This window comes from Bombyx mandarina, chromosome 09 (genome assembly GCF_030267445.1).
Source record: "Bombyx mandarina strain Sakado chromosome 09, ASM3026744v2".
Lineage (NCBI taxonomy): Eukaryota > Metazoa > Arthropoda > Insecta > Lepidoptera > Bombycidae > Bombyx > Bombyx mandarina.
This window is the reverse complement of record NC_143216.1, coordinates 7,871,946-7,993,841: the sequence shown is the minus strand read 5'-3', so window position 1 is coordinate 7,993,841 and position 121,896 is coordinate 7,871,946. Positions and strand designations below refer to the sequence as shown.

Here is a 121,896-nt window from a genome sequence, read left to right as displayed (position 1 = left end):
GCGACAAAGAAGATTGTCGCAGTGACGAAGCTGCACATCGGGTGGAGCGTTGTTCGTCTCCGCCTGCTGGAGGCCCGGAGGCTACAATGCTTCTGCTGCCACGCGCTGGGCCATGTGGGCGCCCGGTGTCCATCGTCGGTCGACCGCAGTCACGACTGCTACCGGTGTGGACAGACCGGCCACGTGGCATCCGGATGCACACGGGCACCGCGATGCGCCGTCTGCGCCTCCGCCTGGAAACCAGCGGACCACACTTCGGGGGGCAAGGCCTGTGTGAGGCCTTCGAGAAAATCGAGGAGAGAGGACGTCGCTGCACCCAAGGCCGCACCCGTTGCTGCAGACCGAAGCCAACTCGGTGAGACGACGACTCCGATGGACGTCCAGCCTCTGTCGGGCTCAAGGAAGACCGGGGCTTTATAAAGAACTGAGCAAGCCGATGAACCGAGGAGGAAGTGATTAGGAGGAGGTCGTGGTCCTCGGTTCGTAGGCAGTGAAGGCGGAGCGGGTGGTGTGAGCAGAAAGCCCCCGCCTGACTCCTGCAGGGGCCGTCGATTACTGGGTGCGGGGGCGCCCGGTGCTCGACACTAAGGTCCTGTGGTGTGGTGGTACGCTGTGGCTCCGGTGCGCCCCTCACGTGTGGTGGAGATGAGAGGGTATATCCACCCAACGTAACATTGGGGCAGGAGCAGACGAAGGTGGGCCCATGGCGCGCACACGGCCCCACTCAGCCGGGGTGGAGGAGCTCGTTGGGGTTTAGTCGGTAATCGTTAGCTTAGTTTAATTAGCGGAGTCCGACATAACTAGGTCCGACCCCCGTCGGTAGGGTAAGGACTAGGATTCCCCCTCGATACAATAAAAAAGTTGCTGATCCCGGGTTTACTGGTGGTAGGACCTCTTGTAAGTCCCCACGGGTGGGTGCCACCACCCCGCCTAGTTCTGTCGTAAATCAGTAATGCGTTTCGGTTTGAAGAGTGGGGCAGCCGTTGTAACTATACTGAGACCTTAGAACTCCAATTTCAAGGTAGGTGGCGGCATTTACGTGGTAGATGTCTATTGGCTCCAGTAACCACTGAACGCCAGGTGGGCTGTGAGCTCGACTACACATTTAAGCAATAAGAAAAAAAAATATGACATACTCGTAATGGCCGCTTCCGATTATCAAAAAGAATCAATTTTTCATTTCAAGTGACAATGCGGTTCAAAATCCCTTTATTTCTGTGTCTGTTAAGTAACGCAAGGCATACTTTACCGCGTTTGTCGCGCTTGGGATAGTTCAGTTCGTGCGGTACTAATTTATCAAGTTTTTTTTCCCTTGTTGATTTGACGTGAATTGACGAATCTTGTTTTGATACTAATGTTGAAAGTTGTAGTTGGTAGATTGAGTATCATCAGCTTCCAGTATAACCTTTAATTCGTCGTTGTTGACTTTAGTTTTCGGGCGACTACGGGGCTCATTCTTTAGATCAAAAATTTCGTGTCGAAAGCGTTCAATCTAAAATAAAAAGTCGTACGTGCGTTCGTAGTGTTCACTCCGCACACGTCATTAATGTTGTGAGTCGTTTGTGCGGTATTGGCGTTTGCTACCAAAACAAAACTCGTGTTTCCAAATAATTCATATTTTAATCGTGTTCATATTGATAAAAAATATACAAATGTGGTGAAAACAAATCGCTAATCAATAAGCAAAGGACTGAATTTGAAAATAGAATTCTATATTTTGAAAATAAAATTTATTTGAGTTTAGAATTTATTGCCAGGCATAAATAAATTACGTTTCCAATGGCCAATATTGTAAAACAGGAACTTCAACCTATTACTTAAGCGTATACATAGTATTTCTATTTATTTATTACGCTCACAATACACATTACAAGCTAAAAAGATACATAAAAACACAAGTAAAAAGAAACAAAATCTGGCTTGCAACATAAGTTATGTGCGCACGATAAAACAAGACATAGTAATATACATATACCTAGTCAGGTCATAAATTCTGTCACATGTTTAATGTAAAATAATTGAAACAAGTTTATTCATTATGTAACCATTCATATACCAAAATGAACTTAACAAAACATAGATTCTTATGACACTAAAGTTTATTCAAAATGACCTCCGTGATTTTGAATACAGGCCTTCAATCTGCGCGGCCAGTCGTCTATCGCAGCACGAACGAGGTCCATGTCAATATCGGCGGCTGCCTTAATCAAGGATGTCTTGAGTGACTCCAAATTGGGATGAGGCTTTAAGCACGCCTTTTCCTCCAAGTGTTGTCATATCTTGTAATCTAACGGATTCAAATCTGGACTGGAGGAGGGCCAGTCTTCGTGCCGGATGAAGTCGATTTCACGCGCCGCCAGCCAGTCTTGTGTGCTCTTCGCTCTATGAGCTGGCGCCGAATCTTGTTGGAATACGCAGTGCCTGTTATTGAACATGGTATGAGAAACAGGTTCCATAAGGTTCGTCAGGACTGTATTTTGATACACAACTGCATTCGTTTTTATACCTTTCTCACAAAAATGTACCTCTGTTAAGCCCCAATAAGAAACTCCCAACCATACCATGAGCGAGGATGGAAAATGACCTCGTTGGACACGCGGAATACGGTTGCTCGCTTCTTCACTACTGTGTGCGTACACCTTATCATTTTGTTTGTTGTAGCTCTGTTCTACGGTAAACATTTTTTCATCCGAAAAAAGAATTTCCCGATATTTTTTTTCCGCGTACCGCTTCAACAAAGCGCGGCATCTCTTCAGTCTCAGGTCCATTAGACGAGCATTCAAACGATGTCCTGTTTTTCTTCGATATGCCCGAAGCCCTAAGTCTTCATTTAACACCCTTTTCACCGTGGTTCTGTTTAACCCCATCTGAAGGGCCAACAGTTTCTGCTTACGTTTGGGATTTCTTTGAATTCGCGCCTTCACAGCTTTTATCACTGCTGGAGTCCTAACAGACCGAGGGCGACCACTTCTTGACCTGTCATCTACACTAGAGTCTTCATTGTATCGTTTGATGGTACGATAAACGAATCTTTTGGTTATATTCAAATTTTTCAGTATGTTAAAAATTTGAATAGGCGCGTAACCGCAACGATGCAACGCAATAACTGCAACACGGTCTTCTTTAAGCGTCCACTCCATATTTAAAAATGAGTAAAATTCTAAAAGTATACATTTTTATTTTCATGAACAATTCGAAATTCGAATTCAATAAACTTTTTTGTGGCCAGCATTCTAAAAGAAAAGTTTTTATTGTGTGACAATACTTATGACCTGACTAGTTATATATACATAAGTATATACAACGTATGCACGACTGTGATACTCTAGAATTTAGAATAGCGTGGGTATTTCCCAAAACGTTCTCGACAAAGAAATAACGTTTTGGTCGCTCATGACCCCCAAAATTGCAACTTACTAAACTTTGTAAATCGCTAAATGAAAAAAAAATATGTAAGATTAAACAATCGAAGTACATAGTTTGATTTATAAAATATCATGATCATTTTATTCTAAATACTAGCGACCCGCCCTCGCTTCGCTTCGGAAACATTAAAACACACATGAAATCAAAAAAATAAATAAAAAAAAGTAGCCTATGTTCATCAGGGACAATGTCGGCTTCTAATGGAAAAAGAATTTTTCAAATCGGTCCAGTAGTTTCGGAGCCTATTCGAAACAAACAAACAAACAAATCTTTCCTCTTTATAATATTAGTATAGATGAGTTAGGTAGATTTAAAATCAAGTTAGATTCCCTTATCGGCAAGAATAATGGCTACCACTAAATTATAGGATTTCAGATTTATTATCATATAATTCAGGAAGAGAGTGATAATATCTGTGCTTTCATAGAAAATAGTATAATCATTTTATACGAAAGTAATATACCAAATGACGTCGTTTCACAATTTTCCTCGTCATAGTTTTTTAGGAACTTTCGAAATTAAATTTTGGCCAATTTTTGTACCTAAAATATTTCATACGTGGCTATTTTGTCATTATTAAATAGTAGAAATTAACAATAGATTTCATTCAGAGCCACAAATGGCCGTGATAGATATGTAATTGAATAACAAACCCGAAATAATTTGTTTATGTAAAATGTTTTTTTTGTGGTTTATTTAACGAATTATACTTTGTGTTTTGTTATACTTAAACTCATGATACCGGCTGTTCTCATTTCTCATGCAAATCGTTGTTTTATAGCAAAAAAAGTTGGATGAAACTGGCTTTTTATGTTTTCTTATTTACTGCTTTTTTAATAAGCAACCATTACATTGCCTGCCTTACCGCTGAAAATGTTTCATTCTGAAATAATTATACCGCTTTGTAGTCACGTCCCGATGGATCTACCTAATTAGCGCTTTCGAACGGTACTAGTTCTAACTCTAGCAGCAGCCAAGCATAAGTCACCCACGAAAAAAAAACTTTTTGTTGATGGCAGGCCATATCATAAAAATCCGTGGATACAGCACTTTCTCCTTCGAGGCAACTTGCGTGGTCGCCGGGGCGTAACCTTGGGACCTGGAGGCGGAGGCGTTCGCTGGGGCTTACGTTGACGAAGGAGTAATTCGAGCGCGGTGGCTCCAATTTTGGCAGTCCGCCCAGTCTTTGCGGACCGGGTCGGCACTAAACATTATTCTTGGATCCACGGTCCCCTCTCAACATCGCCGGACCCTCCAGTTCCACATAGCTCACGCGCCTCCTAGGCATGATGGGGGCCTTATAGCAGGATCAGCCTCCGGCCCAGAAAAAAAATGGCAAATTCACACCTACGTACCATTCATTCTTTCTGGACTGAAGGGAAAGCAGTACAGATACAGTAATTTTTTTTAGTAAAATTTAAACATTAATGTTTCGTATTCATATATTAAGGCGGGTGGCGGCATTCACGTTTGCATTCAAATATCAGGTGATGAAAATATGTCGTAATCAAATAAAATTGAAACGATATATATAGAGCAATGCTTAATATATTGTTTGACTTTCATGAGTTGTAGATACGATATATCGTATTACGAACAATATCAATGGCCATAGTATAGTCATCAGCAGTGGTTGCGTCATCTCCTTTATCATCTTAGTTTAGTAAAACAAACACCAAACTTTTTCACTTTCTGTTCTTCACTTACGGCGGCATCGCAAATGTTCATGAAATTGAATACGAACCAAACTAATTTCTGTCGTATATAAATATTTCCAAATTATTGTTATTGCTTTGCATGCTTCACAGCGTTATTTTTGGTATATTATAGTTAGGATTTAAAATAATAATTTATGTCAAACTTTGACATCAATGGTAGGTATTGTATTACTCTTTCAGACGTGATAATACAGATGTGGACAACGGCGGCAATTGTAGAATTTGTCCAGGTGTTTAGTGTTTGTATAGTACAAGTCAAGTACTTTTGATATTGTAATTTTTTTTTGATATTAAATCAAGGAATGACACTATGTTGTATGGAGAAATATTTTATAATTCTTTATTATTTGAAACTACTACTTATGCTACTTCGGTCACATTGCCCGCCGACAGTCAGATAGTTTGGACAAAGTGATTGTGACAGGAAAAGTAGAAGGAAAGAGACCCCGCGGCCGATCATCTAGCCGCTGGTGTGACCAAATAACCCCCCTGACTGGGTTGCTAGTCGCAACCGCTATATGAGAAGCTGAGGACAGGAAGAGGTGGAAAGAGCTCACGAGGCCGGCCGTGGTCATGTTTCAGGGACACGACCTTCAGTAATGAAGAAAACGACGAAGAAGAAAAATTATTGGAAAAAATATAAACATATATATAAGAAATGGTAATTATATTTTTAAAATCTAAAACCACATGCTTGTAGTGCCTGTATCGTTTAAAGATAGTTGATAAAAATTAGATATGCCACGAATATTCGGCTACTATTCGGTATTCGGCCTATTCGGCCACTTTGTTTGGTATTCGGTATTCGGCAGAATAATAGGTACTATTCGGCCGAATACCGAATACCGAAAAATGACGGGCATGAGAGACAGGTCCCGACCTGGCGTATTATTCTTTACGCGCTTGACTAACTAGCATGTACGCTTCTGCCGACAGCGTTGTCGAATATTCGGTATTCGGTATTCGGCCAAATCACTATTCGTGGCAATTCTAATAAAAATCGTATATTTATTGAATTCTTTTAAGTTTCTGACTTATACCACTCGTATAAATCTTCCTCAATTTTAATAATCATTCCTCACATTTAGTACGAACCCAATGATCTCCTGAACTACAAACGAATATGTTTTTTACATTTTTATTGTGAGTGATTCTTTTAATAAATTTTTAACGGCATAAAAGTATAAATAATATGTCCATTTAATTTGTTACAGTATAATTGGTACATTAATTTTAAGCACGCTATCAGAAGACATAGTGAAACCTAATATAGTTTTCATTGTTGCAGATGATTTGGTAAGTGAGCATGTCACAACGATTTTAATAATAATTAACTAACGTTCAATAATTCGTAGACTAGACCTTCAAACTCACTGCCGGTCTAGTTTTAAACGGTAACCGAAGTCCACTCACTTTGGACAAAAAATCGGATTCTCGATTACAATAAAGATAACCAGAATCGGAACATATAAATGTTTCGCCGAAGAATCCAATAGGTTGACAGTGTGTACCTAACCATGCGGTCTCACAAAACGCCACACCGCGAATAGACGTTTATAATAATAATATTATATTTGCTGGAATAAAATAATAAATAACCTTTTATTACGTGTGCGTTCATCTTGTTTTAGCGGTGAAAGTTATAATTCTATACTTTGTAAATTTCGTAGGCCACGAAGGCAAGTAGGTAGCCGGTCGTGTTAAATGTTGTGGAAAGATAAGTTGTTTTACAATTTTGTAGGGATGGGACGATGTTAGCATTCACGGATCTGATCAAATCATGACACCAAATATCGACATAATGGGATATGAAGGTACAATATTGCATCAATATTACACGGATTCACTAGGGACCGCGTCGAGGAGTGCTCTTTTCACTGGAAAATACGCTATTCGTCTAGGTAAGTTCATGACTCTGATTTATTTTCAAAAATATCCTGAAGGCAGATCCCATCTAAGTGTTCGAATAACAGCTTATTCATATATATTATCAATGTTACTTGTGCAAAACAAAAAGTGATTTAAATTATTTAAAGTACGGACTTAATAGTTCACTTCAAAATTTAAAAGTCTTCGTATATACGAAGTCGTCGTGGCCTAAAGGATAACATCCGGTGCGTTCGTATCTAACGAAACAACAGTGTTCGAACCTCACAGGCAAGTACCAACTTTTCTAATGAAATACGTACTTAACAAATGTTTCACAATTGACTTCCACGGCGAAGGAATCACATCGTGTAATAAGAATCAAACCCGCAAAATTATAATTTGCGTAATTACTGGTGGTAGGACGTCTTGAGTCCGCACGGGTAGACCCTGCCTATTGCTACCGTGAAGGAGTAATGCGTTTCGGTTTGAAGGGTGGGTCGGCCATTGTACTGGAAAAAAACGGAAACCTTATATCTAACTCATAGATTATTTTCTATTAAGCATAGTACGTTACGGTTTAAAGTAAAAATCTACCCCCCCCCCCAAACTTTAGGGACTCACGGTTCATCGATAGCGGCAACAGAAGATGGTGGGGTACCGTTGTCTGAACGTCTCTTACCTTCTTATTTGCAAGATGCAGGATACACTACACATTTGCTCGGCAAATGGCAACTGGGGCATTCGAGGAAATCTTATTTGCCAACAAGCAGAGGGTTTGACACTTTCTATGGCTTCGTAACCGGATCAGTTGACTACTATACGTATAGCCATGTGGAGGTTTGTGATCCTTAGTTATAATGATGGTTAGTTTTATTGTTTCCTGTTTTAAATAAATGATACTATTAAATCACATAAAAAAAATGAAATTTCCACTTCAAATTGACGTACTTACTGCTGTATTAACTTTGTTTAAACCTTGATTAGATATGATATTAGGTTTGAAGATGGCAGCGTATATAATAATTTAAATATTTTTACATAATGCACGCAAGAAAGACAATTTCATTATCTGTCCCAGTTTGCACAGAAAATTGGGTTAGCTCAATCGTTGTTTTCAAAATTTGCAGAGTTTTAATGGATCTGCGTTTTTCGGGCTTGATTTGTTCGAAAACACGCACCCAGTTGATAATCAAACAGGTCATCTCACTGATATTATTACAGATCAAGCTATTCAAAGTAAGTAAATGTTGAACCGCATTCAGAATATAATTTATATTTTATTTTATAAACATTATCATGTTCTTAGTGTTTGAATTATATTGAAGTATTGGCAGTGATTTGTTGACCAACTCTCGGTAACAAACGCTAATTTCTTTCAGTTATTAGAAACCATGATATAAATAAGCCGCTTTATCTCCATGTATCTCATGCTGCTCCACACGCAGGCGGTGGTTTGGTTCATTTACAAACTCCCGAAGACACAATAAACGCAAATGATCATATTGCTCACTCTGCTCGAAGATTATATGCAGGTAAGTGGCATTTTTCGACCGTTTTTACTGGTTATCATGTTTGAAAACAATTATTTTGTATGTTTTTGAAAAATAAAATGATAATGTTATGTATTTCAGGTATGGTTACAGGTCTAGATAAAAGTATTGGAAATATTATAGCAGCACTAGCAGAAAGGGAAATCCTTGACAATACATTGATTATATTTGTTTCGGACAACGGTGCTGCGCCCGTTGGGGCGACACAAAATTTCGGGTCCAATTTACCCTTGAGAGGAACGAAGGGAACACCTTGGGAAGGCGCTATTAGATCAACCGCTATAGTATGGCATGCGTCAATTACACCTCAAATCTGGAATGGATTATTCCATGTTACAGATTGGTTGCCTACTTTAGTTGCTGCAGCCGGAGGTAAAGCTCCAACTGGAATCGATGGTGTAAACCAATGGAATGCTCTTACAAAAGACGAGGACTCGAGCAGAAAGCGTTTACTATTGACAATTGATGATTTGAACGGTTGGGCTGCGTACAGAGATGGAGATTTCAAAATAATAATCGGAGATGTTGATAAGGAAACCAGTGTTTATTTAGGAAATGAATTCAAAGAATTGCGGCTGCCAGTACATTTATACGAGAGCACGCTACTTAGTTCAGAAGCTGCTCATGTTTTTAAAGAGATTTTAGATTTATATTTGGACTTAGATGAAATATTTCATAAAAGAGATAAGCTGAGTTTACGTTCGAAACATAATATTTCACAAGAATTTAATTTTTGCGTACCAACAAGAGGTAAGTGCTATGAAGTTTTGAGGAATATTGAATTAAGAAACATCTTATTTACTAGTACCGTTATTGTTTGATTTGTTTCAGAATCAGGGTGTTTGTTTAACATCACAGCAGATCCTTTAGAAACCACGAATTTATGGTCTTTATTGCCTGATGTTGTGAGACGTATGGTTTTGCGACTACGTTATTACTGGGCACAAATAAACCCTAGATGTTTAGTGAAAATCGATAAAAAATCTGATCCCTCCCTTCGTGATTTTGTATGGTCACCTTGGCTAGAAGATAATGAACAAGTAGCAAAACCAATCAGAGATAGGCCACGATTTCCTCTTAAAGTTCTAGTTGGCGAATTGCAATATTTAATTGACTCAAAATTCAACAACTTTAGTGAAACAATGAGTGCATATGTTAAATCCATGGCTGATTCGTTTTTAGAGAATGTTAGTGAATTGTTTTCGTTTTAATTAAAATTTCATTTAAAAATTAATTGAATTTATTTTTATTTTTATTCCGTAGTTATATTTTAATCGACATTAATTAGAAGTTCGTATTCTCAGAAATACACTGAACGGCTAAATCTAAATAAATTATAATTATTTTATTTGTGTGGAGTGATATGATTTCTTAGAATCAAAACTAGAATAAAAAACCAAAATAGGTAGATTGGTAGACTTGATAAAACATTACAAGTGACGCTCTTGTCGATAAATTGACCAAAAATTTATGAGGCAGTGAAATATTTTGTTATCGGTTCACCGATCGAACGTCCTTTGATCAGCTCGTCCACTAAAAAGGAAAATTGGTCAGCTTTTTAGGTCCACGAGGGTGACTGAATATTCATTGTGCTCTTAAAATAATTTAATTTACTGTAAAATATAATATTATATTAGGTGATGTTAAAATTATTGATTATAAAAAATATATTGTTTTTGTGTAGTGCTAATTAATTACCAATGTGAACCATAGTACAAAACATTAAAAATGACATAATTTACTCTGAATAAAACATTCACTGAGAATCAACAGAAGCAATTGGATAGAATTACGGACGACCCAAAACATTTTTCTTGAAATCATTAGCCCTTTAAAAAGTTTTATTTATTTGTAACGGCGGAGTAACTTAATTCCTCTGTAGCTGTCACTTCGTATTGCCTCTTATTTATCTAATGAGTACGGTAAAGCTTGTAATGAGTAAGTACCCTTTTGTTGTTCATGAATAAAATGAAGCAAGATTTCAAACACTCAAAAGTATATAAATACTGGTAACCCACCCTCGCTTCGTTTCGGGAACGGTAATTTTTTAATATTGATCTTATTGAATTTTCTGTCTTCATCTTTCATATCGTCGCGCACTCAGTCACAACTATTCAAATATTTGTACTAATGTCGTAGTGTAAAATACAAAGTTTTTCTAATTTAAATACCAGATGCGATAAATGTTTTTATTTTCATATAACAATCAATTTGTGACTACTAAATATGAGTTAGAAATAAATTATCAATTTTTATTGCATATATGGTTCATTATTTTGGCGATAATGGCTTACACATAAAAGAGAGATAAGTACATACATATATGCTGTTAGGGGCTTTTTTGTAGAGCCATTTAAGATAAACATTTCCATAATATATTACATACGTCTAACTCCAACGGTTTTTGCAGCACACGCCAGAATAGCTCGCACATGGCAGATTGTTTTTCCTACTTACTTGTCACTTATTGTTATATTTTAGGTTCTTCACACTATATCTTTATAAATTATAGGCTATATGTTATTCAGATGTGTAAGTTATATTGTCGTAAAGTTTCATCAGCAGTTTTTGCGTGAAAGAGTAACAAACATACCTACATCCATACATTCTTACAAACTTTCACATTTATAATATTAATAGAATATATTTTATGTGTGTGTTAAATATTTTTAAAATAGCAGTTAATATTTCCTGCTACTGAAGTTACTAAGACATTTTTTTTCACACATAAAGTTTTAGAGGGACAAGAAATTGCTTAAAAAAATAATTGTATATATTATTGTTGTTATATATTATAAGTATATTATGCTAATACAGCTGTTATAAGCTGTTAAGTAATCTTTGAGCGTTGATTTCAATAAATAATACAAAAGGGTTGATTGCAATGAAAACTCTCTAAGCGCCTCGAATTGAGTCAGTATTGCCGTCATAAATCTTTTGAACCGGAGAGCCCTCTAATCTAACGCCTCAAGTCGACAGAAATATACGAGCCTTCGGGCGATTTGTATTGCATTCATACAAAGAATTCTACTTGGACTTTCTTTTCGCAAAAACATACTCAAAGTTATAACGATCACTCTTTTACACTTCTTCTGGAGCGGCGTAGTGATAGTATTATTATAAATACGAGTATATATGTATTGAGTTTTTCATTTCGCTATGTGCAAAAAAAATACTAATTAAATGTTTGGAATGCGGTTATTGGTAACAAATGCATTGTGCCGCTTTCATCGAATTGTTTAATATTTTTAGAGTAGTCTGAGAAGTGGTATGACGGTATTGTGCAATAAAAGTATTTCGTCATCTTACATGATAACTGAAATCTCCGCGGCATAATGAGTAAAACGTCCGGCTTACTCATCAACCAAAACAACTGTATTGAGGTTCAAACTCAGCTATCGGGGTTAGATTTTTTTAAACGGCACCCCCGACCTAATTCACGAAAGGCTTCTAAATGGAGGTTTTTATTTTTTTTTATTGCTTAGATGCGTGGACGAGCTCACAGCCCACCTGGTGTTAAGTGGTTACTGGAGCCCATAGACATCTACAACGTAAATGCGCCACTCACCTTGACATATAAGTTCTAAGGTATCAGTATAGTTACAACGGCTACCCCGCCCTTCAAACCGAAACGCATGACTGCTTCACGGCAGAAAATAGGCAGGGCGGTGGTACCTACCCGTGCGGACTCACAAGAGGTCCTACCACCAGTGAAAAAATTCAATTTCTTTTCTCAAACTTATTCTTATTAGTTAATTTCCTACAGTTTGAGCTGTGGTAGTAGTGCGTATTTGCAAGTCTAGGTTGGTTGGTAATACCGTACCAGTTAGTGTTGCGGTTAGCAAACGATTGTACAATGTCAGTTCTTAAGGTGGCCTATACGTTCTTGTAATAAAGGATGCTAGATAATATTAGGTGAATTTGGCTGCCCAGCTGTAATAAGTAGTGCTATGGTAAAGGTAATTAGGTTAAATATTGCGCTTTATCGTATTACTAGCGTTGGCTTACTTGTCGACATTTTCCTACAAATCTAGAATTCAGTTCATGACTTAAGTCCATATTTTGTAGTACATTATCTTAAATGTTTTGATTTTGAAAACGTAGTATGTAAAAATATTTTTATTTTTTATACTCATAATTGGACCGTTTATTTTGAAAGTGGTGTAAGTCCATTTTCTTTTGTTTCGAGAAAATTAAAGGTTACTATATTTGTTGATTTAAAAATACAGGCTAAATTAAAGGCATACAAATACAATGTTTTTGGCTAATTAGACTACGATAATACATATTTATGTGCTGTAAATAGACTTACACCACTTTCAAAATTAAATAATTGTAAAAATCGGTTAATTTAAATTTTGAAAAATCAAATATCGCTTAAAATATACTTCATTTTAATATAATTTTGTTTACAAATACGCATAACAACACATAAAATTTTATTTTAGACGGCAATTACATTGTCATTACAAGATACTGATTACAAGAATTTACTTATTCTCTGCTTGTGGTAGTGTTTCAAAATATGCATGATGCACCGGAAGTATATAGGGTAGTAGCTGCTTCATGTCTTTATATTTTTCGTACGTAATAGGTCTGGCATTTTGGTACAAAGGCACCAGGGCGATTTTTTCAAATTTTAACGGCCTTCCAGGACGTAGAGGTCATAAATTGATAACACTGATCGGCATCCATTTGCTATGCCACCTACCTCTGTCAATTGGACTTACGCCACTTTCATAATCGATGATTATGCAATTTCATTTACCGACCGATTTTAAGTTGTACAAAACATGAGATTTTTTTGAGAAATTAAACACGGACTAGTTATACCTATATAAAAAAATTACATTAAATTAAGTATGAATTACGTGATAGCTCATTTTTCTCAAAAATGGACTTACACCACTTTCAAAATAAACGGTCCAATTCTATCTTGTCAAAAGTTTGTAAATGAGAAAAAAAGAAAATCGGTCCACAAACAGAAGAGGAAGAGGTACTGAACTATTTTGTCTTTTGCCCTAAATGGGCAAGTTTTTAATAGTTTTCAAATTTAAATTGGTTCTGTGGATTCTTTTTATGACAGTTCGCTTGTAATTTCTCACTATTTTGTTGTTAATTTGTATTGTCTGCCTGACACAAGAAACACAGACTCTGATATGAATCAAAGCTCCTAAAAGAAGACTTTATCACCAGCAAGCGATCGCCGGTTGAACAAACTGTTCTGGCTTGAAGCCAGAATAGGGCTGGAGCATTCAAAACTTTAGTATGCATCACTCGTTGTCGTGTGAAACTAAATAAGCAACAGTCACTTGCCAAGTTTTGGTTTTACATTTTCATTAGATAGTCTGTCATCGCGGTATGATAATTAGCGGGCCAACCATTTTAATTAATTAACAATTTTAAGTTAACATTATTACCTAAATTTAACTAAAAATAACAATCTTCCTATAGGTACAGTGCGTGTACACTGTGTAATTTACAGATTGTCTTTGTTTTTGAATTTTCCGTAGGAGTTTTCTGTAGGTTTGTCACTGAACTCCCCTTAAACTCTGGACCAATTTTTTGGGTGTAGCTGGGGTCTCTTAGATTATTATTTTTCTTTAGATTATTATTATTATATACATCAGGGGCCAAGCCAAGCGAATGCCTACTATAGCATCTGATAAATTAAAACTAAAAAACAAATAGAGTTGGTAGTTGGTGCTACAATCGTGCTTAAGTTTTTTTTCACGGTAAATATCCGGAACCGTGTAATTATACAAATTGAAATATTACAACCTCTAAAAGATTTCATTGTGCACTAAATATTGTCATAAAGTATTATTATAACTAAAACAATTGAAATATGTTTTATGGTTGTAAATAGACCGGTTAGAGATTTTTTGATTTATTTATTCTGTCGATTAGTTACTTGTTTATTATAGGAGTTTCGCGGGATTCATTACAAGATTAAAGTTAAACCGCTCATTCTTAATTAAGTTAACATGGTTGATGAATGTTCCAATTTGTTTTCCTGGTAACGAAGCGTGGATGTTTGAATGAATTTGTATTGCGAAATCAAGATTTACTGAGAAATGTAGTTTCAATGTGAAATACCATCACCGCTTTGTTTTATTGATTGATTGTGATTTTTTATTGTTCAATATGATTAGTTAGCTGTTTCTGGTTATTTGATGGTAATGTAAAGAAGGATACTGATGTTCAATATATGTTATTATTATTATTTTTTATATTTTATTATATATAAGAGATATTTCGATTATTAAATGTTATACGATTAGATATCTTAGATTTAAAATTTAGATCAAACGAATATTTATGGGTTACTTACTATGTTTATCTGTCATTCACTGTTTGTGTTCACGCATCGTTTTCTCTTTTTAATTGCAATGAATTAAATCATTCTCCAGTTGCACCTTGTGCTATGGTTACATACCCGATCCTGTAGACCGAATGGTAAACAGTCGACGTCGCATAAAGCACGACATTACGGATCCTCCCGATCCGTGCTTTTAGGTACCTCAAGCATCGGTCACCGTCCTCGCCAAATCCGTCACTTGCGGCGAAGGGCTCAACGAGTTAATTAGCCCATAGACACAGCCCACTGAGTTTCTCGCCGGATCTTCTCAGTGGGTTGCATTTCCGATCCGGTGGTAGATTCTGCGAAGCACTGCTCTTGCTAGGGTCAATGTTAGCAACACTCCGGTTTGAGCCCCGTGAGCTCATCTACACACGTTAGGGTGAAGCTGAAATAGCCTCTCAAGGCTATCAGCATAGGTAGGAGAAAAAGTGCTATGTACCACTAGTTGCGGAAGGGACAGACAACTCAATCTCATAAAGTCCAATACTCTCATAGTTTATAGACGAACAGAAAGCTTTGCTGATACATGAAATAGAAAAAAGCAGATGATAACTTGAAGTAAGGATTCATAGTAGATTGTAAAAAGTATGAAATCATTTCAATAAAATCAGGGTCAAAATCGGGTGTCTGATCGAAAAAACACTGTCGCTTTGTACGAATAAATAATTAAAACCACCTGTGACTCGCTATCGTTTCAAGGAATTTTGACAATATATTGTTTCTTCAATGCCATTTATTTATGTGATCGATAAATAACAATTTTAGCGTTCGTACGTCATTGTACATTTTAATATTTACACGAAAACATGTATTGTTTTCAAGGCTCTATTTTTATAATTACATCAGACTGTGTTAATATGTAAATGTTTTATTTTATTACTCAGCTCAATAAATGAAAGTGAAAATTGGATCAGTTTCAAGAAAACTGTACAAACTAAATATTCTACACTTAGCTATCGCAAAACGAGTTACTTTTCAACTTGTCAAAGTTAAGGAAGCAGGCTAGTTATTTAAAAGTTAAATGTACAAATTGCAACTGTACAAGGCGTACATAATTTGAAATGACCCGTCACTATGTTCTACCTTAGCGTTCAAGCTAATTTTATTAAATATATATTTTATTTAATTTATTACATTTTTGTGTTTATTTCTTGTTTAGATAATTAATTGAATAAACATCATTGAATTAAAGAGAATTAAAATGTATATAGTATTTAAGCCCACTTACTTCAAGCTACTCTTTTTTTTCTTTATTAGTCGTCTGTCGTAGTACTGTTTTATATTTATTTATTAAATTTTTCCTCTATATTTTTTTCTCTACTACTTTACATGATTTACCTTGAAATCCTGAATTCACCAGATATTTAGATTGTTGTCGGGACGCACTGCAATTGATAACTGAAACACATATGTACAAATTAAATTTTGTATTAAATTATCGAGAAAAATTTACAATTAAATTTAACTTTCAATTTTATTATTAATAAATTCTGCTAACTGTTCATCTATCTCTCTACAATAATAAAAATAGCTTTCTCTTTTTATTAAGTAATAATAATATTTCTATCTAACTCCTTAATCCTCTACCTTGATACACGATTGTTTTGATGTGGTGGAGAATGTTTTGAGCCTATATGCTTTTCAATTAATTAAGTCCAATGGGGGAGAAAAATTTTTTTTTATTAGATTAGGCGAATCCCTCTAGATAATCGTCAGATTATGAGACAGCACGTCTAGGAGATGAACCATATATATCTTAATCTGACGCGCTCGATTAAATTTTTTTTTTTCATTTTCATCCCTTACCTACGACCACCCCCGCCATGCAAACGATCAGATTAACATACATACATTATTAAAAATATGTAGGACATTGATGCTATCAATATCTGACGCGCTCGATTATGTCCATGCAACAGTATTTTTTTACATTTTTGAAAATCTATAGTCGCTCCCCCCATCAATGAAAACATATACATTACATAGCATTTTTTTCTTCTTAGCATCTAAGCTTTGCGTCCCAATAGGTCTCTATGACGCTCGAGTAAATCCCCATTTAGCATCGTGGGCTCTCCTACTATAAAATACTCAAGAAGCTAGAACCATAAAATAAATTTTAAACCAACTTATGTTAAATTGTGATAGGCGGCAGCACTTATGTTATGATTTTCTATAAAGTACAATAATCGCTTAATACTCGCTAGGCTAGCTTCTCCACTAATCAACAACAGCTTAATAATTTGTATTAAGCACGACTTAATCCTACAGGAATAACTTACCTATTCAAACGTCTAGAGCATTTTAACTAACTGAAATAAACTTAATATTTCCACCTCTTTCAAAGTACGACTAGCTAAAAGTTTTAACTTCAGTGAAAAGTTTGTGCTTTAAGGAGTTAGTGTGAGCCAACCGACTTACGGTAAGAAGCTTGACTAAAATATTAATAGGTTTCGGTAATATTCGACACAAGTATTGTTCAAAAAACTTTTATTTATCAATGTAATAATAAAATCCAATTATTTATGTCATAAACTTGAAAAAAAAAACTTTTTTTGAGTTATAAATTAATATTGGATTATTATTGAAACTGAGAATTTGTATAGCGCGGGTACCCAACAAATTTCAGAAGATTTACTATTATTTTTTGTTGTCGTACTCAAACGAGCATACGACCCACCTAATCACCTAAAGGATGATCAATGGTGATTGAAACAGTAAATAGAGAACCAACGATTAGGTAGGAAATAAATTCCACTTCAACTTACTCGCATTTCGCTCCACTCGGGAAAACATCTCAAATTGTTATGATCCAAAAGCCTGGTAAACTGCTTAATGAGGTCTCTTCTTATCGCCATATTAGCCTGATGGCGGTTTTAGGTCAAAGTTGTGGGAAAGGATCACCTCGGCACGATTATCCCCTTGTCTAGATATAAGCCATTTAATACCTGGTCACCGATTTGGCTTCCGGAAACACCACTCAACCATGTGTATTGTACAATAAGATATTGTCTGGAGAGGAAGGAGTACAACAAGCTTTTGACCGGGTTTAGCATCAAGGTCTGCTCTACAAAATTAAAAAGTACCTTCCACATTCTTACTTTTGGCTGGTAGAGTCTTATCTCATTGCAAGAAAGTTTCACGTCAAGCTCTGTGATACAAGATTTTCTCTTTTTGCCTACAGAGTCGGAGTGCCCCAAGGCTCCGTGCTTGGTCCGGTCATGTAAATTTTGTTTACTAGTGGTCTACCCCATTCACAGATATAGCTATAGCTATAGCTATATATAATATACTAGATATAGCTGTAGCAACCTTTGCCGATGATGCAGCCTTCCTCAGTTGTAGCAGTGATCCTAATGAAGCGACTTACTTAGAAACTTACTTACTTAGAAATCCCAACTATACAGAATAAAGTTAAACGATACTCAGCCAACTTACGTTTGACAGTTTACCCAAACCCATTGTCCAGTATGCCCTCGCAGCCATAACTGATTAGAAGACTCAAGAGAGCTGACGTGCTTTCCTACTAAGGCGAGAGGGAGCATTGGCTCTCCCCTCTAAATCATGATCTCTCGCAACTCAACTGATTATAATCTTGGCGACTGATCGAAAGTACTAAAGAAAGAAAAAAAAAAACTTCAACTTACTGTTTTATGAGTTATATCATTTCAGTTATCTGCTCAATTTCTGAATCCTGTTTTGCTTATATATTTAAGACAAGCTTCAACCGAGCATAGCTCGTTCTGCAGCTGGCTTAGCAACCGTATGTTCATGAAATAGGTGAACTGTCCGCGTCTCTGGTTAGATTATAAGTAAGGGTATGTCAAATAGAATAGGAAGGAGAGTATCGATTATAATAGAATAAAGTTCAATTTTTTTAATAACATTTCTTAAATGATTTATTTAATATTGTAGTCTAAAAGTCAATCCCAAAATAAAAGATAAGTGATTGGAAATCTGCATACCATTAATTTTTGTTATTATCAGTTATGACGTTATGCTTCTGAATTTTTAACTGTTTTTAAGCACAAATGCATTTCAGTTAGTGTTTTACTTGACGAACTTCGCTAGACGATCTAATCAATAATAAAAAAAACAATGTACAGAACTAAAATCAGTCGAATTAAAATTCGCATCGGTAAAATCAATTTACTGAATAGGCAGTACCTGAATACGAACCTAATTTCAAAATGTCACATCGAAATACCAGATCCAAAGCAGAATTTGCTTTTGCTTGCACAAAGGGACTAGTATCCGCCCCTATAAACGCAATGATAAGGTCTTGTATCCTGTGCAATCACACATAGACTTTAAAATCGACATTACTGTCTCTATTATTTAAATACTCTTATCATTAATTTGTAACTGTGCTTCTATAATAATGCAAGTGCAATAATTATTCTGACGGGAACTATTCGGAGTGTATTTAAATGAAAATACACGAGAGTGTATTTTATTGAAAATGTATCTTACTTTATTGGAATAAGACATTGGGAAGTTAATTCAGTAGTAAGCCTGTGTTGACGTCATGCAGTAGGTTTAGTTTCTTTGCAATTTCACTAATGGGATAGCTGACATCAAAGAGCTTCATTTGAAATGCACGGTAAAACGCTTTGTGTGCCTGATTGATAGGTCTACAATATGAACATTGTCATGTTATTTTAACGACGGATTTGAATGCATTTTATGTCGCTTTTATATCTAACTTGTCAAACATGTTTTGCGATGAAATCTGTCTTAATTTGTAAACGAGTGTTATAAATTTAGTGTTATAAATTACAAACATCTTATACATTATCTAATTACAATAAATTTGCAAACAAATCTGAATACTGATCAGACATTTTTCCCTACCCATGCTGATAGCCTTGAGAGGCTATTTCAGCTTCGTCTTGACGTGTAGGTGAGCTCACGAGGCTCAAACCGGGAGTGTTGCTAACACTGGCCCTAGCAAGAGCAGTGGTTCGCAGAATCTACCCCCGGATCGGAAACGCGACCCACTGAGAAGATCTTGCACGAAACTCAGTGGGCTGTGTCTATGGGTTAATTAACTCGTCGAGCCCTTCGTCGCAAGTGACGGGCTCGGCGAGGACGGTGACCGGTGCTGTGGTACCTAAAAGCACCGTTAATGGATCGGGAGGATCCGTACTGACGTGCTTAGGGTGACGTCGACTGCTTACCATTCGGTCCACAGGATCGGGTAGAAACCACATAGAGCTTGACAGTCGCAAAGAGCTCTTAATCGTTTTAACTGGCAACCAACAATTCGGAGATAAATAGAAGTGTTACTTTCACGGTGATTTTAGTACAATAAGAAAATAGAGATACGACAATAATGATAAAAAATAAAATCCGGAGAAAGTAAGAATCACCACGACGGCGGGGAAACAATGGGCAATAATCGGTTTCCGTCACGTCGTATAGAAACGATGGAGCCGGCTTTTGACGAGCAGGTATAAACACCAAACGACGAAAAAAACAAATCCTGTTTCTATAAGATCAGATACATATTACATAACAATACGGATAAGTATTATTTAAAAAAAAAAACTCCATGGATACAGTAGATAAAATATTAAGACAAAAATTTTTGTGTTATACTTTTTGTGTTATAATTTTTGTATTATAATCAGAGATTCTCATTGTCATTTCAGTAAAGATCATAGCTTTAAGTTAATCAAAGTTATATTTGAAGTTAGAGTGTGTGTTGGCGAACCACTGCGAGACAAGCAATTGATAAAGTTTCTTTCGGTTCGACATAATTGCGTACGCTTTCGTGTTTAACTATTGTAGTAATTAAAGCACCTAATAGAAATTTCGTGGGTACCGTTAAGATTCGTGTACTGAACTAAATCATTTGTAAGGCTATGTGTCATGATAATCGCCTTATCATTGCCGCCGCTGACTACTCACCGAATCCTGATCATGCAGGAGCCAGTCACCGTCAACGCCCTAGACAAGTCCTTACGGATCCATCAGATCCAATAACCTTTGCATTAGATCCTTCAGCTCTAATACTAGGAGCAGGCTTAGGTACCCCAGTAACCGTACTCGTCGAACTCGACAAAGAGGTAGACATGCAACCTAGCCCATGAATCAGCCCGCTGAGTTTCTCGCCGGATCTTCTCAGCGGGTCGCGATTCCGATCCGGTAGTAGATTCATTCGCGAAGCAATTGCTCTTGAGTTGTTAGGTCTCCTTCGGAGGCGCTCGGGCAGCTGTTAGCAAATCCCACCCCTCCTGGCTGAGCCTTTGCTCGCCCACCTGTCCTGGTGAAACTGGAAAGGCCTTCGGGCCACCAGTAATCTCTCAATTATAAAAAAAAACATTTGTAGCATGGTTATTAAATTATAAACTGAACATCTCTATTTCGTGTTTTTTGTTTAATCTTCGAATTACATTTTAACAAGTGGTCTTATTAATCTTACTAATAATAGAAACGAAATATTTTAAAGCCATCAATAATTAATTCGTGATCATTATTCGAAATCCAACGGTCACGATGATGACCAGTAATAACAACGGTCGCATCGTGAGCGAGCGGGAAAGGAACACGGTCTGAGTGCGTCAACGCGTTGCCTCGACTCTCCACCCGGCATTTACCGCCGCGCATTCCCTATCTTCGCGCGTCCGAACTCCGAATACCGCACATGTACTCCGCGAGTGTGCTGTGAAAATTTGGATGTTTTCTTGCAATTATGGGGCCGTGTATTTTGTTACTAGTGATGTGCGTCGGACTCGTTCTGGCTGACAGGAAGATGACTGTAGCTGAAAAGTTGAAGGAAGACGCAGATCTCTCTCAGGTATACTTAAACTTTATGTTACATAAAAACGGAACAAGACAAGTTTTTGAACTTGGCACTCAAAAGTTTTCTGCATACAGTAATTTAGTATATTACCTACCTCATAATTAAAACTTATAGTGCTGAGTAGCCGTTGTTATGAATTAGTTCGTTTCAAGTTGTATCATCGTTGCGGTGGTTATAAGTTTATTGACATTTACGAAAACCGGTTGCGTATTTATCTCGTATTTGTTTCGTAGATACACAATCTACGAAAACGTCCTGTTAATTGGGAATATAATAATAAGAACGAAGACATAAATTCTTCTTACAAACACTACTAGAGAATTACTATATGGTGGGTCCTAATTTGTGTTGTACAGAAAATTATTGCAGTCTATACAAAATTTACATTCAAGATATATTTATTTTAAAGCTTTAAGCTTATTAGGGTAATTTACTCTCGCTGTGCAACTGTGATACGGCTAAGTGCATAATTCTTACATATTGTTTCGATTTGCATAACACAGTTAACAGATGCGATAAATGATCGTGAATCAGAATTGTAATCCTGACCATCTGGTTGTTAACTGTGACTCACTTGGTTGGCCATTCATAACTGGATAGTATTTGAATTGCCCACTTTCTATTATGGGTAAAATTGTTTTGAAAGTAAAGTGTTTTACATAGATGTAGATCGGTTGTTACGGATTTCTCCTTAGTGACTGATAGGCATGATTGTAGTTGATATAGTTGACAAAGATTCTAGCTCTTGTATGGATTCGAACCCGGTCAACGTGGTACAATTATCTAGTACACTAGCCCTTAAAATAGCGAGATAAACAAGTCATTCGTTTTCATTGATTATTATTATTCTTTTTTTTTTCATAACGTCTAATAATAAAATACAAGGATTGGACTTCAGATCAGCGGTATTTAAATCTATGTATTTACAAACCACGCACTTAATTGCCCTGAATAATAAACTAGAAATCTACGCAGCACTTTCAGACAGCCCCTCTAGTTTTATCAATCCATACATATATAATGAATAGTCCCGACTGACTGACTGATTCATCAACGCAGAGCCTAAGCCGCTGGGCCTACAAACTTGAACAAGGGATGAACAACGGTTGTATGGAAGTCTGTCATTTTCACAAAATTACATGTAACTGCTTCTGATTAGAAATGAATGTAGACATATATGAGGATTTTTCAAATTTTCAATTAGGAACTAGGGCGTGTAGGTTTAAATGGGAAGCTCGCTAAATTTGAAGGAAGAATCATTAAGTTTTAAATGAAATCTAGATAGATATGTAATATATAAATACTGTAAAATTTTAGCACTGTATTCATGCGAAATCGGGCAATTATGAATAAGACATACTGAACACGGTTATTTTATTTGTTGTTTATATGTATTTATTATTGAAGAGTTTTATTATTATTATGTATTAAACACTGCCACGCCTGGGAAGACGGCAGGACACACTCCGGCGAGGTGGGCAACAATCGGCCGGAGCGTTAGGGACTATTGGGAGAGAAACCGGCGAACTATACGGGCATTGTCGAGCAAGACTGCTTTTTGCATTTGGGCCACCACCGACTTTTTATTGAGACCAAGCCTCTCGAGATGTTTTGAGAGGCTTTTAGGGACCAAACCATTCACCGACACAACTACCGGGATTATTTCTGTAGATACCACCCTCCACATATCGGTCACCTCGTGCGCCAGGTCCAAATATTTGGTCTTTTTATCTGCCTCGGCCCGCACGAGGTTCTCGTCGTAGGGGATGGTGATATCCACCAGAAATACCCGAGACTCCGTCTGGTCCATCAGCACGATATCAGGCTTATTCGCAAGAATAGTCCTGTCCGTAATGATGGGCCGGTCCCAGTAGAGCTTGGCACGGTCGTTTTCGAGTACAGCGTCCGGCTGGTACTTATAATACGGTAGCCTCTGTTCGATGAGGCCATACTTAAGGGCGAGCTCTTGGTGGAGGATTCTGGCTGCTTGGTTATGTCTGTGCAAGTACTCAGTGTTAGCAAGCATAGAACAACCAGAGGTGACATGTCTGAGGGATTCACCCGGTCGGCGGCATAATCGACAGATGTCAGCTGTCCCATCCCTCAGAATGTGCTTCCTATAGTTGTTCGTCCTGATAACCTGATCCTGTATTGCACAGACAAAACCCTCGGTTTCCCCAAAGAGGTCACCGAATCGCAGCCAGTGCACGGAGGCTTCTTTGTCCACGTGGGGCTCATGCAGTGCCTGAAAGAAGCGTCCGTGCAGCTCTTTCCCTTTCCATATGGCCTCACGGTCAGAGGTACTGAGTACCGCCGGTGATTGCCACCCGTCTCTGGCCAGGGCTAGCGGGGTCAGTCCTTTGTCGCATTCCATGACCTCTCTGTGCATCACACTGTCAGCCCTCGATAGGAAATATTTCCTGAGACTGCACACCCCACTGTTGTGCATGACCTTGGCGCTAAGTAGGCCCCGGCCACCACACTTCCGCGGAATGTACAATCTCATTACCGAGGACTTCGGGTGAAGCATCCTATGGAGGGTCATAATTGAGCGGACTTTTCTATCCAGGGCATCCAGTTCGGTCTGAGTCCACCTGAGCACGCCGAAGGTATACAACAGGACGGGCATCGCCCAGCCGTTAAACGCCTTTGTCTTATTCACGCCCGACAAAAGGCTCTTACACACTTTTGTTAAACGTTCACAAAACAAGTCGCATGCAGCCTGTTTGACGACCGCCACGTCAATACCTAAATTTTGCGACATGCCCATTATTATTATTATTATTATTATACGTTTATTTGTTCGGTTATGCTCCACCTACAATATTGGTCCATAGTATCCCATACACATCCCATACCGTACGGCCAGATACCAAAAACCAGTATAATTCTATCGTATTTTCTATCAAGTTTTTTTGCCTTTGTTGCATGGAGATGCAAAGCTCACTGCGCGTTCAACAAGAATGATGCGTTATATCCACGACCTGACGTCTAGAAATAGCAAATGAATTTGTATTGGAATATTTTATGTTTTAAACATTATTGCTTTTAAGTCAGAGTTTCGAGAATAGACTTATAACGTTCCGAAACATATAAATAACGTTTATAAGCTGATGTTACAAATGCCCACATGAAATAAAAACAGATAGATTAGTTTCTATGTTCTAACTGCACTATCGTCATTCGCAACGTTTTTCGTAATTAAGATATACGTGTAAATTAAACCTCTTATCTAATAACAAATTAATTTCTCTGGAAAATAGTAAAAAATCTACAAAGTAAAGGGAAAAAAATTACGTAAAATTGAACTCATACAAAGTTCCGATAGGCGTAAACCGTTAACAAGATAATCAAATCACGAGTTGTGAATAAGGGTAGTCAAGATATGGGGGGAGTAGAAACTTGTTATGAATCAAAATTTTCATGAAAGGCTTAAGTATTAATTCGGGAAGAGTTCTTTAATTACAGTATAAGAAGGCATCTAATTGGACGGCCAAACTTTAGATACTTACTTACTTGAAAATCGTTAAGTTTTTACTAAATTTTTTGTAAGCTCATATCACAGCTTTATATTACAGGGAGGAAAGATCAATGCGAATCTCTTCCTGCATTAGACGTAGGAATCTTACAACCGCGATCACTCTCTTTGGCCCGAGCCAGGAAGGTCAAGTATCTGCGATTCATCCTGGATGCATCCATGACATTCCGCCCACACTAAGTCTGTTTACGACCATACCGCATATATCCTCGGCAGACTATCCCATGATTTGTAAGGAATAAAATGTATCTTCGTAACAAAGTGACCCTTTAAAAAACTTGCATATAATCATTCGTAATGTATTACGCGAGTGTGGTGTTCGCTCAGGCGGCGGGCCCACATAGACACCCTCCAATCCCTCCAATCACGTTTTTGAGGTTAGCCGTCGGAGCACCGTGCTTCTTAAGGAAGGTCGACCTACATAACCATCTGGGCCTTGAATCCATCAGGAAACACCTGAAGTCAGAGCGTCGGAACGGCACTTCGGTAAGGCCATGCGTCTAGAAAGTCTAGATAATCGCCTCATCGTTGGCGCTGCTGATAAATCCGTGACTCTGGCTTACACAGAAGCCGGTCATCGGATTAACGGATCCATCTGATCCACTAAGATTATTAACAAACACCTGCAGCTCTAGCACTAGGAGCAGGCTTAAAGACCTTGGTAGCCGTACTCGTCGAACTTGCCAAAGAGTTCGACTTACAACCTAACCTACACATCAGCCCGCCCATCATTCAGCAGGTCGCGATTCCGATCCGGCATTAGTTTTTTTTATTTATTTTTTATTGCTTAGATGGGTGGACGAGCTCACAGCCCACCTGGAGTTAAGTGGTTACTGGAGCCCTTAGACATCTAGAACGTAAATGCGCCACCCACCTTGAGATATAAGTTCTAAGGTCTCAAGTATAGTTACAACGGCTGCCCCATCCTTCAAACCGAAACGCATTACTGCTTCACGGCAGAAATAGACAGGGTGGTGGTACCCACCCACGCGGACTCACAAGAGGTCCTACCACCAGTAACTACGCAAATTATAATTTTTGCGGGTTTGATTTTTATTACACGATGTTATTCCTTCACCGTGGAAGTCAATCGTGAACATATTTTGTTGAGTACGTATTTCATTAGAAAAATTGGTACCCGCCTGCGGGATTCGAACGCCGATACACCGCTTCAGCACGAATGCACCGGACGTCTTATCCTTTAGGCCACGACGACTTCGAATATATTTGCGAAGCAGCTGCTATTGAGCTGTTAGGTCTCTTTCGGAGGAGCTCGGGCAGTTGTTAGCAAATTTGACCCCTGCTGGCTGATACTGTGCTCGACCACCTGCCCTGATGAAATTAGAAAAACCTTAGTTAAAAATCTTCCTTAAAAAAGGCAGGTAAGGTTTACATTATACATAAAAAGATACTATTCAAAGATGCCCTAAGATGAGGGTAACGCTAAGTTACCTAATTGAAGTCAACAAGTCAAATGGCTGCATCCGTTTGTCTTACGACAGTGCCATTGTATTCTTCGTCAATGGGTGCTTGGAATTAGTAGCTTTTCAATTGTTGTATACTTGTTTGTACTTAAGGAAAGCCAAGTAGAATAGTCAGGGACAATTACAACAAATATGAAAGAAGAACATAGAACACTGTACCATCTCCGTATAATCACAAAACAGGACTTATCAGCTGTAATTATTTCCAACCAGCTGACCCGGCAGACTTCGTAGTGCCTTAATCCATAAATAAAAGTCCTAAACGTTTGTATAAAATAAACTTAAAACAAACAAAAGGAATCCATCCGACGGGGGACATATCAAAGGAAAAACAAAATTGTTATTTTTATTTAATTCCGAGCATTTTCATATTTATTTACCTTTTAAATATTCTCTGGACAAATAATTCAAGACCAAAATTCGCCAAATCGGTCCAGCCGTTCTCGAGTTTTAGCGAGACTAGCGAACAGCAATTCATTTATATATATATAGAATATGGATAAAAAATTATTATTTAAAAAAAAAACAAATAATGATGGTAATTTTCTCTATAGAGTCGTAATTTCATATCGTATAATGTAGCCTCGTAGAAGAAATAAATTGTTAGAATACACGAGGAGCTCTCATCTTACACGTTTCCTCTGAAACATAATTATTGTGGACAACGGTTCCCTTCGTCAATCAACGGACAGTTTAATTTCATTTGAGCTTCCTTTGTAAAGGTTACGAGTCACTGTATATTGAGTTACAACATACGACGTGTATTACGCGAGCAAACATTTAAATACATATGTAGTTGTTAATGACCAGTAACAAAACATAAATTTTGTAGTATAGAATTAGAAATTTATTTTTTAAGTTAAATGTAATTCCGATTAAATAACGTATAGATCTCTTTCAGAAAAAAAAAAGAATATAAGAATCTGTCATAATTGGTATCGGTTCAAACTCGGGTTGGATCCAAATTGAAATATTTTAATAACTCTTGTCGTGTACAAAACCAGGCGTGCTCACGCTTCATCAAAATTAAATTCCTAAGAACGCATTTCGCTTTATATGAAATATTTTGCGTGTGTTATAAAATGCTTCACTGGAAAAGTGTTACAGAATGAAATACAAATGCAAGGGAACAATGGAAAAGATTGAATGTTTTGATTTCAAAATGGCGTTATTTTTTCAGCTGTCGTTCCTTAGGGCATGCTTAATTGGAATCGGATGAGTTGTAGAGACTCAAGCTTAGGTTTCATTCTCTGAGTTCCGTTTCAGATAATATCAATGGCATCGTTATAAGTACGCTATGTAAACTTTAAACAGTGTCTTGATACATAATGCATTTGATTTTTTAAATGAAATTAATATCAATAAACTGTTATGTTTCCACTTCATTTTTTTCGAACTAAATGTACGTACCATTAGCATTTTCTGCCATAGGGTGCTATCGATTATTGTGTGTCTGATCATCTTGTCATCTGATTTTTAAAATGTAATTAATATCAATAAACTTACATGTTTCTACTTCATTTTTTTTCGAACTAAACGTACGTACCATTAGCATTTTCTGCCATAGGGTGCTATCGATTATTGTGTGTCTGATCATCTTGTCATCTGATTTTTAAAATGTAATTAATATCAATAAACTTACATGTTTCTACTTCATTTTTTTTCGAACTAAACGTACGTACCATTAGCATTTTCTGCCATTGGGTGCTATCGATTATTGTGTTTCGATCTAAAAATAGACTATACGTAGTAACGAGTAACGCTGCTATTTGATCTCGCTTTTCCATTTTTACTTTTAATTGGACGGAAAATCGGCTTGTTTTTTTTATATATCTCTGTTAAATGAAGCTGCTTACACGTAATAGGAAATGAGCATACAAATGAGCACCCTTTAAACAATACATTGTCTTTTTAGCGATGATGTAATATGACAAGATATCCTGTCGCACTTCCTGCGTTCCTGAAGGTGACAAAGTATCAATTGGTAGAGAATTCAATATAGGCGCGTGATGCGGGTTACTCCCTACTAACATTTGGTATTCAATCCTCGTTGTTTCGACACCTGAGATGTATGTGTAGAATCTACTTATGTAAATGTGTTTTAAAGTCTTCGCTGACGTGACCGATAAAATAATGTACAAAACTTGTATGTACACGAAGGAAACAGATGTAATTTGCTTCAAAAGTACTTTTTTTCATCTATGTCGTTCATAAAATTGTGTTTTGTCACAAATCACATTTTGCCTTAATCACAAATACGAATTTAAAAGTCATATACATAATTATCATTTTAATGAGTTCGTATTTTTGAATAAGATATTGCTAGGATCATAAATATTTTAGAAAATTTATTAACATTAAAAATTGTATAGGGTTATGGGTATACCCTACCCGATGTGAAAAGTGACTCTTTAAGGTATTCGTAATCATAAATTAAAGAAAACGACTGATCGCTTTTAATTGTGAAAATTTTAAAGAATCCAACCTATAGTTAATTTTTAAAACATCAGGAAAAAAATATCTACGAAGTAAATTACAACTAGACCGAATAAAACTTAGCTTAGCTTACTTAGTGTTTTTTATTTATTTACGTACAACCTATTATTGTGGGAGCAATTTTTACTGATAATCGAAATTGATGCCATATAATAAATTCTCAGGTATCTTCGCGTGTGGCTAAAAAACGATCCTCAATATAAAATATGTATAATACCTTCGGCCATAATTCAAACCCTTCGATGAGAAAGGAAAAAGAAGCATATTCGTTTAATTCGAAACATTTTAATAAAATATCGTGGGTCGCGGCAGATAAGTTGTAACTCAATGCAAATAATGTTGGGGTCCGACATATGACAGTGATGCGGGTGACATCCACGAGATACGAACCTCCTGTTAAGATTTACGTTTTATTTCTTATCTTGAATATTTTCACAGACCATCAATTTTATCTGACAACCGCGACTTCTGATATATTAGGTTCCAAGGTATTCCTTGAAGCATCAGCTTATACATCTATTTTGAAACAGTTATCTATATATATAAAAATGAACTGCTGTTCGTTAGTTTCGCTAAAACTCGAGAACGGCTGGACGGACCAATTTGGCTAATTTTGGTCTTGAATTATTTGTGGAGGTCCAGAGAAGGTTTAAAAGGTTGATAAATATGAAAATTCTCGGAATTAAATTAAAATAACAATTTTGTTTTTCCTTTGATGTGTCCTCCGTCGGACGGATTCCTTTTGTTTGTTTTAAGTTTATTTTATACAAAAGTTTAGGTCTTTTATTTATAGATCGAGGCACTACGAAGTCTGCCGGGTCAGCTAGATTGAAATAAAAGTTGGACATATTCTTAAAATAGCTTATAAAACATATTTCGAAAACGAATTCGACCAAAACGTCCAAACTTTTTTTTAAACAATAAAAAATAAATTACAAAAAATTTAATACGCTATGCCTGCTATAGAAAAAATTTGCTATTTAATATTTAACTGAGCTCGTCTTGCAACTAGAAACATTAAATGCTGGTTATAACATTGATTTAAGTATACCAACTCTCTGGTTTATAATGTGACTTGTGAGTCCTATAGAAACATGTTTAAAGTTTAAGTGCAAAGAATCAGATTACATACTTATTCACTGCATCACGGATTTTATTATTAAATAACATGTTATGCGGGCTGGCGTTCAGTTAGTCGGCATCATTGTTCTGTACTAAGAGATTTGTTTCATTTTTTTACTTTTCATGTAGGGTTTTTAAGTCGTCACCGCTTAAAAGATAAGACTAAACTAGATAAGAATATACCGACCCTGCAGACAAGTATCAGATTTATCAAACGTACTTAAAAAACGCAAAATTCATAATAATGCGTAAATACTGCTATTGTAATTACGAATGGGTAGTTTTTTATTTTATTTTATTGCTTTGATGGGTGGACGAGCTCACAGCCCACCTGGTGTTAAGTAGTTACTGGAGCCCATAGACATCCACAACGTAAATGCGCCACCCACCTTGAGATACAAGTTCTAAGGTCTCAAGTATAGTTACAACGGCTGCCCCACCCTTCAAACCGAAACGCATTACTGCATTACGCATTACTGCAACATTTTCTTATTGCTTAGTTGGACGAGCTCACGGCCTACCCGTTCTTAAGTGATTACTGGAGCTCATGGACATCACCAACGTAAATGCCGTAAACGTAAAACGTAGAACCGAACTTGATACAAAAATTGTAAATCTCAGTTTTGTAGTATAACGAATTACTTCTTCACGGCAGAAATAGGCACCACCTACGTACAATACGGCATGCACCTGCGGCAATACTTACGTACGTGTGGGCTTACAAGACGCCCTACCAAAAGTAAAATACGAGCATCCTGCCAATGTGCGCTTCGACTTGAAGGGTGGCACGGCCATTATATAATTGATACTTGAAACTCGTCGACCCAAGAAAATCACCAAAAATTAAACTCGTGCCCTGCCTATTTCTGCCGTGAAGCAGTAATGCGTTTCGGCTTGAAGGGTGGGGCAGCCGTTGTAACTATACTGAGAGCTTGGAACTTATATCTCAAGGTGGGTGGCGCATTTACGTTATAGATGTCTATGGGATACAGTAACCACTTAAAACCAGGTGGGCTGTGAGCTCGTTCAACCATCTAAGCGATAAAAAAAATCGTAATATATTATGATTAAAAAAGGTACTAGTTAGTAATATTTTTGTTGTCTCGTTGATTGAATGGTTGATTACTATGACTACTATATAATACTATGTATGTTTTTGAGTTCTCGGCGTGTAGGCACATGTTTATGTTTCCTATGTGCGAAAATATACTGGCTTAATCAGTAGTAAGTAAAAAAACAAATTGGAGTATTTTAAAAATATTTATAAACAAACCTTTTTTAAATCTTAATTCCAAGCTGTTTGTGTGTTTTATATTGTTTTTGATGAAGTTACGACGATGGTCGAGCGACTACACTTATTTTCAACTGAACGATAGTTTTGTTTTTTTACAGTTGTAGGTAATATTTCGTGATGTTACCTAGTTCGCTCTGTTCACTGCTGTCTTTTCTATAGGCTTGCCTATTGTTATCGATATTTTATTACGTATTGAATATTACGTATGCATATGAATATGTTATAAAAATTCACGATATGAGTCACCAATTAAATACTGACCCCACTCAACTCAATGATCGCTTGCGAGTGGAGAGTGCAAAACTCCAATAGCATTCGTCATCACTTCATAAAATTTAAATTTTACTCCCCCGCACACTGAAAGGTTTCTGAATTAAGTAGAACTCAATTTTGTTGATACGTTTTTAAATGAGCTGTGAAAATGTTTCCTTGCTAAGTAATTTTTCATTTGTAAATTAAAGCACCGAACATAAAGTTACATTAGACATTATTATTTGTCTACAACATATATCACAGCGTAAATTCTGCCACCCTTGAGACATTAGACCGAAGAAGCATTAATAACTGTTCCACCCTTAAAACTGGAACACATTACTACTTCGTGGCATAAATAAGCAGAACGGTGGTTTGCACCCGTGCGGACTTACGCCGTGCCTACACTAATTACCTATATGAATCGAATCTTAATTTGGCAGTTAAAAATTTCACTAAATGTTGTATTTAGACTTCATTACCTTCTTTATTAATCGATCCAATAAGAGATTTTCATATTTTTTTAAATCAAATTAAACTTCGAGCAATTCGAGATTTTATCAGATCGCGTATTAATAACCATTGAAATGATTAATAGTCCAATTTCCTTTGAGCTTTCAAGGTGTGATACATTAAAGATTCAATTTAGCACAGAATGGAGTTTAAGGGCCATTAGTTCTTTCTTACAATCAAATTAAATACTGTGAATTAAATTTATGCATGCGTGTGTAATCAATTATTAAAACTTGATGTTTTAACATCTAGAATTATGCTATGAGTTATTAGTTGTGCACACCATCGTCATACTTGCTACTTCTGACAATCAATCTTGCCTTTCGATTTGCAGATTACGAATTTTATATTTTTCTATTCGAGAAAAAATAAATTTTGTTCTCATGATACAAGTTTGACGTTGGTATTTATTTTATACGCGTGTAACATACATACAGTAACTGTTGATTTCTGAGTGGACCGATAACCTGTTTTTTTACTAGAAAGCGCCTGCCAGAAGTAATTAGCAAGAAATCTGACAGTAGACTTTACAGGTCGATTTATGTTTTCAATTGAATTATATGAACATTTTCAGATAAAATCAGCGTATACAATACTCATGTTACTGTATAAGTGAATAATCTTCAAGGAAACTATGGTTATTTCGTTTCAATCAATGAACTGACTGGTTTAGCAAACGAAAATCTGATCCAATAACGTTTGTAAGATCAGCGTACCGTGTTCTCTCGTCAAGCGTCCGCTGCAGCCATGATCACACAGCCTGTTTTATATTCAGAACCGTCACACGTAGAATCGCTTACAATTTTTATAGAACGAATTCGTACGTTTATATTCGACAATATTGTACCGTATGGCGAATGCTACCTCGATCGGCGCTATCTATAGGTATATATTAATACGTGAAACAGAAACTTTGTACCCCTTTTTACGAAAATTTCGCGGACGGAGGAGTATGAAATTTCCCACACTTATAGAGAAAGAGTGCAGAATGTTAATAATTTTTTTTAAATTATGCATTAAAAGGACATTAAATCAATAAAAAAAAATTACACACGCTATCATGTATTTGACACACACACGCACGCATACTATTTGTTTATTGTCAAACTTTTCTTATTGCGTATAGTCTGTGATCAAATTGAGTATAGATTAAATATTGTTTGTCTTTAGTCTATAGTCTATAGTGTAGTCTTCGCGAAATCTGTAATTATAGAAGTATAATAAATAGTCTTTGACAATAGAACCATCATAATGTTCCAACTTATAATTTCAATTAATTATAGTCGAATTTCGACTACTGCGGGACTACTAGTAGTTGTGAAATGTGTGTGATAAAATTGAAATCTTCAATCACAAGCAAATACTTGATTGAGTTTTTAATAGGTATTATGTCTACCTAGTATTAAAGCTTACCAGAGTTCGTAGATAAAAAAAATGTTGACGCCGCTAGCCATCTAATTTTATGATCAAAATCTGAATATCAATTGTTTAATATGACAGGTAAATATTTTGCGACGTGAGCGATAAGTTCAAAACAAAACGTATTCACAAACATCCAGAACAAGCAATTGAAATATTCATCCTCCGGCGTTTCTACGTACAAAAATCTGATACACACAAAACTGCTCGCGCGGAGGTCTCTCTCTGTGCTTGAAACTGTTATGAATACATTTGGAAAAACAAGTGAAATTTTCTCGTGAACTTGTTAAAACGTTTTTAGATTCAAACTGAAATGTAATATCTACCGATGTATTCTTGTGTTCCATTTTAAAATTAAAGAGGCGAATCATTTTAGAGATTGCTTCGTTAGTCAAATGGAGAGCTTTTTTTTGTTGCTTAGATGGGTGGACGAGCTCACAGCCCACCTGGTGTTAAGTGGTTACTGGAGCCTATAGACATCCACAACATAAATGCGTCACTCACCTTTCTATTCCAGTAACCATTTCTATTATCTTTTTATCATTAATCACGTGTCCTGTAAGATTTTCGGGGTTTGATGGTACTTGTTTATGAATTGTGTGTTTTCGGCATTCATTACACAAAGGAAACTGGAACATCTATATTAGATGTAAAAAGTTAAAATGTTATGTATATTTTTTATAGCTTAAATGGGTTAACGAATTCACGGCCTACTTGGTATTTTGTGGTCACCGGATCCCATGGTCATCAGTAACATAAATACCGTCGCCTACCTTGACACATGAGTTCTAATTGTCTGTTTTACATTACAACGTCTGCGCCATATATCAAACCGAAATGCATTACTGCTTCACGGCAGAAATAGGTAGTGTGATGGTACCTTCTCGTGCGGGCTGACAATAATTCATACCACCAGCAAACGCGTGTAATTATTTAGTTAAATTTACCAACTACAATATGAATAATTTGCAGCGTGTGTATACTTTTTAAACATAGCACATATGAGACTACTAACGCGTGAAATCTGAATGGAGCCTAATGAGTTCCGGCTTTAAAAGGATACATGCGGTTGTGGAGAAATGTTAATATGCAAATGGTATGGAACAACAGTTCCAAATTAAACACATTGCACGGGCTTACTTGTAAATTTGTAATACCAACATTGAAATAAAATTGCCATTAATAATTTGAAACGCTTAATGAATATTTACGTCAGTGGAAAAATGAGGCCTCAGCGCAAAAGTGGCCTAAACTTACAATAGTTAGTATGGAGATAATGAAGTTTGAATTTACTTTTACTCTGCTTGGTGGGTAAAAACAAAACGCGCAAAAATAATGTTCACGAAGCCGTGATAAATGGATGAAATTAGGGATTAGGATAGGGTTTTGCATCAACATTTTAAATAAATATAAAAATGAATTGCTGTTCGTTAGTCTCGCTAAAACTCGACCAAAAATAGCCAAATCGGTCCAGCCGCGATTTGGCTATTTTTGGTCTTGAATTATTTGTGGAAGCCCAGAGAAGGTTTAAAAGGTAGATAAATATGAAAATACTCTGAATTAAATGAAAATAACAATTTTATTTTTCCGTTGATGTGTCCCCCGTGGGACGGATTCCTTATGTTTGTTTTAAGTTTATTTTATACAAAAGTTTAGGTCTTTTATTTATCGATTGAGGCACTACGATGTCTGCCGGGTCAGCTAGTTATAAATAAATTGCAATACTTGAGTACGAATATGGAAAATTGTGAGTTAAGCCACTTTTGCGCTCGCGGCCTCAAATATATATAAGTATACAGCAAAAAAACAGTTTGAACAGATCGAATAAGAGTGGGGGAAGTGAGGAAGTCTCAACACTTTCATCTCTATTGTTTCGAAGCATCCGTCGTGTTATCGCATTACCTCTTCACCCCTTCACACGGCTGCACCCTGTGAAAAAAGTACTAAAAAACGAACTTACTTGCACGCTAGCGTGCCGCCGTCTTTTGTTAGCGACATGCAGTACTTTTTCATGTATGTTACTTGTGATGTGATGTTAGTAAAATTTAATGAGCGACGTCTTCTGTCGTTATTTCTGTTTAGGTATTTTCGTTCTGATGTTTCTGGTATACCACCATCATATGTGATTAATAAATAATTAAATAATGAATACTTTTATTTTGATATTATCATGAATAAAAAGGAAAAAAACGAATAAAATGTAATACTTTGGTATTTGAAAACAAAAATTTTTGTGTAAATGCTTATAATAATAAAATGAAAATAGAAAAAAAAAAAACGGATGCGAAATAAAGCAAACACTAAAAGAAGAAACAGAAGTCCTTCCATAAGGTACGTTGCAATCGATATATGGAGTTATAACCCAGGGCCCGTCGTAAAACTTATTCCAATTCCCTATGTATGTTAGGTGGTGTGCGAGTCGTATCAACAAATATACATTAGGAGAAGCCACAATTATTAACACCATCGTCAGACATCATAGGGGCGAATAGGGCGATCAAGCTAAGAGAAATAATGAGTACACCAATCACGTTTGTTGTCTTAGAACAATTTAAAAATATTCTCTTGGCGATAGCCAACGAAAACAAATGACAGTTCTTAGTACAGAGGCACCGCTCTTCAAGAAGGCTGGTTGGTAAGTGTGATGGCGTCTATGCGCCTCCATGGGCTAGGCTCTAGCGTAGCACGAAGTTAGCCGAGTTCCGACGATACCGCAATCGTGCTGCCATCTCTCGGGAATCGTGCTGCGTTTCGTTTAGCTACCAAATTAATGACCGTCTCCGCCGTCAAAGCCGGTCGGTCATTAACGATTCTCAAAGCAAAGCTTGCCGTGGATTCACTACTGTAATTGAATTATTTTAGTTGTATGAAACTGCCGGTGCTTTGGTTAGGATATCCAACAACAGAGCGCAGAACAATAATTTGAACACCTTTTTTGTCAATGTTAACATAATATTGAGCAAAATGTCCTACCTAACAATTCAACAACTCTACAAGAATGGATGGGACAACATAGGGTGGAAACCGTTCTTTGTTATCTCATCGGCATTTTAAAATACGTGAACGGGCCATTAAATGTGTCATCGTGGTTAATTTATAGCTTGGTCCTTTTGCCCCTCACTAATAAAAGTCGATGAGCCGTGATCTGTATGCCAAAACTTCCACAATGCTGCTATAAGTCTTCGTTATTGCAGATATACTTCCTGATGCGGCAGAGGGTCCAACGAACTACTTAGCAATATCACTTTTCAATAAAACACAAGTTTAAAAATTTAGATAAATACATATAGTACCAAAAAGCGCTACATTAGACGGACGCGTATGAAGAAAAAAGGCAGTTCCGATCGCAACGCTGTTGAGCCCGGACGCGTTTTCCTGAAAAATTGTCGCTGCTGTCGCGATTGTGTGTCTAGTTTGCACGACATCGTCGTTGTCGCTTTGATCGCGACTTTGTTTTGCATTCCGGACGCTCTGTCGCTGGCATCGCGACCTTGATTCAGAAAAGCGTATTTCGAGTTCGTAGTTCTGCAATCGAAAACGACAATTTCATATTATCACCAAAACATCCAATTCATTGTCATTATTAAATTTATTTATCTATCATTTTAAAAAACAGTCTCTTTCGAGACTAACCCCCACTGCGATCACCGCTTGTTGTGGCACTCACAACCCAGTGGGGCCCTACCTTCCAAAACTCTCCACCCCAATCCTAGCTGACTGCCGTTTTCACGGCATAGGCATCCCCCCCCTGCAAATCACTGCTGGCAAGTACAGCGCAGGGGGTATAAATCCCACTCAGGGGACTCGCCTTTCGGCGAGTTTGCTTTAAATCCCGGGGACGCCCCCCCCGGGCACACTCACCATGAGTGACGCCAATGGCGCGCTCTTTTTTAAGTTCGTCCGCGACTTTTGTCCGGACATAATAGCAAGATTTGAAGCCTACAAGGCCGGCCTTGACGCGCCGGCACTCCGCGACTCTCCGTTGTCGCCCCCCGCGCCGGTACCTCGCGACTCGCCGATGTCGCCCCCCACCCCCGCGCCCGCGTCGATCGCGTCCTCCGTAGCGGTAAGCTCCGGCTCCGACTCCGAGTCGGAAATGGAGTACGAGTCCGCCGCGAGTCCCCTACCGGGAACCTCGGAAGGGTTCACCACCGTCGCGCGCGGGAAAAAACGCGCCCGCGCCGTGGAACCGTCCGCGGCGCCCAAACAACCTAAGGCCGCGAACGCGTCGCGGCCTAAGACCGTTATAACCCCGGAATCCCCTCGCCGCGCAACCCCGTCGCCGCGCCCCGGGCCCGCGCCCGTTCGAAAAGTTCCCGCGCCGCCGCCGGTCATCCTGCGGGAAAAGTCTTCTTGGGATCGCGTGTCCCTGGCCCTTAAGGCCCAAAAGATCAATGTCGTCCATGCGAGGAATATCCCGCATGGAATTCAGATCAAGGTGGAAACATCCGACGACCATAGGTCGTTGACCGCATACCTCCGCAAGGAACGCATAGGTTATCATACCTATGCGCTCCAGGAGGAGCGCGAACTCCGCGTCGTAGTACGCGGAGTCCCTAAAGAGCTCGACGTCGAGCAAATCAAAAATGACCTGGTAGGTCAGTCCTACCCCGTCATAAGTGTGCACCGGATGCACAGCGGGCGCGACAAATTCGCGTACGACATGGTGCTCGTAGCACTCGAACCCACACCGGAGGGCAAGAAAATTGCCTCATGTCTCCGCACCGTGTGCGGCCTATCGGGGGTCACCGTAGAGGCCCCCTACAAACGCGGCACTCCCGGGCAGTGCCACCGTTGCCAACTCTATGGCCACTCCGCGCGTAACTGTAACGCGCGACCGCGTTGCGTGAAGTGCTTAGACGATCACGCGACTACCGATTGCTCGCGAGTAAAGGAGACAGCGACGGAGCCGCCGAGCTGTGTACTCTGCCGCAAGCAGGGACACACGGCCAACTACCGTGGATGCCCCAAGGCTCCACGGAAGCGCCCGGTAAACGCGCCCCCTAAAACCGCTGGCCCCAAGACTTCGGCGCCCCGCGCGCCGAAACCGGCTTTAGTACCGGCTCCGGTGCCCACCGTCTCCGCGTGGGCGAAACCGTTGCCGTTCACGAAGGCAGGAACGACACCGGCACCCCAACCGCGGTACGCGCCGCAACCTCTACTCGCGCCGCGCCCCGCCCCCGCGCCCGCGCCCGGTCCCGCGCCTCGCCCCGGCCCCGCGCACTCAAATGACTTTACAATTATTCGCGACTACATCGCCGCGATAAACATTGACCGCATGCGTGCATTCGCCGACGCCATGCGCAGAGCGGTCACGGCCGAAGACCGCCTAAACGCGACGTTCGAATACATCGACGTCATCGAGTCCGTCCAGCGCACGCTGGTTTGATTACCGGTAATCAATGGCGTGCAACGCGAGATTAAAACCCCACTCTTTGAAGTTAGCATTCTACAATGCTAACGGACTCGCGCGTCAGCGCGACCAGGTTTATGAGTTTCTACGTGACAATCTCATCGACATCCTTCTGGTGCAGGAGACCTTCCTAAAGCCCTCGCGTCGCGACCCCAAAGTCGCGAATTACGTCATGGTTAGGAATGACAGACTCTCCACCCGCAAGGGCGGGACTGTCATTTACTATAGGAGGGCCCTGCACTGCGTCCCTCTCGATACTCCCTCGCTCTTACATATCGAGGCGTCAGTGTGCCGCATCGCGCTGACGGGACACCAGCCGATCGTCATCGCATCCGTATATCTCCCTCCTGACAAACCCCTCCTGAGCAGTGACCTCGAGACACTGCTCGGTATGGGGGACGCGGTCATTCTGGCAGGCGATTTAAATTGCCACCACACTAGGTGGAACTGTCATCGCACGAATGTGAACGGAAGGCGTCTCGACGCGTTCATAGACGACCTCACATTCGAAATATTCAACCCCCCGACCCCCACGTGCTATCCGTACAACGCCGCGCGTCGTCCGAGCACAATAGATCTGGCACTGCTGAGGAACGTAACTCTGCGCTTGCGCTCCATCGAGGCAATGTCAGAACTCGACTCAGACCACCGACCTGTCGTCATGCAGCTCGGTCGCCCCCTCAACCGCGAACCAGATACGAGGACCATGGTGGATTGGAAGAAGCTAGGCACGTGCTTAGCTGACACCGCTCCACCAATCCTCCCTTGCGGCCCGGATTCAACTCCATCCCCCGAGGACACCGTCGAATCCATAAACATCTTCACTGATCACGTCTCGACGGCGATCACAAGATCTTCAAAGCAAGTCGATGTGGAGGATAGCTTCCACCGCATCAGACTTTCCCCCGATCTTAGGGACCTCGTAAGAGTTAGGAACGCGGCAATCCGGGCCTACGATCGATATCCCACGGATTCAAACCGGACTCGGATGCGTCGCTTACAGCGGGAGGTCAAATCCCGCTTGAGCGACGCCCGAAACGAAAACTGGGATAGTTATTTAAAAGAACTCGCGCCCACTCACCAAGCATACTGGCGACTAGCTAGGACCCTCAAGTCCGAAACTATCGTCACTATGCCGCCTCTCGTACGCCCCTCAGGCCAACCACCGGCTTACGATGACGATGACAAGGCAGAGTTGCTGCCCGATGCACTGCAAGAACAGTGCACCACCAGCACTCAACACGCGGACCCCGAGCACACCGAGTTCGTCGACAGGGAGGTCGAGCGCAGAGCTTCCCTGCCGCCCTCGGACGCGTTACCCCCCATTACCACTTCCGAGGTTAAGGAGGCGATCGATAGCCTACAACCACGGAAAGCTCCCGGCTCCGACGGCATCCGCAACCGCGCGCTAAAACTGTTACCAGCCCAACTGATAACGATGTTGGCCACGATATTAAATGCTGCTATGACGAACTGCATCTTTCCCGCGGCGTGGAAAGAAGCGGACGTTATCGGCATACACAAGCCGGGCAAACCGAATAACGAAACCGCGAGTTACCGCCCCATCAGTCTCCTCCCGGCGATAGGCAAATTATACGAACGGCTCCTTCGTAAACGCCTCTGGGATTTCGTATCCGCGAATAAAATTCTTATAGACGAGCAGTTTGGATTCCGCGCCAGACACTCGTGCGTCCATCAAGTGCACCGCCTCACGGAGCACATCTTACTAGGGCTGAACAGGCGGAAACCCATTCCGACAGGAGCCCTCTTCTTCGATATAGCGAAGGCGTTCGACAAAGTCTGGCACAACGGTTTGATATTCAAACTGTATAACATGGGAGTGCCAGACAGACTCGTGCTCATCATACGAGACTACTTGTCGAACCGTTCGTTCCGATATCGAGTCGAGGGAACGCGTTCCCGGCCCCGTCACGTCACAGCCGGAGTCCCGCAAGGCTCCGCCCTCTCCCCGTTACTATTCAGTTTGTATATCAACGATATACCCCGGTCTCCGGAGACCCATCTGGCGCTCTTCGCCGATGACACCGCCATCTACTACTCGTGTAGGAAGAAGGCGTTGCTTCATCGACGACTTCAGACCGCAGCTACCACCATGGGACAGTGGTTCCGGAAGTGGCGCATCGACATTAACCCCACGAAAAGCACAGCGGTGCTCTTCAAAAGGGGTCGCCCTCCGAACACCACGCTGAGCATCCCCCTCCCGACTAGGCGCGTCAATAACCCCGCCCCCGCCGTTCGCCCAATCACGATGTTCGACCAGCCCATACCGTGGGCCCCGAAGGTCAAATATTTAGGCGTCACCCTCGACAGTAGGATGACATTCCGCCCCCACATCAAGACGGTACGCGATCGTGCCGCCTTCATTCTAGGACGTCTCTACCCGATGATATGTAGGCGAAGTAAAATGTCCCTTAGAAATAAGGTGACACTCTACAAAACTTGCATACGCCCCGTCATGACCTATGCAAGTGTAGTGTTCGCTCACGCGGCCCGCACTCACTTAAAGTCATTCCAAATTATTCAATCCCGTTTTTGCAGGATAGCCGTCGGAGCCCCGTGGTTCGTCAGGAACGTCGACCTCCATGACGACCTGGACTTAGAGTCCATCAGTAAGTATCTGCAGTCGGCGTCCATGCGCCACTTCGATAAAGCGGCACGACACGAGAACCCTCTCATCGTGGCCGCCGGTAACTACATTCCCGATCCTGCGGACAGAATGGAAAGCAGTCGACGTCGCCCAAAACACGTCATCTCGGATCCGCCCGATCCACTAACGGTGCTTTTAGGTAATTCAAGCACCGGTCACCGTTCTCGTCGAACCCGTCGCTTGCGACGAAGGGCTCGACGAGTAAATTAACTCTCAGACACAGCCCACTGAGTTTCTCGCCGGATCTTCTCAGTGGGTCGCGTTTCCGATCCGGTGGTAGATTCTGCGAAGCACGACTCTTGCTAGGGTTCGTGTTAGCAACGTCATCAGGTTTGAGCCCCGTGAGCTCACCTACAAAAGTTAGGGTTACGCTGACATAGCCTCTCAAGGCTCTCAGCTTAGGTAGGAAAAAAAAAAAAAAAAAAAAAGAAGAAAAAAGGCTACTTGTATAATTGAATGGAATAATAGTATTTTTGGAAATAAATATTTATAGTTACAGAAGTGTTTAAAAAAGTTTTAAACACACACATTTCGGTAATATAAAACACGATTGCGACATTATTAGAAACATTAGTCATATTTTAGGTATTTATTACCCACTAGCTGACCCGGCAGACTTCGTAGTACCTCAATCGATAAATAAAAGATCTAAACTTTTATATAAAAGAAACAAAAGGAATCCGTCCGACGGGGGACACATGAAAGGGAAAACAAAATTGTTATTTTTATTGAATTCCGAGCATTTTATATTTATCTACCCTTTAAACCTTCTCTAGACTTCTACAAATAATTCAAGACCAAAATTAGCCAAATCGGTCCAGCCGTTCTCGAGTTTTAGCGAGACTAACGAACAGCAATTCATTTTTATATTATATATATATATATATATATATATATATATATATATATATATAGATAGATATTTAATTTTACTTATTAATATTCCATTAAATACATATATTATGAATATACATTTGTGTTTGTACTAACCAATTAAGATAAAATTAATCAATGCCATCTAGATCAAAAGGTAATATCTAAATATAAAGGGCTGAATTAAAAAAAAATCGTTTGAAAATATATTAGTTCCTTTTGAGAACAGTAATTTAAAATTAGATCATCGTTTTTGTTTTCTTTGTTTTATCAAAAATGTATTTAAAAAGAAACTTTTTTGTCCAACAAACGTTTAATCGAGATAAAACGGAAACTGTTCTCGCAAAATAGGAACACTTAAAAAAGGTCGGCTTAACTTAATTAACTGAGCGAATATTATGTTTAATTAATTTCTGTTTATTTATTTATTTTCTGCTCTCGTAGTTTGAGAATTTATTTAATTGCAACCACTCAATCGTTAATTACGCAAGTAGCACATTGTTTTGCATTTTATATCGGCTTGTATTTATTTTTACAAATTATGCGGATTTTGTGTATATTGATAGTTGATAAATGCTATCAAGACGTAATGGTATAATTTTTGTTTACGCTAAGAATAGAGTTAGTAGTAACAAATATAATTAACGTCTATTCTTGTAAATTTATTTTGTTAAATAAATTACAAGACCGACCTCTGATAAATTCCGCATAATTCTACCGTAGCACATTCGTTCTTCTATCGGTTCTAGTGTAATGGTCGTGTCGATGGTAAAATTTGCAATTTAGATTAAACTACCTGCAACTATTGTACGCACGCTAGCCTAGAGCTTTCATTAGGTATTCGATAAAATAATGAACAATTCGTGAGTGAACCTTTGACAACGGCCGACGTAATGCTTTCTCTAACATTTACTGCCAACAGTTGAAAATGATTTACGTTAGGATTTGCTAGGTAATAAATCAAAATCGATTTAATAAGCAGTGAGAGTGTAGTTTTCATAAATACTAGAGGTCCCGCAGTAGTCGAAATTCGACTATAATAATTAATTGGAATTGTAAGTTTGTACCCTATTATGATTGTATTTTATACTTCTATAATCACAAATTTCGTCAAGACTACACTTTAAAAATATTAATAAAGACAAACAATATTTAATCTATTCTCAATTTGACCACAGACGTTAAGAACAAAAGTTTGACAATAAATAGTATGCATACGTGTGTGCGTCAATACATGGTATGTAGTGTGTGTGATGTTTTCTTTATTGATTTAATGTATCTTTTATGCATTATTTAAAAAAAATATTAGCATTGTGCACTTCTCTATATTCTCTATAAGTTTTGAAAATTTCATACTCCTCAGTCCGCGCAATTTTCGTAAAAAGGGATACAAACTTTTTGCTTCACGTATTAATATATAGATTCGATACTTAGTACAATTTAATTGTATTTTAAGTTTTATTTCAAAGCGATTTCCATTATAGATGTTCAATAAATTTTACGCCAAGAGTCGCATGTACCTTGTCTTTCAGATAGTTCATATGTCGTGGTTTGCCACTGATTGCTTTAAGTGAGATATGAAATAGTGTTGATTACTGGACGCTCCCAACGGCTCTCATTGTCGCGCATATGCGTAAGATACAACGATCAAACAAAATCGTAAGCGGTTTGTGAAACACATAGACATGAACACATCGAATATTGATACATGATAACCCATAGACACAGCCCGCTGAGTTTCTCGCCGGATCTTCTCATTGGGTCGCGTTTCCGGTCCGGTGGTAGACTCTGCAAAGCACTGCTCTTGCTAGGGCCAATGTTAGCACCACTCCGGTTTGAGCCCCGTGAGTTCACTTACCCTTTAGGGTGAAGCTGAAATAGCATCTCAAGGCTATCAGCATAGGTAGGGGAAAAAAAGGAAGGAGAAGTTCTTAACGAACTTAAAATACGACTATTACTTATAACGTAAAATTCTAACCTGCTCGTCAATCTACTCTATCTACCCGTCACAGATTGGGACGCATGATTGTTGCTCGAAGAAATAGACACGTTACATAACCCGCCCTACCACCAGTAAAAGTTTTTGATACATAAAAAAAAAAAGTGAACGAAGCGCGTACAATAAATAAGTTTGTTCTTTACAAGATTCGAACTTTGCCCCTTAGCAGTCCATTTTACGTCAATTTCTAGAAAACGCTAAGTTCGCAAACAAAATTATTGAATTCCATGACCTCTTGCAATTTCTCGGTAACTAACTTTGTCCAAGTAATATTACTTTTACTTTTTTCTTAGACACACCTCTGGTAGTCAATGAAAATTTGATAAATTTATGAACCGAATTGGTAAGTCTGGGGAATAGTTTGACCAGTTTCTGACACACACTTAGTATTCTACTAACAAAGCAAAGGGCCTTTTGTAATACTGTTAATATAACTAACATACACAGCTAAAAGATTTATAATTAGTCATGAATCATCCCATTCCTTGTATACCTACACCCGTAGGCAAATTAAGCCAATTAACATGTGATTAGAATCGAATAATCACTGTACTCTGAAATGGATTATCGAGCTTAAAATTACACAAAGCGTGCACATTCAATTATATAAAAGTTTATTGCTTTAATAGATGACAATACTAATAAAAATTTAAAGTAACCGCAGTTCGGAATTTACTTCGGTTTATTTCATTTTCCTATTCCATCCATAGTATTATTAATATTATTACAGCATAGTATTACCTATTTATTATTATGCTTCATTTATATGAAAATCATTTAAATTATTATTTAATTAATTTTCGTTAGCGCGCTTATTAGCGCGAGATAAAATCGTTTTATTTTTATTTATGATCGACCAGGATACTATTTAGATCAAATTCCCATTCAAATTAGAGACCGGCAACATGTTCTAAGCGTTTATAAAAAGATACAAAACAATATTAAAATTTTGTAATGTAGAACTTTATCATTGTATTAAAGGCCCTTACTTTGGAAGGGAAACCTAAAAAAAATTCAAGCATAAATCACAAATATGTACCCAGATTAGTCCCGGCAAATCACTATCATTGAACGTCATTAAAAGTCGACTAGCGTAACAAAAAGCAAGCCAAAGAACGGTATTTCGCGTGTAATCCGCCAACCCATTTGTCATAGTTACTGGTTTTTGTGGCACACGTCATAATCTCGGCGTTTTTTTATTTATGTTTCGGATATAAAATATTATGGTCGTTGTGTAACATCGCATTGTTAACGTGTTAGCCCTTAAATGCATGATTTTATGCATGATTTTATTTTTAGACCGAGAAAAAATATATTTTGGAGCCATGAATATGCTGATTTAGGGAAAAATAATAAAAAAAATATTTTTTTTTATTTTCATAGCTATTTTTATTAAAAACCATTTGTTGCAGAACTACAACACTATGTACTCACTGGACAATAACTACATATGAAAATTTTTAAAACAATTTTTGGTTGTGGTAAGACAAAGAGCTACTCCACACTTCTCACACCTGTTTTGCGTGTATCCCTTGCATCCAGGCATTTTGCATCTGCTGCGAACACAATTACCAGGCCAGTGACCAACATTATCAGTCCTTATGTCCTTAGGAGGAATATGTTGAGCTGGTCCTCTCCTTTTTTTTGCTTGTATTTCCATTTCAACACTGTTGCTGGTACTTGGCCTTCCTCTTTTGTTGCAGAGTTCAAATGAGTTATTTACTTTGGCTAATACCTCAGCTAGTTCCAGTCTATAGTTACATAGGTTTAGAACTGATGAATTGGCTTCAGTTATCCACAATCCTTTGAACTATTTCTGATGTAATAAAATGTGAAAAAATACTATAGGGAGTACCAGTAGTAGCCTCATCCTTCAGTTCAGGTGGGTATGTAGTGTCTCCATGAAAAGCTGTCTGGTCAGAATTCAAAACAATTTTTTTTACCTTCCATACGAGTCCTCTCATAGTTGCTCGGCGACTAGCTTGACTTGTTGAGGGGAATGGAACCTGTGGCACTTGATCATTTGCTGTAGCTTCATTTATCAATGGCGGGTCTCCTGCCATGAATGGATCATTATCGGGGTCATCACTTTCCTCTTCTAATGGACTCTCAAGATCGTGAAGCAAATCGTCTCCATTTTCATAAAAATTCTCATTACCTTCTGTATCCGAGTCCTCAAGATCATCTTCCGAAATCTCTCCATCATTTATTAGAGCTAAATACTCTTCTATTTGCTTTTGATTCAAGTATGGCATCTGAAAACCAATAAAAGTGATAGTTAGTAACTAAACAGGGACATTTTCTAGTAAATGCATATTGTTGCAGATTTACAACAACAAAATAAACAAAATTTCCGAACACACCAAAAGTTTTTTTTATAACTTATAAATTGTACTGAAAAGAAGATGAATTATTACGTAAAATAACTAATTTTGTTTGAACGTACCTTCGAAAACCAAATAATTACACTGCAAAGCAAATACACAATTTTCATCCGCTCCAAAATTACGATCGGCTTTGATTTGTCAATTTCAATTTAAATTTGACAGTCGTGAAGAAAAAAAGTGTGTTGCCACTCGATTAAATATATCACCATGATAGTAATAATCCTGCAACAGCATGCATTGAACTCATACTAATAATTTTATGGTCGTTTGAATGGTATGTTGCAGTTTTACTACTTTATGCATTTAAGGGTTAACACAGGAGCACGTCTGAATAGTCGTTACGCCATTGTTGTGAGTGATTGAAGAAAATACGGATAAAATCACTACTTTTTTTAAAAATACATATTAGATGCACAATCCATAAATTGGTCACAATTGTGCTTAGTCGTTTTTGTATACAAAAATAGAATTAAACTTTTGCGAAGACTGTACAGTGAAACGTGCTGTTTGATTCAATAAAAAAAAAAAGAAACTAGGTAAAACGAAGGATACCTTTCATGTGCTTGTTCCGGTTTCGAGCGAAATAGCCAGCGTCGGTATGGCTTCCGGTGAGCGTTGACCGCAGCGGTGCTACCGCCCTGCGTATATCGACAACCTGAATAAGTAATAAGATTTTCTGACTAAACTTTCTCTTATTACGCAATATTTGAAAAAAGGGCTTCCTAAAAGACATGTCCTCCTACCAAAACATGTCGATCTTATTTTCAATTAAAATTTCCTTTTTTCCCTCAAAACCGAAACACTTATATCGTTTCATTGATAAAATCTCATCAAGTTTTCTATTCATTATTTCTGTTAAAGGAATCATTTGAAATGAACACTCTTTGTTTTGAAATGAAAAAACGTATTGATTTAGCCATTCGAGCTCTAACCATTAAATCTGTAAAATGTACGTAAATGAAACGACATTATTGCATTAGAATTTAAGGCTATATGAGTGTCAGATGCTCTCACGTCAGTCCTGGGAAAACCTAGTCAATTAGACCAACATGTAGAAAACCATTCAAAGGTTTCTATTTATATTTTTAAATTTGCTGACGATATGAAGTGTATTCGCTCTACACCTTAGTAAAACTATTTATCGTTTATTTTTTTGTTTCAAGATCGTAACCATACCTTATTATTAAGTTATTTTACAAACAGTAAAACAACGCTTTAAATGTAAATTCAGAGCTTAAATTTAAAATTATATATTAAATCGAATTTCCCGATAATACTTGGCATCCTACAAATACAAAGCAAAATGAATGATCGGAGTTTTCGTAACTCTAGAGAGACAGGCTGATTTATTCGGGTCCGGCTTTAAACAAATGGTCGGCCTGCCATCTAGCCATCAATAAAACGTTTACAAACACATCACTCAGTTTTCCGTAAGACAAACTCCGCGGGGACAGTTTGTCGAACGTTCGGTGTCAAGTTTCCATTAATAGCACATCATTTAAATCTAAATATTTAGTCAACCTACGTAACAGGAAAAATAACTAAATAAAATAAATAAAAAAGTACAAGTAAGATAATAGGAAATTTAATTATCAGGATTTTTTAGCTGCGTTTGTAATGAGCCCGCGACGGGAAAGTGACATAACTCAATCTACTTCTTTCATAAAGCATGAAAAAATAACAGATATTCCCAACGCATGTCTGAAACTGGGCAGTTTTACACAAAATGATGCCAAACATATCAGTACCAGTATACGAGCTAAGTAAAGGTTGTCTATGTGCTTATTTCGGTAATTCTTGTAGTATTTAGATCAGTTACTGGCATTGCTAAAGGCTTTTGTCATTGAAAGTCGTCACCGGTGCTCCTGGACATCAGCGATGTCAGGAGCACAGCAAAGCCGCTGTCCACTGCTTATGGTGACTCTACACATGCTCTATCCTGGGCCAAAACATTGACAAAAAGAAACAGCTACCTAGAACCTTTCAAGCTTATCATCATTAACAAAAGCTTCCGTTGTCTTCGATTGACTCATATTGAATGCAACGAAGCGTGCCTTTCGGTGCAGCGGCAAATCAAAAGATCTTAAGGGTCGAGTACACTGCGAGTCATCGTTGAACGACGTAAAAATGCATTACCCATTCTTTCCACGAAGATTTTATTTCACAAAATTTTACTCGTCAGCAAAACGTTTTGTATTTTTCGTAGAATATTACTGGAAAATAGTATTTTGTTCGGTTTTCGTGACTCGTTGACATTGAATGAATAATATGTAGTTAAGTCGCATGTGATCACAAAAGTTGTAAAGTCTTCGAAGCGTCGATGTTATCTACTCGTATCTATATATGTTTAAAAAAATGAATTGCTGTTCGTTAGTCTCGCTAAAACTTGAGAACGGCTGGACCGATTTGGCTAATTTTGGTCTTGAACGATTTGTGGAAGTCCAGAGAAGGTTTAAAAGGTAGATAAATATGAAAATTCTCGGAATTAAATAAAAATAACAATTTTGATTTTCATTTGATGTGTCCCCCGTCGGACGGATTCCTTTTGTTTGTTTTAAGTTTATTTTATACAAAAGTTTAGGTCTTTTATTTATCGATTGAGGCACTACGAAATCTGCCGGGTTAGCTAGTTGACAATAAAAATGCGATACTAAACCGTAAAAGCAGTTTTAATTAGTTTTTGGAATATCTATATATATACGTGAATATACGTGAAGCGAAAACTTTGTACCCCTTTTTACGAAAACTGCGCGGACGGAGGAATATGAAATTTCCCACACTTATAGGGAATTTAATTTAATTTAAATAGTGTACAACGCGCTGCATGACGCCGTGGACAGGGGAAAGTGGAAAAAGATCCTAAGATTGAAGCTCATGGGTGATGGTGGTCACGACCCTCAGACATGAGGAACACGACTCGAGGAGGAGGATAGGGAATATAGAGAACGAGTGCAGAATGTTAATATTTTTTTAAATGATCCATAAAAATACAATAAAATAAACATTACACACACTACCATGTATTTGACACACACACACGCATGCATACTATTTATTTATTGTCAAACTTTTCTTTTGTTTATAGACTGTCGTCAAATTAAGAATAGATTAATTATGGTTTGCCTTAATTAATATTTGTCTAAAGTATAGCCTTGCGAAATCTGTAATTATAGAAATATAATAGTCTTTAACAATAAAATCATAACAGTGTACAAACTTATAATTTCAATTAATTATAGTCGAATTTCGAGTACCGGGGGACTACTAGTTTGTGTTAAACTGAGATTTGAAGTTCCAATCAATATTGTTGAATTCGAAATAGTTGCGTATCGATAATGGTGAATGTCTTCCATCGCTTCACGCATTCGCTTGCACTAGACTAATGACTTAACACATTCTCGTTCGGTGGTCCGCACATCCACTGCGGCTTCTTTCTTCATTGAATTATCATATACCGGTATTCGGTTTTCCGTTTTAGTTTTAGTTTGATTTTAATTGATACGATCTTGTGATACTTGTAAGGGTACAGTTCCGGAATTAGGTATCGATTTTTTTGTCGGATTTCAATTAAGTGTAAGTGCTTTTAACAGTAGCACGAAGCTTAAATAACGATAATGATAATACTATCGTTTCCGTGTTTACATTCCCGATCCTGCGGACAGAATGGAAAGCAGTCGACGTCGCCCAAAACACGTCATCTCGGATCCTCCCGATCCACTAACGGTGCTTTTAGGTACTTCAAGCACCGGTCACCGTTCTCGTCGAACCCGTCGCTTGCGACGAAGGGCTCGACGAGTAAATTAACTCTCAGACACAGCCCACTGAGTTTCTCGCCGGATCTTCTCAGTGGGTCGCGTTTCCGATCCGGTGGTAGATTCTGCGAAGCACGACTCTTGCTAGGGTTCGTGTTAGCAACATCGTCAGGTTTGAGCCCCGTGAGCTCACCTACTAAAGTTAGGGTTACGCTGACATAGCCGCTAGGGCTATCAGCTTAGGTAGGAAAAAAAAAAAAGAAAAAAAAAAAAAAAAAAAAAAAAAAAAAAAAATATCCGTGTTTACCCATATATGTTTGACTAAGGAATTCGTGGTTCTCGAATAATGTTTGTTCACGTACCTACTTGATTGCAACAATTTAAAACCATGCAATTGTTCCAAACAACCTATAAAAATATTTGGAAAGAGTCTTGTCACATTATGTAAGAAGTGGATTCCCAACCCGAGACGATTAAATCTTTTCTAGTTGCCATTACAATAAATACTTATTAATCACAATTTTAATTTGAAACTAGTTACTAAATTAACATTGTTTAATTTTTCAGTTGAAACCTAATAGATATTTATTTAAACATACATAATAGTATATAAACAATATTATGTCAAATAATTGTTTAAATTATATTTTGTTTGGCTTATTTATATTATAAATTTATTTATTTTTAACTACAGATACATTTTACTAAGCACGGACCCGTAGCTCCTTCTCCTGAAGTGAAATGTCTGCTTGAATGCGGGTCCTATTGTTCATAAATTCATCCACAGACTACAGCTTAACTGCGTGACATCCTAACAGCCTTTGTCTACTTTCTATACCGAATTTATAAGCTCAGGGAAAATCTAGGCATTGCCAATAAACTCACTAATTCCAGTATTTAATAACAACAATAAAATTTCATAGTAAGCTAAAAAATTAAACCACGATCAACTAATCCAGATATTAATATATTTCGTCGTGCATTAATAACCGAATGCTTAAGCCCTTAAGCCATACATGGGACATTAATACTTTTAAGTGTCTGCGCGGCGGGTAAAAATTTATTCTGTTCGTAATTATTATTGGTATACGCAGTGCGTACACGAGCTTGATCATACGAATGATTCGCATTGTTACCGAGACAAAGGGTGTATCGATAACTGCAAAAGTTAGCCAAGTTATTTATTCAATGCGCACGCAGAGTATCGAATAATCAGTAAAACAAAGCTTTACAATTGTTAGAACAAATTTAAGCTTTATCCAATATTCTCTGCGAGCACGTCCGAGCGCGGAGGTTTTGCGCGTGCAAATAGCCTGACAACGCATCGATTATTTACGGGTTTGCATCATGCAATATATTTTATTTATGAAGCAACATGTGGCATATTCAATTCTTAACAATGATTCTTCGGTGAGGTAATGTTTACCCTCGACCCCTCGAACTCTCTTTGCGTGGGGTATTTTTTAATAATAAGATTAACTCTGCTTTATATGCCTAATATTACAGCCAAAACAGAAGAGGAATAACGGCTGATCAGTTTCCGAACTCATCTGAACTTTCATTGCTTACTTATAACCATTTGGCCTTGATCGTTAAACTGTCAGAGAACAGAGATATTCGTTGTTTGGCTCATTTCTAAGGCAACTCTAATAGAAATTCTGTATAAAGTTGGTTTGTTTGTTTACCATCACATTATGGTCGGTTAATTAATACATGATTATATTTTTAAAATTAAGACTGCGGTAGACGACATCACATTTTTCAGCATTGTTTCAATTTTAAATCGAAATTGTATCATATATTTCAAATTCAATTTTATTAATGGACTCTGCATATGTAATTGAATGTTTAAAATGTCATTCTATTAAAAAGCCACACTCCTCCTCCTCACCTGCAAAACAATCTCAGCGGACTAATAATTTAATCTTTTATTATGTTTACTATAAAAATTTTTGATTACAGTCAAAATTTGTTATAACGACATCGAAGGGACTGATCATATTCAGTCGTAAAAACCGATAGTCGTAACAACCGGTAATGTGTAATGTGTATCGTGCAAGTACAAGCAAATCGATAGGGAATTATAGGAAAAAAATATTTACATAATACGCAATTTTTTTTCAATATTAATTTGTTTTCTTTTTCTTTGCGACATTTTGAAAGTTTCACGAATAACTCCACAAAGTTTTGGTGCGTCTTGTGTATAGATAAGTAATAAACTAACTGAAGAGATATGAAGAAGCGGTCTTTGACTCAACCGCATGCACGTATTTTGTTTCTAAGAATTAGAAAAGACCCTACACTAAACTAAATCCTATTGTTTTCTTTCCTGATTTTAATAGCCATTGAAGACAAATGTGGATACCTATTCAAATTGTTTACAATACAGCTTAGCCGGTCGTTCTAACAGATCTAATTCTCCGAAATATTAGTTAAATGTGGTCGTTTTATGAGGTATGTCGTTATAAGCAATGTCGTATAAAGCAATGTTTTTAATAAGGCGGTCATATGGCATTCAGCCGGGACCTTTGTTCTAGGTTATTATAACCGGCATGTTGTTCTAAACGATGTCGCAGTAAACGGTTTTGACTGTATTTTCTTTTTAAAACAAATTAACAATTTTATATTTAACTAGCTGACCCGGCAGACTTCGTAGTGCCTCAATCGATAAATAAAAGACCTAAACTTTTGTTTAAGATAAACTTAAAACAAACAAAAGGAATCCGTCCGACGGGGGACACATCAAAGGAAAAACAAAATTGTTATTTTTATTTAATTCCGAATATTTTTATATTTATCTAACCTTTTAAACCTTCTCTGGACTTCAACAAATAATTCAAGACCAAAATTAGCCAAATCGGTCAAGCCGTTTTCATGTTATGTCGTGACAACGGAAAACGGGTTTCATTTTTATATATATAGATTATACAAGAAAAATACAAAAGCAAGAATAGAATCGGACGGTCAAGAGGGAACATTTCATTTCCACATCGTGCTGTCTGTTAGGTAATCTATTCACTTTATAATATAATTCACAGCACTACGCTTCTTGATAGTGTTTTTATACCAATATTATGTAAGTACTAATGTACAATTATATGGCATCTTATTGTAAAGGCGTACACAAAGCGCCTCAAATAATTGCTTATTTAACATTTTCAATATGTCGACAAAGCCCTGTTTCTATAATAGTATTTTTATTGTACAAATCAGAAACCATTTAATTCCAGCATTACACCAACCAATCACCATTAAATTCTCAAATACACATTTGAACAAAAATCATGGCTGTTCGGTAATTTATGTAACTCGAAATTTGTTCTAGAACTAACTAGATTTGTTATCTTAGCACGAACTCTGGAACACTGAATATATCTACGTTCTCAGAAGAGCTATACAGATACCAGTAATGTGATCTCGGGGTATACGCCAATTTAGACATAAAATTTGGACTATTTCTGCCGCGAAACATGCATGTATGTTCGACGAATATAATTTTTAGTTGTTATAAAAATAGACCATGCATAGCCGTTTCGCTAATGCTATTGAAAATTTTACCCTTTATCTTGAGGTCTGCGGCGGCGTTTGCGCTCTGATACTTCTTCATAAGACAAGATGTCGATAAGGTGAGATTCTCATCATTCATCTTTTTAAGATGCGATGTCAATGTCTTCTTATAAACTCACCCAAAAGAATACAACACTTTCGGTTCTGGAGGCGGGCCTTGAAAAATTAGGTTTGCTTTGAAGATTAAGATTCCAACTCTCAGTCTTCGAATGCAAATTAAATTTTCGTTCATTGGATTTGTACGTGATAAATTTTCGACCTGTTTTTTCGGAAGATTTTAAATTTGACTTCCTGTTTTTATTATTGTAAACTTAACATCAAACGTAATAAAATTAAAATAAAATAAATATTATAACTATTATAACATTATAAATATTATAAATATTATAAAAATTTGAAGTCGTCGTGGCCTAACGGATAAGACGTCCGGTACATTCGTGTTTAGCGATGCATCGGTGTTCGAATCCCGCTGGCGGGTACCAATTTTTGTAATGAAATACGTACTCAACAAATGTTCACGATTGATTTCCACGGTGAAGGAATAACATCGTGTAATAGAAATGAAACCCGCAAAATTATAATTTGCGTAATTACTGGTGGTAGGACCTCTTGTGAGTCCGCACGGGTAGGTACCACCACCCTGCCTATTTCTGCCGTGAAGCAGTAATGCGTTTCGGTTTGAAGGGTGGGGCAGCCGTTGTAACTATAATTGAGACCTTAGAACTTATATCTCAAGGTGGGTGGCGCATTTACGTTGTAGATGTCTATGGGCTCCAGTAACCACTTAACACCAGGTGGGCTGTGAGCTCGTCCACTCATCTAAGCAATAAAAAAAAAAAAAAAAAAAAAACCCTCTGCGCCATCTTTTACGTGATGTACCGAAATTAAAATATTCATAATTTAAAAAATTGTTTCCGCCCGATTTTAGGTGATTAGTGGAATGAGAGAATTTTGAGACACGAAAACAAACTATACAATTATAATATAAAAATAGACTTTTCAGGCTACAAATAGATTATTTACGGCAATATTAGACTGGATAATGGTATCTTATGGCCTTACAATACGTTCTACCACTAGTCACGGTGCAGGATCATATTAGTAGGAATGAACATAGCGTGGCTATTGTTCAGTCAATGTGACAATTAATATTATTTCTGACCAAAAACAACGTCTCGTACGTACGTAAACTAGTTAAAAAAAGGTAGTTAATTTTTATTATAATAAGATATTATGATTATACGTAAGAGCGAATCCATTATAAAATGTTCACAAAGCTCAACTAAAACATGCGATCGAAGGAACGTTCATTATTGGGACCTACTTCTTTTGTGACTTTGTTCATGTTGAGTTTACGAGGTTCCTCACTGGCTGACGTTCGATAAACGAATATAAATTTTCTTTGTAGACAATTTATAAGGAAAGCTCCTTTTAACATTTATTGAGTAGAAAAAAAATCAATTTAAAGCGATCAGTGAGCTTCTCATCTTATTTAATTATTTAATATTTGGATCGCAAAATAATTATCGTTGTTCAAGAAATGTCGGAAGCTTCGCAACTTCTCTCGAATATATTAAGTGTATAATCTATGGCAACTTCTGTAGAACTGCTACGTTAGTTTGATTAATATATGACTTATGTCTCAAATATACGCTGAATTGAAATGACGTTCTTGGTCAAAGCATTGTCAACATCTTGATTGCCAATATTGATTACTTGATAATTATATAGTTGGTTACTATATACTATATAACCATGAAAAAGGTTCGAATCTCAGCCTGTATCTTTGTGAAAAATATTAGCTATCCGGGGTCTGAGTACTTTTTTTGTTATATATATATACAGCACGCGAATCCGTAATGCAGTATAAAATCGTACTATAAATCGTCAAACAACACTGACAGAATAGATAATATCCGACTAGCATCATCAAGTTCCACTATATCGTATATACGACGACTCACCGACTTATTCTTTAAATATGATCACGACCCGAAATATTCTCAGAACGCCCATTAAACAAAGGATAGTCTCTTTATGTCACATTATTTTCGCCGGAGATGGTGCAATAAAATTTTTATGGCAATAACAAGTTTCTGCAAAGCCACACGACTAGGTGGTGTTCTAGTTACTGGTATGTACGTTTTGGCAATGTCGCGAATCGATGGCAAACTGAGGTTATTGGCCTAGAAGACAGTAACTCACATCTGTTTATTGTTGTCTTCTGGCGCCGTGTAGACTACAGCCACAGCGTCCGGCGCGACATCGTGGCGCCAGGAATTACATCAAAGTGAACGAAATTTGATACGTAAATTGCGACTCTTGTTGATGTAATTCATTAAGAGTAGGTACTTAATAGCAATTTTTTTGAATTTCCTTTCCTGAATTTCCTTATTATCTTTTTTTGTTATTGTATAGACAGACGAACACATGACTCATCTGATTGTAAATGATCAGCGTCGCTCATGGACATCAGCAATACCAGAGACACAGCCAACTGCTGATGACTCCGGAAATCTTGTTTGAAGAAGCTCATGTCGTAGCGCTAACGAAATTCCTTACAAGTAATCTCATTCCAGAGTCTGATGGTACGTGAGAAAGTGTAGACTTGAGATGATTCAATTTACTTGTGAATATTTATTTAAATTAAATCATCAGAAATCGTCCTTTAATATATTACGTTAATATTTTATAGACTGTTACTATTGATGAACACTAACCATAAAACGCATGCACGTTTTATGCTCGATCTGAAACTATTTTATATCGCAATTGACACCTATTCGTAGGCCTGCTTGAATCATAAAACCACATCTAAAGTAACCACTTCCTCGCATTAGATGAGATCGTCTGAGGAAGTACTTACCGTATTTGAAATGGAACACCTAAAATTGAGTTGGAAAACTTGAATCTCGAAAAGTAGCTAAGAATTTGGGGGTTATTATTCAGTTAAGAATATGTTTTAAGAGTCTACGCTTAAATCTATTTTTGTTTTGACTAAATACTATCAAGTGTTTTGACAAGAATCACTTTTATTTTATAGTGTTTAGTATAGTGTAGTTTTATTTTATACTAGCGGTCCGCTCCGGCTCCGCTCGGGTCTTTAACAAAAATTTCAACGATATTTGACGTTGTTTTATTTTTTTAAATAAAAGAACACTTATTGTGGCATAACTATAATAATTGGACATATGCTGTCGCGACACTCTTTGTAAATAATAATGTGTTCTACAAAGTCGTGGTACATTATTTTATCCTATCATCAATAGTTTTCACAGGGCACGCGATGTTAAAGAATATTTTAGGTAATTTTTTCACATCTTGAGTTACATTATTGGAGTTTTAATAAGGATCCCTAATTTTTTTCAAAAAAGATTATAGCCTATGTCATTCGGGAATAGTGTAGCTTCCTAACAGTCAAAGAAGTTTTCAAATCGGTTCAGTAGTTTCAGAGCCTATTCAATACAAACAAACAAACAAATCTTTCCTCTTTATAATATTAGTATAGATAGTATAGATAAAGACTCGTAATCCAGAAAAAAGAGCAGGTGAACAGTTAAATTAGCTGTTTTTTCTACCTCGATACAATCCGTTTTTCCCGCAATTTATTGATACTAAACGTAATAAAATAAAACTGTAAGCTCGCGGAGGTTGTTTGAGTGATTCCGGGAGATTTTTTTCGTGACACGTTGAGCTTATTTTATGGGCTGATTCGGCGAAACGTGAACGATTGGCACGTACGTCTAATAGCTCCATCGATATTTTTATCCGACAAACTCTGGTTTCTGTCTTTTGGAAATTCGAACAACATATATATACAGATATAGATTTCCAGATCTATTGTTAAATTTAAAATACACAAAAAATCCTGAAGCATAGATAATTTGAATTAAATATTGTATGAATTTTTTTTATATTTACTTGGATCGTGATTTAGCTTATGTTCTTTCAGAAAATAAGGTTTCGATTTGGCTAAATTAGAGAAATTTCGAGCTTCGAATTGGATTACAACGGCCGCCTTCAAAACAAAACGCATTACTGCTTCACGGTAGAAATAGGCAGGGCGGTGGTACCTACTCGCGCGGACGTCCTACCACCAGTAATGATAAGATATTTTCGATGTCGGCCGTAAAATCCGTTATTAATTTAAATCACATTCTTAGACAAGTACTCACTAAGACAAAAGAACATTTCTTATTTAAAAAAATACACAAATTTATTCCAAGTACCGCCTGAAAGAATATAAAAAAAAAAACAATGCTTTTGTTACTGTTGTGAAGTCAAAACGTTTTAATAAATCTCAGTAAAGAATTTTATAGCAAATTAGCTTAACAAGCTGGAAAATCTTTGGCCGTTTTCTCTCTTTTTAATTGAGCACACAATTTATAACATTTAATGAGAAGTTAGTAAGGAGAACAATGAGTTTCTTTGATATACCTACAAATTGGGAATTCAATATTAAAAACAGATTTTCTATTTAATTTTTTTCTAAATGCAATACTAAAGCTTAGGAATACTTAGCAAATTATATTTTCATTAGCATATTTGTGCATAAAAGTCTACTTCGTAATCGTAATGGAATAAACCTTTGTATAAAAGCATAATATTAAATTAATTAAAATAGAAAAAAAAAATCAAATTTTAATCCCTAAAACATATTACCTTAATGAAAGATTTTATAGAAGTTAATGCTTACGGAGAAGGTTAACTTTCATTTATGTATTTTCTGTTATTGAACACGTAAGAAAGTTTTCCGACTCGCATGTCTAAATAAATATCCTACTGAAACGGAGTTGTTTGTCGTTCTTCAAACAAATATTTTCCACTGAAAGATTCTTTCAGGATTTTACAAAAGCAATATTTGAACAAGAAAATTTTGTCGGCGAGTTATCCCTTTAATGTAGCTCTCTCACAGAATTCGTTACAACTTTCCATTTGAGCCGTCATTCATTCTGTCTTCAGAATCTCCGTGAGAAAAGATTTGTCAATTGAAATTACAATTTAATGCTCTCAATTACTTTTCAATACTCAGCGTCTTACTTTTGTAGTTCGTAAATTAATTTTCAAGTTTTACTTGTCGGTGCTCTCAAGGCTCTCAAGGCTTTATGGAAAGAAATGAAGAAAAGGAAAAATAATTAGTAGGGACTTCCTGAAAATGAGTTCATTGTACGTTGACTGTTGCAACCCTTCTCTTCTCAACGTCCTGCCCCGAATTTCTAGATGGTAGAGCGTTGTAAGCCCCAAGGCGTTAGGGGTATGTATATACACATTTTGCATATTTATTTTATTTAACGCACTTCATGTTTTTCAATAAATCGGAATTAGAATTATGCGTGATACAGCAAATTATTCGTTTTGAAGGAATTAAGAGCCCGCTTATGAAGGTACTGAAGGTAAAGCGTTAAATAGAAAGAAGGGTCGGGATTCAGAGTCAAGAAGTCTATCTAACATATTGCATATGACTCTTTTTGGTCGTTCCCTCAATGCTGAGAATCGTCACTGTATGTCAATCTTCTCCACTCGGTCCGGTTCTGCGCCATATGTACCGCTCCCTGTATCTGGCCTCCAGTCATATGCAAATAACCATAAACTCCACCATTGAACATAAACTCCACGTCGGCGCATAAAGCTGCAAGTCATCTGCCTTCCTGCTCTTGCCAATACGGACAGACAATATTTCACTGCAACTAAGACTTCGAACTCAGTGCTCATTGTGGATTATTTATTTATAGCTTCATATACTAGAAAGTATAAAGATTATTGACGTCGTGCTGTCTATGGACTCTCACACACAATTAGCACAAACCTTTCAACACAGTCCTTCAATGTTATAAACGCAGACATTTTAAAATTTTGATAGCTAAAACTTCTAGCATCACTAAATCTGTTACAGAACTCAAACCCAATCTGCTTTAATGCATCAATTTAAAATCGAACAAAATCGACATGAAGCTTCATTTTGAACAACGCTCACTAACCGTAGACTACATTTTTGCGTTGCGGGTCTTCATAAATATTTTAATGAAAACTCTCGCTACAAAGCTAATCCCTAGTCATTTGGACGTACATCCATTCATAATAATTTGCCTTTCAGATTACCGTGACTGGTTTTATGACGTTTGTTGTTTCATTGTTAGAGTTGTACGGTTTGTTTCCTGTCATCTCGTTAAAACTTCTATCGAGAGCTCACGTGAAAAAGTTTACGATGAATTTTATTTCTATTCTTCTTTTCGTTTTTTTAGCACAATTAAAGGTCAAGAGGTCATCGTGGCCTAAATGATAAGGCGACGGAGTACTTGTATCAAGTGCTGCAACTATATTGATGTTCAAATCCCGCCGGCAGGTACCAATTTTTTTAACGATATAATGCCTTAATGATGTACTAAATTATTAAGGAACAATAAAAATCAATACTGCAAAATTTATAAGAATGCGTAATTACTTGTGGTTGGGAGTATTTGAAGCCTGCACGGGTAGGTATCATAATTCTGCTTAGTTCTGTCAAGGAACAGTCATGCGTACCGGCTTGAAGAATGGGATAACCATATTACAATTAATTTGCCACTTCGACTTTATGTCTCGAAGTGGGTGGGATAACACCGTGTGGATTATAAGCCGTCTACCGACCCAGTACAGTAAACAAACGTGTTACTAAAAGCCATTACCCAAAGTGCTTCCCCATGGTTATCGGCGACCCTAGGACGCTTAAATAAAATTATCGAATTAAATTAAAGTGACGATAAAAAAATCAGTTTCAATGTTGAATGTGCGGAACTCTAAAACATCCCAAGCTCCTGCTGCGTAAATACAATAAACGAAATCAGATTAACACTTATTCGTACATGGAATGCTTTGTAAACGCATTTGAATCAAGATTAGGGGTGTCACAATGCTGTACACATCAGAGTTTCGTGAATACAAGGGGACGTAAATCCTTTGAAATATATAATTTCACACGTTGTTATTAGGGAGGAGATCTTTGATTTTATCGGCTACTGTTTAATGTTTATTGTGCCGTGAATTTAAACAGGTTTTTTATTTTTATCTTTTTATCCCACGTAATTTACAGAAGCGGAACATTTTGAAAATGGTAGTTATGTATAGTGTACCTACATCTTGTCCTTTTAATTCTCCATCCATTTAAATAGTTATTTTATTTTTATTGATTCAATAAATGATTGGAAGTAACTATGAATATTTAACCAATGAATATTTAAATATAGATTTTCGTCATGAGAGTTACGCCTCTACTATCAAATTGTAACAAACGTGGGTATGTTATAAAACAATATTTGCACTTAACCTAATCTGGTCTGTGAAGTACATTCAGTTATTCAAAGCGTCCAAACAAAATTCTGTGCATCACACGAATCTTCATGGCAAAAATCATCAGAACTAAAAGGCTGCTACGGAAGTAATGATTTCAAAGTTTAAAATTGAAAATCAAAATACTTACTCAATAAATGTTCACGATTGACTTCCACGATGAAGGAATAACATCGTGTAATAAAAATGAAACCCGTAAAATTATAATTTGCGTAATTACTGGTGGTAGGACCTCTTGTGAGTCCGCGCGGGTGGGTACCACCGCCCTGCTATTTCTGCCGTGAAGCAGTATTGCGTTTCGGTTTGAAGGGTGGGGCAGCCGCTGTAACTATACTGAGACCTTAGAACTTATATCTCAAGGTGGGTGGCGCATTTACGTTGTGGATGTACCTATATGGGCTCCAGTAACCACTTAACACCAGGTGGGCTGTGAGCTCGTCCACCCATCTAAGCAATAAATAAAAAAACAGGTTTAATACAATAAAACCACGATTCTTACCACCAAATGTAACTTAAGGTTTTTTGTAACTTAAGGTATGTTTATTCAAAATTTAGCACAGGTGGAACCACAGGCTCTTCGTGTATGAATAATGAATACAAGATTCATCAAAGAATTTCATGATTATGGAAGTTTGAAACTAATTCTTTGAACACAATACCGAATAATTCCTGGTTAAGCCTATAAAGAACACCGAACTTAAGAATTAATATTTTATTTTAGTATCGATCGTTTCTAATTTCGAATAAATACAATGTGTCTGTAAATCTGACCTTGTTGAAAACTTGTACGTGTGATTATAAGTTCCAGAGAATACATAATTTAGTAAGCATCTGTTAGTTTTTCATGAAAATTGTATAATAGAAAAACAAGCAATCTGGCTCACCATTTGACTATATAACTTCATTAGATAAATAAGGTTGCATTGAAAACGCTGCACCCATCTGGAATGCTGCACCTAAGCTCATCCATTAGCGACTAGCAATAACGAAGCTAAAAGAAATCGTCTCAATGATCACCTACCTTTTAATCACGAAAGTTTTCTGAATAACTTGAACTAAAAGAATAACTTTTTTCTTTTTTTTTAAATAAAATAACAATACTCTAGAAATTTCAATACATCCATATAAGCTATAAAAAATACACACTGAATGTCCGTGTGTTTGTTTGTCGGTACCATAAAATGGGGATTTTCAGTTTGTTCGTGCTCGATTTGTTTGCGAGTTATGTAACCGATCGAATTGAAGTTTAACTTTTTTCCTATCTGCCAGTGGCATCAAAGGGCTATTCTGGTTTCACCCTGACCGGTGACGAGCTTACTGGGCTCATCCTCGAAGTATCTGCTACCATCTGCGCTCTTAAGAGCAATGCTTCAGTGATTGTACCCCTAGATCGTAATCGCGACCAATGAGGAAATACAGAGATAAATTCAGTGGATTAAACTTCAGGGCTCATCCTGAAAGTATCTGCTATCATCTGCGCGCTTAAGAGCAATGCTTCAGTGATTGTACCCCTAGATCGTAATCGCTACCAATGAGGAAATACAGCAAGAAATTCAGTGGATTAAACTTTGTACAGTTTTGTGGGGAAGGTTTCTGCTGTAGTTGTATGCATGCACGCATTCCATTATATTTACTGCGTAATGAGTTTCATTTATAATCTACACAAAAAAATTTGGTCTTTAAACTTTTTTTATTTTTTTTATTGCTCGAGCAGGCAGACAAGAATACGGCCCACCTGATGGTAAGTGGTTACCGTCGCTCATGGACGTCAGCAATGCCAGGGGCAGAGCCAAGCCGCTACCTATCGCTTAATACTCTCCACAGGTCTCGTTTGCAGAAGAACATGTCATAGCGCTCGGGAAACACCGTTGAGGGGAGCCGGATGGTACGTGGCAAACTACAAATTATTATAAGACCACAATTCAAGCTTATAAGCTTTACGGCACAAATACTAGCGCCGTATTACCGTACAACAATACGGCTACGAACCTCAATGAAGCATAATATTTGCTCCATTTGTAAGCAACAAATACACCGACTGCGTTTGTGAATTTAATTTGAATATCGTAATTGCTCTTCATCTCGAGAGATTTCGGAATTCGAGGTAACGAAATAACAGCAGCGTTGTAACTGTGAATTATTAACGAGGCTTCGCTTTATAGTTGAAATGAAGTGAATGCAAAACAAAGGCTCACGATTGACTTCCACGGTGAAGGAATAACATCGTGCAATAAAAATCAAACCCGCAAAATTATAATTTGCGTAATTACTGGTGGTAGGTAATACCTCTTGTGAGTCCGCACGGGTAGGTACCACCGCCCCGCCTATTTCTGCCGTGAAGCAGTAATGCGTTTCGGTTTGAAGGGTGGGGTAGCCGTTGTGACTATACTGAGACCTTAGAACTATATCTCAAGGTGTGTGGCGCATTTACGTTGTAGATGTCTATGGGCTCCAGTAACCACTTAACACCAGGTGGGCTGTGAGCGCGTCCACACATCTAAGCAATAAAAAAAAAACAAAAAAAAAAATTAGTTGAAATGAAGTGAATGCAAAACAAAGATTCGTTTGTTGAATAATATTATTTTTGCGCATCTGTTAAAACTGTTGTACACACGACTTCTACTTCAGAAGATTACATTATTGTGATATTCATATTCGTTTTGGTCGAGTGGTTAGTGATCCTGACTCCAAAGTCGGACTTTAATTTCCGCTTGTATTCACCATCTTTGTAAAAGATATTAGATACCCGAAGTCTGGCGTGTTCTTGTTTCGGATGGGTTTATAGCGCCCATAATACAGGTAATAAATAGTTTTAGTTTGGGACGATTTAGTGTGGTATGTTATTTTTAAACAATTTCATATTAATTTGCTTTCGTATTACCAAATGACATTTTTTATTCTTAAATAAAATTTAATTTAATTCGAAATATTTTTACGTTTAATTTCGCAATTTATAATTTTATTGTTTGCGACATTTCCAAGTGATCAGTTTTTGTGATCAAGAGTGACTGGAATATTATTCATCGGTGTTTGAATATTAAGCTAACTACCGTTAAAATTTGCCACGAAAACCGAAGAAAACAAAAAAAGGTAGCTAGAAATTACTCGTATGTATGAATCCAAATCTAACTTCCTTGATAATCTACACTACATAAATAAATACATTCTACTAATCTAAATAAATAATAAAACACATAAATATATATGTGAGGAAGGTTAATATCATGTAGGTAATCCAGCGGAAAACTAGCTTTCTAGATTGTATTTATTATATAGCTATGTTTGTATACATAAATACATGTGTAAACGTATAGTTTGTGGTTTTCCTTTTGGAATCACAGCCTGTGGAACCATTACCGCTTGGCTTAATTAGAAGGTAGCCGAGGTTCGGTTTTGTACGAAGTACAATTTATCAGCGGTGCAATCGCAATTCTCTGTTTGCCGTGTGTAGTTCTAGATGTGCAAGTAGTTTGAGTGTACCGTGTGTATATCGCAAAGATAGCAGTTACTTGAATTCATTGTGCATTTCTAATTTGATATTTTTAATTATCTTCAATTATATTTAAAATAGAAGAGGTGGAGGAGGAAGAGGTCTACTTAAGAATAAATGGATGGATTGCGTGAAAGACAATATATTATTATGTAACAGGGGATTGAGCGAAGAAATGGTATATGATGAAGGAGTATGGAAGGAGAAATCGTGTTGTAGGAGAATAAATGAATTAGGTATATTTAAAATAGAACATCAAATCAATAATAATTTAATTTATTGAATATAATTTGTCAGCGTTAATAATAATCGAATCAATAAAATCCAGAATGATAACATGGACTATCTAATGCATGTTACAAGCATCAGTACATAACAACCACACAGTAAATAAGCAAGTTGTTGAATTTGAAGTTCGGAATAGGCCAGGTAACGGCCAATAAAGAAGTAAGAGAACAAAAGCTTTGTCTTAAAAGGTGAAAGTATACGCAATGATGACTTATAAGTGAAATGCTAAATAAAATCCGTATAAGTGCATTTTTTGTTCCAAATCAAGTTAATTGTAGGTATATGGCATATTATAATCTGATCATTAGTAGTACAATGTTTATTTTTCGTAACTAACAATCAATTTTTTTCTGTCTAAAGTAAATTAACAACGAGGAAAGAAGATTTCCTTAAAGTGTTCTTCTGACAAATGTCTTTAAGCGTTTATCTAACAGATAAACAAAGTAAATACAAATTAATTGAGTAATCCAATTTCACTGTGTAATTTTCATAATTCACAGTCAAAATTACAAACGTTCTCTTAATTCCTTTAAAGTGTATCATTCACATTATGTATTCGTCAAGAAAAGTGAAACCGAACAAAATAATATCTCCGACCGCCACCGTGATCTTAATGACATTTTGATTTACATATTGTGATGAGTAAGAGTGAACCAGTAATTTGAAAATGGGGAACAAATATTATCAAGGGTATTCCGTTTTCTATTCGATGAAGCAAACTGTGTAAGTATAAATCTCGATATAAACTGAGATCATAAAGAAAAAAAATGATAGATTTAAATTATAATATTTAGGATAGTTTTTTAAGATTAACTAAAATGAACTCAAACTCAGATGTGCCATGACAGGTTCATATTGTAATTTAGATCACAGTGCTAATGTATAACGACGAATATTAACAGTTTTAATAACTGATATCGTTTGGCATGAATGGGGGGGCGCGAAGCCCCAAATAGTACATTTCATAGATTCTTGGTTAGAAAATTATTTATATCTTCAACAATACAGTTTCATGAGCGACTTGATAACTAAAAAAGGTCAATATGTTTTTTAATTGATCGAAACAGAATACGATATTTTATAAAAACAACTAAACCTTTTAGAATATTCACATAGTACTAAAAACTCAAACTCAATGAACAAAAATTATGTTCTGTACATTTATAAAGTAAATAAACCCGGAACGTTTTTAAACGTGCCTCGGGAACCCATTTCCTCGATTAATAATGCCCTTTGAGAAACAGCTCGGAGCCGTCGCTGTGGACATTACGGATAAGTGTCATACTAAGCCGTGTTGTGTCAACATTAAAAGCCCTCGAACTCTGTGAAATAATTTCACGGAAAACAAGCACGGCCTCTCTTAAAGGTGAAGGCACTTTGTAAGAACGATATTCCATGTTATTTTCATGGGCTTCGCTGGCCATATGAGCTCTCTGTGGTCCCAATAGATTACCAGAGCCCATAAATACCGCAACGCAATTCCGCTGCCCACTTTAAATATGAAAGTCCTAATCTAACTTTCATTGGAACACCGGCTACTCTTTGGCCGGATACCCTTGTAGTCGATAATTAAGAATGCTCGCCTGATTCGTGGGAGAAACAGGTAAAGAGTGTCAAAGACATGGAACTAATAAAAAAATTAGACAAAAAAAGGTGTACATACTTAATGTAAGACGAATGAATGACATGATAGCAGCAGTAATAGCAGCTGGAAATTGTCGGGATAGCCAGTACGCGTCCGTTAATTAGGCTATAGCACAAATAGCTGATCAGACTGCACATCAGAATTTCAGAACGTTGAATATGATTTCATAAGGATGGACAAAATTAAATATTCTTTGTGTACGATATTTTAGGACTTGGAAGTGTTATCATTAATTACCGTTATTGATAAATCAAAAGCATTTGATGTAATAAAATTGACCCTTTGAAGTGAAATATCCAATTCTCTGGCTCAAGTAAAATTATCTTTCTACAAACAATACAACACAATTAATTTAAGCAATTTCAATTTACCTCTGCAATTTTAACTTAATAGATTAACCAAATTCAACAGGACGGCTTCGTGAACAGCTTCAAAGTTTACGTAGTTAACGCTGAAAACAGATTCCCGACTTAATTCGATTTAGTAATAGGTCAGTTTGTAGGTTAACCTGGGGTCATTTCACGAACCGCAAATAGGGCATCGGTTCACCCCATACGGTGCGGTGAAATCTCGTCGCGACGCACATTCGTCTCGCCGGCGCCACTCTTTATGGAAACAAACAGCTCAGTACTCGAAGTGACTTTTCCCCCAAACTATTTTTCTATCAGTACTTTTATATCACAATAAAATTACTAGCAATTATCTAATTGTACGAAAAATATTAATTACCTATTTCTAAATCTCCTTCGTGCTTCAGGATGTCGTTGGTTGGTATAATATTTATAATTCAGAAAGAATATAGTTAACGTATTTTCTCCGGATAAAGTGTTGCTGGTACCTCTCGCTGGTCGATCTCTAGATCCATTGGTGCATTGAAATGTGAATTAGCGAACACACTGTCGTGTTCATTTTAACAGATGCAACCAGCGACGCCCGGGTTATGTCATTTGCTTTAATAATAAGAGTTTTGGGTTAACCTAGGTTGGTTATAAAATATAATATATTTGTACGAAATTTCATCTTAATGCATACAGCCATATTTGCGTGATTGAATAACAGACATCCTAAGAAGAAATTAGTATTTAATTTAGAGATTGTCAAAATTTTATTAGTGTCTTGTGTTTATTAATTTTTTGTGTAATGAATGCTGATATTCTCATAAAAATTAATATAATTCTTTGCTGAAATTGAATAGGTAAAAATCATTAACAAACAATTTCTTAGTTTTTACAATGCTATAAATTCTAAGCAACACCAAGTGCTTACTGGTTCAGCCAGAATCAGAGTAAACAACATGACGGCTGACAGTGGATTGCTTGTGCCTCTCGTATCGCTGACGAACGATAGTAACCACTTAAAATCAGGTAGGCCGTAAAATCAACTATTTACGACGGCAATACCAAATTCCGCATCAACGAGACATGAAATTAATAATTGTACTCATAATACAAAACACCGAATCATAGATATTCGTTTGTCAGAGCTTATTGAGAAGTCTACGTCTATACTTATAAAACCAATTTATTTGAACGTGAATAGCAAAATTCTTGGAATCTCGAACCCGCCGGCTATAGCTTACTTATAAACACTCCACACTGACCCTGCGTAAATGAAAAAAATATATCGGGACAAGACAAATTCGCTTAGTATTCATTGGACGACATTAATGGCTTTTGAACCCTTCGTAACGTAAATAAAATATAGAATTGACCTAAGCCTAGCGTCTCTAAGATTACTACCTAAATATTGTCAGTTGTTTCGGATTTATTTCATTGATGAAGATGTCGAACATTTCTGGAAATTCAAGAGGCTTGTAAGAAAATCCCTTTCATTGTAAAAATAAAAACAAAAGGAACCGTTGAGCCTTCATTGAAATTCTGGGGAGCTCTTAATAGTACTTTTCTTTATTATTTTTCCGGGGATATTAACGAAATTTAACAAAGCAACCACAAAAATTGGTGACCTTATTTTTTTTGCTGGAAGCATCGCTTTTTCCAAATTAACAATTCGTTGACAGGTTACAAATGAATCAATTTCGTTCGACAAACCCTAAGCAAGTACTTTCATTTAAATTCTTTGTTTAAGATTTCACTTGGCTTTGCCATAATAAATGTAGTCTACAATAAAATTAAGTACTATGAAAGAAGATCATCAGAAGTATCCTACTTTTTTTTATTTAAAAACAGTTTATTGTTTATAAATGACTAGCGACCCGCCCTCGCTTCGCTTCGGAAACATTAAAACACATGAAACAAAAAAAAAAAGTAGCCTATGTTCATCAGGGACAATGTCGGCTTCTAATGGAAAAAGAATTTTTCAAATCGGTCCAGTAGTCTCGGAGCCTATTCGAAACAAACAAACAAACAAATCTTTCCTCTTTATAATATTAGTATAGATATTGACGCGAAAAAAAATAAAACGAAATGTATGTTTCTTTTATTGTTGAATGAGCTCACGATCCACCTGGTGTTACGTGGTTACTGGAGCCTATAGATATCACAGCCTAAATGCCCCTACCAAACTTTAGAGTTGAGGTCTGCGTAAGTTCTATGAGGTAAGTTTGCGTATTACCGGTTACCACAGTTTTTGAAGTATTAAAAAGTCTTAGGAAATATTTAAAAATGGTCACAGTTAGCATCGAACACTTAATAAATATATACCTATACAATGCCAAATGTTTATTTCGAATACGTTTCTACGCAGTTGTAGACCAAACACCTTATTTTAGGCAAGAATTAAAAAAAAACTATACTTTGGCGAATTGGTGTTTTTTTTTAAAGTTTATCTATTATTCCTTCGAAAATAAAAAATAAAATTTCTAAAATTAATCAAAAGATAACAATTACGTTTAAAAATAATATACAATTCTTACTGTTCTAGATGTTGTAAAAAAATTGTTTATTGAAATTTATATACTTCTCAGAGGAAAGGCGGAAATATAACGCCGCTTCCAGGTCCTACAAGAAGGTTATTGCCAGGGCGAAATCGGAGCACGTTGCTAGAATTGGCGAGCCACTGAAGAGCTATCCCTCTGGGAGCCGTGCTTTTTGGTCGCTCGCCAAAGCTGCAGAAGGAAACTTTTGCAGGTCTAGTCTTCCACCACTACGCAAATCCGATGACAGTCTGGCCCATAGTGCGAAAGAGAAGGCTGACCTTCTGGTCAAACTCTTCGCCTCGAACTCGACTGTGGACGACGGGGGTGCCACACCACCGAACATCCCTCGGTGTGATAGTTCCCTGCCGGAGATCTGCTTTACACAGTGTGCAGTCAGGCGGGAACTCCGACTCCTGGACGTCCATAAGTCGAGTGGGCCAGACGGCATCCCTGCGGTGGTTCTAAAAACGTGTGCCCCTGAGCTGACGCCTGCGCTAACGCGTTTATATCGCCTCTCTTATTGCGCTAACAGGGTTCCGTCTTCATGGAAGACCGCCCACGTCCACCCTATCCCCAAGAAGGGTGACCGGTCGGACGAGCGATTAATTAATATACAACTCCTGAAGTATCTGGAGGATCGCCAGTTGATCAGTGACCGACAGTACGGTTTCCGTCACGGTCGCTCAGCTGGCGATCTTCTTGTATACCTTACTCACAGGTGGGCTGAAGCCTTGGAGAGCAAGGGCGAGGCTCTTGCTGTGAGCCTTGATATCGCGAAGGCCTTCGACAGGGTCTGGCATAGGGCACTTCTGTCGAAGCTACCATCTTACGGAATCCCCGAGGGTCTCTGCAAGTGGATCGCTAGCTTTTTGGATGGGCGGAGGATCACAGTCGTTGTAGACGGTGACTGTTCTGATACCATGACCATTAACGCTGGCGTTCCGCAAGGTTCGGTGCTCTCCCCCACGCTTTTCATCCTGTATATCAATGACATGCTGTCTATTGATGGCATGCATTGCTATGCGGATGACAGCACGGGGGATGCGCGATATATCGGCCATCAGAGTCTCTCTCGTAGCGTGGTGCAAGAGAGACGATCAAAACTTGTGTCTGAAGTGGAGAACTCTCTGGGGCGAGTCTCCAAATGGGGTGAATTGAACTTGGTTCAATTCAACCCGTTAAAGACACAAGTTTGCGCGTTCACTGCGAAGAAGGACGCCTTTGTCATGGCGCCGCAATTCCAAGGAATATCCCTGCAACCTTCCAAGAGTATTGGGATACTTGGGGTCGACATTTCGAGCGATGTCCAATTTCGGAGTCATTTGGAAGGCAAAGCCAAGTTGGCGTCCAAAATGCTGGGAGTCCTCAACAGAGCGAAGCGGTATTTCACGCCTGGACAAAGACTTTTGCTTTATAAAGCACAAGTCCGGCCTCGCGTGGAGTACTGCTCCCATCTCTGGGCCGGGGCTCCCAAATACCAGCTTCTTCCATTTGACTCCATACAGAGGAGGGCCGTTCGGATTATCGATAATCACATTCTCACGGATCGTTTGGAGTCTCTGGGTCTGCGGAGGGACTTCGGTTCCCTCTGTATTTTGTACCGTATGTTCCATGGGGAGTGCTCTGAGGAATTGTTCGAGATGATACCGGCATCTCGTTTTTACCATCGCACCGCCCGCCACCGGAGTAGAGTTCATCCATACTACCTGGAGCCACTGCGGTCATCCACAGTGCGTTTCCAAAGGTCTTTTTTGCCACGTACCATCCGGCTATGGAATGAGCTCCCCTCCACGGTGTTTCCCGAGTGCTATGACATGTCTTTGTTCAAACGAGGCTTGTGGAGAGTATTAAGCGGTAGGCAGCGGCTTGGCTCTGCCCCTGGCATTGCTGAAGTCCATGGGCGACGGTAACCACTCACCATCAGGTGGGCCGTATGCTCGTCTGCCTACAAGGGCAATAAAAAAATAAAAAATATACACCATAACTTATATGCCGGCTCGTTATATTATATAATGTCAAATTTGACTGTCTTATATAACAACAGTCTCACCCTTTTAACCCGAAAGCATCACTACCGCCGCAGAAGTACATAATATGTAGGATGGTAGAACATGGGCATGTGGCGTTAGAATACCCCTTACTACTGGTAAATCGGTTACCAATCGCAGCACGTTGATAGAATATTCAGAGACAGAGATAAGGTCAAGACCCCACGCAGTCAATATGTGATACAATTTGAAATTTTCAGGCTCCTTGCATTTTGTTTCGTTAATGAGAGCTTTGGGAACAATATTTTCTTCTTTCACCTCGAGAATAATTTGAAATAACTTAGAAGTGAATCGCAGTCATTATATTTATGTAATAGGTCCGTAGAGTCGCGTAGGTTCTTTGTAAATGCGACATGAAAGGATGTTTTTCAGTACAAAAATAACATACTTTCAGAAAAATTTTAAAATGAGATAAACATATTTGTTATCGAAGTTATTTGTATGACAGTAGACGAGTGTAGGAGCTCACGGCCCACTCGATGTTATGTGTTTACCGGAGCCTATTGAGAACGCGACGCGAATGGTAACCTACCTAGATTGAATGTCTTGCGGAATAATAGTCTTAAAATATTGCAAGCAATGATTTTGTTAAAATCAGGACGGGGTAATCAATTCTTTAAATAAAATGCATATTTATAAGTTTTAATTTTAAAATACAATAAAATTAGTTACAAAATATCGTGAATTACGATTTAAATTCTAAATTAAGCTTACTTTTTTATTTACATACATACGTAGTTTTCAAACTGCACTTTGAGTACATTCACACTGAGTTATAGGATAGGTCGAACTCATTCACTAAATTAAATGTACCGGAATTCGATAACCCGGCAATTAAAAACGCTTTCACTGTATAAATTTAAACAAATAATTGGAAAACGAACATAAATTAATTCGAACAATAAATTTTAGTTAAGACAATTAAAACTAATGTTATGTAGCATATTTGAGTAGTCATGGAATAATAACAAGCCTGAAGTAGTGTACACATTTTAGTTTCGTATCAAGAACGCTGTTCCACAAACGGTGCCCGTTCTGAAATCTCTCTTAAATGTTTCATGCGTGAATCACTGTTTGAACAAAGGCTTCCCAGTTTTACCTTCGTAGACGACAATGTAAGGGCCACGGAGGCCCGGTTTCACATATACTATGTAAACAACGGCGGTACCCGCGGGAATCCATTGTTGTGCCACATCAACGCTGCGAACGTGATTTCTATTAACGTTTCCGGAATTTCTTTGTGTTTGAAGTGTTTCACTTTCGTGTCAATACGCGTGATCTGAATCTGTTATTGTTTATCGCCTATCAGAAATCGAATAATATTTTTTTTTGCGACTTAAATACAGATAAGTTTCTTTATGGACTATTTTTATTGTTACCTTCATACAAAGCTAGCCACAAGCAGAGCCGATCAACAAAAACGAATATAGAAGCTGCTCAGAAGTAGTAGCGTTCTATTTTCATGAGATACAAAAACATATCTTAAGCAAATAAAACTAATGGCGTTAAAATTATTGCGTTTGATTATAAGTTTTATAGTATATTTTACAAGAAAAACAGTCAAAATCTAGAACTTAGAACCACTAGACTCTCTCGAAACTTGTAAATCACTGATTACTCAAAACATTTTTTATTATTTATATATTTAATTAAATTTCCATGTGCTTTAAAGCATGCTTGAATAAATCTCACTACACCAATCAACTACCGCACATCTACAAATATTATGAAAGGTGATTGAAATAAGTCACAAAATTTAGTGGGAGTTGATTTATCTCAACCGTTTATTGTCTTTGGGGTAAAAATACTTCATATTGTAAATTGTAATTTGTCTAACTTACTTTTTCTTTCTTTTTAAGTGCGTTAATTTTTTATTTATTTTTCTATTGCATCGTTGTTTCTGCGTAGTGAGGAGAGCTTTTTTTTTATTGCTTAGATGGATGGACGAGCTCACAGCCTACCTAATGTGAAGTGGTTACCGGATCCCATAGACATCTACAACGTAAATGCCGCCACCCACCTTGAGATATGAGTTCTACGGTCTCAGTATAGTTACAACGGCTGCCCCACACTTCAAACCGAAACGCGTTACTGCTTTACGGCAGAAACAGGCAGGGTGGTGGTGGTACCTACCTGTGCGGACTCACAAGAAGTCCTACCACTAGGAATTACGCAAATTATAATTTTGCGGGTTTGATTTTTATGACACGATGCTATTCCTTCACCGTGGAAATCAATCGTGAACATTTGTCGAGTACGTATTTCATTAGAAAAATTGGTACCCGCCTGCGGGATTCGAACACCGGTGCATCGCTCAACACGAATGCATCGGACGTCTTATCACTTAGGCCACGACGACTTCAGGGTGCTGGTACCTACCCGTGCGGACTCATAAGAGGTCCTACCATCAGTAAGTTGCATTTTTCGTTGCAGTTCTTGGCGCTGTTGGAGCGGAACGTAGTAGCCAATACCAGTCTTCACTACAGACAGATGACCCTGTTCGCGCCAACAAACGAAGCCTTCCAAAGATACATGGGTGAAATGGACGATAACCTCGTCCTGTACCATATATGTAAGTAAAGCTAGTCCGGAAAAAAAGAACGCATTTTTATGTCTAAAGCTGTAGCAAATACGAAACTCCTTTATTTTCACTTCAAACGAGTTGAATCCTAAGCCGCAGTTGCTTTTTTTTAAAGCTTAGATGGGTGGACGAGCTCACATCCCACCTGGTGTTAAATGGTTACTGGAGCCTATAGACATCTACAACGTAAATGCGCCACCCACCTTGAAATATAAGTTTTAAGGTCTCAGTATAGTTACAACGACTGCCCCACCCTTCAAACCGAAACGCATTACTGCTTCACGGCAGAAATAGGCGGGGTGGTGGTACCTACCCGTCCGGGCTAACAAGAGGTCATACCACCAGTAAAACTAACTCAGAATAATATAATACAGAAATGTACATATACAATTATAACCACTCGCGTACTATATGTCATTCTCAGAAGTATGATGCCAAAGTCCTTTCCTTCTGTACAAAGCAAATTATATAGGGATTTAGCGGATAAAATAATATCAAACTCCTTGTTTAATCGTTACATTATTCTCTATCGTCACAAAAAAAAACAATCTACATTTTTATCTTATTTATTGTCTCGTTAAACTTAAGTTATGAAAACATTATTATCAAAAAACTATTACGTCCAAATAAGAATGCAAGCCCTTCAACTTTTGCTCCTTTTGTATCCGAACTAAGTTAAGAAACTTAGGCGTGACACATGGAACCTCGGGTCTAAGATGGAAGCAAACTTTTCGTCTAACCCCAGTCAGAGTTGGCGATGGGAGAGTCTTTGTTAATTTTGGTATAGTTCGAGTTACGATTTGTACATACAAATTCATCTCGTAAAACCCTTAAAGTTTTACAATTAAATTTATTTTGTAATTGTTTACCTGTTTTCTAGCCAGAACAGGAATTATAAATAAAAAATAAAAAAGTAATAACGTATATAACGTATCTAACGTAATAACGGTTTTCAAAAACTATTAAAGTACAAGGCGATTAGAAATAGTGCGAATCGTCCAACCATCGAATTCTATCACAACCAAAAACTTAAAAAAAATTTTTTTTTTTAACCTATTGCATAGATTTTATCGCGGGCCTTGAGCGCGGCTTCAGAGCGGAATCATGAAATTCCGTAACGAAAAAAACCTTACACCCCTCACTCCGCCTACCATGTAGCTCGCGTTCAACACATTCATACGTTGCGCTTGTGTAGTGTTTGTAAATAAAATCCATCTCTCTCTCGCGCGGTCTAGCTTATGAGTGTGAAGGGGACAGTTAAGGTTTTGCTTTTATTAATGTTTAATATAGCGTGGTCTTGTTTTATTATTGTTTTAATATTAAATTATCATTGTCTAATTATAATTGCATAAGTTGATAAAAAATGCTATGCAATAAAGCTTTACCGCGGCAGTTCCCGAGTGCCACATGTTTTTTTAGTTTCATTTTCTCTTTAGTTTTACTATTAAGATTAAAGAAGACGATAACCATTTTTATCGATAACACTGAAGCGCGTCAATAGCGGTTAAGCAAAACAATGAAAATAGTAACAGTTGATAAACAAGAAACCGGTACATAAATATTTTGATTTTGCCAATTATTTATAGGTTATTGTTTTTTTCTTTTTTTTTTTTATTGCTTAGATGTGTGGACGAGCTCACAGCCCACCTGGTGTTGAGTGGTTACTGGAGCCCATAGACATCTACAACGTAAATGCGCCACACACCTTGAGATATAGTTCTAAGGTCTCAGTATAGTCACAACGGCTGCCCCACCCTTCAAACCGAAACGCATTACTGCTTCACGGCAGAAATAGGCGGGGCGGTGGTACCTACCCGTGCGGACTCAGGTCCTACCACCAGTAATTACGCAAATTATAATTTTGCGGGTTTCATTTTTACTGCACGATGTTATTTTTTTGTTAATATTTGTTGTTTTAAAAGTGCAAAAACTATATTTTTCTTGCAGCAAACCTGGCAACCACGCTGACAAACTTGGATTATGCTATTTCTTCGGAATTAGATGGTAATCCTCCATTATGGGTGACTAGGCGTCACGATGCCATGCACGACGACATCTATGTAAACAACGCTAAAGTGTTTATTTCAAGATCATATCAATCGGTTAACCGAAACAATAAAAGACAAGTAAGCTGATTTCTTACTAATAATTGTATCTTTCAAATTTCGAATATCCACAAAATATAATTTAACGTGCGCTTAGTTACATTTCAATCATTACATATTTTTTAGGTACTCCATGTGATAGATCAAGTTCTGCAACCACTTCAGCCTCATGGTCCTGGCTCCGTCAGCTCTCCGGTATATAGCCCTAATGCATATCAGTTTTTAGAACACTCTGATGTCTTCAATATTGGACAGCATCGCCTAAGGTAAGTAATAATAAAATAAGAAATATGCATTTATTTACAAGTTGAATAGGCATATAATGTAAAATTTAAATTTAGGCCTACCAAGATAAAGTTTTTTTTTTTTTTCGATCAAAAAAGGTGGAAATAAGGAGGAAATAACAAAAACTTAAAAAAGAAAAACTTTTAAGATCATCACAAAATTCAATCACTTGGAAACAATATGGCCAAAAAGCGAGCGAGTTTCCTGAAGGCACAAGACATTACCCCAGCGATTTTATTTTCCGCATCAACTTGCCAGGAATTTTTTCTATCATGAAATTTCCGAAACGATACGAAAATGCTTAAAATGTATTTTTCCATGTTTTTCAACTTTTCAAATATTACACTTTACATTATTTTTTTACTAGAGATTTTCCACTGGTTTATTGTGAGCATTTATCCATTAGTATGATAACAACAACCATTCTGTCTATTCCTACCCCAATAAATTCATGTTAATAATCTTGATTCCGCTAAAGTATGTTTACATGTGATTTTACTGGCTTAATTGTATATCCATTAAAGATAAATAATACGGCATTTTTTTATCCTAGTCTATTCGCTTTGTAACCATTAATTATTATCGTATGTATTATCTTAATTGGCTACTTGGCTACGAGCCTATCTTTGTCAATAAATTCAAAGGAAAACAGTTGCGTTGGCATACTTAGAAACTCACTTACATAAATAAATAGACGTGAATATCAAGGATAGCGCTTGGTTTTTATTGCTCTAGATGAACAGAAGAAATTATAGATTCAGTACTTACCTCGCACTAAAGTTCGACTACTTCGCGGCAGAAATAAGCATTTTGATGGTACCTACCCGTATGGCCTCACAATAAGCTCTACCTGCCATTAGTTAAATAAAAACGTGATTCTGAATTTTACGCTAATCTTAAGCAGTTTTTGATTAGTCACCATTGCAATGTTCACATTCTCTCATTAAAGTAAAGTACTATAGGACACTAGGGAGACCCGGTTCGATCTGCTGTTACTATTGGTATTTATTAAAAAAACATTTTTGGAAACTATTCCGGCGCTACCTAAAGTTTGTTAATTATACTATACTATGACCTATATTCTATTCTGATTTATAAACGATCACATGAACGTGAATTTTCATCAATATTTAACAATTTTTGCGTTAAAAAAAGTACTCCCATTAAAGTTATATGTATGTACAGCTGTCCAAACGCAACTTCGTCCTACACTACGTGGACTACACTTTCTCGATTTCAAAGCAAATCATTTGTTCCAAAATTTTAAAAAGACAGTGGAGAACTACCGTATCAAAGTTTAGAAGAGAGGGATATAAGGGGCGCTTATAGGATTTGTTTGGGATGATGTCATCATTTCCTTTTCACTTCTCAACAACTACAACCTGAGCAGTGTACACCCCTACTCCTTGCAACCAATACTTTAATCATGTTGCGTTTACGTATTGATAATAATTATAATGACAAATGCATTTTTTGTTTAATAATTTTTTTACTTCTTATAATCTATAGATATACATTTTTTATCATTTCATTGGAAATTTCAAATTTCCTGATAATGTTCGAAAAAGTTTTTGACAATCTCTATTCTTTTTTTTTAATCATTTACAATCCCTATTCGTCCATATTGGAAAAGTATTCTAATCAAACGCCTATTCTGTACAATTAGCATGTACAAAGAATGTTTTGTAATAGGCCTATGAGCTGCAAAACAAAATCGCAATTCGGTTTTAAGTATATTTGGAACTTCTAATTAATGAATACAGAATCGCGTGTTTCAATTAAACCGAACTCGAGTTAAACTTACTTAGAAATTCATCACGCAATGTTTATCATTTAGCTCATAGGACAACTACTAGTAAATTATAAAATCAATTTAATATTTAATAAAGAAAAATCGTCGTGGCCTAAGCGATAAGACGTCCGGTGCATTCGTGTTGAGCGATGCACCGATGTTCGAATCTCAGGCGGGTACCAATTTTTCTAATGAAATACGTACTCAACAAATGTTCACGATTGACTTCCACGGTGAAGGAATAACATCGCGTAATAAAAATCAAACCCGCAAAATTATAATTTGCGTAATTGCCGGTGGTAGGACCTCTTGTGAGTCCGCGCGGGTAGGTACCACCACCCTGCCTATTTCTGCCGTGAAGCAGTAATGCGTTATGGTTTGAAGGGTGGGGCAGCCGTTGTAACAGTACTGAGACCCTTAGAACTTATATCTCAAGGTGGGTGACGCATTTACGTTGTAGATGTCTATGGGCTCCAGTAACCAATTAACACCAGGTGGGCTGTGAGCTCGTCCACACTTCATAGCAATAAAAAAAAAAAAAACAATAGTCTACTATTGCATCCCGGGACACACTTTACTGACATTATTGCTAAAGGTGTAACTTATTAGAGGCCTTATTTTTTTATACTAAGTACTCGAGCGCTTCCTGTGGTCCGTTAATTGTGAATCTCTACAAGAAAACTATTACAAAGTATCACGTCTGCATAAAGATCTATTATAATAAAAATACAATACAATTCTATAAAACGTTAAAATTACTTATTTATTACAAACGCTACGTCTTAATTTTGATGGTTATAGCAACTACAACTTCTTTTATACAAACAAATGGAATTACTATGAAACAATTCATAAAATGTGACTTAATATTCACAATAAATATTTTATTGATTTTTAAATGACTCTGACTTTAACTTATATCACATAAATTACTTTTAATTTGTACTAACATTATTATTATCCAGCCTAATAATAGATGGCGCCAACAACATGATTTGCATAACAATTACAATTCTTAATCAAATTATTAATGTTAATTATATAACATAATTTACTATTAATATTTATGCTTTATTAATATTTGATTATTTTACAGTCATTTGTGTTTTTAAACAATAATATAAACATTAAACATATTCTGAACATTTTCACATCAAAACAGTGTCTGCTAAATATTACATATAGTAGAATAACAGTTTCATCTTGCTAATCATAAATAAATAAAAATATAGAATAAACTAAACTATATATCATGTTAATTATTTGCAATAGTAGCATTTGCGCCCATATGTACTAGTATGAGATTTACTCGTCCATTTATGCAATTCAAAATACAAACAAATAGGAAAACTGTTTTGAATAGTAAAAAGAAATAACTTTAAATCGTTTGTGTTCTTCTCCTGCAGAGTTAGTTCGAAATAAAAACGCTGTAAAAATTTATTTTTTAGGTCTTTCCGTCAAAAAGTGAACCAGCTACAAAAAAGCAAAGTATTTAACGCGGAGGGCCGGCATACATTCTTCATTCCAGTTGACGAAGGATTCGAGGTTCGAAAGCTACATATTAATGTTTAACCTAAAAATTTCTTAACACGGAAACAACTAATACACTAGGGAAATTCAAATTTTCTTCTATAAATGACGAGTGACAGCAGTGCTGATGTGTTGAAGTCTGTAGCAAAAAAATACATTTTTTTTTTTCATATTTTTTGCACAGCATAACATAATTAAAAGGGAATGGAATGGAAAATAAATTAAATGCCCCGCGGAGCCAGCTGTCTCGTGAAATGGGACGGAGTCCGTCAGCTGTCTTCAGTTTCGATTGTTCTTTCACGGAATACTCGTATAAACTTCCTTAATCAACACGTATGCTTTGCACATCAATGTAACTATACTGAAGCTTGAAGGGTGGAGTAGCCGTTGTAACTATAGGTACTGAGACCTTAGAACTCATATCTCAAGGTGGGTGGCGGCATTTACGTTATAGATGTCTATAGGCTCCGGTAACCACTTAAAACCAGGTGGGCTATGAGCTCGACCACCCACCCATCAATGAAATAAAAAATAAAAAAGTCGTGTTATCCGTTTACGTCATAAGAAAAGGCATGAAGATGATGTTATCGATATTGTAACCATTTCGATGTTGGTTCCCTTAAGTGCTTTTATATAAAAATATAATTGTATTAGCATGTTCGCCCTAATTTTTTTTTGTTTAATGTCTTAAGACAATTTTAAAATTTATTCCTCAGCCTGCAGCTAGGTCTGACCTGATAGATGAGAAAGTAATAGACGGTCACGTTATTCCTCACCATGTTCTATTCACGCACGCAACCCCCGACGCCAAAGAGTTTGAAACCTTGGCATTTGGAGACAATGTTAAGGTCATTGTGTCGTTCAGTACAACCATGAACGGCAAAGAGGAGATCAGTAAGTTTATTGATATTTTCAATTTCTTTTAATAAGTCACGTACGATTTTCCTTCTCCAAATTAGGGTTCTTCATACTGTGGGGAACAAGAAACTGATATACCTACATACTTATGTACTTTTATTTAAATATATACAAATATACATAGTACTCAAAACTCAGACAAGGAATTTATCAGTGTATCAACTGTAATCCGCAAAATTATAATTTGCGTAATTACTGGTGGTAGGACCTCTTGTGAGTCCGCGCGGGTAGGTACCACCAGCCTGCCTATTTCTGCCGTGAAGCAGTAATGCGTTTCGGTTTGAAGGGTGGGGCAGCCGCTGTAACTATACTTGAGACCTTAGAACTGATATCTCAAGGTGGGTGGCGTATTTACGTCGTAGATGTCTATGGGCTCCAGTAACCACTCAACACCAGGTGGGCTGTGAGCTCGTCCACCCATCTAAGCAATAAATAAAAAAAACTTCGTAGCTATGTATTTTATTGCATATATGTAGTTATAAGTTAATCGTTAAAAGCCATATCTTGGCATCGAATCTCACAGCTGGTTTCTTTTAAAATATGTAACAAAAGGGCTTTTTTTGAATAATGTAGCTTCTCGTAATTAATATTGCAATCTTCTGTTTAGCTTACGTTAAATCGAATACTGTGGCTGGCGACGCGAAGCATAGCCGCGGCGTTGTATTAGCCGACATTGTCCGAGCGAATATTCCGGTGAAAAATGGTGTAGTGCATCTAATCCAAAGGCCGCTGATGGTCGTAGACACGACTATCATCAACTTCTTGAAGGTAATTATCATTGTTTTATATTGTATCCAACATTGTTGTATCCAACATTATTGTATCCAAAGTGGCAACATGCGTCGACTAGTTGATATTGGATTCTGTTTGAGATAGTATAGTTTGTGTGACACGGTGTTTATGTGGCACAGTTTTCTCTATGGAAGATTCGGTATGAAACAGATAACATGGAACTTATTCAGTGAAAAATTCAGCATGTCTTCAGCATAAACAACTCTTATTTGTACTGCCTTATGAGTCTTAAATAATATCTATGTAAATGGACCGTTACTGAATTAAAACCAACATAAAGGAAGGCCGCAAAATGTTCGATTATGATTATTTTTTTAAATAACCGTAAACCTGATTTGAAAGTACCTTCCTTGATAAGTTTATTAGTCACGTAACCGTTTTCCAATATTAATAAATGTTTCGCTAAAATTCACTAAGATGTTTTCAACCGTGTCATTGATTTTCGCTTCATTTTTACGGGAACCAGGCAATGAAGGTAAAATGGAGCTGTTTATTTTTTCCATTTTATTATCCATCTTTGTGAGTGTCCTCTTTACTTCACGATCTCTATTTCAATTAATTTGCGTATTTTTGTTTAAATTACTAAGTCAATTAAGCACGTTTCTGAGTATATTTTCATTAAAACATATGTTGAGAGTAACTTTGACAATGTATTTTAGCTTCATCGCAAACATATATTATTAAAACAAACATAGTTTGCAACATTCCCATTTTATATTATAAATTTATTTTAGGTTATGTGTTATTGTAATACTAGGTGTGAATTTTTAGAACCATTAAACAACATTAATCATCCTAATGGTATCTAATAATTATTTATTGTCCATTTAACAAAATCTGCCCTTTCTCTTTCACGTTATGTATTGCTACTCGCCCGCCCTGATGCTGAATCCTGCATGTACTTGAAACCTTAGATATATAATAATAAACATATTTTATTTATTTATTGGGAAATTAAAAGTAGTAAACAAACATGTAATATATATATTTAAATAGCTAAATAAAAACAGATGGTTCCACCATCAACATCATAATGAATAAAAAGTCAACAAAAAAAAGAAATTAAAACATTAAAGTTAAAAAAAAAGCAACACAATAGAAAAACACACACAAATACAACATTTATATATATCTGCATGTATATACACATACACGTATACATTCAGCTCTATTGTAGGTTGTGCATATATTTTAAAACTTAATAATACACGCCGGACCTAACTCAACTTAAAAATATTCCAAAATTGCATTTGTATATGCTACAAGTGATAAACAAAAGATGTCAACATTGGAGATCTTAGCATCGTGGACCCTACACGGTCTACGGCAAATCTGTCGGAAGCATATTTCGTTCGAGCCATAGACAGTTGGAAGGTCTGTTTAGAACGGGCGGAAACATATTAATGAAGGCTTGGAAAAAATATAGCTGAAATCAATATTTTTATTTAATATCTTATTTAAAAACTTTTGATTCCTCAAAAAAGCATACGATGGCCAGGGAGATAAACGTTGTCGGTTCCAGACAGCTGAAGCGATGACAGCGATGTAGATGTTTCAAAACATTTTTTATTCTCTTTTCAGTCGCTCAATATAAATATTATATTAGGGATTCCAAGCGACAGAACTATATTCCACGATAGACCTTACAAAGCTATTGTACAAGAGATTTAGGGAATTTTACATTAATAATAATACTATAGTGTAATACTTATGCATGTATACTTAGTCGAAAAGTTCTATTGTGTCTGATTTACGGACAAATTTAATAAGCGCTTATAATCTTATCTTAAATTATATGTATCCTGTTACCGTTTTTTTTTTATTTGAAAGAAGTAAATTAAAATATGATTTGCATAAATACCCGTGCAGGGCAAATACCACCATGCTATCTATTTCTGCTGTGAAGCAGTAAAGCGTTTCAGTTTCAAGGGTGGGTAGGGCAGCTGTTGTACTGTAGAAACTGAGACCATAAACTCATGTCTCAAGATGTGTTGCGGCATTTACGTTGTATATGTCCATGGGCTTCGCTAACCACTTAACACAAGGTGTGCCGTGAGTTCATCCAACCATCTAAGCAATAAAGAAAAAATAGATAAAAACGTTTCTGTCCGCGAACTTACATCAATGCGATTATGATTTTTATTCTCATTGTAGTGAGTCACTCCAGTGCATATTTATATTTTTTAATGCTTATACGGGTAACAAACTAACGGCTTTACTGATATTAAAGGTTACCGGAAAACATAGGCATCACAACCTGAATACCGCCACTTACTTTGAGACATAAGGTCATAAATCTTAGTTGTATAGTGTAATGGCCGCACTGCCCTTCAAAAGGGAAGGCAATGTCGCTTCACGGCAGAAATGGGCAGACTATCGGTAGCCATCCGTGCAAGTTCACAAGTGGTTCTACCAGAAATAAATCTGTTTTTTTTTTTCAATTTGTTTTTAGATTGTTTTTCAATATATTGAAAATATGTTTAACAAAAAACAAGAAAAGTAGTTGCATGCACAAAAACTAAGCTAACTCATTTACGAGTTTTCTCTCTCGATAAACGATTTACATGTATGTACGTATTCCCCTAATACTATTGCACATTTGTATTCAAATTTAACAGCAATACATTAATGTGTAATAATATAATTATCTAATCATTAACAAGACGTTTACAGGGCTAAGTTGAATATAATAGGCGATGGAGTTGAAGAGAATATGTTTGTTGAATAATTTTATTAAACATTTTGTGATTAAATTGTACATAAATGATTTCTGACAGGAAAAAGAGGATGGTCCACTATGTAAATTCTACGAAGTGCTTATGGATTTGGGACCCAACAATCAATTTTACACCGAACTCACTTTGGCTAAAGATATTACTCTGTTCGCTCCTTCAAACGAAGCATGGGCTGAACTTAGTGTTCAAAATATTATTAGGTAATTTCTTCTTACATCATAAATCACATAAAACTTAAGTAGGCTTGAAAATACAAATAAAAAAAAACATTTTCCAGAAACCATCAGAAGCTAAAAGAAATATTAAATTTGCATCTAGTACGCGAGCGACTTCCTATGGACGCCATAATCCACAACAACATGAATCAGGTAAATTAACACATAAATATATTTACAATCTGTTGTTATGTTATTTAAAAATAACTTTGAGCGCCATTAGTGAATTATAAAACGCAATTTATATTAAAATTAATGCCCTGCACTGGAATTAATTCTCTGGTTTCGCCGCTGCTTATTGGAAATCAGCTCCCCGGAACTGTATGTTAAAACAATTTTATCTGTGGTGTATTTATCTTTGTTGATGTTATATTTATGTGTTTCCTTTTTATTCCATTTGTTTATTTCAGTCGGTTATTTGCATGACTGCAATATGCCATCTGTAGGTTTTACATTTGTACTTGAATTGTAAAGTTATTGTTTTATTTTGATTAAATATGTTTATTTCCGTAATCTATGGTAGCATGTCAGTGATAGTTTAGTAGACAGAAGTTTTTTTATACTAACAGCTAGTAAAACATTTTGATATTAATTTTAATCTAGATCTATCAAGCTCCAACGGCGCTTCCACGCAAATACCTATACTTCAATATTTTGACTCGTGGACAAAATCAAACGCTGACAGTGGAAGGTGGTGGTGTTAATGCGACAGTGATCCAACCAAATATCGCAGCAACCAACGGATTCGTACACATTATTGACCGAGTTCTCGGAGTACCTTATACTACTGTGTTCGAAAAACTAAAGGCCGACCCCATGCTTAAGTAAGCTCGGATAAATTAAGGTAACATTGCGATATAATTAACGTGAATGGTCCACTAACATCGTATTATACACCTTTTAGTATCACCTACAACCTCGGCAAGAGACAAATGTTCAATCATCAATTAAACGATATGGAACACCGCTATACATATTTCGTACCGCGGGACCACGCTTGGTTGAAATTCCAAATTCGGCACCCTTCTGCGTATAAAGCCCTTTTCAGAGAAGACTTCGGTTATTTCGTGAGTACTGCTTACTAAACTTCCAAAGGACTCATTTATATATTGTAGTTTTTATCAATATAAATATTACCTAATTTTTTATACGTTAAATAAAAATAACTAACAGCACCAATTTACGTAATAATAATGATTAGATATTATACTATATTGCTCATTTTAAAGCGGACTATTAATATTACCCGAAGAAATGAAGTTATTTTTAAGAAAAGAAAGCTGCCATTTACCTTGAATATTGGGTTGGTTTCTGTAGGATTATACTTAATATGGTTGTCTTATCCTTTAGACCAGAACATACTAATGCTTCGTGTTAGAGTTAGACAGTATGGTGACAGTATGTTACGCATCCGTGTCCATAATCTTTAACAGCCTATTTTAGTCCACTGTAAGACATATGCCTCTCCGAAGACACGCCACGCGACCCGATCATGGTACCTTTTTACCCTTCCATAATAATAAACCCTACAATTTGTAAATGTAATATAAAGGAGCTATGTGAGCTTTGAGTAGCCAGATAGATTACTGTCATTGAATAACACTATGACGTCCTCTTATCAAGCGCTAAGCAGTTAAAATTATATAATGTTTCATGTAATTGGATTTGTTGTTCTCTGTTTTTTGTATGAATTGTATCACGATGTGTTTTGTTTTTTCAGACCAAGCAAATATTAGAACGTCATGTGATTAGGGCGGGACGTGCCTACACTGTGTCCGATTTAAAACTGCTCGCGAATGAAACGCATCCATTTGTTTTACCGACCTCCCGCGATCCGCTCAGGTTGCGTGTGAAGGAATCTGATAAAAGTAAGCTTTTGATTATTCTTTCGTATTATAAACTTTTATCTTTCAGTTTAATGGTGTCTAATTTAGCTAGATAGGTAGCACTTTCACCTTTTTTTTTTAATTTCTTTTTTACTGTTGGTAGGACTTCTTGTGAGTCCGCACACGAGTACGTACCATCACCCTGTCTATTTCTGCCGTAAACAGTAATGCGTTTCGGTTTGAAGGGTGAGGCAGCCGATGTAACCATACTGAGACCTTACTTATATCTCAAGGTGGGTGGCGTATTTACATCGTAGATGTCTATGGGCTCCAGTAACCACTTAATAACAGGTGGGCTGTGAGCTCGTCCACCCACCTAAGCAATAAAATAAAAATACTTTTGCAGTTCTTTGTTTTGTATAATATATTCAAAACAGATCTGGTGTGAAGCAGTGCACGGAAGATAAATAATGGCGAGGTTTTTATTACTTGTATTGGTCAGGTCAAAGCACACTGAATGAAAATAATAAAAACACGCACTAATATACAAAAACTAATTGACAATATTATTGGCCGGTAGAAACGTCCGCTGATATGACGTAACATTATACATACTTAAGGTAATACTTTTTACTGGTGGTAGGGCCTGTTATGAGTCCGCGCGGGTAGGTACCACCACCCTGCCTATTTCTGCCGTGAAGCAGTAATGCGTTTCGGTTTGAAAGGTAGGGCAGCCGTTGTAACTATACTGAGACCTTAGAACTTATATCTCAAGGTGGGTGGCGCATTTACGTCTTAGATGTCTATGGGCTCCAGTAACCATTTAACACCAGATGGGCTGTGAGCTCGTCCACCAATCTACGCAATAAAAATAATAATAATAAAAGTTGTGGAACTGCGCTTAGTCGTGTGCGAGTACTTACCTACTCGCTACACTAATACGTAAAACAGATTGTTTTGAAATTATATTAATTATATTATGAGATGTTTCTTCCTCAACTTGTGTCGGCTTTGATAAATATCCCGTCCCGTTTCCCACAGGAAAAAAGATATCTATAACCCAAAATTTTAATGAGATTTTATGTGAAAAAAAAAGAAAGAATAGAAAATGAATAAATGATGGAGAGAACCCCAGCGTGTGTTACTGTAGTGCCTCTTCTTCCTCGTTACATATTATTTATCATATATTATTGTTTTCTTTCAATTAGATTATTACGTCGAATGGAACGGCCACTGGATCCATGTCTTCAGACCAGATGTCGAATGCACTAATGGTATTATTCATGTCATCGACGAGCCATTCGTTTTGGAGAGTGACATCCGAGCCACAGGCGCATCTGAACGTTTAAATCTACCATTTCTCGTTCCCGTTTTGTCAGCTTCGTATTTTTTGGCTAAGCTTTTCGAGAACTAAACGATTATTCTTTTCACAGTCAATTACGTTTCGCGATTGTTATTACTGATTTTTAATAAAATGAGTTTTTTGTAATTTCATGCACTAACATAATTTTCGATAGCAGATTGTGTTTGCGTGAATCATCAGATAGACTTCGTTTAAATTTAAATCACAAAAGTGACTTGCATTTTAAGTAATATAATATTGCGCTGTTTTTACGTAGTGATCCAAATAGATTGGATTGAATGAAAACACTGCCAAAGAATTTTGAGGCGAAACGGCTACAAAATTTTAAAACTTCATGTATTGAATCAAATATAGAATACTTAAATTATATTCGAATTCTTATCCAAAAACAAAATTTTATGTTTTATTAAATTTCTCATCTTTTGTGCCTTCTTTAAATTGAATAGCCAAGATACATATTTTAAAACCACAAACATATTTTAAACTATTTATTTCACTATTTAACTGTTTGAAAAAAACAAACTGTCCTCATCACATTCCAGGTTCGGGAATACTTTTATACTTAATCTTATATTAGCTAATAAAGTAAAATACGTTTGATGGCTTCAAGTACCATTTTAAAAACGTTAAATACTAAACTCCTATACCATAATCGTCAAATATAAGAGTTGTTTAATAAAAAAAAGATTAGCGTCTCGAGCTTATGAAACAATTACAGCAATACAGCGTTAGCCGTGAACCGAGTCGTTCTAAGAAGGTTTTATGATTTTAATCGCTGCATGCTAATGTACTGCGTTTTCAATTTGGGTACATATTATAAATTTACATATAAACAATATTATTAAATGTATTGTAAATAGGAGTGAATGTGCTTATTAGAGGTGCATTTGTGATTAATTATTTAAAAAAAAAAACAATAAGCCGATGTAAATAATTTTTGTAAGTTATATTTTATTATTTTTAATTTTATAGCGTAGGATTTTATTTGAATGCGACTGAATATGCTATCGAACTTTTTGAGAAAAAAAAAAAACATACAAATTCACAAAACCTGATATGGATAATACCGAGTTTTCGTTGACTTTACAAAAGCATGGAAATTGAAGACAGGACATTAAATTTAGCAAATAGTACGGACCTATTTATTTTGGTTCCTTATTCGGACACTCACCAGACCGTCAGACGGTGGGCAGAGACGTTTTTATGATAACTGTAGATCACTCATGTCTCATGTCTCATAATACAGGCATACCTGCCTACCTAGACAATAAACTTGGGCTCATAACTTTAAAAAAATTATAAGTGGACTATTTAACTACCTAATAAGTCAATCGGAATGCTGCTACTTGCTGCGACCAATTAATTAATTTTAAATGATAAAATAAATAATTATACGATCAATTTTAGTAACGTTAAACCATTAACCGTTTGCAGTATTTATTTGTGATTAACTAATGAAAACTTAATTTTGTAATTAATTATGAAAAATGAATTAATGAAAACTCTGGGTCAACGGGAAGATGTTGGCCCTCTCTGTGCTTTGTACAGTATGTTCCATGGAGAGTGCTCACAGTAATTGTTTGATATGATTCTGTCATTTCCTTTTTACCATCAAACCGCCTGTCACCGAAGCAGGCCGGTCACCGTTCTCGCCGAACCCGTCACTTGCGACGAAGGGCTCGATGAGTAAATTACCCATAGACACAGCCCACTGAGTTGCTCGCCGGATCTTCTCAGTGGGTCGCGTTTCCGATCCGGTGGTAGATTCTGCGAAGCATTGCTCTTGCTAGGGCCAGTCTTAGCAACACTCCGGTTTGAGCCCCGTGAGCTCACCTACATGTCAAGGAGAAGCTGAAATAGCATCTCAAGGCTATCAGCATAGGTAGGAAAAAGAAAAAAATCCGCAAACTTGGACGCTGCACCCATCGAAAGTGCGTTCTAAGAAATCAATTTGACCACGGACTAATTAACTCCGGTATGAGCTCCTACGGTATTCCCCGAGCCCTATAACGTGTTCTTCTTTAACGAGGTTTGAAAAGAGTTGGCAATTTTTAATAATTTATTCCAAATTTTTATACTTATGGCAGCATTTCAAAATTAGTTTCATTCTACGCAATCACGTGTAACGACCCCAAACTACTGCAAAACTCAAAGAAGTTATGAATATTTTGTTGATTAAACTAACCCTGGCGATCGTAAATGATAATAAGTACTACGAAAACTCGGAATACCGTGTATTTTAGAATACCTGCAACGAACTTTACACTAGCTTAAATCCAATTTACCATTTTTGAAATTCTGACAAATAACTGTACGAGTATTAAAATTATTTGCTTCATACAGTTGGTTTATAAAAGTCGGAAACTGTTCAAACTTAAGCACAATTTGAATGAAAATTATCATGACGATATCAAATATAAGAACTTCTATTGTCTATTTCTGTAGTTGTGTGAAATTCGATAAGGTAATAAAAAATCAATTAACATTTATATTCTTTATAAAATACGTTGCCAATATCAGAGCATGATCACATCGATTTGTAACGATTTTTGAAATTTGTATAGTTATAAGCTACTTTCAGTATATATGTATCTTATAGAACACGATAACTTTTGTCGACGGATTACCATTTAATTAGTTTAATTTAAGCCAAAGCTAAATGTTAAATCAATTAAAAAATGTAATGAATAGATGTTATGGGGAGACATTATTGGAAATTTATCATAGCAATATCTATAATTATAGTGTTGTTAAACTATGTATAGTGAAGGGTTCAAATAATCAATTATATTTGAAAGCCCGAGACAATATGGATTCGACCATTTATTTTAACAATGTTTGGCTATTTACTAGTTTCGAATTCAATTAAATAGTAAGTGTTTGATGTATTCAAAATACTATGTCAAATTAGTCTAAAAAGTTTATGGCGAAATGTTTAATGAAAATGAATTTACGTGTAAAATAAATGTAATAAACCCATGAATGTCGTTTTAATTTATTTTTAATTTAAAGGTTTTTGTTTTTTTTATAAATCACCAACATTTACTTATCACTTATTGTGACCGTGCACCTCTGATGAGATTATAACAATAGACTAATCTGTTTTGGAAGGTGAATTCAACGGAAACTTTGAGTTGCCACATATAAATTCAATGATAATGATCGATACGTTAGTTTTATCTCGACGAGTACTAATTAAAAAACCATTTTTTTCGTTTTTATTATATCAATTAAATTATTTTATAAAAACTCCCTTCATATCTACAGATATTTTACGTAACCATACGTACCAGCACGTGTCTTAAATATTATTCCATACATCATAAATATGTATCAATCTGTTTAAATCAATCAATCAATTATATATTAAAATTGTAATTATAATTATAATAATTATAATTTACGTGATGAATACTCATAGACAGAGAAGTATTTTTTTATTCTATTAGGTACATGAGCAGGCTATGAATGATATCTGTACATTTCTCTTATAATTAATTTAATCCTAATCCATAAGACTAATTAATCCATAAGACTTTAGTCTTGTGGGTTAATTAAAGAGAAAATATATACGATAAATGTAGGAGGAAATGGGATACAACACTTTTGAAACTTTACCTCTGCCGCGTTTTCTTATAACTTAATTTGTTGAACACACCCTAGAAGGGCTTAAGCTCTATCTGCGATGGTTGGAACATAATTATGTCAGTCGCTGAAGTCTGGTGAAAACAATCGTATCTCAATTAAAACGTTACGTCAGCCTCAGGTAAGAATTTTTTGATGAAGGTAAACCTTGTTTCTAATGCTGGAATGAAATTATTATTACTAAAAAATTTAAGTGCCACAAAAACATACAAACCTTTCAATTAAATCAAAGACAAAATAAATCAAAACAACTTTAAGATGCGGTATACACCACTAAGGGTTTTATCAAAACCGACGGATTATGTAAACGGAAATATTTTGATTCAGTTGCGTGAGCATCGCGTGTCGGCACTCCGTTTTACCGGAATAATTGAACGAAGCACAAAGGTCGTTGTCAGTCTCCTAATCCCATAAGGTTGGAGCAACGAGCCGAGCCTTCCCCGGCTAATACTCTTGATGGATGCCGAGCATACCCCGCTCATGTAAGCTTGCATCATCGACGCACGACCATTATTGTGTGAGTATTCGACGGTAGCACGGTTCTCGTGAGCGATAAAGATGAAATGTAAATTCAGCTTACAAAATTATATACTACTAGCTGTCCCGGCAGATTTCGTAGTGTCTTAATCGATAAATAAAATACCTAAACTTTTGTATAAAATCAACTTAAAACAAACAAAAGGAATCCGTCCGACGGGGAACCTACCATGGGGAAACAAAATTGTTATTTTTATTTAATTCCGAGCATTTTCATATTTATCTACCTTTTAAACCTTCTCTGGACTTCCACAAATAATTCAAGACCAAAATTAGCCAAATCGGTCCAGCCGTTCTCGAGTTTTAGCGAGACTAACGAACAGCAATTGATTTTTATATATATAGAAGAAAATAGAAGATTATGAATCCAAATAATTTGTTATACCTTTTGGCTCTACTGATGACCCCGCTTATAATTTAAAAAAGTAATATAATTTACATGTGGATAATACACGGAATAAACGTACGAAATTCATTACCAACGTTGATCGTTTAAAATCAGATGGACCGCAAGCATGTTTTCGGTGGCAATAAAATTTGGTTAGAAATATTGAACAAAGTTATAACCTAAGCATGAAAGACTCAAAAGATTCAAAAGTAAATTTTACGTTATATTACATTAATTATTTATTATTATAGGTATTAGGACGAATATATTTTCAATTATAAAAAAAACTTAATATTAAAGATTTCTGAGAAATGATAAATGATCAACGAAATGTTTAATATAGACGAGAAGATTTGCCGCTTATACCATTTCTCTGTAACACATTTAATGAACAATGGAAACTCAACAATACCGCCTGTACAATATAGCTGCGCCGTTTCTTAAATCTTTCACAAAATAAATGTAAGCTGTTACTGTGGTGTCTTTTCGGGGAGAAAATAAAACTTTTTTCAGAAACGATTTATCTTTCTGCAAAAGTACCGGTATGGATGCGCGGATACAACACAATGTTATACGCTTTATTTTACGGAGTTATGAATTTGAGCATGGAATATTTTCTGCTCGTTTTAGTTGCAGTCTCGTGGGTAAATACAAATTGTCGAAGTTCATACGACCCCAACATAACCTTTCTCTCGTCGCGAAAACAACTTAACTTGTTTTTGTTACTTAGAATAAGCATGAATAGTCTCTTACTTATAGTATACAACAGAACTCTCAATTGGAATTTATTTGTTAACTTTACGCCTTCTAGACCACGGGTGGGCAAGTATTTTGATAGTCGGGCCACATTGCAGATGAAAATTTGACCTCGGGCCAAACAGTTTTTTTTTTCTAATTTTATATTGTGTGACTATTATACATACTGTAATTGTTCAATTATGACAATTATATTTTGGAATAGGAGGCGCTGAAAAGAGCGTCCGGAAGAAAATTTTGGCTCCCAGCGGCCCTGATAATGTGTATAAGTATTGATTAATATTTTATCTAAAAATTTTGAAGCTATACTTCTTTAGGCGCGTTATGAAAAATTGATGAGAGTGAAATTTTACGACGCGCGCGCACCGTGACACAAAATTAACAGAATGAAGTTGCCCACTAAATCGCTCATTACAATACGACCGACGTAATTTGGCGAGTCTGAATATAGCCGCAGGTGAAGTATCACGCATGTACACACGTAAAAAAAAGTGTTGTTAGCATTCATTTTTAATAATATAAATGACAAAATTATTATTTAATATAATTCATACTAAATATTATTAAATTAAATATTTATTATTAATTATTTAATATTTAATAAAAAAAAAAAAATTTAATAAAAATAAAGTATAACTTCTTACGCGCGTACATAAGTACACGCACCCTTTTTTTATGCACCAATTTATGTTAGATAAAAACTAATATTTGTGTATTTAATAATAATATCAATGCTTCACGGGCCAGACAAAATTCTACCGCGGACCGGATTCGACCCGCGGGCCGCCATTTGCCTTTTTTTTTTTTTTGGTCAGGAGGAAATCGCCGGACTTCCGCCCTTTTCTGGGGATACTGGGCGGGGTATGTCAGAGTCGAACTGACTAAAACCTCCTGTCGCTCAACAACCAACGTCCAAACCTCGCATGAGACAGAACTCATGACAAGGCAAAGGGGGGAAAGTGAAGCGTTTAGTGCGGAGCACATCTCTCCCATCACCCTCCCCCTCGGGACGCCGGACTGGCGGTCGTCGGCGCCACGACCACCAGCCCTCTCGGTCGGCAGACTGTCCGAAGCCCGCCTAGATGGCGCCGGTTAGAGTGGGTTACCCTACGGAATACCCCGCTGGGCCAGAACCAGCGTGGGTCGAGGATAGCCGGCCTTCCATCACCCGGATGCTCTTGCGTAAAACGCGTGCAGAGCAGCTTGCACGTCGTCTTCTTAGGCCCCCCTCGCCGGTCCCCAGACCGACATGTGAGGGGGACCCGAAACACTTAGAGGGCCAGGGCTTGGGCGAAATCCGCCTCCCTGGCCCCCGCTCGACGGCGGCGGGATTGTGCGTCTCTCACGCGCCCCGCCGCCTCCTTCTGCGAGATGGTGCACTCGCAGAAGTCGAGCATCGCCTTCCACGACTCGTCGTCGCCGAGCATCGATGCCACAACACTCGGCAACGACAAGTCGGTTCCTATTTTTGCGACGAGGACACGGCGCCACCCCTCCCATGCGGGGCAGGCGACGAGCGTATGCTCTGCCGTGTCCAAGTCGCAACCACAATGGTGGCACTCTGCCGTCGGCTCGGCTGTGATCCGGTGCAGGAACTCACCGAAACAACCATGCCCAGTGAGCACCTGCGTAAGCCGGAAAGTGAGGCGTCCTCTGTCACGATTCACCCAATCCACAAGGACCGGGCGAATCGCCTCGACGGTCCTACGACCAGCCGAAGGATCAGCCAGCCGTCTGGACCACGACTCCAGCACGGCCGCCATTTGCCTAGGCCTGTTCTAGACTTTTTATGTCAATGCGGTTTCTGTCATCAATTATGAAGACGGTTATTGCCTAAAATACGGTCATACGATAAATACACCAAAAGATATACGTATTGAAGCTTTCTGCGCAGGCTAAATTTGTTGTTATTTGTTCGTATTAACGCTGCACACTGTATTATTATCGAGATCTAGCAGAACTTAATTCAATCTTGCGTGAATTTATCTTTTTTTAATTTTACGTGTCATAAAATGTTAATATTAGATGTTATTTCGTATTTCTAAATAAATAAATAACATTAATTATTAATAAAAATCATTTATTTCTTTATTTTCTAAAAAAAAAAAAAAAAAAAAATATTATTTTTAATACTGCAACTTTGTTCTAAATACACAATAAATATATTTTACACCCCTAAATATATTCAAAAGACTAAAAAAAATTCGCATAACCTTCTACCCATCTTCCTCCGTCGAGTAAGTTTCTTCTCCCATGTTCTATTTTGCACTGTTGATTTGGAAGATAGAAGTGGATCTGAACCTATCAGAAATCGGTTAAGTACGTCTCGATTGGTGTTAATTCTGCTTGTTTTCCTGCTGAAATACTCGCGATTCCTCCTATATTCCTTATTGTTCGCTTCTTGAGCTTCTTCTGCTAATTGGTCCAAATGTAAAACGCATGTTTCAATTACTTCTATTGAGTGTGAGAGGATTTTGTGTATACTAGAAGGCATGTAGTACCAGGAACAATGTACTAAATAAAGTTTTCTTGTCTCTTCGGCATATGTCTTGTGCCTCCAAGATAACAGAAATGTTTGATTAAATCCAGATTGATCCCTGTTATTTTCGCTTACATTTCTCCCATTTAGATTGTAGATTGTATTTTTGCTGTAAGACTACTTATTAACATTTGAAGTGATCGTGGAGGGTTTCTACAGTCCTCTATGTCATAATATTGTAGTATTTTTTCAATTATAAGGTTATTTTGACCTTTTTTTTATTACTTGGAAACCATATATTAAAAATATCTCGCCTTTTCATTGCGCTGAAAACAAAAAAAAATGTATGAGCGGGGCAAATAGGAGCAAGGGATTCCAACTAAATTTTAAAGAACATTAACCGTAGAATGCTATAACAGTGATTTCCCGTATACACTTGCATACATTTTTAAAAGTCAACACTAATACAAAAATAATTTTTTTTTCAAGGACTACAGCAAAAACGTTTTTATCTAATAACATTTCAATATTATAAGGTTCAAACTTACCTTAACGTATCCTCGATGATATAACAAACGATAAAAAAAAAAAAAAAAAAAAAATGACCAATTATAGCACTTTAAACGACAAGAACAGACTGTTCGCATTCTGCAATAAAGCAAAACTAAACAATACACTCCTGCTAGTACGCATAAGCTATGTTTCGAGACTTCCCCTGTGTTGTATGGTGTTACACACTTATTTTTTTTTTTTTTTTTTTTTTTTTTTTTTTTTTTTTTTTTTTTTTTTTTTTTTTAATATCGGTTATTTTGTTATACACCTGTGTAATAAAGGGAGTTTTAAGAATACTTAGAAGAGTATTATTTTTAATTAAGTTCTGCTAGATCTCGATAATAATACAGTGTGCGCTGTTCCGATTTTATCAGTACAATCAAATAAAGAAAGGTATCGTGCGAGGAATCTCAATAAATATTTATTTTTACTACTTATGGCATACAATGGTAATCTTAGCATTGTAGTTTATCCTTCGCCTTTTATAACTCGCGCAACGTTCACCCAATTCAGCTGAAAATTGGTATAGTCGTTGCCGACACTTTCTGAAGTTGAAGTGAAGTCCAACAACTTTGGCATTTCTATCTGTTCCATTATAAAACTTAAAAACTAATTCCTTAGTTTTTCTTTACGTAAAAATATTTAGCTGCTTAGCCGTTGTTCGCGACTTAAATACGGTAACAAACTTCTCTTGAATTTCTTAACAGGGCAGTTAAGGTTTTTACCGAATTAATTTTATTCTATGACTGCTATGGTTACAACATTCTTAATATTGATTAGAAATTGAATGTAGATGGAAGAGCCATTGCAGACATCATTGCTCATAAATAAAATCTTTAATAACTAAACGTTCTCTCCGTAAGAGGGCATTAAAATTTAACGCCTACGGGGCTTTTGAGCTCCACCTTAAGGAGCTTAGGATTGACTTGCCAAGTAATTACCTAAGGCGTTTTTTATCGGCTGTCTGCAAATAAAATTTGTAATAGAAAAAGAAGCATTATACTTTTTCAATTGACTAATTTATTATCTTATTCATTTATTAGGTCCCAACATATTAATACTCGATATGTATTGTGGCATTAGTACTTATTTAATTTTTGGTACTAACAACTTGTTATTAAACTAGCAGTTATTATGTGTTTCTTCAAACTTTTATTTAATAAAAACCAACTTGGGAGAAATTACATATATAATAATGACTGGTGGTAAGCGTGTTATAAGCTAAGCGGGTAGGTACCACTACCCTGTCTACTTAATGTAGTAATACTACACAACTGAGACTTAAATATTATAATATTATATAATGTTTCAAGATGGGTGACGGCATTAATGTGTATATAATATAATAATATATGAGCTCTTGTTCTTCTTCACTGTTGTTCTCTCACTAATTACGATCATGACCATTTACGATTTGTCTCCATTTATTTCTGTCCCGCGCCAGTTCAATAGATTGTTGAAGAATTTCTTGTGTCTCTGAAGCGCTTTCTCTGCATCTGTTCATGATCAACTGTTTCTCTACTCGTGCATTCGGCCCAATTATATTTAAGAAAAAGCTTAGTTAACATACTCGAAATAGAGATAATCTATGGGCTTACCACTTAACACCAAGTGGTCCGTGAAATGATTCACCCGATTATGCAATAGTAAATTGTCGATGCAAATTTTTTGAGAAATATTAGTAACTCACCACGAGTAATTACACCAGAAAATCCACGAAATATATACATAATATGTCATTAAAATCAACTTTGTAGATAGATCGCAAAAAAAACTGCGAAGAAACTTCAAAGTTCGAGTGAGTACCTCATTTTGCCTTTATCTGAATGCAGTCGATACAGCATTGCAGTTGAAGCTTCGATCCTTTGTCTCCGATAGATAACGGTATTCAAATTATCTTTGAATCTCGGTATCCTGAAGGATCAAAGTGTCATGCATATTAGACATAATAAATATAAATAAATATATATTTACTAATGATCACGCCGCGTTAACTGGTCCCGTGCTAAGTTCGTAAAGAACTTGTGTTACAGGTACCAGATAACGGAAATAAATGTAAGATTTTTATTATACACTTACATATATATAATATACATCCATAACCCTGGAAAAGACATTTTATATTTAACATACAAATATCTTCCCTTTGCGGGATTCGAACCCGCGACCGCCTTGTGTAGTGAGCATGTCACTTACCACTATACCAGTCGGCCGTAATAAAATATGATATGCCGAGCAATATCACTTATGTATGACATAGCACGCCAACCTTAGTTAGTAAAAAATAACGTAATTAATTTATACTAAAAGAACCACCGTTCAAGACCCTAAAAATCTTTAGTATCTTGAAATTTTCCATCTTGCCACGGGCTTAATTAATATTTTGATCTCAAATTGGAATAGATTTCTTTGAATCAAAGATTTAAATGTACAGAAAGTTAAAAGATAGACTTCAAAGAAATCAACGATTGAGTATTAGCAATTCTAACAACTTTCAATAGAATTCAATCGTATTTTTAAAGGGGACTTATACTTTTAAAATACTAATTTTAAATGAACAAACATTGTAAATTGTAAATATGAAGTAGGGGCGCTTGTGATATAAACAAAGAAATAGAAAAGATAGAAAAAAAGTTTGAAATAAAATCAATAGGAATGAAACAATTTTGCGATTTGAACGACGGGATAGCCATTATAGCCTTTATTCCAGCGTAACTAGGACTTGTATCTAATGTTCCGATGTGGACAAGCATTTATGTTACGGTTGCTGTGTCTACAGGCTTTGGTAACCGCTTGGAATGAAGCAGGGAGAAAAACATTGACGCATGAAAAATTATATTTTGATATTTTCTTCGACCTTCCCGAGTCCTAGAAATGATGAAGACTATTGTTATAGCATTTTGAATGTACGAATAAATAGAGAATGACTCTGTGCCTAAAAAGGCACAATATTCACAATATTATTAATTCTCCGAAATTTTACTATGGTAATTTTATAACACCCTAATTATCCATGAACACGAACACGAACACGAACATGAACATGAACTTTACTTTGCTTTACTTTTAGTGGTGGTAGGTTTTTTTTTTTTTTTTTTTTTTTTTTTTTTTTTTTTTTTTTTTTTTTTTTTTTTTTTTTTTTTTTTTTTTATGATTGAAACTTTACTGGTGGCCCGAAGGCCTTTCCAGTTTCACCAGGACAGGTGGGCGAGCAAAGGCTCAGCCAAGAGGGGTGGGATTTGCTAACAACTGCCCGAGCGCCTCCGAAGGAGACCTAACAACTCAAGAGCAATTGTTTCGCGAATGAATCTACTACCGGATCGGAATCGCGACCCGCTGAGAAGATCCGGCGAGAAACTCAGCGAGCCGATGCACGGGTTAGGTTGCACGTCGACCTCTTTGTCGAGTTCGACGAGTACGGTTACCGGGGTCCCTAAGCCTGCCCCTAGTATTAGAGCTGAAGGCATCTAATGCAAAGGTTATTGGATCTGATGGATCCGTAAGGACGTGTCTAGGGCGTCGACGGTGACTGGCTCCTGCATGATCAGGATTCGGGGAGTAGTCAGCGGCGGCAACGATAAGGCGATTATCATGACGCATAGCCTTATCGAAGTATCGTTCCGACGCTGACTTCATGTATTTCCGAATTGATTCGAGGCCCAGGTCGTCGTGTAGATCAACGTTCCTCACGAACCACGGAGCCCCGACAGCTAACCTGCAAAAGCGGGATTGTAGGGATTGGAGGGTGTCTATGTGTGTGCGGGCCGCGTGAGCGAACACCACACTCGCGTAAGTCATGACGGGCCTTATGCAAGTTTTGTAAAGTGTCACCTTGTTCCGAAGGGACATTTTACTCCGCTTACAGATCATGGGGTAGAGTCTACCGAGAATAAACGCGGCACGGTCACGGACTGATTTTATATGCGGGCGGAATGTCATCGATGCATCCAGGGTAACGCCCAGGTACTTGACCTTCCTGGCCCAGGGTATGGGTTGTCTAAAGAGAGTAATCGGGGGTGTGAGATTCCTCCTCCTAATCCGGGAGGAAATCCGTGTGGAGCTTCCCCTCTGAAATAGCACCGCAGTACTTTTCGCTGGGTTGATGTCTATGCGCCATTTTCGGAACCACTGTCCTAGGGCTAGGGCTGCGCTCTGAAGCTTCTTCGCGATTAGGGACTTATTTCTACTAGAATAGTAAACAGTCGTGTCGTCGGCGAATAAAGCTAAATGGGTCGGCGGCGACCGGGGAATATCGTTAATGAATAAGCTAAATAGGAGGGGTGAGAGGACAGAGCCTTGCGGGACTCCCGCTGTGAGAGGTCGTGGGGAGGAGCGGGTTCCCTCGACTCGATATCGAAAAGAGCGGTTCGACAAGAAGTCCCGTATGATGAGCACGAGACTATCCGGCACGCCCATGTTGAATAGTTTGAAAATCAAACCATTGTGCCAGACTTTGTCGAACGCTTTTGCGACGTCGAAGAAGAGAGCTCCCGTGTATAATGGTTTTGGTCGATTAAGCCCCACAAGAATGTGCTCCGTGAGGTGGTGCACCTGTTGAACGCATGAGTGATTTGTACGGAATCCGAATTGTTCATCGATGAGAATGCCCTTGGATGAGACGAAGTCTCTGAGGCGTTTGTAGAGCAGACGCTCATACAGTTTGCCTAGAGACATGAGGAGGCTAATCGGGCGGTAGCTCGTCGGATGATTTTTTGGTTTACCGGGTTTATGTATGCCGATAACGTCCGCTTCTTTCCACACCGCGGGAAAGATACAGTTCGCCATAGCGGCATTGAAAATAGATGCCAACATCACGATGAGTTGGACGGGTAGAAGTTTAATAACGCGGTTAGATATACCGTCGGAACCGGGAGCCTTGCGAGGACGTAGGTCTTTGATCAAGTCTTTAACTTCTATCGGGGTGACGGGTGGTAACGCATCCGATGGTGGCAAGGAGGCTTTGCGTTCTACCTCACTGTCTACTAATTCTACATGAACAGGGTCCACGGATTGAGTGCTGGGCGTGCACTGGGTTTGCAATGTATCGGCCAGCAGCTCTGCTTTTTCGTCATCATCGAACGCCGCGAGTCGGCCTGAGGGGCCTACGAGGGGGGGCATAGTTACTACCGTATCCGATTTGAGAGTACGAGCTAAGCGGTAGTAAGACCTTTGGGAGGGCGCTAGTCCTTCTAAGAAATCAGACCATCTGGCATCTCGGACTTCGGCGATGCGAGACTTTACGTCGCGTTGTAGGGCACGCATTCGAATACGATTTTCCGCGGTAGGATACCTGTCGTAGGCGCGTATCGAGGCGTTCTTAGCTCTACGGAGTTCCCAATTATCGTCGGACAATTTGAAGCGGTGAAGGAAGTCCTCCGCTACAACTTGTTTCGATGACCTATCTAATGTCGAGGTGATGTGTGACGTTAAGATGTCTATGGCTTCAGCGGTATCCTGAGGAGACGGGATAGAGTCCGGGTTAAACGGGAGCGATGGTGGATCAGATTCAGCCAGGCTGATGCCCAGCGTGTGCCAATCCACCACAGTCCTCGTGACGGGAACGGAATCGGGAGCGCGACCGAGCTTCATAACGACGGGACGGTGGTCTGAATCTAACTCTGAAACTACTTCGATCGAGTGTAAGCGCAGAGTTACGTTTTTTAATAACGCTATGTCGAGTATATCCGGGCGATGCGCGATATTTAGCGGGTAGTGAGTCGGGGTTAGCGGAGCGACGATATCGAAGGCGAGATCATCGACTAACGCGTCAAGACGCCTGCCATTCGGGGTTGTGGTGTGTGAGTTCCACCTGATGTGTTTACAATTTAGGTCGCCCGCCAGAATGACAGAGCTCCCCATACCGAGCAGCGCCTCGATATCACTGCTTAGAACGATCTTATCCGGTGGAAGATAAACGGACGCGATAACGATCGGCGCGTGTCCCGTCAGTGAGACTCGGCACACTGATGCTTCGATATTAGCGAGCGCGGGAGGATCGAGCGGGACGCAATGCAGGGCTCTTCTATAGTAAATGACGGTACCACCACCACGAGCAGAGAGCCTGTCGTTCCTGACCATGTTATAGTTCGCGATTTTAGGGTCACGGCGCGCGGGCTTAAGTAGGGTCTCCTGCACTAAAAAGATATCAATTTGATGGTCACGCAAAAAGTCAGAAACCTGATCACGTTGATTTGCGAGACCGTAAGCGTTAAAAAATCCTATCGTTACGGATAGGGGCTTTATTCTACTTATATACGCCATTGATTACCGGCGGAGTGAGGGGAGGACGTACGTATTTAATGACGCGTATACGTCGGCGTATTCTTGCACAACGGCGATAAAGTGTTGTGCAGTGGAGGCAGCGCGAATGGCGTCGCCCAAAGCGTTAACGCGCTCAAAGTTGATCGACTGAAAGAAGTCGATCGCTAAAGCGAGATTTTCGGACGCGGTCGGAGGGCAAGTCGCGGGAGAGGGACGAGTCGCGGGGGCGGGACGAATCGCGGAGGAGGGAGTTGTAGCCGTGTTCGTGTACGGCAGCGGTTTTGCCCAGGCCGAGACACTGGGCACCGCCGCCGGAACGAACGCTGGCTTAGCCTGCGACGCAGAGGGTGCCGAGGCTTTGATGTCTGGGCCGGAAGCTCGGAGGCGGTTTTGGCGGGCGACGCGGCGATTTATTTTAGGGGCTCGGGGGCAACCACGGTAATTCGCGGGGTGACCCTGTGTTCGACACAGGACGCAGCTAGGCGGTTCCGTCGCGGTTTTTTGGTCGCGAGCGCAGAGGGCCGTGGCGTGATCGCCCAAACACTTAACACATCGGGGGCGCGCGTGACAGTTACGGGAAGAGTGCCCGTACAATTGACAGTTATGGCACTGGCTAGGAGTGCCTTTTTTATGGGGGGCTTCGATGGCGATACCGGAGAGCCTACAGACGGTCTGTGTGTTGAAGATTTTCTTACCCTCGGGGGTAGGCTGGAGGGTGACTAGAACCATATTATATGGCTCCCTACCGCGACCGGTGTGCATACGGTGCACAGAATTCACTGGAAAGCCCTGTTCTAACAGATCGACCTTGACGAGCTCTACATCTAACTCTTTAGGGATTCCGCGTATTACAACGCGGAGTTCGCGCTCCTCCTGGAGCGTATAAGTATGGAAACTTATACGTTCCTTACGGAGGTAAGAAGAGAGGGCCCTATGGTCGTCGGGTGTTTGAACCTTAATTTGAATGCCGTTCGCGAGGTTACGGGCATTCGTGAAATTTATATTTTTGGCCTTAAGGGCCAGGCAAACTCGATCCCAAGCTGCCTTCTCCTGAAGGATAACCGGGGGAGGGGACTGGGTTTTATTTTGTGCCACCGGACGCGGCGACGGAGTGGCACGGGCTGGGGGCGCAACGGGAGTCTGAGGGCGGGGGCGCGACGCGTTCAGGGCTTTGCTAATTTTAGCGGCCGCGGGAGCTCGAGACTCCGCGGCACGCTTCTTACCCTTCTGTACCAGGGTGAATCCATCCGTCGATGAGGCGGGGGCGAGGTCGACCTCCATGTCCGAGTCAGAGTCGGAGCACGAGGAGGCGGGTGCAGGCGACCTACGAGCAAGTGTAGGTGTTTTAGAGGGCGCGACGGAGGCCGCGGATGATCGCTCAGCTGAAACGATGGTCACGGCGGGCGACGCAGCAGCTTTTCTCGCCAGTATAGGCGACACGGGAGCGGCAGGCACGACAGAGGCTGCGGTGCTCAATGCAGAAGCTCTGCACGCAGGTACAGGCGACGCAGGAGCAGCGAGCGCGGCGGAGTCCTCGAGAGGGCTCGCAGTGTGATTGGCCTTGAAGGCCAGAAACTCTGAGGCGAGCTGTGGGTGGCGAAGTCGGAGGAATTCCGCGAATACAGCGTCCATGATCGCTGAGTACCCAGGTGGGGCGGCCCCGGGTCTTGAAACACTCGCCTTGCGGCGAGGCCCCAACTTCTCGGACCTGAGCGGTTCTATTGAACACAGGTGGCAATGCGGCGCGATTACTACAGGACAAAGAAAAAGCACAACAAAACAGAAATTACAAAAAGAAACAAAACAAATAAATACTTGCAGGAAAACACTTTGTCGGCAAATGTTCCACGAACACAAAAATAACTAAAACAAAACAAATAAAAGCTTCCAGGAAACACACTTGGTCGGCAGATGTATCACGAACACAGGCCGCGCGAACAATGGCCGGGCTAACAAAAGCCGGGCGAACAAAGACCGGGCGATCGAGTGGACGATGAGCACGTCCGCACGTGACGGGTGCCTCTATCGGAATGGTAGGATCTCTTGTGAGTCCGCGCGGGTAGATACCACCACCTTGCCTATTTCTGCCGTGAAGCAGTAATGTGTTTCGGTTTGAAGGGTGGGGCAGCCGTTGTAACTGTACCTAAGACCTCAGAACTTATATCTCAAGGTGAGTGGCGCATTTACGTTGTAGATGTCTATGGCTCCAGTTAGAACTTAACACCAGGCGGGCTGTGAGCTCGTCCACCCATCTAAGCAATAAAAATAAAAAACTTAATCTTTTGAATACAGAGAGTTTCATCAAACAACGTCTTTATCGGACACTAATTCAGGCAATAATATTGCTAATACTTTCATGTGAAAACATAATTATTACTAGGAATTCATAACTTATAATTGCCGACATTTTCTCGGTTTAAGCTCAACCCAAACTATGTTGCTTCATAATATTTTTTCTTAGATTTTACTAGTGAAAGACATAATTACTAACTAACTAAAAGTCTGAATGGAAAAGTCCGGTATATTATTTTCCGACGTGTGGAATACTTTATACTTTTCGTGGTCACCGAAGTCCGACTAAATTTCTATAAAAAATAATTATTAACATTTATTATTATTAATGACAGAAGACGGTATCTCTATTTTATCGATTACTAGCTGACCCGGCAGACTTCGTAGTGCCTCAATCGATAAGTAAAAGAACTAAACTTTTGTATAAAATAAACTTAAAACAAACAAAAGGAATCCGTCCGACGGGGGACACATCAAAGGAAAAACAAAATTGTTATTTTTATTTTATTCCGAGCATTTTCATATTTATCTACCTTTTAAACCTTCTCTGGACTTCCACAAATATTTCAAGACCAAAATTAGCCAAATCGGTCCAGCGGTTCTCGAGTTTTGGCGAGACTAACGAACAGCAATTCATTTTTATATATATAGATGATCGATCATTCTATGATACTAGGCACCTTTATTACAACGTACAAATATGTGTTTTCACATGTTAGATGAGATTTATTCTTATTTATTATATAATATTGTTCTGTTTGGATATGTTATGTTTATACGGAACTTTAATCAATGAAGTAAAAACCCAATCATATCGTAACATGAGTGGTTTACTTAGCTAAACACACCTCGGCCAATTAAAGTATTTACGACATAAACACGTTTTGGTTCTTCAACAAAAAAATTCACGCTAATTCAATAAGTTACCTATCGCGCGATCCAAGGTACCACACATAAAGCCCATGGCAAAACAGTAATAAAAAAACATCGTAAAAGCCAGAAAGTCACTTTTTTATGCCCGCGGCCAAAAAGATTACGTACATGTATGTGTGTGCATTTGCATGATCGATGGCGTACACAAGCGAAGGTAACGAGCGGGCAGATCAATCGGGAATTCCATTAATTGGCTATTGTCACTACTTTCACGCTGAAAATCTGGAATATGAAAATCTTTAAGTAGGTAATAGTTACTGAAGTTACTGGATCATAATGAGAAAGTCGCCACCCACTTTGAGACACGAAGCTGAAGTCTCAGTTAAATTGAGGCACGAAACTGAAGTCTGAGTTAATTTGATCATATCGGTCATCTCGCAAATTTTTATTATTGCCCTATTAGTCAAACCGTTGTCTAGGGTTAAGTACTCTCCACAAGCCACGTTTGAAGAAGGACATGTCATAGCGCTCAGGAAACACCGTGGAGGGGAGCTCATTCCAAAGCCGGATGGTACATGGCCAAAAAGATCTCTGGAAACATGGTTTGACGACCAGGCTGAGAAAGTGGTATCGCAGCACGGATAAGGCAGTGATCAGACGAGTCAAGTGGAGCGTCGACCACCACACTGTATCCAGCTGGGTGAGTTGTGAGCAGAAGGTCCAACAAAGAAGGCTCGTGCCCCTCAATCTCTGGGACATGGGTGGGCTGTGTCGCCAGTTGAGAGAGGCCGTAGGATATGGCGAAATCGTAGGCAGCCCGACTCGGGAGGTCAGTGGTTCTGGACCCCAACCACTCCTGGTGATGAGCGTTAAATTCACCAAGGACCATCACCTCCGCAGATGCTCAAGCACGAGGTCAGTCCCCTCTTGTACATGGTCAAACAGAGCTGTCCCCGCATCACTGCTGTGGGGCCTGTACAGGCAGGCGTAGACTCGGGTACAATCCCCATAGTCCACGCGTAGCTACATGAGGGACAGGTCCCGCTGCTCGAGGTCTCGAAGCCTTTTGTATAACCTTTATGGGCAAATAAGCTTTAGCGTTAGGTTGCACGTCGACCTCTTTGTCGAGTTCGACGAGTACGGTTACCGGGGTCCCTAAGCCTGCCCCTAGTATTAGAGCTGAAGGCATCTAATGCAAAGGTTATTGGATCTGATGGATCCGTAAGGACGTGTCTAGGGCGTCGACGGTGACTGGCTCCTGCATGATCAGGATTCGGGGAGTAGTCAGCGGCGGCAACGATAAGGCGATTATCATGACGCATAGCCTTATCGAAGTATCGTTCCGACGCTGACTTCATGTATTTCCGAATTGATTCGAGGCCCAGGTCGTCGTGTAGATCAACGTTCCTCACGAACCACGGAGCCCCGACAGCTAACCTGCAAAAGCGGGATTGTAGGGATTGGAGGGTGTCTATGTGTGTGCGGGCCGCGTGAGCGAACACCACACTCGCGTAAGTCATGACGGGCCTTATGCAAGTTTTGTAAAGTGTCACCTTGTTCCGAAGGGACATTTTACTCCGCTTACAGATCATGGGGTAGAGTCTACCGAGAATAAACGCGGCACGGTCACGGACTGATTTTATATGCGGGCGGAATGTCATCGATGCATCCAGGGTAACGCCCAGGTACTTGACCTTCCTGGCCCAGGGTATGGGTTGTCTAAAGAGAGTAATCGGGGGTGTGAGATTCCTCCTCCTAATCCGGGAGGAAATCCGTGTGGAGCTTCCCCTCTGAAATAGCACCGCAGTACTTTTCGCTGGGTTGATGTCTATGCGCCATTTTCGGAACCACTGTCCTAGGGCTAGGGCTGCGCTCTGAAGCTTCTTCGCGATTAGGGACTTATTTCTACTAGAATAGTAAACAGTCGTGTCGTCGGCGAATAAAGCTAAATGGGTCGGCGGCGACCGGGGAATATCGTTAATGAATAAGCTAAATAGGAGGGGTGAGAGGACAGAGCCTTGCGGGACTCCCGCTGTGAGAGGTCGTGGGGAGGAGCGGGTTCCCTCGACTCGATATCGAAAAGAGCGGTTCGACAAGAAGTCCCGTATGATGAGCACGAGACTATCCGGCACGCCCATGTTGAATAGTTTGAAAATCAAACCATTGTGCCAGACTTTGTCGAACGCTTTTGCGACGTCGAAGAAGAGAGCTCCCGTGTATAATGGTTTTGGTCGATTAAGCCCCACAAGAATGTGCTCCGTGAGGTGGTGCACCTGTTGAACGCATGAGTGATTTGTACGGAATCCGAATTGTTCATCGATGAGAATGCCCTTGGATGAGACGAAGTCTCTGAGGCGTTTGTAGAGCAGACGCTCATACAGTTTGCCTAGAGACATGAGGAGGCTAATCGGGCGGTAGCTCGTCGGATGATTTTTTGGTTTACCGGGTTTATGTATGCCGATAACGTCCGCTTCTTTCCACACCGCGGGAAAGATACAGTTCGCCATAGCGGCATTGAAAATAGATGCCAACATCACGATGAGTTGGACGGGTAGAAGTTTAATAACGCGGTTAGATATACCGTCGGAACCGGGAGCCTTGCGAGGACGTAGGTCTTTGATCAAGTCTTTAACTTCTATCGGGGTGACGGGTGGTAACGCATCCGATGGTGGCAAGGAGGCTTTGCGTTCTACCTCACTGTCTACTAATTCTACATGAACAGGGTCCACGGATTGAGTGCTGGGCGTGCACTGGGTTTGCAATGTATCGGCCAGCAGCTCTGCTTTTTCGTCATCATCGAACGCCGCGAGTCGGCCTGAGGGGCCTACGAGGGGGGGCATAGTTACTACCGTATCCGATTTGAGAGTACGAGCTAAGCGGTAGTAAGACCTTTGGGAGGGCGCTAGTCCTTCTAAGAAATCAGACCATCTGGCATCTCGGACTTCGGCGATGCGAGACTTTACGTCGCGTTGTAGGGCACGCATTCGAATACGATTTTCCGCGGTAGGATACCTGTCGTAGGCGCGTATCGAGGCGTTCTTAGCTCTACGGAGTTCCCAATTATCGTCGGACAATTTGAAGCGGTGAAGGAAGTCCTCCGCTACAACTTGTTTCGATGACCTATCTAATGTCGAGGTGATGTGTGACGTTAAGATGTCTATGGCTTCAGCGGTATCCTGAGGAGACGGGATAGAGTCCGGGTTAAACGGGAGCGATGGTGGATCAGATTCAGCCAGGCTGATGCCCAGCGTGTGCCAATCCACCACAGTCCTCGTGACGGGAACGGAATCGGGAGCGCGACCGAGCTTCATAACGACGGGACGGTGGTCTGAATCTAACTCTGAAACTACTTCGATCGAGTGTAAGCGCAGAGTTACGTTTTTTAATAACGCTATGTCGAGTATATCCGGGCGATGCGCGATATTTAGCGGGTAGTGAGTCGGGGTTAGCGGAGCGACGATATCGAAGGCGAGATCATCGACTAACGCGTCAAGACGCCTGCCATTCGGGGTTGTGGTGTGTGAGTTCCACCTGATGTGTTTACAATTTAGGTCGCCCGCCAGAATGACAGAGCTCCCCATACCGAGCAGCGCCTCGATATCACTGCTTAGAACGATCTTATCCGGTGGAAGATAAACGGACGCGATAACGATCGGCGCGTGTCCCGTCAGTGAGACTCGGCACACTGATGCTTCGATATTAGCGAGCGCGGGAGGATCGAGCGGGACGCAATGCAGGGCTCTTCTATAGTAAATGACGGTACCACCACCACGAGCAGAGAGCCTGTCGTTCCTGACCATGTTATAGTTCGCGATTTTAGGGTCACGGCGCGCGGGCTTAAGTAGGGTCTCCTGCACTAAAAAGATATCAATTTGATGGTCACGCAAAAAGTCAGAAACCTGATCACGTTGATTTGCGAGACCGTAAGCGTTAAAAAATCCTATCGTTACGGATAGGGGCTTTATTCTACTTATATACGCCATTGATTACCGGCGGAGTGAGGGGAGGACGTACGTATTTAATGACGCGTATACGTCGGCGTATTCTTGCACAACGGCGATAAAGTGTTGTGCAGTGGAGGCAGCGCGAATGGCGTCGCCCAAAGCGTTAACGCGCTCAAAGTTGATCGACTGAAAGAAGTCGATCGCTAAAGCGAGATTTTCGGACGCGGTCGGAGGGCAAGTCGCGGGAGAGGGACGAGTCGCGGGGGCGGGACGAATCGCGGAGGAGGGAGTTGTAGCCGTGTTCGTGTACGGCAGCGGTTTTGCCCAGGCCGAGACACTGGGCACCGCCGCCGGAACGAACGCTGGCTTAGCCTGCGACGCAGAGGGTGCCGAGGCTTTGATGTCTGGGCCGGAAGCTCGGAGGCGGTTTTGGCGGGCGACGCGGCGATTTATTTTAGGGGCTCGGGGGCAACCACGGTAATTCGCGGGGTGACCCTGTGTTCGACACAGGACGCAGCTAGGCGGTTCCGTCGCGGTTTTTGGTCGCGAGCGCAGAGGGCCGTGGCGTGATCGCCCAAACACTTAACACATCGGGGGCGCGCGTGACAGTTACGGGAAGAGTGCCCGTACAATTGACAGTTATGGCACTGGCTAGGAGTGCCTTTTTTATGGGGGGCTTCGATGGCGATACCGGAGAGCCTACAGACGGTCTGTGTGTTGAAGATTTTCTTACCCTCGGGGGTAGGCTGGAGGGTGACTAGAACCATATTATATGGCTCCCTACCGCGACCGGTGTGCATACGGTGCACAGAATTCACTGGAAAGCCCTGTTCTAACAGATCGACCTTGACGAGCTCTACATCTAACTCTTTAGGGATTCCGCGTATTACAACGCGGAGTTCGCGCTCCTCCTGGAGCGTATAAGTATGGAAACTTATACGTTCCTTACGGAGGTAAGAAGAGAGGGCCCTATGGTCGTCGGGTGTTTGAACCTTAATTTGAATGCCGTTCGCGAGGTTACGGGCATTCGTGAAATTTATATTTTTGGCCTTAAGGGCCAGGCAAACTCGATCCCAAGCTGCCTTCTCCTGAAGGATAACCGGGGGAGGGGACTGGGTTTTATTTTGTGCCACCGGACGCGGCGACGGAGTGGCACGGGCTGGGGGCGCAACGGGAGTCTGAGGGCGGGGGCGCGACGCGTTCAGGGCTTTGCTAATTTTAGCGGCCGCGGGAGCTCGAGACTCCGCGGCACGCTTCTTACCCTTCTGTACCAGGGTGAATCCATCCGTCGATGAGGCGGGGGCGAGGTCGACCTCCATGTCCGAGTCAGAGTCGGAGCACGAGGAGGCGGGTGCAGGCGACCTACGAGCAAGTGTAGGTGTTTTAGAGGGCGCGACGGAGGCCGCGGATGATCGCTCAGCTGAAACGATGGTCACGGCGGGCGACGCAGCAGCTTTTCTCGCCAGTATAGGCGACACGGGAGCGGCAGGCACGACAGAGGCTGCGGTGCTCAATGCAGAAGCTCTGCACGCAGGTACAGGCGACGCAGGAGCAGCGAGCGCGGCGGAGTCCTCGAGAGGGCTCGCAGTGTGATTGGCCTTGAAGGCCAGAAACTCTGAGGCGAGCTGTGGGTGGCGAAGTCGGAGGAATTCCGCGAATACAGCGTCCATGATCGCTGAGTACCCAGGTGGGGCGGCCCCGGGTCTTGAAACACTCGCCTTGCGGCGAGGCCCCAACTTCTCGGACCTGAGCGGTTCTATTGAACACAGGTGGCAATGCGGCGCGATTACTACAGGACAAAGAAAAAGCACAACAAAACAGAAATTACAAAAAGAAACAAAACAAATAAATACTTGCAGGAAAACACTTTGTCGGCAAATGTTCCACGAACACAAAAATAACTAAAACAAAACAAATAAAAGCTTCCAGGAAACACACTTGGTCGGCAGATGTATCACGAACACAGGCCGCGCGAACAATGGCCGGGCTAACAAAAGCCGGGCGAACAAAGACCGGGCGATCGAGTGGACGATGAGCACGTCCGCACGTGACGGGTGCCTCTATCGGAATGGTAGGATCTCTTGTGAGTCCGCGCGGGTAGATACCACCACCTTGCCTATTTCTGCCGTGAAGCAGTAATGTGTTTCGGTTTGAAGGGTGGGGCAGCCGTTGTAACTGTACCTAAGACCTCAGAACTTATATCTCAAGGTGAGTGGCGCATTTACGTTGTAGATGTCTATGGCTCCAGTTAGAACTTAACACCAGGCGGGCTGTGAGCTCGTCCACCCATCTAAGCAATAAAAATAAAAAACTTAATCTTTTGAATACAGAGAGTTTCATCAAACAACGTCTTTATCGGACACTAATTCAGGCAATAATATTGCTAATACTTTCATGTGAAAACATAATTATTACTAGGAATTCATAACTTATAATTGCCGACATTTTCTCGGTTTAAGCTCAACCCAAACTATGTTGCTTCATAATATTTTTTCTTAGATTTTACTAGTGAAAGACATAATTACTAACTAACTAAAAGTCTGAATGGAAAAGTCCGGTATATTATTTTCCGACGTGTGGAATACTTTATACTTTTCGTGGTCACCGAAGTCCGACTAAATTTCTATAAAAAATAATTATTAACATTTATTATTATTAATGACAGAAGACGGTATCTCTATTTTATCGATTACTAGCTGACCCGGCAGACTTCGTAGTGCCTCAATCGATAAGTAAAAGAACTAAACTTTTGTATAAAATAAACTTAAAACAAACAAAAGGAATCCGTCCGACGGGGGACACATCAAAGGAAAAACAAAATTGTTATTTTTATTTTATTCCGAGCATTTTCATATTTATCTACCTTTTAAACCTTCTCTGGACTTCCACAAATATTTCAAGACCAAAATTAGCCAAATCGGTCCAGCGGTTCTCGAGTTTTGGCGAGACTAACGAACAGCAATTCATTTTTATATATATAGATGATCGATCATTCTATGATACTAGGCACCTTTATTACAACGTACAAATATGTGTTTTCACATGTTAGATGAGATTTATTCTTATTTATTATATAATATTGTTCTGTTTGGATATGTTATGTTTATACGGAACTTTAATCAATGAAGTAAAAACCCAATCATATCGTAACATGAGTGGTTTACTTAGCTAAACACACCTCGGCCAATTAAAGTATTTACGACATAAACACGTTTTGGTTCTTCAACAAAAAAATTCACGCTAATTCAATAAGTTACCTATCGCGCGATCCAAGGTACCACACATAAAGCCTATGGCAAAACAGTAATAAAAAAACATCGTAAAAGCCAGAAAGTCACTTTTTTATGCCCGCGGCCAAAAAGATTACGTACATGTATGTGTGTGCATTTGCATGATCGATGGCGTACACAAGCGAAGGTAACGAGCGGGCAGATCAATCGGGAATTCCATTAATTGGCTATTGTCACTACTTTCACGCTGAAAATCTGGAATATGAAAATCGTTAAGTAGGTAATAGTTACTGAAGTTACTGGATCATAATGAGAAAGTCGCCACCCACTTTGAGACACGAAGCTGAAGTCTCAGTTAAATTGAGGCACGAAACTGAAGTCTGAGTTAATTTGATCATATCGGTCATCTCGCAAATTTTTATTATTGCCCTATTAGTCAAACCGTTGTCTAGGGTTAAGTACTCTCCACAAGCCACGTTTGAAGAAGGACATGTCATAGCGCTCAGGAAACACCGTGGAGGGGAGCTCATTCCAAAGCCGGATGGTACATGGCCAAAAAGATCTCTGGAAACATGGTTTGACGACCAGGCTGAGAAAGTGGTATCGCAGCACGGATAAGGCAGTGATCAGACGAGTCAAGTGGAGCGTCGACCACCACACTGTATCCAGCTGGGTGAGTTGTGAGCAGAAGGTCCAACAAAGAAGGCTCGTGCCCCTCAATCTCTGGGACATGGGTGGGCTGTGTCGCCAGTTGAGAGAGGCCGTAGGATATGGCGAAATCGTAGGCAGCCCGACTCGGGAGGTCAGTGGTTCTGGACCCCAACCACTCCTGGTGATGAGCGTTAAATTCACCAAGGACCATCACCTCCGCAGATGCTCAAGCACGAGGTCAGTCCCCTCTTGTACATGGTCAAACAGAGCTGTCCCCGCATCACTGCTGTGGGGCCTGTACAGGCAGGCGTAGACTCGGGTACAATCCCCATAGTCCACGCGTAGCTACATGAGGGACAGGTCCCGCTGCTCGAGGTCTCGAAGCCTTTTGTATAACCTTTATGGGCAAATAAGCTTTAGCGTTAGGTTGCACGTCGACCTCTTTGTCGAGTTCGACGAGTACGGTTACCGGGGTCCCTAAGCCTGCCCCTAGTATTAGAGCTGAAGGCATCTAATGCAAAGGTTATTGGATCTGATGGATCCGTAAGGACGTGTCTAGGGCGTCGACGGTGACTGGCTCCTGCATGATCAGGATTCGGGGAGTAGTCAGCGGCGGCAACGATAAGGCGATTATCATGACGCATAGCCTTATCGAAGTATCGTTCCGACGCTGACTTCATGTATTTCCGAATTGATTCGAGGCCCAGGTCGTCGTGTAGATCAACGTTCCTCACGAACCACGGAGCCCCGACAGCTAACCTGCAAAAGCGGGATTGTAGGGATTGGAGGGTGTCTATGTGTGTGCGGGCCGCGTGAGCGAACACCACACTCGCGTAAGTCATGACGGGCCTTATGCAAGTTTTGTAAAGTGTCACCTTGTTCCGAAGGGACATTTTACTCCGCTTACAGATCATGGGGTAGAGTCTACCGAGAATAAACGCGGCACGGTCACGGACTGATTTTATATGCGGGCGGAATGTCATCGATGCATCCAGGGTAACGCCCAGGTACTTGACCTTCCTGGCCCAGGGTATGGGTTGTCTAAAGAGAGTAATCGGGGGTGTGAGATTCCTCCTCCTAATCCGGGAGGAAATCCGTGTGGAGCTTCCCCTCTGAAATAGCACCGCAGTACTTTTCGCTGGGTTGATGTCTATGCGCCATTTTCGGAACCACTGTCCTAGGGCTAGGGCTGCGCTCTGAAGCTTCTTCGCGATTAGGGACTTATTTCTACTAGAATAGTAAACAGTCGTGTCGTCGGCGAATAAAGCTAAATGGGTCGGCGGCGACCGGGGAATATCGTTAATGAATAAGCTAAATAGGAGGGGTGAGAGGACAGAGCCTTGCGGGACTCCCGCTGTGAGAGGTCGTGGGGAGGAGCGGGTTCCCTCGACTCGATATCGAAAAGAGCGGTTCGACAAGAAGTCCCGTATGATGAGCACGAGACTATCCGGCACGCCCATGTTGAATAGTTTGAAAATCAAACCATTGTGCCAGACTTTGTCGAACGCTTTTGCGACGTCGAAGAAGAGAGCTCCCGTGTATAATGGTTTTGGTCGATTAAGCCCCACAAGAATGTGCTCCGTGAGGTGGTGCACCTGTTGAACGCATGAGTGATTTGTACGGAATCCGAATTGTTCATCGATGAGAATGCCCTTGGATGAGACGAAGTCTCTGAGGCGTTTGTAGAGCAGACGCTCATACAGTTTGCCTAGAGACATGAGGAGGCTAATCGGGCGGTAGCTCGTCGGATGATTTTTTGGTTTACCGGGTTTATGTATGCCGATAACGTCCGCTTCTTTCCACACCGCGGGAAAGATACAGTTCGCCATAGCGGCATTGAAAATAGATGCCAACATCACGATGAGTTGGACGGGTAGAAGTTTAATAACGCGGTTAGATATACCGTCGGAACCGGGAGCCTTGCGAGGACGTAGGTCTTTGATCAAGTCTTTAACTTCTATCGGGGTGACGGGTGGTAACGCATCCGATGGTGGCAAGGAGGCTTTGCGTTCTACCTCACTGTCTACTAATTCTACATGAACAGGGTCCACGGATTGAGTGCTGGGCGTGCACTGGGTTTGCAATGTATCGGCCAGCAGCTCTGCTTTTTCGTCATCATCGAACGCCGCGAGTCGGCCTGAGGGGCCTACGAGGGGGGGCATAGTTACTACCGTATCCGATTTGAGAGTACGAGCTAAGCGGTAGTAAGACCTTTGGGAGGGCGCTAGTTCTTCTAAGAAATCAGACCATCTGGCATCTCGGACTTCGGCGATGCGAGACTTTACGTCGCGTTGTAGGGCACGCATTCGAATACGATTTTCCGCGGTAGGATACCTGTCGTAGGCGCGTATCGAGGCGTTCTTAGCTCTACGGAGTTCCCAATTATCGTCGGACAATTTGAAGCGGTGAAGGAAGTCCTCCGCTACAACTTGTTTCGATGACCTATCTAATGTCGAGGTGATGTGTGACGTTAAGATGTCTATGGCTTCAGCGGTATCCTGAGGAGACGGGATAGAGTCCGGGTTAAACGGGAGCGATGGTGGATCAGATTCAGCCAGGCTGATGCCCAGCGTGTGCCAATCCACCACAGTCCTCGTGACGGGAACGGAATCGGGAGCGCGACCGAGCTTCATAACGACGGGACGGTGGTCTGAATCTAACTCTGAAACTACTTCGATCGAGTGTAAGCGCAGAGTTACGTTTTTTAATAACGCTATGTCGAGTATATCCGGGCGATGCGCGATATTTAGCGGGTAGTGAGTCGGGGTTAGCGGAGCGACGATATCGAAGGCGAGATCATCGACTAACGCGTCAAGACGCCTGCCATTCGGGGTTGTGGTGTGTGAGTTCCACCTGATGTGTTTACAATTTAGGTCGCCCGCCAGAATGACAGAGCTCCCCATACCGAGCAGCGCCTCGATATCACTGCTTAGAACGATCTTATCCGGTGGAAGATAAACGGACGCGATAACGATCGGCGCGTGTCCCGTCAGTGAGACTCGGCACACTGATGCTTCGATATTAGCGAGCGCGGGAGGATCGAGCGGGACGCAATGCAGGGCTCTTCTATAGTAAATGACGGTACCACCACCACGAGCAGAGAGCCTGTCGTTCCTGACCATGTTATAGTTCGCGATTTTAGGGTCACGGCGCGCGGGCTTAAGTAGGGTCTCCTGCACTAAAAAGATATCAATTTGATGGTCACGCAAAAAGTCAGAAACCTGATCACGTTGATTTGCGAGACCGTAAGCGTTAAAAAATCCTATCGTTACGGATAGGGGCTTTATTCTACTTATATACGCCATTGATTACCGGCGGAGTGAGGGGAGGACGTACGTATTTAATGACGCGTATACGTCGGCGTATTCTTGCACAACGGCGATAAAGTGTTGTGCAGTGGAGGCAGCGCGAATGGCGTCGCCCAAAGCGTTAACGCGCTCAAAGTTGATCGACTGAAAGAAGTCGATCGCTAAAGCGAGATTTTCGGACGCGGTCGGAGGGCAAGTCGCGGGAGAGGGACGAGTCGCGGGGGCGGGACGAATCGCGGAGGAGGGAGTTGTAGCCGTGTTCGTGTACGGCAGCGGTTTTGCCCAGGCCGAGACACTGGGCACCGCCGCCGGAACGAACGCTGGCTTAGCCTGCGACGCAGAGGGTGCCGAGGCTTTGATGTCTGGGCCGGAAGCTCGGAGGCGGTTTTGGCGGGCGACGCGGCGATTTATTTTAGGGGCTCGGGGGCAACCACGGTAATTCGCGGGGTGACCCTGTGTTCGACACAGGACGCAGCTAGGCGGTTCCGTCGCGGTTTTTTGGTCGCGAGCGCAGAGGGCCGTGGCGTGATCGCCCAAACACTTAACACATCGGGGGCGCGCGTGACAGTTACGGGAAGAGTGCCCGTACAATTGACAGTTATGGCACTGGCTAGGAGTGCCTTTTTTATGGGGGGCTTCGATGGCGATACCGGAGAGCCTACAGACGGTCTGTGTGTTGAAGATTTTCTTACCCTCGGGGGTAGGCTGGAGGGTGACTAGAACCATATTATATGGCTCCCTACCGCGACCGGTGTGCATACGGTGCACAGAATTCACTGGAAAGCCCTGTTCTAACAGATCGACCTTGACGAGCTCTACATCTAACTCTTTAGGGATTCCGCGTATTACAACGCGGAGTTCGCGCTCCTCCTGGAGCGTATAAGTATGGAAACTTATACGTTCCTTACGGAGGTAAGAAGAGAGGGCCCTATGGTCGTCGGGTGTTTGAACCTTAATTTGAATGCCGTTCGCGAGGTTACGGGCATTCGTGAAATTTATATTTTTGGCCTTAAGGGCCAGGCAAACTCGATCCCAAGCTGCCTTCTCCTGAAGGATAACCGGGGGAGGGGACTGGGTTTTATTTTGTGCCACCGGACGCGGCGACGGAGTGGCACGGGCTGGGGGCGCAACGGGAGTCTGAGGGCGGGGGCGCGACGCGTTCAGGGCTTTGCTAATTTTAGCGGCCGCGGGAGCTCGAGACTCCGCGGCACGCTTCTTACCCTTCTGTACCAGGGTGAATCCATCCGTCGATGAGGCGGGGGCGAGGTCGACCTCCATGTCCGAGTCAGAGTCGGAGCACGAGGAGGCGGGTGCAGGCGACCTACGAGCAAGTGTAGGTGTTTTAGAGGGCGCGACGGAGGCCGCGGATGATCGCTCAGCTGAAACGATGGTCACGGCGGGCGACGCAGCAGCTTTTCTCGCCAGTATAGGCGACACGGGAGCGGCAGGCACGACAGAGGCTGCGGTGCTCAATGCAGAAGCTCTGCACGCAGGTACAGGCGACGCAGGAGCAGCGAGCGCGGCGGAGTCCTCGAGAGGGCTCGCAGTGTGATTGGCCTTGAAGGCCAGAAACTCTGAGGCGAGCTGTGGGTGGCGAAGTCGGAGGAATTCCGCGAATACAGCGTCCATGATCGCTGAGTACCCAGGTGGGGCGGCCCCGGGTCTTGAAACACTCGCCTTGCGGCGAGGCCCCAACTTCTCGGACCTGAGCGGTTCTATTGAACACAGGTGGCAATGCGGCGCGATTACTACAGGACAAAGAAAAAGCACAACAAAACAGAAATTACAAAAAGAAACAAAACAAATAAATACTTGCAGGAAAACACTTTGTCGGCAAATGTTCCACGAACACAAAAATAACTAAAACAAAACAAATAAAAGCTTCCAGGAAACACACTTGGTCGGCAGATGTATCACGAACACAGGCCGCGCGAACAATGGCCGGGCTAACAAAAGCCGGGCGAACAAAGACCGGGCGATCGAGTGGACGATGAGCACGTCCGCACGTGACGGGTGCCTCTATCGGAATGGTAGGATCTCTTGTGAGTCCGCGCGGGTAGATACCACCACCTTGCCTATTTCTGCCGTGAAGCAGTAATGTGTTTCGGTTTGAAGGGTGGGGCAGCCGTTGTAACTGTACCTAAGACCTCAGAACTTATATCTCAAGGTGAGTGGCGCATTTACGTTGTAGATGTCTATGGCTCCAGTTAGAACTTAACACCAGGCGGGCTGTGAGCTCGTCCACCCATCTAAGCAATAAAAATAAAAAACTTAATCTTTTGAATACAGAGAGTTTCATCAAACAACGTCTTTATCGGACACTAATTCAGGCAATAATATTGCTAATACTTTCATGTGAAAACATAATTATTACTAGGAATTCATAACTTATAATTGCCGACATTTTCTCGGTTTAAGCTCAACCCAAACTATGTTGCTTCATAATATTTTTTCTTAGATTTTACTAGTGAAAGACATAATTACTAACTAACTAAAAGTCTGAATGGAAAAGTCCGGTATATTATTTTCCGACGTGTGGAATACTTTATACTTTTCGTGGTCACCGAAGTCCGACTAAATTTCTATAAAAAATAATTATTAACATTTATTATTATTAATGACAGAAGACGGTATCTCTATTTTATCGATTACTAGCTGACCCGGCAGACTTCGTAGTGCCTCAATCGATAAGTAAAAGAACTAAACTTTTGTATAAAATAAACTTAAAACAAACAAAAGGAATCCGTCCGACGGGGGACACATCAAAGGAAAAACAAAATTGTTATTTTTATTTTATTCCGAGCATTTTCATATTTATCTACCTTTTAAACCTTCTCTGGACTTCCACAAATATTTCAAGACCAAAATTAGCCAAATCGGTCCAGCGGTTCTCGAGTTTTGGCGAGACTAACGAACAGCAATTCATTTTTATATATATAGATGATCGATCATTCTATGATACTAGGCACCTTTATTACAACGTACAAATATGTGTTTTCACATGTTAGATGAGATTTATTCTTATTTATTATATAATATTGTTCTGTTTGGATATGTTATGTTTATACGGAACTTTAATCAATGAAGTAAAAACCCAATCATATCGTAACATGAGTGGTTTACTTAGCTAAACACACCTCGGCCAATTAAAGTATTTACGACATAAACACGTTTTGGTTCTTCAACAAAAAAATTCACGCTAATTCAATAAGTTACCTATCGCGCGATCCAAGGTACCACACATAAAGCCTATGGCAAAACAGTAATAAAAAAACATCGTAAAAGCCAGAAAGTCACTTTTTTATGCCCGCGGCCAAAAAGATTACGTACATGTATGTGTGTGCATTTGCATGATCGATGGCGTACACAAGCGAAGGTAACGAGCGGGCAGATCAATCGGGAATTCCATTAATTGGCTATTGTCACTACTTTCACGCTGAAAATCTGGAATATGAAAATCGTTAAGTAGGTAATAGTTACTGAAGTTACTGGATCATAATGAGAAAGTCGCCACCCACTTTGAGACACGAAGCTGAAGTCTCAGTTAAATTGAGGCACGAAACTGAAGTCTGAGTTAATTTGATCATATCGGTCATCTCGCAAATTTTTATTATTGCCCTATTAGTCAAACCGTTGTCTAGGGTTAAGTACTCTCCACAAGCCACGTTTGAAGAAGGACATGTCATAGCGCTCAGGAAACACCGTGGAGGGGAGCTCATTCCAAAGCCGGATGGTACATGGCCAAAAAGATCTCTGGAAACATGGTTTGACGACCAGGCTGAGAAAGTGGTATCGCAGCACGGATAAGGCAGTGATCAGACGAGTCAAGTGGAGCGTCGACCACCACACTGTATCCAGCTGGGTGAGTTGTGAGCAGAAGGTCCAACAAAGAAGGCTCGTGCCCCTCAATCTCTGGGACATGGGTGGGCTGTGTCGCCAGTTGAGAGAGGCCGTAGGATATGGCGAAATCGTAGGCAGCCCGACTCGGGAGGTCAGTGGTTCTGGACCCCAACCACTCCTGGTGATGAGCGTTAAATTCACCAAGGACCATCACCTCCGCAGATGCTCAAGCACGAGGTCAGTCCCCTCTTGTACATGGTCAAACAGAGCTGTCCCCGCATCACTGCTGTGGGGCCTGTACAGGCAGGCGTAGACTCGGGTACAATCCCCATAGTCCACGCGTAGCTACATGAGGGACAGGTCCCGCTGCTCGAGGTCTCGAAGCCTTTTGTATAACCTTTATGGGCAAATAAGCTTTAGGCCTCACCTAATCGCTCGTGGATATCAGCATTGCCAGGAGTACAGCCAAATCGCTGTCTACCTGAGTACTCTCCGCGGGCCTCGTATGTAGAAGGACATGTTATAACTCTAGGGGAAAACGTGGAGGGGAGTTCATTCCAGGTGGCCTCATTGCTAGGTGGTACATTGCAAAAAAGATATATGGAAACGCACTGTCAATGAACGTAGATAATATGGATAAAATCTGCTCTCGTGATGGGAGGTGTGGAGGTGTGGAGGACTAAATATTGTACATTTCGTTGCAATGCAAGGCAGGTAAAATTCAGCTGATATATGGGAACCGCATTTTCACGTGACGCGGAGTGTCCGTCAGCCGCCTCTGCTTGAAATACCAGGTTAAGAACACAATATATTATTT

At 39.2% G+C, this 121,896-nt stretch overlaps 4 protein-coding genes across 6 annotated transcripts; 2 read left to right on the top strand and 2 right to left on the bottom strand.

The window, feature by feature from the left end:
* The first annotated feature begins 6,302 nt into the window (after nt 1–6,302).
* LOC114243622 (arylsulfatase B) lies at nt 6,303–9,797 on the top strand. Of its 2 annotated transcripts, none has more exons than XM_089729606.1 (7): nt 6,303–6,440; nt 6,886–7,045; nt 7,627–7,850; nt 8,141–8,249; nt 8,393–8,545; nt 8,903–9,313; nt 9,395–9,797. In XM_089729606.1, exons 2-7 carry the CDS (start codon nt 6,925–6,927, stop codon nt 9,772–9,774), a joined length of 1,398 nt encoding a protein of 465 aa, XP_089585732.1. In that variant the 5' UTR covers nt 6,303–6,440; nt 6,886–6,924; the 3' UTR covers nt 9,775–9,797. The 2 variants fall into 2 exon arrangements, with proteins under 2 accessions (XP_089585732.1, XP_028030981.2); XM_028175180.2 differs by having other exon boundaries at nt 8,645–9,313.
* Nucleotides 9,798–21,509: 11,712 nt separating this feature from the next.
* On the top strand, nt 21,510–91,302 carry Fas1 (fasciclin 1 Fas1 domain-containing). Of its 2 annotated transcripts, XM_028175155.2 has the most exons (14): nt 21,510–21,726; nt 74,615–74,753; nt 76,710–76,888; nt 76,994–77,133; nt 80,393–80,489; nt 81,191–81,368; nt 82,000–82,160; nt 84,962–85,119; nt 85,197–85,287; nt 85,444–85,455; nt 85,738–85,958; nt 86,039–86,201; nt 86,855–87,002; nt 88,169–91,302. In XM_028175155.2, the coding sequence occupies exons 1-14, from the start codon at nt 21,622–21,624 to the stop codon at nt 88,372–88,374; spliced, it is 1,998 nt and encodes a 665-aa protein (XP_028030956.2). In that variant the 5' UTR covers nt 21,510–21,621; the 3' UTR covers nt 88,375–91,302. The 2 variants fall into 2 exon arrangements, with proteins under 2 accessions (XP_028030956.2, XP_028030958.2); XM_028175157.2 differs by lacking the exon at nt 85,444–85,455.
* Nucleotides 37,184–38,185, bottom strand: LOC149502326 (uncharacterized). Its single transcript, XM_089729755.1, has one exon. It carries the CDS (start codon nt 38,183–38,185, stop codon nt 37,790–37,792), a length of 396 nt encoding a protein of 131 aa, XP_089585881.1. The 3' UTR covers nt 37,184–37,789.
* LOC149502325 (uncharacterized) lies at nt 46,060–47,314 on the bottom strand. Its single transcript, XM_089729754.1, has 2 exons — nt 47,250–47,314; nt 46,060–47,058 (listed from the first exon to the last, which is right to left on the bottom strand). Exons 1-2 carry the CDS (start codon nt 47,295–47,297, stop codon nt 46,591–46,593), a joined length of 516 nt encoding a protein of 171 aa, XP_089585880.1. The 5' UTR covers nt 47,298–47,314; the 3' UTR covers nt 46,060–46,590.
* Nucleotides 91,303–121,896: the final 30,594 nt, after the last annotated feature.

Bases quoted from the DNA above. Each gene is read 5' to 3' on its own strand.
- LOC114243622 (XM_028175180.2), top strand. From the start codon at position 6,925: ATGACACCAAATATCGACATAATGGGATATGAAGGTACAATATTGCAT. The intron at 8,546-8,644 runs GTAAGTGGCATT...TATGTATTTCAG, and splicing joins TGCTCGAAGATTATATGCAG to GTATGGTTACAGGTCTAGAT. The intron at 9,314-9,394 runs GTAAGTGCTATG...GATTTGTTTCAG, and splicing joins TTTTTGCGTACCAACAAGAG to AATCAGGGTGTTTGTTTAAC.
- Fas1 (XM_028175155.2), top strand. From the start codon at position 21,622: ATGGGGCCGTGTATTTTGTTACTAGTGATGTGCGTCGGACTCGTTCTG. The intron at 85,120-85,196 runs GTAATTTCTTCT...AACATTTTCCAG, and splicing joins AGTGTTCAAAATATTATTAG to AAACCATCAGAAGCTAAAAG. The intron at 87,003-88,168 runs GTAAGCTTTTGA...TCTTTCAATTAG, and splicing joins TGTGAAGGAATCTGATAAAA to ATTATTACGTCGAATGGAAC.
- LOC149502326 (XM_089729755.1), bottom strand. From the start codon at position 38,185: ATGACCGGCGGCGGCGCGGGAACTTTTCGAACGGGCGCGGGCCCGGGG.
- LOC149502325 (XM_089729754.1), bottom strand. From the start codon at position 47,297: ATGAAAATTGTGTATTTGCTTTGCAGTGTAATTATTTGGTTTTCGAAG. The intron at 47,059-47,249 runs GTACGTTCAAAC...ATTGGTTTTCAG, and splicing joins TAATTATTTGGTTTTCGAAG to ATGCCATACTTGAATCAAAA.